Source organism: Sciurus carolinensis, chromosome 6, assembly GCF_902686445.1.
Source record: "Sciurus carolinensis chromosome 6, mSciCar1.2, whole genome shotgun sequence".
NCBI classification, from domain to species: domain Eukaryota; kingdom Metazoa; phylum Chordata; class Mammalia; order Rodentia; family Sciuridae; genus Sciurus; species Sciurus carolinensis.
In genome coordinates this window covers 159,645,728-159,785,636 of record NC_062218.1, presented here as the reverse complement: position 1 = coordinate 159,785,636, position 139,909 = coordinate 159,645,728, and the positions used below count along the sequence as shown (strand labels likewise).

Here is a 139,909-nt window from a genome sequence, read left to right as displayed (position 1 = left end):
TCTTTAAGTTGTAGTTTTCATCTTGTTTTCACAAAGCCCAGGCTTCAGGGTGAGACGTGTGACATGGACGTGGAACACTCCAGAGTCGCAGCGAGCCGCGGGCCCCCAGAAGCCGTGAGTGCTGGTGCAGATTGGTCCTGCGCTGAGCGGCAGTACCTGGGGACCGGCCCCTTCTCACTGTGCCACGTCCTGGGCTCCTGTCACTCAGATCACTGCCGCAGGAGCCTGGGGAGCTGGCTACAGACACCAGTCAGTCCTGCACGAGGGGACTCTTGCCCACCTGCCTACTAACCTCGTCCCAAAAGAGGCGGGAAAACCGGGAGGCAGTGAAGGAGACTGCAGTGGGGATTAGGAAAAGCAAGCCGTTCCTCCTAACAAAGGAAGTGACCACAGGGTCAGGCTCCTGTGAAGGCCATGGGGGTGGCACCAGTGGATGCTCTTCTCTTCTTGGGGAGGACAGGGGAGCGGAACCAGCAGCAGGCAGTGGTGCACAGGGCCACTCTTTCTCCTGCCTCAACCCAGCTGACATCCGGCAGCACCAGTGGCGAGGCCGGGCCCAGGTGAGGGCTAGGTAGTTAGCTACTGTGATTCTTAAGAGGCTCTGAGCTTTCCTGTGGACTGAGGAAAGCCGTAGGCTTGCTCCCCAGACAACACAAATATGCAGCCCTGATGTATTTGGATCTGGAACATCCTCCAAGGGCTGGCGAAGGTTTGGTCCTCGCTGCAGCAAGGTTCAGAGGTGGGGCTTTTGGGAAGTGATGGGGTCATGAGGATTTTGACCTCATCTGTGGACTGATCCATTTAAGTGGACAGAAGCTGGGTACAGTGGCACAAGCCTGTGATCCCAGTCACTCAGGAGGCTGACCTCAGCAATTGAGTTAGACCCTGTCTCAAAACAATAAGAAGGGCTGAGGACGCAGTTCAACGGTAGAGTATCCCTGGGTTCAATACCAGTACCACAGAAACAAAAGCAGTACAAAATGGGGGAGACTTACTCTCTGGTGTTTAGGCATCAGATGCGTGCCCTACCTCTTGTACCTCCACAACTGTGAGCCAAAATGAATGTCTTTTCTTTATAAAGTAGACCACTTCTGGTATGTTGTTGCAGTCATGAAAAATGGACTATTATACCTAGTGAAAGGGCAGTAAAACCTTTGGAATAAGAGGGAAATTGATGTATTGTTGACCCACTTTTCTAACTATAAAAAAGGAGTGTGTCCTACTTACTTCCTAGGAAATGTAAGTAAAGACACTTGGTAAGCGTGAGGTGAGGGTGGTGCCCACAGTCACCCAAGCCATGGTTATTGGGGTGACTGTCTCTCGGGCTCCTCCTCTTCCTGAGTGGGTGCTCCTCAGGTCTCTGGCCGGGCTGGTCCCTCTTCTCTCTCTGCTCCCTCTCTTCCTGGCCCCCTTAGCCACACACAGCTTCAGCTGTGTTGGTGTCCCCCACTCCCCTCTCCAGCCAGGTCCTTCCTAACCTCCAGACCCGCAGAACAGCTGCCCACTGCTGTTCCCCCGTGGGCGCTGTCCACAGCCCAAAACTCCCCCACGTCTACCCTGCAGGGAAACTGGCTGTAATTTTTTTGTTGTGTGAGCTACTAAAGGTGCCCCGGTTCAGGACACAGTCAGGACACTTGCCTCTCCCGGACTCTGCAACTTCCTCCTGGTCTGCCTCCGGCACCTCAGCCACGCCCTCCGCCCAGCTTCCTGGTGCTGCAGGTTTCCTCTTAAAGGCCATCCCTTCAAAGCCGTTCCTCCCAGTGAACTCGGTGCTCCCTCCTAGCAACCTGTATTTAAGATGCAGAGCCCAACGGTGGGGTCCAGTCAGGTCCCTGGAACGCAAATCACTGCTCCCCAAGTCCATCAGAATCTCTGGTATCACACACCCCACCCCTGGCCCCCTGCTGGTCAGCACCAGCCCCACCTCCAGGTGGCCAGTGAGCTGCCCTGTGCCACACCCAGCCCCATAGCAGCCCTTGGTCATTACTGTTTCCTGCTCTGCCTGGTCGGGGCCAAACTCCACTGTTCCCCCTTGTTCAAGCAGGTGACCCACACAAACAGAGGCTGCACCCCCTGCTGAGTGTCGCAGAGGGCCTCGCCACCAGAACTAGCAAGGCTCAGCAGCTTCAGTCCTCAAAGGCCTCCTCCAAGGCAGCCCTGCTTTGAGGATGCCTGCTCTGCACATTGTTTCTGTTTCAGGGTGGCAGCCCACAGGGCAGCACGCCATGCTGGACAGTCCAGACTGCGGACAGCACAAAACCCCAGTGGCGCTCTGGACAGACTCCCTAGGCAGACTCCCGTTGGCCTTACCGGGGGTGTCAGTGCTGAGCTACTGGAAGACTCGGTGCGGGAGGCGCCAGGGGCGGGGTGGGAGCTGGGGCCCGGGGCCACGCCTAACAAGGGCCAGGCTGCAACTGAAGCAGGGACAGGCTGAATGAGGACTTGCTCTGAGCAGCTGGCGGGGGAACAGCGGGGCTTTCTCCAACCCAGGCGGGACCCCAGCTCGCTCAGACCCAGGCCGCCCTCTCCCAGGGCAGCTGGCTCCCATCAGTGGTCCTTTCAGGGCCCCAGGCTGTGGCTGCAGGTCCCACGCAGCGGGCAGCCGCCCTCTCCGCACAGCAGAAGCACCCGCCCGCGCCTCCTGGCCTCCGCAGACGCCACTTTGCGCGGTTCAGCATCGCTCCAGTGTTTAGAAATCCGACTTCGCTCCCTACCCTCAACAACTTGGGTCGGGGACGGCTGTGAATCAGATGTTTGGAGGAGAAACCAACAGCATTCTCCCCGTGGTCCCAAGAACACACATCTTCTCTTCCTATGAAACAAAGTCACACATGCTTTTTGTAGAAAACACAAAACTATTAAAGAAATAATTACATCCAACATCTTAATGTAATACTCGATTATCTTTTGTTATTTTTTTTTTTTTTTTTTTTTGGGTGCTGGGGATTGAACTCAGGGCCTTGTGCTTACAAGGCAAGCACTCTACCAACTGAGCTATCTCCCCAGCCCCAATCTTTTGTTATTAAAGTAACTTTCATTGTTTCTTTTTACTTATTACATTTTCATTGGAGAATATGCTGAAGAGGAAAAGGGAAATCAAGATCATTTATGATTATTGTCCAGAGGCGAGATTTGTTGTCTCTGTCTTTTTGATTTCTTTTCTGGGCAGATACTTCAAAAAATCTTTGAGATTCTTTCATTTGGATGCAGCAACAGGACTGGGAACATCTCATGCTGCCTTGACTACTGTGACAAAGCCTTCACAGTGGCATTTCACCTTGTACTTCCTTTGAAAATTATGAATTTTCTACAACTGCAGCCACTTGACTAGCAAGCTCAGCTAAAGGGACAGGGAGGTGATGGACAGCTTCTGCTTCGGCCCCATCTCCACTTAAACACGTACTCTCCCAGCAGAGGACAGTTTTTGCACTGGGGTGGGATGATGGAACCATTCTAAAATGCCTAGACAGATTTTTAAAATATGATTAAGAGTTCACTAAATAAAGGAGCAGCTGACTGTTCCACTAGGCTGAGCAACAATTTATTTAATGTCTTATTTCTAATCTGCCTTGCAGGCCAAACACCTTCTATTGCTAAGACACGGGGTGGATGCCAGTCTCAGGGGCTCACGTCTGTAGTCCCAGTGACTCGGGAGGCAGAGGCAGGAAGAGTGCATTCACAGCCAGCCTGGACAACTCAGCAAGACCTGGTCTCAAAATAAAATTAAAAAGGACTGTGGTGTAGGGCAGCAGAGTGCCCGCCTACGTGCACAAGGCCCTGGGTTCCACCCCACAACTGCAAACAAGACACTCCAAGAAACCAGTCCCTCTTCAGACCCTGTCTTCCCACACATGCCAGCAGCACCCCGTCCTGGCATCAAGAACTGGTGGTGCCCGGAGGCAGGAGGCAGGAGGCAGGAGGCAGGAAGAGTACGGTCCAGATGCTCGTGCCATCTCCCGCTCAGCCCAGGCCTGGGTCCTGGTACGGTGCCTTTTATTTGTTTCTTCTAACCCTCTAAGGACAAATAGTTAATCAAAGGGAAACCAAATGTAGGAAGAAAAAAATCAGCTGGCTGTCCCTCGGGGTCCGCTTAACAGAAAAGTAGCATCAGGGCACCTGGAGGGTTTGGTCATTTCTTTGGAAAACACCCTTTGAGCATCTTCACCAATACCTCACTTGGTAACTGAAAACACTGAGGGTCAGAGAGTAAACTATTTACCCAAAGTAACATAAATAGCAAGCAATGGCATCAGACTACGAGCCTGGGACTCCTAGCCTTACGACCATCCCGGAGGCCACTCGCGCACACCTAGGTTGTGGAGGAGGGGCATTTTCCGTGTCCTCTCAACAGGCTGGATGAAGCTCCTCCCCAGCTGGGCCCTGGCAAGCATGGCAGAAGCAGATTCACAGTCACCTGACTCAAACCCTGGGCCGGGTCGAGTCCTAACAAGGTAGGTTCATTATTGAATGAGGCAAAAGGGCACAGGCCTGAGTTTACATGTCAACAGCATTTCATCTTAACAGGAATTTCAGGGTTGGGGTGCAGCTCAGTGGTGGAACACATATAAGGCCCTGGGCTCAATACCCTGGATACTGAAAAAAAAATTTCATAAATGAGGAAACTGAGGCTCAAGGGTAAAGCAACTTCCTGGGCCATCATGCCCATCATACCCTCATTTCAACAGCAACCAGGAAGCTGGGTGGGGGTGGTCACAGACCTGGCCTTTAGGAGCATGGACTCATTCTTTCTGAGAGGTCTTTGATCCTGCATGGCTGGGAAATGAACCTCTCTCCTCTTCCCAGGCAGCGGTGGGCTCCTGCCTTCTGCTGTGCCCACTGGGTCTCATCAGGGTCTTTTTCCCTGGAGGGCTCGCTGGGCCCATGTTCTCTGCTGCAGAACCAGCAGAACCTTGCTGACAGACCAGGCCCTCTGTGCTCCTGTCTCCTGTTCCCAGTGTCGATAGAGCAGGCAACTCGCTCATCTTCCTTGAGTTTGCAGGAAGCAAGCCCCACCCAATGGCAAACAGGACCAAGAAAATGAGCAAGCAATGCCATCCAGTTCACTTCCTAGCAGCCAATGAGAGCAAGTGAGGAGAGGGAACAGATGGATAAAGAGTGACAGCAGACAGACTCGGGGACCTGATCAACCAGGGCTGTAAACTGAGCTCTCAGCTGTGCCACTGAACTGGATACGTGCCAACCGTGGTCACCAATGAGAGGAGCCCCAGAGTGGCCCCATCACTGCTGAGGCCTGCTACGGCTCAGCCTCAGGTACTGGGCCTCATAGACTCCGTATCAGGGAGTGCCCCATGCTAAGCGCAAGACAGGCAAATGCCACACTCAAGGGAAGTGCCACTGTACCACAGCCATCATGATGCTCAGCTTAAAAAAAAAACCTGCAAAAACAAAGCCCTGCAGAGCCGACCACAGTGGCACGCGCTGAGGCAGGGGATGGTCTGAGCCCAGCCTGGGCAACACAGCCAGACCCGTCTCTCAAAATGGACACCACTACAATTATAACATGCCAATAAAAAAATAGGAGGGAAAATAAAAACTAATCAGCACAGCCCTTGGGAGGTTCCACACCGACCCCGCCCAGGATGGGCTGCAGTGAACTCAGGGCTGCCACACTCCTCCGATGATCGGACCCTTACGCCCTCCAGCCGGGGATCTGTCTGCACCCATGGCCATGGTCAGAGTGCTTCCTCAGCAAATGCTGCAGGGTCTTGCACGCTGTCCTGATGAGAGACAGATTCTTCCCTCCCACTAGAGACCCAGAGTTGGTCCCTGGTGAATGCAGCTAAAAGGCAGGGTGGCAGGGAAAAGCGCTACAGAGAGAACATCAGAAGCCTGGATTCTGCTCCCCAGGTCGCCTAAACCAGCAGCACTAAACCAGGCAAGTACATCTCCCCACCTGGGCTCAGACTCCTTATCTACAAAACAATCGTGTGCACGTACGTTACCATGGCCCCTGGGCTCCAAGTCCTGTTGCATGCATCCCATGAAGTTAGCTAACGGCTGAAACGCTGAGCGTGAAGCTGCCTGAATTCAAAACACCTTTTACTTTTGAGTGCTGGGGATGGAACCGGGCCGTGCATGGGTCAGCCAGGTGCTCTACCACGGAGCCACATCCCAGCCCAACTCTCAGGAGAACGTCAAGTTCAGAATCAAAGTAAAGGGGCTGGGGAGATAGCTCAGTCGGTAGAGTGCTTGCCTCTCAAGCACAAGGCCCTGAGTTCGATCCCCAGCACCGTTTAAAAAAAAAAAAAAAGAATCAAAGTAAAGGATGAAAAGAAACGAAGCAGGATAGACACTTCAGCCGGAAAACCTTAAGTGAGGTCAGACAGCTTGGGAGGAATAGAAAGTACAAACTGCAAAACAGGAAACCCACCCCTGGCTGGCTGTCAAAAAGCCATGAACTGCTGAAAACTGAAATCTATCTTAACGTGTAGCTTCCTAAAACTTAAAGCTGCTAAATTCATGAACTACTCAACACCTGCTGCTGAACACAAGTTGCTGTCCTCTGACCCAGGGCCGAGCCACCGTTTCCTCGGCCCTGCATCTGAGGCTGTGATGCTACACCTCAGCAGGTCTGCTGCTCTGGCCCTGCAGCTGGTACCTGGCCACAACCTGCTGGCCGTCCAGGCTTTTTTTTTTTTTTTTTTTCAAGGGACCAGGTCTCACTGTGTTGCTCGAATTCATGGGCTCAAGCATCCTCCCACCTCAGCCTCCAGAGTCAGTGGGACTACAGGTATACTACTACCATGCCAGCCGCCATTTTTAAACAATGGTCAAATGTGGCCTGACGTTACAGCGCCCTCTCTCTCCACGGAGCACATTCACATTTGAACTTGCAGGGTCCCCAATTTAAACATCTTCCGTTTCTCCAGTGCCTCACCTATGGTTTGTACCCCAATGGCTACTAAACGATGAAGAAAATGCTTACCAATCTCTTCAGGCATCTCAAACTACGTGGCAGGGATCACACAACCAATCTAAGTTTACACAACAAAATCACTTTTTAAAAAGGCATTTTCTAAAGAGAAGAGCTTAGAAAAATGAGCCTGATAAACACTGAAGCCAGATTCCATAGAAAGCAGAAAAATAATTTATTCCGAGAGATGGCAGAAGTAAGAAATCCCTCCTGAAGGAACAGTGAGGTGTGAAGCTCTGGGACAGGTCTGCTCTCAGCACACTGCTCCTCCCCCGGCTGAGCCGCGATCCTCTGAGCTTTTTGGGCACACGGCTCACGCAGGCAGGGGCGCTCCCCAGCTGCAGACTGCAGGGCGAGGGGAGCCGTCTGGAGAAGAGCACCTGGTCTCGAGAAGAGCGTGGACGCAAGGAGCAGCTGCACAGCTCAGGCTGGGTAGGCACTTCGTTCATCAGAGTAAAAAGGCGAGAAAGTACTGCTGCGCTGCAGGACGGGCTTCCCAGGAGGCCGCGGGTCCGAGAGGCGCCAGGTGGGGCACTCTCCTCATGACCTGCAAAACAGAGTTCCGGTAACTGGGCCCCAGCCCAGGTTCACCCCCAGGAGCCTTCCTCAGGAGAGCAAAGCCATGTCAAGAGTCAGTCAGGAAAATGCTCTACACAGGCAGTGCTCAGAGTCCTTGAGCAGAGCGGCTCCGTGGCCGTGCACGTGTGGGCAGGTTGCGCAGGGCTGGGCAACAGCTCCAGTTTCCAAGGAGACTGCTGGACTGTCGGAGTGCACAGCAAGTCTGAGCACGGGACAGAGAGCAGGAAGCACGTCCAGGGTTTCTCCAGGGAGGCGAGCGCCTGTGTGTGCCCCGCCCCACAGCCCTGCAGCTGTCCTCCAGCGCACCACCCCCAAGAACAGGCTCCGGGTCCTGTCCTCAGGACTCCAGGTGGCCTTCCACCTTCTGGCTACCACAAATAAGCACAGGCGACAAACCACAACTTCTTTTTCTAGTAGGGTGATGCTGCAATACCACCCTTGCAAGGCTGGAGAATACATGAAGCAGTCATCTTCACAGAGTAAACTGCCACAGCGTTGCACCAACCCCTCTGGATCAAGCCTCTGTCGGGCGGGGCTGTGGCTCAGGGATGGAGGGCTTGTCCAGCATCCAGGAGGTGCTAGGTTCACCCCCAGCACAGCAAAGAAAAGTCTGCTGTTATGTCTACATAAATAAAGTCACTTATGACACTTTTGAAATTAAAAAAAGCAATAAAGAAACAAAAATTAAATCATTGCTGCTGCCTTTTTTTCATTTTTTTTTTCCTTTGGTACTGGTGACTGAATCCAGGTAAGCTCTTCCACTGAACCACATTCCCAGCCCTTTTTCTTTATTTTGAGACAGTCTTGCCAAGTCACTGAGGCTAGCCTTGAACTTGTGATCCTCCTGCCTCAGCCTCCCAAGTCACTGGAACTACAGGCATATGCCACATGCTACATGCCTAGCTTAAATAGCTTCTTTCAAAGACAACTTCCACAAAAGAATTTCTTGGCTGGTAAGAAATCAAGCTGGTTATGGCAACCATTGTAGCAGATGCCTGTAATCACAGTGACTTGGAAGCTGAGGCAAGAGGATCACAAGTTTGAGGCCAGCCTGGGCAACTTAGTGAGACCCTGTCTCCCAAAAAAAAAAAAAAAAAAAAAAAAGAGGGGGGAATGGAGAAATGCTCAGTGATAGAGCCCCCACCCCTCCGCCGCCCCAGTGTAACCCCTAATATTGCCAGGGAGAGAAAGAAAACAGAAAGAAACAAACCAGACTGGCATGGCACACAATTAGCCAAGTGTGAAAGCTGTGGGGGCGGAGTGCATGCTGAATTCAGCCAACCAATGGTCGTGGAGAAGGTCTGATGAGGCTGAAGGTCAAGGGTCAAGCAGCAAGATCTGACGGGCTTAGATTTTCCCAATCAGTGACAACACAACCAGAATACAAGCTCCCAGGACTGTGGCGCATGAGCCCGCTGCTGAGCCCTTCTGGAGCAAGCTGGGGTGCCCAGGGCCCTCGGTTGAAAGCACAGACAGCTGGAGCCCCACGCAGGCAGGACACATGGACAAAGCACATTCAACTCAAGGTTAATGGAGAAGCTGGGGCTGGGGTGCAGTGGTGGAGTGAGGGGGGGGAATGTGACCAGAAGACTGTTTTTACAGCCCTAGGAGAGTAACTCCGGGCCAAGAAGCGGCACTGACCAGAGTGACTTGCCTCTCCAAGTCTGCAAGCCTCAGAAAACCTGTTACTCTAGTTGTCGTTTCCTGTTCCCCTCCCTAGGCCAGCAGAGCAGCCCCGTGCCAACCTGGGTAAGCTCCCCTGGGAACACTGGAGGAGCGGCACTTCACTGTGTGCGACTTTCTATGAGGAGCACACTCGCTAGATTTCCTCAGCGCTGAGGTCGTTTGTGACAAAAAACAATCACAAAGGGGAAACAGAGGCCCTCACCTCTGAGAAGCCTCACCCAATGGGATGATTTCCACTCAATCTCACAATACCAGGTTGAAATAAATTCAGTGTTACACTAACTGCCATTGTCTTGTGGCCTGGTCTGGAGTAAGGGAAGGTCGCAGGGACTCATCTCTCCTATGACACAGTTGAGGAGTGTGGCTGGAGAACTCGAAGGGTCCACGTTCCCATCTCCCACATGAGGCCTCTCTAGGTGACCATCAGGTAAAATGGAATGTAGAAATAACATGACTCTATCATGACCAGAACCAAGACACCTGTTCAGGAAAGGCCATGTGAACACACCCCAGCCCTGGCCAGTGATGGAACTGAAGCCAGAGCACTCTACCACTGAGGGACACCGCCAGCCCTTTCACTTTATTTAATTGGTACTGGGGACTGAACCCAGGGGTGGTCCACTACTGAGCTACATCCCAGCCCTTTTTATTTTTTTTGTTTTGAGACAGGGTCTCACTTAATTGTCCAGGCTGACCTTGAACTTGTGATCCTCCTGCCTCAGCCTCCAGAGTTGTTGGGATTATAGGCATGTGCCACCACACTGAGCATGAACGTATTTCGTAAAGCATATATATGTTAGGTTTAATTTCAATTTTAATTCTTGCATGTCAGAATTAAATTAAATTAAATTAAATTGCAAAAGAAGCCCTTGTGTGCGATGGTGGGTGAGGTATGTCTTACAGGTTGGTACAGACCTACCAGTTCAAGGCAACAGGCTCAAACTGGAGAGCCGAATACACTAAGGGATCAAAGCAAGCACTCTGAAACCAGGTGGACACGAAGGGAAGGGAGGACTGGCGAGGAGCACCAGGAAACACCACGAGCCCCGAGCCAGTGAGAGAAGAGCGCGCACAAGATGCCCACAGTGTTTACAGATCTGCTTCTGACATAGGAGCGCGTAGCACCTCCCCAAGGGGCAGGGTAAGGCTAAGTAGAGCTAACCAGGTCAAGGGCATGAAAAGAACAGCGCTGACCCCCCAGGCCGCAGCCGGAAGTAGTGAGAAGAGAGGATGGAAAGGTGGTTTGAGGGCAGACAGGAAGGCCTTGCCAGTCAAGCCAAGCACTGGACGGAACCAGCAGATTAAACGTTCTTATCACTTGTGGCTCAGGGGACCTTTGGTGACCCTGACAAAAGCTGTTTACTGAGATTTTACACTGCATCTCCAGAGACATATGGCCACTAAAATCAGGGACTTCAGGTTAAACAAGCAACAACAACCCCTTGCTGTTCAGGAAGAACCACGGCACGTTTCTGAGGCAAGCCGTGCAGTGTCACAGGACGTGTGCCACCAGCAGGACCAATCAAAGGCTCGGGTCGTTCTAAGACAGGGCAGCAGAAACAGGGAGATCAGGTGGGGCCACTGTTGAAATTCAGAGCTGCACTGACCTGGACCAGGAATCAGGGTGGCTGAGGGAGTGGGAAGCAGACCCGAGGCGCCACAAGAGCAGCAGCACCTGAGCAAGAAAAGAAGGAAGTGACCAACAGGCCCCTCCCCGAGCAACAGGACCAGGACGTCGGACCCCACAGTGGCCAGTGAGGTCAGAGTGCAAGGAGGACTTTAGCCACAAGACACTGAGCACGAGTCAAGTCTCCCAGGTGTGGCCACAGTTCTGCCACCCAACCAGGGCAAACCGTTCAGCGTCCACGGCCTTGCTCAGTACTGCAGACCTCAGGGCCCCACATACTTTTGGAATGCACAGAAGAACAGCTCCCACAGGGTAAGGCCTTGCCACCAATGCCCTCTACTCCTCTCATCCCCGCGGTATGATGCAGTTTCTGCCCTGCAGGATCACGGTCGCCCGGCTAACTCCCAGGCCTGGGTCTGAACCCCAAAGCTGCAGAAGTGCGCAGTGTGAGGCTGCAACTCACAGCAGCCGCAGTCGTGGCCTAGGCTTCCACAACATCTTTACCTGGGATTGAACCCAAGGCTGCTCAGCCACAGAGCCACAGCCCCAGCCCTTTTTTCATATTTTATTTAGAGACTGAGTCTTGCGAAGCTGCTTGGGGTCTCACCAAGGGGTCCAGGAGGAGCAGACAAGGCTGGCGGTGGGTAGAGGTGCAGCGAGCACTGCTCTCCAGAGGCCTGGGCAAGACTTCCAGCCTAGAAACAAAGTGCACGTGCCAGCCTCACCAGTGACCGCGGTCAGCTCTTCACACCAGAAAGGCAACCACGACAAGTGACTGCAGCAGCAAAAATTCAGTCTGGGGCTTAACAGGACACTGCTCAGATCAACTCAGTTTCATCTGCATGGAAGTCTGTGGGCGGGGGTGCAGCTCAGCGACAGGGAGCCACGTCTGGCATGCACAAGGCATTCTAAAGCTTCCATGACGGAGCCTCATTTTTTCTCTGCTGAATACTGTGCCTGGCTCAAACCTACTTTCCAAATCTGGTCCCTCAGAGAAATCACGTACCAAATCAAATCCTTTCTCCTTATTAGGTATCGACACCCCAAATCTATTTTCTGTACTCTACCATCTTACTGTTATGTAAAAGTTCAAAGTTCAAAAGGTACATAGAGGGCAATCTTTTGATTTTTACCACCAACATAAGTGAGGTCCCGTCTCCAGAGCTCTATCTGATTTAATGCTAGGCAAAGATAGAGCTTTTTTCCTGTTTTTATCAGGATGGGGTCTCACCATGTTGTCCAGGCTGGTCTGAAACTTCTGGGCTTAGGGGATCTTCCTGTCTCAGCCTCCTGAGTAGCTGGGATTTAGGCATGTGCCCCCATGAGATTAGACTTTGTGACGTGGTAACGCCAAAGCCCTAGGGCTATGGAACTGTTATAAGAGTCCAGTGCAAGAGAGGCGTGACTACATGCTCCTCGTTGGGGATCTAAGGATGTGCCCTCGTGCTCCCTGGAGTGTGCTCTTAAAGGAATGACCTTCGATACAAGGTGTTGAGCAGCCTACACACATGCTACGGACCAGAATGAGAATGCTGGAGGTGTGCCAGTCCATCAGCCTAGCAGGCACAGGAGACTGAGAAGAACGCACAGATGAAACAGCTTTGAATCCACCACGCAGGCTTATTCGTGTCAATCCAATTCTCTTATTGGACAGGAAGGAAATGATGTCTGCCTTCCCAGCTTTACACTCCAACCGACAACCTTGCCCAACACTTGCTGTAGTTCAAAAGGACAGCTGACCAGGTGCAGTGGTGCATACCTGGAATCCCAGCAACTTGGGCGGTAGATGGCAAGTTCAAGGTCAGCCTTGGCAATTTAGTGAGATACTGTCTCAAAAAAGTGCTGGGGGTGTGGTTCAGTGGCACAGTGTCCATGGGTTCAATCCCCAGTGCTACACACAGACAGACACACACACACACACACACACACACACAGGATGCCATCACAGACAGGTGGACTTAATGAAGAGTGCAGGTAGGAAAACAACACAAACCCAATAAAAACACAGAAAATGACCGAGGATGTAGCACAGTGACAAGAGAGCCCTGCACACAACCCCGAGGACTACAAATAAAGAAAAAGAAATCCAAACTCTTTTGGGGAGAAGCACAACTAAGTGGTGAGAAAAAATTGACGACGTGGCTATCGGTGTGGGAAGCAGGCCCCACCCCAGGCTGGTGGCGGAACCACGCTCTCTGGGCGGGAAGGCAGCAATCTCAGGAAGAGGGTCAATGCCTGAGGCCCAGAGATTCCATTTCCAAGCAATCTCCCTCAAGGCCACTGCAAAACCACAAAACGTCACATGCAAAGGACGGTACTGTGGCTTATCAACAGCACCAAAGGACGGGCATCACTTCTGCTTTCACACACACACATACACACACACTTTCCTCCATAGTTCCTGGTTCACAATCCCTGTCCCCGGGCAGGCTTAGAAGCCAGAATCTCATCTCCAAGGGGTCCCAGGAAGCTGATCGCCCAGTCTGTCTATCTTGGAGTTGTCCATAAAGAGATCCTCTGACTACCCTGTCAGCAGGTCATAGACCCTGCATTCCAGAGACCCTGCCCCTTGCCCAGGAGGGAGGGAGGCTGCAGAGGCTGGGAAGAACACAGGCCTCACAGGCTCTTCCACCAGGTCCGCTAGTGTGAGGCGGGCAAGGAAGTCTCCATGAGCACCCAGAACAAGGTCTGGTGAGAGCACAGACGGGCCACACGTGGAGAAAGCTGGAAGGAAGCGGGCCCTTCACCACATGCTTTGCCCTATGCAAAGGATGCATCTGGATCCTTGATTAAAAAAAAAAAAAAATAGGTATGTTTCCTGGAGTCCCGTGAGTCACCTGAATCCAACCTGAGGGGTTATGGGAATCCCAATTTATGGCCAGTGGGTCAAACACACAGGTGAAACAAACTGGGGTTGGCAACTGGCATGGAGAGCTGGGAGCAGCCTCAGAGATGAAGCCCTCAACCTGTGCTCTGGCACCATCTCCAGGCGGACAGTGTCAGAGCTGAACTGGATTAAAGGACACCCAGCTGGTGTCCACTGCAGAACTGCTTGCTTGCTTGGTGTGTGGGGAACTCCCCATCCCCCACATCAGGGGTCAGAAGTGATCTGTGTTGAGAGTAGAACAGGAGAAACTAAGTCTAAGTCAGAGCTAGTTTCCCCTTTGTATCCTCAGACAACCCAAAGGACATCAATGGCTAGCCATGAGGAAGGTATCTATGTGTCAATAAGCAACAACCTCTTTATATGCTGTTTGGTGAATAAAACAAGGTACAGAATAGAACAATCTGTAACAGGAATGTGTGTGTGTGTGCATGTGAACAATGTATATATTTGTCTAATCTTTGGGAGATGAAACACTGGAAGGACTTTTCTGAATATATCTTGTTCATAATTTTAACTGGAAATGTGTTTTGTTTTGTTTTCAGTTCTGGGAATTCAACCCAGAGGCGTTTTACCACTGAGCTATATCACTAACCTTTTCGGTTTTTTATTTTGACACAGGGTCTCAGTTGCTTAGGGCCTAAGTTGCTGAGACTGGCCTCAAAATTGCAATCTTCCTGAATCGATGGGATCACATGTGTGTCACCATGTCCAGCAATGTCTGAGGGATCTTGATGTTGCCAGAAAGTGTGGGAACAAAAACTGATATCAAAAGGACATCACTGCTGGGCCTGCAATCCCAGCAGCTCAGGAAGATGAGGCAGGAGGCTCGTGAGTTCGAAGCCAGCCTCAGCAACTTAGCAAGGTCCTAAGAAACTCAGTGAGACCCTGTGTGTAAATAAAATACAAAAAAGGGCTGAGGATGTGCCTCAGTGGTTGAGTGTCCCTGAGTTCAAGCCTTGGTTCCAAAAAAAAAAGAGTTGAATTTTTTTTTTTTTTAAAAGGGGCATAGAAGCTAATCTAAATCATCTCCTATAAGTCAAAGAAAAAATAATAGAACATAAAAAATAAATGCAATTAATTAAAATCAGAGGCTGAATGTGGTGGCACAAGTCCTAATTCAAGCTACTTGGGAGGTGCTGCGGTTTAGTGAGGCCTGTCTCAAAAAAGGGCCTGGGGACAGAGCGCAGGGTGGAATACCTGGGTTCCATCTCATACCGCACAAATAAATGAATAAACAAATTAATTAAAATTAGAAAGAAAAGACAGTCTCATTGGATACCCTTAAGTAACATGGACCCCAACATCCTGCTCTGCAAGTCACAGGCACTGAACCTGCACTCTGCTCCTCCTCCGTGATTTGTGTCTCAGCGACTAAGCAGCTCCAGGCGGCGTGGGGAAGTTCATCTCCAACAGAGACATGTCAGCTACTCAGATGTGCAAGTAACAGAGACCAGAAAATCATCCTTTCATGATTTCTACAGAACTGACACAGAGCATGACCATCGGAGGACAGAATCGCTGGTGAAAGGCTGGACAGAGCAGGCGACAGGTGAAGGACCAAGCTGCCACCACCTGAGCCCAGTGACCATCCTGGCACCACCGACCACAGGAGGGCCAGGCGCTGTGTGCCTCCTGGTGTGCGGCAACCACAGCCCAGAGCACACAAAGCAGCACCCTTGCCGACAGCTGGACCTCAAAGGTGTGCACACAGCACTGACTTCTCCTTACCCGAAAAACAGAGACAGAGGACAACTTAAATGCCAAGCTTCCTGACTCAGCCAGTGAAACCCTGCTGCTCTATCACTGCTTACCCTTCTTGGCCTCAGAACCAAATAAGAGCTGCAATTTTAAGATCAACCTTCAGAAGGCACCTGCTTCTTTCCATCCAAAGCACTCAGAAACGTTCACTTTAGACCTTTCAGCCTCTTCGCTTACAGTTATGGAACCTTGCAATGCCAACTCTCAACAAGTCACTCTCCTGACCTGTGTCTGAAAGCTGGCATGCAAGCTTAATTTTGTAAATTAAACAGTATTTCTTTTGAAAGGTAAGATAATGGCAATACTTAAAAGAATTTGATGGCTCAGTCCCTAAGACAGGGGGACTCCTCCGGTGGCCCAAGTTCTAAACGCACTCCTGCTCCTCAGGCACACCTGCTTTCAGCAGCAGCTCCTGCACTGTGTGCAGCCGGCCAAGGGCCTGAGAAGCCACCCCACAGCAACACTCATGCAAAAGGGCCCAGAGCAGTCACCTCCAAGGCTGGGCGCCGCAGAGCCATCTTCCTCCTTAGGGCCAGTGGAACCTCAGATACCAGATGGTTTCATTTTTTAGCTGTGGTCCAAAGAGAGGGTTGAGCTGGGCCAGAATTGCAATCAGCCAACTGAAAAAACAACAGAGAAGAACAACAGAAAGTGAACTCATGTTGGAACAGGACCATTTTCATTTAGGATGTCAGAAGCACGTTAGTAAAACTTAAATCTGTTTTGCTTCGACCAAACCTTCAACACGCACCGCGCTCAGGGGAGCGTGTCTGATAACAAAACATTTCCCAAACAGCCAAGGTTTGATTTCAGCCTGCCGGCTTCCACTAGACCAGAACACACCCCACTTCTCTAACCACACCACCACTGAGATATGTTACACGCCTCGTGGGCGCCAATGGAGCCAGACCAAATGGGTATTTAACTTCCGCTGCTTAGTTCAGAATCTAAATAGCAAAGCAAGTCTCTCTACTCCAAACCAACATGGGTGAAGAACAATGGTTAAGATGAAAAACAGCTGTATTTTAAATGTACTTATACTGTTCAGAAAGTTCTGAATAAATGGTTTTATACCTACTATAGTAATTCATATGCCCAATGACATTTGAATATTACCGAGCTAAGGCCAAAGCAAAGAGCAAAAAGAAAGATAGCGAGTAAATGCCTGCCCATTCAAGTCATTCTATGGTTTACTTCCTAAGCAAACATGTAATAAGCACTTACTAGGTTCTAGGCCGCAGGGGTACAACGGAGAAGACAAAATGTCACTATCTTCACAGAGTGACATAGGGTCAGGTAATAAGTGCCATGAAGAAAATAAAGCAGGGAGAGGTGGAAAGCACCTTTGGGGTGGGGGCGGTCGTTCTTTGACAGGACGGTCAGGAAGGGAAGCAACCAGAAAAAGCAGAACACAGGCTGCCTTTAGCTCCTATTCACAACACAAGCGTGGACCAGAACTTCTCCCATGGTGGATAGGGAGACTGGCAGGTCCAGCCTCCCCTGACTGCTCTGCAGTGACACAGCCATGCTACCCTCTCTGCGTGGGGCCTAGGGAGTGCTTTCAAAGGATAAGGCGAGAGCTATAATGAAGTTCCCCTGGAAAAAGAGAACTAGCCAAACCCAACCAGGCAGCTCTCTGGCTGAGCCTCTCCTCCCGACACTGTCTTCTGGAATTCTTCCAAAGGATCAGAAGGTGGACTTGAGCACCGTGAAGGGAAGGCTGGGCGTCGGCAGCAGAGTACAAGAGAAGTGGTGCCCCAGACCAGGCACCTCCCTCCCCGCCCCAGAAAGGTGCTTCTGAGACAGGAAACTCGACACTTGAGGAAATCAGGCCAAAACAGATACCTGAAGTCAACTCACTTTACTAACAAAAAGTTCCTTCAGATGAGACTGATCTGCCTGTAGAACTAGGGTATTAAACACCAACACAATGGGAGTGGGGTTCACCCTCCACCTGACATCACGCAGAGAGGAGGTGCCACAGTACACACACTGGAGAGCTGGGCCCAGTCACCACCACCCGTGCAGAGCTCAGAGTGATGGAAAGTTCCACTCAAACCCAGGATTTCCCCAAGCCCAGCAGCCGATACAAGCTGCTGCAGAAGCAGCTGACGCGTTTCGTAAGAGGCTGAGATGACGGCCAGCACTTGGAAATACCAAAAAAAAGGATGGCAGAACCCAAACCAGCCTGTCTCCTTTCGCCACCAAGAACACAGAGTATGGAAGAACAGGAGCACCTCCAGCATTCTGGGGAACACTCTGGGAGTGGGGGAGTGGCTCTCAACCTGGCTGTGCAGTGCAGCGCAGCACCCAGGGGCTCCCTGGACCAGGCTCCACCCGTGACCAGGCTCCACCCGTGACCAGGCTCCACCCGTGACCTTCCTCTCATCCTCACACTGTCCAATAACAGAGACTCGGAGAGAAAGGGCAAGTGATCTGCGACAGTCACAATACTAACTAGGTGTAGCAGGTCCAAGACCAGAAACCAGGCGAGCTGGCTGTTATCACTATAACTGACCTTTGAGATACTGAGAGCATCTCAGAAGGCCAGAGCTTAGCTAGATCTACCCTGCTTGGAATTCAGGAAGCGAGAGCCCATCTGCTGGGTGTCGAGTGCACCACTCCCTCTGGCATCTGCGGTAGGAACAGTATGTAGAGGCCAGAAGGAATGTTATTCGCTGCCTCAGGGCAGTATTTAGGGGGACATTTTTTTTTTTTTTTTGGTACTGGGAACTGAACACACGTGCACATTACCACCTGGTCACATCCCTAGCCCTTTTCACTTTTTCAGACAGGTCCCTAAAAGCTGCCCAGCCTGTCCTGGAACTTGCCATCCTCCTGTCTCTCAGCCTCCAGAGTCACTAGGGTCATAGGCGTGTGCCACCATGTTCAGCTAGAAACTTTCTGAATCTGACTTTACGCCTTTTTTTCTTTTTAAGATGGGGTCTCGCTGTGTTGCCCAGGCTGGCCTTGAACTCCTAGACTCAAGTGAACTTTCGGCCCCATATATACTCACTATTCTTAACATTTCGAGTCAAGCAAAAAATGAAGGGAAAAAAAAAAAAAGCGCCCACTTTAAAAGTAACACCAACAAAGCACAGTTCAAGAAAATGCCTTGGGAAGCAGTCCAGGCTGGCTCACTTGACCCTTCACGGAGGACTTTCCCTTGGAGCCAGCTGAGCTCCATGCCCGCCTCCTGACCACCTCCTGACTTGCGGGCCACAGCAGGAAGGGCCCACTGCGAGCTGATGGTGTCCCAGTGGTTCCACCACTGCACGTGCACAAGGAAAGAGACCAGGCGTGCCCTTCCCTTGTGCCCCAGCTGCTCCACGTCCTCATAAGCCGGGGGCCCACCCAAGACACCGGAGACGGCCATGGCACACTACGTATTTCAGAGACCACAGAGCTGCAGGGGTCAGGGGTCAAGTCCACATTCCACATGCTAAAGATGAGGAATCGAAGTCCTAGAGAGCTGAAAACCCCACAGCGACCACTGCGAGAACCCGAAGGGGGAACCCAAGCCCCCGAGTCCACTACACCAGGCTGCTTCCACAAGCCACCCAGAGGAGTCCTGCTTGGCAGCCAAAGTCACCTGACTTCCCAACCACTCACCAGCACCACGTCCCGCACCAGACTTGGTGGACAGGTCAGCCCTGAGGAACCAGGAGCCAGAGTACGAGACAGACGACAGTGGCAGCAGTAGGCGTCTGGGCAGAGATAAATCCTGGCTCTTTCACCCTGCAAACACTGCCTGGCCAGGGCCGAGCCGGACTCAGCTTGTTTATCATGCCCTGGCCCCAGCAGGGCCCTACCCAGCCCTCACCACCCTGCTGTGCTCCTTCATTCCACAGCCAGGTGAGGGACCAGGGAACAAAGGCACAGGTGACTTCCTGGTGATGGTGCCTCAGCTTCTCTGTTGGCATGGGGACATCTGCCTTGCACCACTGTCCCACAGCCAGGGCAGAAGAGGAGTGACCTCTGCCACGGGCTCCTGTGAGACAGCAGAAACACAGGTAAGCGACTTGCCCTGGCCCCGCTAAGGTGACCTCTGCCGAGTTCTCTCATCTGACCTATGACACAGTGCTTTCAAGGGCAGCAAGGCTGGAACTCAGCATTAGGATGCATTTTAATTCTACTTGTGCCCAGTCAGAGAGGCTCCAGGCAAATGGCCTCACAACCCCAGGTCTGGTTCTCTGTAAAATACAGATGAAAATCCTGTTGAGGTCCTAAGAATTGAGAGCCAATGTGAGTGCTCCGTGCAGCGGACAAGCAGACCATCGACGAGCGTGAGTCACTCCCTTCCTCTCTGTGGACGGCTCAAAATGCACTCAAGTCACAGAGGGGACTGCCAGCTCTGAGCACCCCGCAGGAGTTTCCCCTCAGCACTGTGGCACCCACATCCTCTGCAGCCCTCCCCTGCAGCGGTGGCAGGCGGACCCCCTAGGTTCCCACCCCCGCTGTGCACACCCCACATAAACCCCTGGACAGTGACATGACAGCCCCTCCCATGATTAGGACGGGTCATGCACCAGCGGGATTTAAGAAAGGGAGACGACCTTGAGTGGCCCTGACCTGACCAGGGGAAGTCTTCAGGACAGGGCCCTGCCTGCCACATAGGCAGATGGTGTGTCAGGAATCTCCTGCCTCAGCTCCAAGTGCACCTGCCACACCAGCTCCGGCGTCCATCTCTCCTTGAAGCCAGCATGGCGCTCAGCTCAGCATTCTGCAGCAGAGCTGGGGGGACTAGGCAGGAGAAACCACTGGGACCATGGTCGCCTGCCTCCTGTGGTGCTCCAGAGCATGGCCTATGACTTGCTGCCTGTCCAGCAGCTCCACACCAACTCTGGTTCAGCCACACCCACGCACGCCTCTGCCATCTGTGCTGAACCATCCCCTCCCAGGTGTTGCTCCCGGGCAGTCTCCCGCAGCCCACGGCATCATGAATAGCTCCCTTACATCTTGGATTCCTCTTTTACGCAGTAAATGACTCTTTCCATTAAGCCTCCGCTGTTTACCTACTGTGTAGACTCCAGGTCCTCATTGGACCCAGACTGCTACAGGGTGGGAAGGATTTGACAAAAGACATCCTGTTGCTAGCTTTGAAGATGGAGGGCCCCATGGCCAGAAATGTGCTAGCAACAGGATCTGACAGTGTCCCCAACCATCAGCCATCAGGGAAACAGGGACCCCAGACCCACAGCTACTGGAACAGAAATCCAGCAAAGCCACAAGAGTGTGAAAGAAGATGGCAAGCTCCCAAAGGTCAGCAGTGTCCTCCTTACTGTACACAGTACTACCTGGGCCATGGCCCTGTCACTATCAAGAATAGGTCCTGAAAAAAAAAAAAAAAAAAAAAAAAAAAAAAAAAAAAAAAAAAGAATAGGTCCTGTTTTTACCAGTTCTAAACTTGAAATATCCTTCTTTTCTCCCTTCCATAGTACAAGGCTCACTGTCTGTTCCAGACCTTCCCACTCAAAGGGTGTCACAATCCTCTTTTTCTTGAGACAGAGTCTTTCTATGCTGCCCAGGATGGCCTCAAACTCACGGGCTCAAGTGCTCCTCTTGCCTCAGCCTCTCTAGTAGCTGGGACTACAGGGGATGTAACTACAGGTATGTGACACACATACCTATATAGTGGGACCACAGGGGTGGGTACACCACCATATGCAGCCTGTGGCAATCCTCTTGTCTTTCAAATTATTAAGGAAAAGACTATAAAGTCAGATTAAGAATGAACTTTTCCATACACAGGTAATTAGCATGCTGGGCTTAGCATGCTGAGTTCCCTTGTGCTGTAGACAAACAGCCCTAATGTATCCCTGAGAGGGAGGCAATTAAAAGCAATTCTCAGACTGAAAAGCTAAGTGAAGGCAAGCACCCAGAGAGGAAGGTGAGTGGGAGGACAGGTTCTGTCCCCACCTGAGAGCTCATACTAAACAGGTGAGCCCAGGCTGCACATTCAAACGGCAGAAGACAAGATCAACAGCAGAGAAAGCCAAGGCCCACCCACAGCAGTCCAATAAAAGCTCCAAACACAACTCCCCATAAAGCAGGCACCCCAAAGGGTCACACTTTGAATCAAGGATAAATCAAACTGGAGAGAAACGCTAGAAAGATCAACCATCTCAAGTCTAAAGGTCAGGAAGCACGGAGGAGGTGGTGAGAGCTGGCCACCACAGGGTTTGCGACTCCAATGCACACCAGCAGGGTGAGGTTCTGGGGAGTGAACCCAGGGAGCTTGGCCCCTGTGCTACATCCCCAGTCTTTTCATCTTTTGAGTCAAGGACTCACCAAGTTGCTGAGGCTGGCCTTGAACTTGTGCTCCTCCTACCTCAGCCTCCTGAGTCGCTGAGATTACAGGTGTGCACTACCGTATCTGGCAAGAACTGAAATGATCTTGAACTAGTCATGGCTTCACCTGGCAGAAGCAATGTAAATCCTCTGTGCAGGAGGCTGCCTTCACACCAGGCTCCAAGAAGCCATCTGTATAAACCTGCACTAATACGTGACACCCGAGACACCCGAGTTACGAGCTTACCATGACAACTAAGAGCAAATAGACCTGCAACGACTTTAAAGGACAAAATCGTCAGATGTGGACCAGAAGTGAACTACAACTACTATGCTATTAGGGGTTTTCGTTTTTGTTTTTGGTGTGGACACGAAGCAGGGCCTTGCGCATGCTCAGTGTGCACTTTGTCCGAGACCTGCTAGGGTTTGTTTGTTTTTTCTTTTCTTAGTGCTGGTGATAGAACCCATGGCACATTACCACTGAGTTACACCCCAACCCTATTTTTTTTTTCAATTTTTTGAGACAGGGTCTCACCAAGTGGCCAAGGCTGACCTTGAACTTGTAATCTTCTTGCCTCAGCCGGATTACAAGTGTGCACCACTGTGCCTGGCACAGCCCTACTATGTTTTAAGAAATAAGACAAATTTAAAAATATGTAGCAAGCAGGAAGAAAGGGAAGGAAGGAAGCCAAGCAAAACTTTAAAAGCAGCAATAAGAAATTACAAAAAAATGACAAATATCTGAAAATTTAAAGACCAAAGGGGCTGGGTGTGGGGCGCATGCCTATAATCATACTGGGTCAGGCAGCTGAGGCAGGAGGCTCACAGTTCAAGGCCAGCTTTAGCAACTTAGCAAGGCCCTAAGCAACTCAGAGTGACTCAAAATAAAAAATAAAAGGGGCTGGGGAAGGGCTCACTGGTTAAGCAGCCCTGGCTTCAATCCTTGGAACCAAAAAGAAAAAAAAAAAAAAAAAAAAAATCAAAGGTGAAGTCAGGATTCTGGAAACAGCAAGGTAAGCTGTACCTAACTTATGCTGCAAATAAGGGTCACAGACTCCAGACGAAGAATTAAGAGCCACAGTCTGATGGCATCCAGCTGGAGCACGGCTCAGGCAAAGAGCTCGCCTCATGTGCACCAGGCCCTAAGTTGGATCCCAGCACCCAACACACACAAAGGCAGGCCATGGCCCCTGAAAGAAGTTGACCACACTGACCCCTTACAGAGCATTTCCCTGAGGACACTCTGCAGCGGACGTATGGGCAACATAGCCAAATGCAGCAGAGAGCTGCAGTATCATGGGCTCAATGGGTCAAAAGATGAATGAAGTTCAGAGCTGCCAGAACAACTAGAAATTAAAAGGGGAAATTAAAAAAGAAAAAGGAAAAAGAGCACATGCCACAGAGGGGACACTAACATCTGTGTGTAAACGTCCCTTAAACCCCACTGACCCCAGGCCACGCAAAAAACCCCATGGTGGAAAAGATACTGTCCAGCTGGGAAGACAGGAGCTCTCAGGTGCCGCCCACTGCAGGGAGGCCAACAAGGGGCCTGACACGGCAGACCTTCCCCAAGGCCCCAGAAGGGCCAGCCTCAGCTGAGCCCTCACCCTAAACCAAGGGCAAAACTGAACGCACCTGCCCCAGCGAAGTGCAAAAGCATGCTTCCCTGAGCTTCAGGTGACAGCTGCGACCTGACTAGTTTCTGACACAAAATTTAAACCCTTTTCAGAGGAAGAAAAGGGAATCCAGGGTATTTATCTCCTACAATATCTAGAACTCAATGAAAGCACAGACATGCAAAATAAAACAAAAACAAAGAAAAAAAAAAACAAAAACAAACCCAGGAACAAGAAATCTGACCAACAGTCCAAAGGAAAAAAAAAAAGAACCTCAGACACTGATTCCCAAATGTCCCAGATGTTAGACATAAAAGGCCAGGACTTCAAAGCAGCAATCATAAATACATTTTTTAAGACTTAAAAAAATGGTCAAAGGAGGAAGGGATAGGAAGCATCAGAAAGTAAGTTAAACATATAAAAAAGCAAGTGGAAATTCTAAACTAAAATGCATAGACATCTGAGCTGAAAAAACCTCCGACGGGTTTACCAGCAGATTGGCAAGGACAGAAGGCTGGTGAGCCCAAGGACAGATGAACGGAAACCACGCAATGGGAAGCGGGGCTTGGGGCGCAGCTCAGCAGCACAGCGCTAGCCTACCACGTGGCACATGCAATGCCCTGGGTTCCGCCCCCAGCAAGCGAGCACACCTCACACACACACACAAGCAGAAACATAAAAGAACAAGACCAAGAAGTTCAACAAACACATAATTGGAATCTTGGAAGAGAAAATATATACAGAAAAAAGAATAGAAGAAATATAGTAAGAAAATTTCCCAAATTTGGTGGAAAACATTAACACAGATCCAAAATGCTCAGTGAATTCTAATCAGCATAAATCCAAAGAAAAAGTACCATATCTATGCGTAGTATTGTCAAACTACTAAAAACTGAAGATAAAGAGAAAATCTTCGTGTGGTGGTATGTGCCTGTAACCCCCAAGACCCAGGAGGCTGAGGTAGCAGGATTGCAAGTTTGGGGCCAGTCTCTGCAATTTAGCAAGACCCTGACTCAAAACGAAAATAAATAAATAAAGGGTGAAGGACATAACTCAGTGGCAGAGCACCCCGGGTTCAATGCCCAATACGGCATCCAAAACAGAAGCATAACCAATCATTCAAATTACAACTGAGTTTCTAAGAGAAATGATGGAAGCCAAAAGACAATAGAATGGTATCTTTAAAATTTCTCTGAAAGGAACTGGCAGACTGCTTGTCTAGCATGCACAAACCCTGGGTTCAAACCCCAGGACTGGGGAAAAAGAAATCTCCAGCACTACAGAAAATAAGTAAATAAAGCTAAAATCCAAAAAAGCTGCTGGGCACAGTGGCACTGACCTCCTGTAGCCCTAGTTGCCGAGGAAGCTGGGGTAGGATGACAGCTTAAGTCTGGGGTTCAAGGCTAGCCTAGGCAATACAGTAGGATCCTACCTCTAAATGAATGAAAAACCAAAAAAATTTATAAGAAATACATGCTGGGCATGGCAGTACACAACTATAACCCAGGGACTCAGGTGGCTGAGGCAAGAGGATCACAAGTTCAAGCCCAGTCTCAGCAACTTAGTAAGACCCCATCTCAAAAGCAAAAAATAAAGACTAGGGATGTAGTTCAGTGGCAGAATGTCCCTGGGTTCAGTTCCCCATGCTGCAAATTTAAAAAAGGAAAGAAAAGAAAATACGTGCTATACGAAGAGCATCCCACAACCCACCAGCCAAGGCAACATGGTTAGGACCAAAGTGGAGAGTCCTGGACCCTGAGAGGTGATTACATCCTGTGCCCAAACTGGCTCTAGAGCCAGGACCCAAAAAGACCAGCAAGGAGGCTGCGTTCAGCTGCGGTCTGCACATGCCAGACAGGTGAGGTGGGGTCCAGGCTGGGCGGGTCCCTGTGTGCTGGACTACCGGTGGGTAGAAAGGTAAGCAAGGGAAATCTACATTTGTGAGAATAAGTGGGAAGAGGACGAAGGCTGTGAGAAGGGCGGCACTCTGCCTCTGGAGCTCTTTACGGTCAGCTTCTCCTCAAGGAGGGGTGCGGAGGGGTGCACGCCCGCTCGTTCGCTGCCCACACTGCTCGGCACCACTCTGCTGGTAAGATGCACCCAAGGTTCCAGGAAGCACTGCATCTTCATAACGACACCACATTCCTAGGGTCCTCTGAGCGTGATGACTCTGGTAAGCTACAACGTAATTCGGGTGGGGTGTAGCTCAGCCCGAGAGGCCAGCACCAAGAAAAAAGCAGCAGCAGCAGCGGACAACAGTCACCCACTCCAGGAACCAAAGCCAGGACAGCACAGTAACCGATCAGATGTATCGTTAACAGACTAACGTGATTTCAGCTCGAAGAGGGAACTAGAGTTAACATTCAGAATTTTCTCTGAACTATGAACAGGAACTAGGTGATACTGGTAGAGAACCTGACTTATGAAGAGCTCAAACAAGATCCATGCTTTGGAATCAAACCTCAAACTAGAACAAACTGGCAAGGGAAAAAATGCCAAGGACAGAGGCAATTAAAAGTCTAGAGTACATTCCAAAATAAGAGCACGTTCAAGAAAACACACTAGCAGTGCCAAATGGCAAAGTTTTCTTTTGAATTTCAAAGTTATTTATTTTATTATACAATCCCATTCATTTGTGGGACAGGGTATGTAAAATATTTGGGCCTTGCTGGATGCAGGGGCACACGCCTCAAATCCCAGCAGCTCAGGAAGCGTAGGCAGGAGGATCACGAGTTCAAGGCCAGTCTCAACAGCAGCAAGGCACTAAGCAACTCAGTGGAACCCTGTCTCTAAATAAAATACAAAATAAGGGGCTGGGGAGACAGCTCAGTTGGTAGAGTGCTCACCTTGCAAGCACAAGGCCCTGGGTTCAATCCCCAGCACCGCAAAAAAAAAAAAATAAATAAATAAGTAAATGAAAAAATAAAATAAAATACAAAATAAGGCTGCAGACGTGGCAAAAAAAAAACAAAAAAACAAAGGCCTTTTCAGTCCCATGACCCCTCCTGGGCACCCGGGTTCATAAGGAGCTTTCTTGCTTGGGTTTCTACAGGATTCCATAGGACAGGCTGCCAACTTCATCACCCTTACTAACACAGTGCATTTTTTTTGAGGAAGGGTCTTGCTATGTTGGTCTCAAACTCCCGAACTCAAGTGATCCTCCTGCCTCAGTCTACCAAGCACTGGACTAGAGGTGCAAGCCATTGGACCCTCCTCTGACACGAAGAGTTCCTTCCTGCTGGGGCTGAGCGGTAGGCACGTGCTCACCAGAGCACTACACCCCCAGGCCTTCACTAACATTTTCCTTTTTGTTTTGAGACAGGGTCTAAGTAACCAAGGCTGGCCTCAAACTTTGGTGGCTCCAGTCTCAGCTTCCAAGTCGCTGGGTTTACAGACATGCACCACCACACCTGGTAAAATGATCCACTCCTGATGTTGCATGACTGCTCATTCACTCTTCAGAGCTGAACACAGCTAGGTAAGAATTCCTGCCACACTGTCACCTGAGAAAGGCTTTTACCTTTCTAACCAGAAAAAATACACTAGCCAGGCCAGTTTTAGAAAGTCACATCACTAAGTCTGAGTGTAGAAGCCATCAAATGACATTTTCATTGTTCAGCACAACTTTTAAAATGTTCAGGGTCGAATACCTAAGTTACATTTACCAAGTGACTGAATGCCCGGCCAGATGCTCAACATTAATGGCAGTAACTCTAACAGGGACAGATGCTCATCTTTGTTAAAAATGGGAATTTGGCTGGGTTCCACAAACTTCTTTCAAAAACATGAACACAGAAGCCCCAGGATGCCGGACACTCGCAGATTTAGAGCCCAAGGCTCTACAGCCTGCCTTTCACCTCAGATGGGCTGGACTGCTGCTTCCTCTTTTTTTTTTTTTTTTTTTTTTTTGCAGTGCTGGGGATCGAACCCAGGGCCTTATGCTTACAAGGCAAGCACTCTACCAACTGAGCTATATCCCCAGCCCTTGGACTGCTGCTTCCTGTCTCCTGTAGCACTGAACAAGCTATTGCCAACCCCAGCCTTCTCCAAGTCACTGAAGTCTCAGGAAGACACAAAGCTCTCTTTAAGAAAAGTGAGTACTGGGCGCAGTGGCGCACACCTGTAATCCCAGTGGTTCAGGCGGCTGAGGCAGGAGGATCATGAGTTCAAAGCCAGCTTCAGCAATTTAGCGAGCCCTACGCAACTCAGTGAGACCCTGTCTCAAATAAAACATGAAAAAGGGCTGGGGCTGTGGTCCAGAGAGCCCCTGGGTTCAATCCCTGGTACCAGAAAGAAAAAAAGGAAAAGAAAAGAAAAGAAAAAAAAAAAAGAGTGAATCATTAGTTCTAAACTGGAAAAAGAAATTCCTAAAAGGATGGCTTTCATGGTATGTGATCTCTATTTTAATTAAAAGAAGAAATACTATAGCCTTTGAGTCTTTTGAAGCAGTCACTCTCTCCAAGAACTCATTAAATTTAGTTTTTTTTCCTGAGACTTGACTCATTCTACATTCTCAGGGAGGGAGAAAATGTAGACGAGAGTTGAAAACGTCCTTGAAACAGCTCATGCAGTTCTGCCATTTCTAGTCCTCATGAGACTGAAGAGTGGCATTACAAATACAGATGACAAGAAAAGAAATGGCTTTACAAATCCCAAAACGGTTTTCACTCAACAGTTTATATAAATTATATAACCATTCCCATAGATATACAGTTTACAATGAATTTAGAAAATTACCCTTACTCAAGTCTGGCTCAACCTCTGTTCATTAAACAAGTCATAACAAAGAACAGTTTAACAGCCTCACAGTGAGATATGTAAGTGAAATGAGTAGACCTAAACAAATCGCAATACTAAAATGTAAAGTAGTATGACAATTCACAGTTAATTATAAGCTTTATATTGTGCCAGTTACATTAAACTTGTATTCCCAAAAAACAGAGCATCCCACAACTCTTACACAACACAGTGAGCCCTGCAAGGGTGGTATTTTTGAAGTGAGGACACATAAGAGCTAAGCTATAAAACAAATGTGTAAATCACACACATTATAAATGCAAGAATTGCTCATTATTTTAGGGAAAAAAAAAACACTTAAAAGAGACAATATACTTACAAGAGATAGCAGCAAACTGAACAGGTCACCAACATGGTAATGATGACTCTAAAAACAAAAAATAACAAAAGCAAAGGTCATCAGATAACTAGCAATCCATGGACGCTGCAGATGGTGAGTCCCCTTCCCACATGTCAAACTGCCACCAAGTGTGCAAGGGACCTGTAGCTACTCAAATATCCAGTAGACTACAGTGTGCTTGGGATGCCCCTGGTACAAGTTTAAGAATGCAATTAGACATTTGTATCTAAAGGGGTATATATGGATGCAAGGCTTGGATGTCCAATCCAAATCCATCTGAGGGCTGGGGAGATAGCTCAGTTGGTAGAGTGCTTGCCTTGCAAGCACAAGGCCCTGGGTTCGATTCCCAGCACCGCAAAAATAAATAAATAAGCAAATCCATCTGAAATGGAACAAAAAAATCTGTAGTGACAGTTAGTATTGACACCCCAGTAACTACCCAATGTGGTACTATTCTCTGCAATGCATTAATGCAGTACTTTTAAAACCATGCTCTCTAACACTGACTCTTCCCATCTCTACTCATATCTGAAAAGTTAAACTTGGGCTGGGCATAGTGGTGCACACCTACAATCCCAGATTTGGGAGGCTGAGGCAGGAGGAGCACAAGTGAGGCCAGCCTCAGCAAATCAGTGAGGTCCCAAGCATCTTAGGGAGACTCTGTCATAAAATAAAAAATAAAAAGTGCTGGAGATGCGGCTCAGTGGTAAAGCAACCCTGGGTTCAATCCCAGTACAAAAGAAAAGTTAAACTTGGATTCTCAGATCAGTTGAATTTTAACATTTCTAAAACAGAACTCATGATAACCTCTTTTCGTCTCTCTTTTCAAAAGTTCCTCTTATAAATCTCCTACTCCCCTGAGCCAAAGGTGTAGCACAGTGGTAAAGTGTATGCTTAGCATGGGTGAGGCCCTGGGTTCAATCTCCAGCACCATAAAACAAACAAACAAATCACCTCCTACCCCCCCGAAGCAGCTGTGCCATTTCCACCTATCTGATCCACCCTTGGATCCATCATCCTGTGTTCATGCCTACTCTGAACCCTCAGTCGCCCAAAGCTGGGTGACTGGTAACCTTCAGGCATCTCTCCCCTAAACAGGCTGCTTCTTTTCTGGTCCACTGTCAGCAGTTCACCAGGAGGCTTGGAGAGCATATGGCCCAGATAGGAAGCTTTCTTCCATCTGTGGATTTCTAAAAAGAGGTGGATCATGAGGATCAGGAAAGGTCAGGAAAGCTGGTGCAGACTTATTTTATCTCACCTATTCCTCTCAAGAAAGATGGAAAGGGCAAGGGCCTGCTGCAGGCTACCCGCCACAGGAAGAGAGGCCACCCTGCGCCCCTCCCATCCCCTTGCCAGGCCTCCAAACTCCCAACCACCCAATTTTCCACACTGCAGTGCTCAGAGGTCTCTCAGGAAAGAGGATGTAATATCAAAGTCCTTTGTCTTTCTCCTTTCTTACACGGTTCCTTTACTTATTTTCTTAATGAAGAGGATTTTCATCTCCTAAATCAGAAATGCTTTTTCTGTGTTAAAAAAAACTCACCACACCCAGCAACTCAAGAGGCTGAGGCAGGAGGATCTAGAGTTCAAAGCCAGTCTTAGCAAAAGCAAGGTGCTAAGCTTCTCAGTGAGACCCTGTCTCTAAACAAAATACAAAATAGGGCTGGGGTTGTGGCTCAGTGGTTGAGTGCCCCTGAGTTCAATCTCTGGTATCCCCAACAACAACAACAACAACAAAAAAAAAAAAAAAAAAAAAAAACCACCACGGGAACAGTTCAGCTCCTCCATATATTGGGAAAAAAAAATCTGATTTGCCATCTTTTCCAGAGGTAAAGGGGAACTAGTTCTAATTCAGTACTGTTTCCACTGACCAGTGAGGAAATGGGAACATGGAAAAGTTAACTACACAGTCCAAGGGCAGAGATCATGCACCCAGGAGCAGTGTTTCTCAAAGTGTAATCCTGCAACTCCCAGGATACCCTGTCTCAAGACCTGCTCAATCCTAACCAAGAGCAGGAAATACAGAGGCACGAACAGAACCAAATATCATCAACCAGTCAAATACCAGTACTGCCACCCTAGGCTGGAAGCTGAACAGAAACAGGAGGGGTTTCGTAACCTGGCTAGGAATGCTTTTAATTATTGCTTTTCTGACGCTGAAGGCCAGAAAGGCAGAAGAGTAATGAAACAGGATGGTCCACAACTGTAGTCCAGTTACTTAAGAGGCTAAGGCACGAGGACTGCTTGAACTTAGGAGTTCAAGGCCCACCTATGCGACAGAGCAGAGACATCCTTCAAAAAACAAAAAAAAACAAAACAAAAAAACACAAAATCTGTGCCAACCACTCTGCTCTGGAGGTATGACCCTATATAACTGCTGTTAGGTGGGAAGGTGGGCATGATGCTTGCAAATGATGGAAATTCATGTGCCATTTTTCCTTCTTAAAAAAAAAGGGGGGGGGGGTAATATAAGCAACAGGTATAAAAGCAAGTCTATCCCAGACAGCAAAGGAGGTCCAGGTCACAAAATGGAAGTAATAAAGTTCCTTTCCTCGAATCAAGGCAACATAATTACCCACCCCACATTTATTGAGTGCCTAATGTGCACGGAAAAGACTGTAAAACCAGGCCACAAGAAGCCCCTAAGCAGTTTCAAGAACTAAAAAGATAGTGTTTCTGACAAACTGTGACTTTAGTCCAAGTTTCACTCCTGCATGATCTTGAGCTAAGAAAAATGATTTAAAACAGAGAGGAACCAGAGGGTTCCAAAGTGTCTTTGAAGATAAGGTTCTAGATCATACTACACTTAAAAAGTTCACGTCCACAGTGGACGAAGCCCTACTTAACCAACGGGTCTGCAACTTGAAAAAACCACCGCTTCCTAGTCCACCGTTCTAGCACGGCCACGCTCGCGGGCAGGGAGCGCCCGGAGAACCGTGACTGCGAGGTGGTGACGCAGGATACAACACCACCTCGGCGCGGGGTCCACCTCCCCGGCCAGCCGCGGCCCTTCCCGCCCGCCCACAGGTGCGGGGCCCGCCGCGCAGGCCCGCGTGCGGGGACGCGACGCAGGCGGCGGGCGGCCACCTTCTGACCCTTTCCGTGGAAGTTTCGCACGCCAGGCCTCCTGCGGGTGCAGGCGGGCGAGCGTCGGCGGGGAGGACCCGCTGCGCCCGGACGGCGAAGACCGGTTCCCAACCGCCCCTCCGCACCCGGGCCGCGGCGCCCCAGAGGCCCCGACTCCCTTCCGGGTCCCGCCCTCCGCGCCTCGGCGCGGCCCGCACTCACCCGCGGTTGGGGCCCTTGGGGATGAACCAGGGCACCAGGAGGCCCACGAAGCCCCAGAACACGCTCATGACGATCAAAGGCACCGTAAGGCCGTGGTACGCCATGGTGGCCGCGCCGCACGCCCTGCCCGCCCGCCGCGCGCGGCCCACCCGGAAGTGTCAACACCCGGCCGCGTGACCGGCGCGCAAGCTCCGCCCCCCACGTGACCCGCGCCCCGACCCCGCCCCGCGCCCAGAGCCCGGCCCTCACCCGCCTGTCAGCGCTGAGGCGCTTGGAGCCGGTTACGCGGCCGGGGTTGACACTTCCGGGTGGGGCGCGCGCAAGCCCCGCCCGCCCCACGTGACCCGCGCCCCGACCCCGCCCCGCGCCCAGAGTCCCGCCCTCACCTGCCTGTCAGCGCTGAGGAGCTTAGAGCCGGGGAAGCGCCAGCCGCCTGGAGCTCAACAGAGTTCTCTAGTGAAAAACCTGCCTTTTAGAGAGAGTGCCGTTATTTACAACCTTTTCTACTTCTTAAACAGCAGACAGACAGAGAGCCTAGCGACAGTAAACTGCCGTTTAGAATTCCAGTGTCCCGGACTGTGCCATGAACTTTAACTGCATGAATTCTCTTGGAATTCCTCACTACATCTGTTAGTTCTGTTATCCCCACTTTGCAGTAGAAGAAACAGGCCCAGGGAGGCGGTTAAGGGTCTTGCCCAAAACCGATTACTCCGCAATAAGGACCATGAATCCACATCTGATATCTGAATTTCAAGGCCAGGGCTCTTAACTATTGGGCTACTGTAAGTCTTGTTACTGTGCCAGGTTCTGGGGTTACAGAAGTCCATCAGACACCCCTCATGGAGTTCGCATTCGGGGGAGGAGATGGGCCTGCAAACAGGCCACTCAATGTGGTGTGAAATTAGAGTGACTGATGGCGTCTACTCCTGCCGATTTTCAGCTGGGCTTTGAAAGAGGAGTAACCAGAATTACAGACCTAATGATCTCACCTTTCCTTTCCTATACAGTTTAATTGCACCATTGTTTACTGTTATGGTTTGGATCTGGAATGTCCAGCAGTGGATCATATGTTGAAAGCTTTGTCCCCAAGACAGCAATGTTAATTCCTCTCAGGAATTAACCAGAGAGGTAAGGGAAGATAAACATGGACTCTCCAGTGCTTGCCAAGGAAGTCAGCACACATGTTGATTATAGTATGCTACAGCCCTGGCACAGAGAGGAAACCAACTCTTGGAGACGTTGAGCTTGATAAAGCTAAAACACAGAGGCAAGGTGGAAAGCAGATCTGTCCACTAAGCCCAATGTGCTTTACTGTGGGCCATGTTTCCTGCCATACCACGTTTCTCTGCCTCACATTACCATCTGCTGTCCTTCTTCATCAAATAGAATGGGTTCTTGAATTACATGGGAAGTTGGACCAATAATCTGCACCAACTTCTCAAACATGATTTTAAGCTTTAAGTGACCAGAAATGCAGGAAACTAGTTGGTCTCTTTGTGTTCATACAGCTCCCAGAAACACTTAGCTCAGAAGAAATTCTGTTGTCCTTAAGTTCCAGTTCAAGAATCACCTTCTCCAAGACCCATTTCCTCCTGTTAGCACATCTCTTTAGTTCACACATGCATTTTATCCAACCCTCTCCTCCTTGAGAACAGGCACTGTTAAACTGATCTATCTTTATTTCTGGGAGCACACAATACATAGAAGGTGCTCAATAAATGTCTTAGCTTTCTGTAGCTGTGTCAAAGTACCTGAAAAGATCAACTTAAGGGAGGAAAGGTTTATTTTGGCTCATGGTTTCAAAGGTTTCAGTCTATGGTTGGCTGGCTCCATTGTTTGGAGGCCTGTGGTGAGGCAGAACTTCCCGGCAGAAACATGTGGTGGAGCAAAGCTGCCTGCCTCATATTGTAGCAACTGAAGTGCAGAAAGAGACAGAGATGTGCACAATATAGTCCTTACAAGCACACCCCCATAACCCACACCCTTGAATTATGTCCCACCTTCTACAGTTCCCACCGCCTCCCCTTAGTCCATTAAAATTATGAATCTATCAATGAATCGATCCACTGATGAGGTTAGAGTCCTCATGATCTGATCATTTCTTAAAAGCTTATCTCTGAACTTTGCTGTCTTGGGGACAAAGCTTTCAACATGTGAACCTCTGCTGGACAATCCAGATCCAAACCAAAACAATAAGCAATGGTGCAATTAAATTGTATAGGAAAGAAAAGGTGAGATCATTGGGTGTGGTTGCACACACCTGTAATCCCACCTCCTTGGGAGACTCTGGCAGGAGGATCAAAGTTCAAGGCCAGCCTCAGCAATTCAGTAAGGCCCTAAGCAATTTAGCAAGACCTTTGTAAAAGATAAGGCTGGGGTGTAGTTCAGTAGGAGAACACCCCTGGATTCAATTCACAGACTTGCCAAAAAAAAAGGTGACATCAGCAGACCTAACTTAAAGAAATTCACTCTTACCTTCTTTCCTGTTTCTTTCGCTGCAACACCCACCCTCAACCTTGGTTCTGGGGATGGAACCCAGGAGCTCACACATGCCAGGCAAACTTCTTACCACTAAGCTATCGCCCTTTTTTATTTTTTTATTTTGAGACAGGGTCTTGCTAAATCACCCAGACTGACCTTGCATTTGTGATTCTCCTGGGATGACTATTTCTTGTTTACTTAAATTCTGGTAAGATAAACATAATATAAAATTTACCATCTTAATCGTGTTAAGCATATGGGGATTATACTCACATAGTTGTGCAACTGATTTCTGGAACTTTTTCATACCAATTGAACAGTCACCTTCCCTCCCGTCCCTCAGACCCGCAACTGTCACTCTGCTCTCCTTCTCTGTGTTCGGCTACTCTGGGTGCCATCTATAAGTGGACTCAATGGCGTCTGTCCCTTTGCGACTGACTTATTTCACATAGCATGGTATCTTCAGGACTCATCCATGGTGTGCCTAGGTCAGAATGTCCCTTTTTTAAAGCTGAATAATATTCCACTGTATACATAGATTAAATTTTGCTTATACCTTCCTCTCTCAATGGACCTTCGGTTCACTTCTGAGGTGGGCTCTTGGGGAGAAAGAGCCCCTTACTGATGGAGGCCCAGATCTCTGACCATGATCAGTCATGTTCGTCTCTTTAGTTGGATGACCCAAACCTCCAGCGAATGTTTGTACCAGATCTACTAGAACAAAAACACAATTGAAATGTCAGCAGATTCGAAGACCTACAGAACGTGCCCACGACTGATTTACGGCTAGACTGCTTAACTCGGAGAAATATTCTGAACCTCAAGTACCAAATGATTGAAGTGAGGTTTGATTTTCACAAAGACTTGCCTGGGAACCAGCACTTTTCTTTTCGGGAAACTCCTATAAACATTCAAAAAGATGAACCCTAGGTGTGTCCCCATTTTCCCTAAAGGTGGGGAGCATCTGCGCCTAACCTTTGGGTGTGCATGCCTTTGCTTTGCTGTCTGATAAATCTTTGCTTGCTTTCAACATGCCCTGAAATTCTGTTCAGTGTTGGAAGTCAAGAACCCCCACGGGCCACGCTGAGTTTCCACGGCCCCCTCGCCCTGGGGGTCTGAGGACCCTTCCACTTTCTGGATATTGTGAATTCTTTCCCACTTCTTAAACAAATGCAAACTCTTTTTCATGACTCGCTCTCTTAAAGAAGAATGTCTGACCTGAGCCTTGCTTTCTAGGCAGTCCTGTTTAAGAAGCAGACGCTAGCTGGGTGCAGCAACGCAGGCCCATGATCCCAGCAAGTGAGGAGGCTGAGGCAGAAGGATCACAAGTTCAAGGTCAGCCCCAGCAATTTCATGAAATCCTCAGTGATTTAGTGAGACTCTGTCTCAAAAAAAAAAAAAAAGGCAGTGGGGGGACCAGGGGGGTTGGGTTAGGGATGTGTCTCGGTGGTAGAGCATCCCTGGGTTCAATCCTCAGTACTGCAAGAAACAGGGAGATGTTAGCGAGTGCAGGGACACGTCCCTGCAGACACGGTTTTGCCTACATCTATTCCTTTCGTCCTCTGAAATGAGAAGTCCTTCATCTCAGCATTATATTTGTAGGCTAGCATTGGCCAATAGCTCCCTCTATCAGTCAATCTACCAAAAATATTTGATCACATTCCCCAGATGAAAATTGGGTAACGGCAGGAACTACAATTTAGCGACCTACAGAGTGGACCAATATGCTCTGCCTGCCCTCCATGTGCATACGGTCTCGAGGAAACAAGTCCGGCTCGGGGCAGCGTGACCCCAGGACCCTGGGATCAAGCACCTCTCCTTATCCACAGTGAATCTGTGTGATACCTCATCCAGAACAGGATTTTGCCACACACTGCTTGTAGAAGCTTTGTGAGACTAGAGCTAGACCCCCAAGCCTGATGTTGTTATTACTATTTTAATTTACTTATTTGTCTTGTTTTTGTGCTCAGGAATAGAGCCTAGTGTCTTGCACATCCTCAATACATGCTCTACCACTGAGCTACGCCCCCAGCTCTAATGCTATTTGTGTGTGCATGCGCATCTATGCCAGGGATTGAACCCAGCAGTGCTTAACCACTGAGCCACATACCCAGCCCTTTTTATTTATTTATTTATTTTTGAGACAAGGTCTTGCTAGGCTGCTTAGGGCCTCATTAACTTGCTGAGGTTAGCCTTGAACTTATGATCCTCCTTCCTCAGCCTTCCAAGCTGTTTGGAATTATAGGTGTGTGCCACCACGCTGGCCATAGTGCTATTTTTAGATGAATTTAAAGTCAGGCATGGTAGCACTCATGTGTAATCTCAGTGACTAGGGAGCTGAGGCAGGAGGATCACAAATTCAGATCCCACTTTGGCAACTTGGTGAGATCCTGTCTCCAAATAAAAAATAAAAAGGGCTGGAAGAGATGTAGCTCAGTGGTAAAACGCCTCTGGGTTCAATCCCCAGTACCAGAAAAAAATTTTTTTAAATAAATATTTCAAAAATTAAATTCCTGACAAAGTAAATATTGATACATTTAACCCACATAAATGTAAGCTCCTTGGGTTCTCAGTAATTTTAAGATGTGCAAACAGGTTTGGAACCAAAAAGTTTGAGAAGTACTACAAGGGAAAAGCCTCAGAAGCAATCCCAGCAGTTGGGAGCGGGAGAGCTGACCACTCCCTGGGGACTGCTGAGGAGCCCCCCTGTCCTAAGTAAGTAAAAGCAGGCATGCATCAATCAATCAATAGTCAAACAAACCCAGGCAGGCAGGCAGTCACCAAGTGATGGAGTCGCGAAGCTCCTTTCCAAGCCCCTCTGATATCTGGCCGATTCTAGAGGAGCTGAAAGCTGGAGAATAACTCAGTAGACATTGTCCCCTCCCTACGCAGGACACGCCCTGCGGACAGTGCCTCAGATTGGGCAGTTACCCTGCCTTGAGTGACTGCCAGACATCGTGCCGCCAGAGGGCACGGGTACCCCCGCTGACCCGCCCCCGGGAAAAAGAGGCTAGGCTGGAATGTTCGCTGCTCCTGACATACTCAGTCAATTTAGTAGAAATTGGCTTTTATCCCAAGCCAGCTTTGCAGAGCGACAGAAGAAACTTGTTAAAGCGGGAGGGAAAAACCAAACTGAAATCTACGTCCAGGCAGGTGGGAGGTGGGGGTTTGCCTGGAGGAACCGGCTCCTGTGTAGCACCTTGAAGCCCTAAGACAACACATAAAACAAAATGCACAAATGAGTGTGGCCGCTTTCCAATAAAACTGTGTTTATGGACACCTTGAAAAAATGTCTTGTCACCCTTGAGACTGAGCACGTAGCTCAGCAGTAGAGTGCTCGCCTAGGACACCTAGTCCTGGTTCAATCCCCAGGATTGAAATAAAAAAATAAAAAAAGAGAGAGAACGAGCTACTCCTGTTACCAGAATCACAGCTTTTACTTCTTAGGCTGAACTACAAAACTCCGGAGACAGAGGTCGGTGCAAGAAAATAGGTTTATGCATAGCCAGCCCTGGCCAGACCCAGCAGCGCATGTCTGTAACCGCAGCCTCTCCAGAGGCTGAGGCAGGAGGATCTCAAGTTCAAGGTCAGACACAGTAAATTAGGGAGAACCTGTCTGTAAATAAAACATTTTTAAAAAGGGCCGGAGATGTGGCTAAGCGCCCCTAGGTTCAATTCCAGGTACCCTCCCCAAATAAGCAGTTCTGAGGAAGGTAGAGGGGACCTTTCCTGCCTCAAATCTCCATCCCACAGTAGCTCAGCGGCACAAACCGCTTTTATAAGAAGAAAGGAGGGTCCTGTGGGACCAAAGGCAGGAAACACAACTCGTAGACGTGGGGAGGTAGGGCCAGACTGGAACACGTGACACTACAGCTCTTCCACCTTGGCAGGCACCCGCCCAGGCTTTGGAGCCAGTGCCTCATTTCCCATTCTCAGCAAGAGGAAGCTCAGTTGCAGAAAAACTTTATCAGGACATTGGGTAGACTGGGGCTTTTAATTTTTTTTTTTTTTTTTTTTTTTTTTTTTTTTTTTGTAGCAGGCATTCAACCCAGGGGGACTTAATCACTGAACAAGGTCCCCAGCCCTTTTTATATTTTATTTTGAGACAGGACCGTAATATGTTGCTGAGGCTGTCCTTGAACTTGTGATCTGCCTGCCTGAGTCTCCTGAGTCCCTGGGATTACAGACAGGCACCACGGCTCCCAGCTGGGGCTTTTAACTTTACAGGTGCTCTGTTGCACCTCTGCTGGGAATAAGCTGGGATGTGGCTCATTTAGTTGTTTCTGATGGGCAAGAATATTTCATTTCTGGTTTGCACAGGTTTATACTGTAATTATGGTGTTCAGACAATAGATCAGCCTTACAGAGCTGTTTAATTAGGCTGGATAACCTGATTTTCTCATGGAGATTTCTTGGATAGACTTTCAATAAACCTTCAATTGTATATGCTTTGAACATTTCTGAAAGGGTACAAAAGAAATGGGCTAGTGATTCCAGCTGAAGGAAACACAGTGACTGAGGGACCCTTATTATTTTAGGACAGCAAGTTTGTACAGCCGGCAGAAGCAGAGGGTGGGCTACCCTTGCCTCTCAGAATACAAGCCATGGGCCCAAGGCTGAGCCCCTGGGCTGAATATTTCTGATCACATAAGTGATTTTCTTGGAAAGAAATGTGCAAGTTCTCAGGTAAGCGCTTTAAAAGTCAAGACAATGTGATATTTGGGGTTCAGAATGTCTTTCTTTGGTTAAGCCATCTAACCCTAAATCTTTTGTGGGCACATCATTTAAGTCTTTGGAGATGTTTAAATTAATTTAAATCAATTATGTTTCAGTACTGGCATGTGATCTCAGTGACCTGGGAGGCTGAGGCAAGACCCTGGCTCGAGATAGAAGGGGCTGGGGACGTAGTTCAGTGTCCCTGGGTTCAATCCCCAGGACCACTTAATTAGCGAGTGGTGGGTTTTGTTCTAGGGGATCTGTGGAAGCTATGGTGGAGGTTTTGTTGATCTCACTACAGGGACAGCCTGGCTGGTTAGGCTTGCAGATCTGGGTCTCCATCCTCTGCGCCTCTTTTCTCTCCCCTGGAGAGTCCAACTATCACACTGCCACTGAGCTGCACTCCTAGTCCTTTATTATTTTTAAAACTCTTATAAATACTTACAAGGAGCAAGCCGGGTGCAGTGACCCCCTTCCAGGTGTGCTGCCGAGCGGGCTGTGCCCTGCTGCGTTACTCCGCGGGCCCGCGTGCAGAGCAGGCTGCTGAGTTACTCCCCTGGGTAAAGCAGTGGTCTGCCACCCTGCAGCGTTGCAGGTACAGGCACCAAGGTAGAATCGTGAGACACAGCTCCCCTGTCCCAAGCTGAAGAATGGGCTGAGCGACCGCAGGTGCAGAGAAGCGTGGCTCCTGCCTCTGGTCTTGCAGGATCTGGCGTCTGGGCCAGCAGGCCCACCAGAGCCCCTGCCCGGTTGCTCGTTGGCTGAGTCCTCAGGGTGCACAGTCTTCCAGAATGGCACCTAGGCCTGACTGTCTCCTAGGGGCTGTTGAGAGACCTGGACCTTTGGCGGTCCCACCTCCGTGTTCTCTGGTGGCAGGAAGGCCCCTCGGGACTGAGTGCGTGTTGGCAGCAGGTAGTGCCTCTCTGCTGCTGGGGGGGGGGGGGGCTGGCCCCTCCCCCTCGCCTCCTGTTGGTCAAGGTGTGACCTGTCACTCAGGCCCTAACTGCTGGTGACTTCCCATTCTCTCTCCCTCCTGCTGCTTTTCTCACATCCCAGTTTTACAACTCAATACTGTATCCTGTGCTTCTCACAGAATGACTCCAGGCACGTTGGTACCAGTGGACAGTCACCCTCCGCCCAGCACGACCAGAAGGCATGAATTGATAAAAACCTGTGTCAACTTGTCAAACTAAGTCTAGGAGTACACGGACATCCCAAATCATACCGGAGCACCAGGCATGGGAGACATCAGCTGCACCAGATGCAGTCCCTTGCCTAAGACCATGACAGGAGAGCCCCCAGAGTCCCCTGTGTCAGTAGGAGTTCAGGGACACCACGATGGCCCGCACAGGGTGTTAGAAAGAAGCCGCTGGAGGACAAGACAAGGAGACTAATCCTGTCCCTGTTTACAGTGTCTTATGTCACCATGACTGCTTTACATCACCATGACAACTCCCGCCCCTGAGGACTTACCACCATGACAACCCTTGCCACAGGGTAAAATTTTAAAATGACCAATGGGGGTGAAGTGGGCAGTATGCTAATTAGCTGTTCTAAAGTTAACAGTGGGGGTGTGGATTGGAAACTATTCTATCAGGTATCATAAAGTAACCAGTGGGAGAAAATGGGTACGGTCTTCAAACAGGTCCGTATCAGGAAGAGACCTCCCCACAGTTTAGGATATGAGACCCTAATTTCGGGGTCTTGGGGCCCTTAGCCTCTCACACACTCTGCCAACTGGGTTCTGCCAACAGGGTGCTGTCTTCGCCTTCGATAAGCCTGTACTCTCAGTTACTTCTGTGTGTCTCGCTCATTTCTTTGTTGGGGATGCCAAGTACCTAGACTTCAACTGGACTTCCCAACGGTAACAACTGGACATGGCAACTGACCCTGTCACCTAGTCACTCATCATGAGCCTTGCCCAGGAGAATCACCACAGCAACAAGCTGGTGATCTCCTGTCCCACGGAGCATCAGCACAGCGTGGTTATTCCCTGCCCGTGGTGGCCACTCATGACCCACTCCAAGCTGACCCTGAAGAAACCGAAGCTGCTGCGAGCTGTCTGCCCCTCTGCTTTGCTAGAACCGGTTCACCGAAACCCTTGTCTGACCCCGGTGGTGACTGACCGCATTCACCTTTCTGCCTGTGCTCTTGGCTCAGCCTGTCACCCTGCGGCTGTCTTACATTTGTGTAAAGCACAGTATGTGATCTGGGTGTTGCGTGTGGTGGGACTTGGGTAACGGCTAGTGCCTGGGCAGAGAGAGGAACTCACCAAGACAAAGAAGTAGTTCAGAGACGTTAGTGGAGGACGATGCGCTGGGCGGGGACGGAGGGGACATGACAAAGATACCTGTCCAAGAACTCAGAGCGGGTCTTGTGTGTTTCTGAGTTCTTTGTTCGCCTTTGGCAGGAGTTTTGCTAGAGTGGCTTATGCGAAACGGGGGTGATGGACAGAATCGGTGCCTTGCCCACAATGCCTATCGTGCATGCCACAGTGTTGGTTCCCAGGTTTTGTAGCAATGTCCACTTTGTGCTTTGACTATAACCCTTGCTGCTCTGCTACTGCAACTGATTTTTGAAATGGACATGTTTCGGGGCTGGGGTTATGACTCAGTGGTGGAGCACTAGGCATTGCCTAGCACGCGCGAGGCCCTGGGTTCAATGCTCAGCACTACCTTAAAAAATAAATAGATAAATAAAATAAAGGTTAAACTCTTTTAAAAAAATGGACATGTATCTTTCTCTTCCTCTCTTCTTTGGGGATGGCATCAGAAGATCTCAGAAATGACTATCTCCCAAATTAACAAGAGAATTGCAACTTCAGCAGAGAACACATGGAATATAGCCTTTGAGTCACCTCTTTAAAAGCCCCCTGTTCCTGCTGATGGGCAGAATCAGAGCCGTTGGGACAGGAGTTCCTGTGTCTCCTCCCTGAGATGGCTCACATTCTCCTTTGAATGTATATGAGTTTTCCTAAATTAATCTGTGTCTCTAACTGGTGAGTGCTGACTGTGTGCCAGGGACCCCGTCTGTCCTGAGTTGGGGTCCCTCTCTTTGGGAACTTCTCAGACCTGGGGTGACACTCTTACCAGAAACACTGAAGTGAGCTGAAACCTACGTGCTGGACCAGACCCTGTAAGGGGGAAATAAGATCTTGCTGGACAGTTCCCAGTCCCTGGGAGTCCAGCCCCTTTGGGTCATACACATTCTACCTAATTATGTACCCTAATAAAAACCTGACCCTAAGCCCTGCCCACACCAGGCTGGATAGCCTCACTGCCTGAGTGCATAGCCTCGCCTTTCCATTTCTGATTAAACTTATCCTTTCTGTGCTAGAACGTGACACATCCTTGTTATTTCCTGTAATGTGTTCAAGAGCCTGGAAAATCCCACTAGAGGTCTCTTCTGCTTCTAAGATCTCCTTGGATCCCCTTACCATGACAAGGTGACAGTCACAGTTACTCAGGAGACTGAGGTAGGAGGATTATAAAGTCGTAAGTTCTTTTCTTTTAATAAGTTCAAGGTCAGCCTGGGCAACTTAGGGAGACTTTATTACACACACACACACACACACACATGCTGGGGATGTAGCTCAATGGTACAGCATTTCTGGGTTCAATCCCCAGTAATTAATTTACTAATTAGATAAATAAAATAAAATAATAATGGATAAAGATCCAAGTCTACCCCAGATGGGAATCTGCTCAGTCGCAGGGTCGGCTGGGGGTGGTGGAGCCTGGTTAGTGTTCAGTCTGGTTCCTGGAAGATTCAGTTACTTGCTGACCCAACTCACAGCAGAAGCTCTGTGGCTGAGCATCTTGGGCCTGAGTGGGATGTGAAAGCAACATTCAGAGGCAGTTGTCTGCAGCTTAAGTCTGGAGGCTTCCCAAGGAAGCACAGAGGACTCACTCGCTCAAGGGAATGGACATCTGCAGAACTGAGGGAAAGGCCAGTAGGGAGCGCTTGCTTCAGTCACCCCAGCTAACAAGCAGGCACCCCGGGGCAGCAACTCCGTAGGCAGGCCCCCCACGGGGCATTCTCCAGTTCTTTCCTGAGCCTCTACCTCGTGCTGCCCTCAGATCCTCCTCTTCTTTCTGGAACCAGCATTTGTCTGAAGGCCCTTGAGAAACCTCTCCTGTGTTCCTGTGAGCAAACCCACCACCCACCTCCCAAACTCCATTCTGTCTCCATACACCTGGCAACACCATGCAGTAGGTACCAGGTTTATATCCAATTTGCAAGCGACAAAACTGAGGCCAAGAGAGGTCAAGCAATTTGCTCAAGGTCATATACCTAGGCACTGGCAGAATAAGGATTAGGAGTGGTTGAGGTTTTTGGTAGTACAGGGATCAAGCCCCTGTGCTTATGATTGCCAGGCAGGCACTCCACAGGGCTACCAGCCTGAGCCCCTGCTCTCATGGATCGTGTTCTGCTGGGCTCTTGGCTCTGCTTTCGCAGTCTGGTGTGATCTGGATGCCTCGGGGGGGGGGGGGGGGGGTCAGAGCCCCAAACCTGATAAATGTTTATATCATTTGTATTGGAATAAGTTGCTGAAAACAAGCTGGATCTGAATCCTAGATGTCATAATTTAAACTTCTGTAATAAATTTCTGTAATGGCTGGAGCCTAGGGCTTGGATCAGGTGTTAGAGTATACAGTGAAGATCTGTTGAGTTTGATCTAGTATGAAATCTGACTTTCATGCAACTTTTCTTTTGGCAGCGCTGGGGATTGAACTCAAAGCCTCATGTATGCTAGACAGGCACAAAACTGCTGAGGTGTATTTCCAGCTGTTTTATGCAACTCTTGGAGTCGTAAAACATGTGGACTGAGAATAAAGACAAAACTCAAAACCTCAGAATTTATTGATTGACCTATTCCTTAGACCCCTTGATGCAGAGTTCCGCATGCAGATGACCACACAGCTATGGCGTAACCATCAGTACTACTGAGTGTGGTGGGCAGTCACTGTTTTATGAGCTGTGTATGATTTCCATGCATCCCAATCTTGTTTTGCAAATGTACACGGCTGTAAGAATCACAAAGTCATAGGAGGCACGCGTGCACCAGTGGGGTAAGACCCACAGCAGTGTGGAATCTCTGGGCAAGAGGTTGGACAAATGTCAGCAAGCACTCATGTGACTCAACATCAGGCCAATCTGTGGGCTCCTGCTTCCAGTTCCACGGCCTTAAGGAAAAGCATGTTTAACTTCTCATATAAACAGGGGTCAGAGGATGGTGAAAATGGCTAACGGTGGAGCTCAGCAGTAGTGCTTGCCGCACAGGGACGAGGCCTGGGTTTATCTACACACGCACACTGTTTGATGCACTTGAAACAACACTTATTCTTCACTGGCATAGGCGAGAATTTTAGATGGATCTTAGGGCCAATCTCAGATGCCACAGGGGTCAAGCGAGTTAAGACCACAACTAAGGGAGGGGTCAGCCCCTCAGCTCCACTGTCTCAAGCAAGGCAGGAACAAGGCCCTGTGCAGCCAGGTTAGTCAGGTGGTTCTGTGGTCTCTTGCATCCTACAAGTTGGAAAAATGCAAAAACTATAAAAATATAAGGAAAAATGAAATGAGTCAAGTCTTGCCCACAGGTTGCTAGATTTCTGAATGGAGAGGCCTTTCAGCTACATGGAAAAGGTACTTGGGAAAGAGTCTGGTTTGGCTGGTTGTGATGGAAAGAGCCAGGAAACACAAGTCAGTAGGCCAGAGCCATCTGTCAGGCCTCAAACCCTGCCCCCGGGACCAGGGCCCTATCCTGCCCTGCGCACTCCACAGCATGAGCAACCAGGCAGAGGCCGGCTGTCCTGACCCACCACTGCAGATTAAACACAGGAAAGACTGGCAAAGGGGAACTGGAAAGACGGATCTACCTTGTCACATGATGCAAATATCCCTGAGGTAGGAAACAGTTCCAATTTTTATTCAAAAAATTATTAATCAAAATTACAAAAGCAGATTTACAGAGCCACAGATGGATAACAAAACCGGAGGGCAATGGAACATTCCAGAGACCTTGAGAAGTCCCAGAGAAGCACACACCAGACATTTCCAGTTGAACCGTGGTTGCACGAGGGCTGCCCTCACTCCTGCCTCTTCTCAATGAGCTCTTCCTTGTATTTGCCTTTCTCTTTTCCAACTTGCCGAGACTTGGCTTTGCGTTCAAGAATTTTTTTCCTATCTTTATCCAATTTTAGCCTGGTGATAACTACCTGTTAGGAATGAGAAAACCGACATCTTTATTTTAGTTTTATTTACTTTGTAGTACTGGGGCTGACCCCAGCACACTGCACAAGGCGGCTCTGTGGCCTACTGCTGAGCTACACACCCGACCCTTTTAACATACGATTTGGAGACAGAGTCTCGCTAAATTGTGATCCTCTTGCCTCAGCCTCCTGAGTGGCTAGGATTACAGGAATGCGCCACCTCTAACCAACATCGATCTGAACAGCAGGGGTTCCCTTGACAATAAACAGCAGCAGGTTCCTTCTGCTCATCAGTCTCCTACCCCCTAATTCCCGAGGACCTCAGGAGGCCACTTACATAGTTGAGTGACATGTCATTTGGTTGGGAAAATTTGTTCATTATCCATTAGCTGGCAAGATGCATTGCTTAAAAAAAATCTGTATCCCCCCCAGCTACTGGGCAATACAGAAGTCATAAGGATAAGCAGGACCCTAACCATCCTGCCCTCAAGGACCTGAAACACAACAGGACAAGAGTGCAAAGGCAGAACACGTCCTGCTGAGCAGGCACAAAGGCCAGGGAGAGACGTTCCACTCCGAGCACTGCTGCCATTGTGGCCCCAGCTTGAAGGAGGAGTCATCACCACGGACAGCATGACAGACAGGAAGAACGTCTGGACTCTTTGGGGGTTACTAAGGACTGAACCCAGGGACGCTCTACCACTGAGCTAGTCCCCAGACTTACCCACCTTATTTTATTCTGAGACAGGGTCTCAGTAAGTTGCCCAGGCTGACCTCCAACCCTGGATCCTCCTGCCTCAGTCTCCCCAATCACTGGGACCTGGCGTGTGCCACCGTGCCTGGCTAGCTGGCTTCTGACAGCATTAAGCCTCTGAACTGGTGGAGCTGCCCAGCAGCCTGCCTCTCAGTCCTCACCCACCCACTGTGCAGACAGCACCAACATGACAGTAACCAAAGGCAACTCTGCACTAAGGGGCTCCCACCCCACAGGCAGGGACACACCTTGCTTGGGTGGATGCCCACGTGGACGGTTGTGCCATTAGCCTTCTCACGCTGCACCCGCTCAATGTAGATGACGTATTTCTTTCTGTACACCTGGACTACCTTGCCAATTTGCTGACCTTTGTAATGTCCTCGAACCACCTAAGAGAAAGCATAAAAGAGCACCCCACTGTAATGCATGACATCACAAAGGAGAAAGGTGATTTCCAGGAGCCTGCAGGTCAGATGCATGACCTTTTATGAAAAACAGTCCTGGCAGTGAAACGCCAGCTACGTCACGGCATAAATCTGCTTGTGTCACGCTAGCTTGGCTGGGAATTCTTCATTTCATTTCTTTTCTTCACTTATCTGACTTGTTGGACTACAATAGTCTTGGTACTCCTAAATTGTCCACCTAGACAGTCCAGCTTACATTCCAGGGTGACTTTCAGGTTGGAAAGAGGACAGCCGTGCCTCCCTGAAAAATCTTCCTGAGTCTATGTGATCAGAGGCTGAGTCTATGTGATCACAGGTTCTTGGGACACACTTGGAGGCTCTGCCTTTCTCAGAGGCAAGGAGCACAGATGCAGAAACAGATTTTAGGAAAAACTGCTCAGTTTGGAACATGCTGAATTTGAAGCATCTGGGGATATTCTAGTGATGAATTTGATACATGCTGAAGGTCACATGAGCCAGCAATAGGGACATGGGAGTCATCCACAGAGATGCAATTTTAAGTGCATTTTTATAAAGGAAAAGTAAAGGAAGCAATGATTCAAGGATCTGGGAAGGCTCCTCTGAGGAACTAACATTTTAAAAAAAATGTTTTCCTTTTTAGTTACACATGACAGTAGAATGTATTTTGACATATCATACATATATGGCGCATAACTTCCCATTTTTGTGGTTGTACATGATGTGGAGTTTCAAGGGCCATGTATTCGTATGCGAACGTATAAAAGTTATGTCTGATTCATTCTACTGTCTTTCCCATTCCCATCCTCCCTCCCTTCCCCGCCACGAACCCCCATCCGATAAGGCGAAACAACCCTCCTCAGTCTATTATAAGTGGGCATCTGCATATCAGAGAACATTGGTTTATTTCACTTAGCATGGTAGTCTCGAGTTCCATCTATTTATGGGCAAATGCTATGATTTCACTCTTCTTTATGGCTGAGTAATATTCCATTGTGTATATGTATCACAGAACGAACATTTAAGAAGGGAAATGAGAGTTAGCCAGGCAAAGGGGAAAAAAATAATCAAGGGGTATTTAAGGATCTGAAAAGGCCATCATGGTTGAAGTGCAGGACATGGTGGGGTTAGATGAACTGCAGAGAACAGCCATGGAATACACAGGGCCTTGCAGTCAACAACTTCAGATTTTTTAAGGGACTAGGGTACTGGGGATTGAATTCAGGAGCATCCTCAGCCCTTTTTTACAGTAAACTGGAAATAGATTCCAGAGGTATTTTGTAGGTAGAATCAACAGGATTTGGTGGTACCATAAAACACCAGGGTTAAATACAGTTGCTAAGGATAACGTAAAGGTTTATGGCAGCTGGGTATGGTGGCCATGCCTATGACCTCAGTGACTCAGGAGGCTGGTAGGAGAATTCCAAGTTCCAGGCCAGCCTGGGCAACTGAGTGAGACGCTATCTCAAAATAAATAACATAAATAAATAAGAAAGAAAGAAAAAAGAAAGGGTGGATGCTGAGAATGTAGCTCAGTGTAGAGCAGCCCTGGGTTCAATCCCAGTACCACCTTAAGAAAAGGTGTGTTTGGCTAAAAATGTGAGATGTCTATAAGATATCTAGAGGTACTTGGCAATTAGATATATAGTGATTCAGGCTGGTCTGTAAAAGAGGGAGTTGTTATAGAACAGACATTGATAATTCTGAGAACAGAATATTACCTGTTACTGTACACACTTAGGCAGAGAATACAGAGCTGGAAGAGACAGACCAGACATGGCCCTAATGACCTCAAGAATCAGGTATACCACCAGAGGAGTCTGAGAGGAAACCCGAAGCAAACCTTGAGCTGAAGTGCCAAAGAAACCAGAGACTTCAGCTAAGGTGGCACACCTCCACCAAGTGTCGCTGGAGAAGTCAAGTGTGATGGGAGCAAGATGTGTCCACTGGATTTAGTCACAAAGAGGTGACTGCAGTCAAAAGCAGTTTTTAGAAGGTAGCAGGGACAGGAAAGAGACTGGAGAGTATCCAAGAGTGAATGTGAGATGAAATATAGTTATTTTGAGGAGCTTATTTATGAAATGGGCAACAGACAGTAGAAGCTGGAAGGAAATGGGCTGGCAAAGAAAATCCAAATTTCCAGTTCTCTTGTAAAACCAGAGACTCTGACAACACCGAGGCTGCGCTTCCTCAAGGTTGCAGTGGGATGAAGACACCACCACCTCTTTCAAGCGAGGCATCGGTGTTTCACTGACACGTCCTGATCATCCACTTTTCTTTCTTAATTTGCCAACCAGGCCCCTGCAGGCATTTGCAGTTCCCTGTTCTAGAACATGACTGATGGGAGGGATCCAGGAGAGGAGAGGTTAAAACTACTGATTTGCCTCCAAGTTCTGCTCTGTTTTGCAGCACTGGGGGTCGAACTCAGGGCCTCACACGTGCTAAGCAAGTGCACCACCAATGAGCCACATCCCAGCCCAAGATTCTCCCTCTGAACTCCTCGTTCCATTTCAGCCCTGCCACACACTCAGCCTCAGCACAGCCCTCAACCTTCAGAGTCCCAATATCTCAGACAATACATCAAACCCCTTCACTTCATCCCATTTCATTTCTAAACAATGGTTCTCAGCTGGGGGAGACAACTGGGGTCTGCCAGGAGATAACCGGCAATATCCGAACTATTTCTGCTGTCACGGTGACAAAGACAGGGAATGCTGCTAGCATCTAGTGGGAAGGCAGCGATGCTGCTAGGCATTCTAAATCCCCAGGGCAGTTTCCCCACAATTACTGGGTCCCAGATGACCACATACTGAGACTGAGAAGCCCTGCTCTAAAACGTGAGCTCCGTGAGAACATAGGCGTCATCAGTCTTGCTCACTACCAGTGTCTGCAACAGTACCTGGGAAGTGCTCAATAACTAGTCCTTCCAGGGCTGAATCCAGTCCAACTTATTTCATTCGCCCTCACACACTGAGCTCCATTCAGAGACCAGCGGGTTTACACTTTCAACATGGACTACAGTCGTTCATAATTTTTCATCTCTGATTCGCTGTGGCTTCTCCATTTTCCCTGCCAAGTCTAGTACATTACATGCCTGGCTCCCATAAATCCCTGTCTATCAGTTCCACTAAACTCAAAGGCATGAAAACATCACTTTTACAGGAGCACTTTCCCCTTCAAAGGCTCGCTCAAAGAACCACCCTGAACAATGACTCATTAACTAAAAGCCACTGGGCTACCAGAAAAGCGGACTTTTCCTCGGTGGAATATCTTAAGCAGGGCAGGCACCATAGCTGCAGCGCACCCCCTCTCTGGTCTGCGCATCTGCTGACACACTACTTACTTCTTGAGGGCATGAGAACCTGCCGCTCCTCCAGGACCAAACACAGACGATGTCCTCGGGCAAAGGCGGTGGCCCAGCGCCCTGCACTTGGTCACGACCCCGAGGGGGACGAGCACGTACCTGGACCTCGTCGTCCTTGCGGATGGGCATGGAGCGGACATTGTACTTCTGCCGCAGCTCCTTGGAAAGCGGGGAAGACATGATCTTCCTGCGAACGTGCGAGGGGGCATTGAAGTGGCGTTTGCGGTTTTTGCTTCGGTCCGAGGTCACGAAGGGGTTGAACTTCATGGTGGCCGTCTGCAAAGAGCGGGAGGGCTCAGTGCGGTGGAGGGGCCCCTTCCCAGGCTAGGCACGCCTCCCCTCCCCCCAGGGCTCTGCGGGGACGGTGACCAGGGAGCAGAGGGGACGCCAGCGGTCCGGGTGTCACTCGGTACCCAGGCGCCGCAGGCCTCAGCGCAGCGGTCGGGAGCGGGGAGCCGCGCTGGCTTGGAGCCGCCCAGGGAGGGAGGCTTGGCCCGGGGAGCGCGGGGTGGAGGGCCGCGCAGAGCCCTCGCACAGCCCCACGACGCTGGGCGGCAGGTCGAACTGGGAGGTGAGCTCCAGCACCTGCAAAACACCAGCCCCTACTCACCTAGCGGCACGGCGAGCCCGGGTGTGAGTGCGCAGAGCCGGAAGTGAGGTTTCTTCGCGGCGCAGGCGCAGAAAGATTCCGATGTGCCATTCCGCCGGAGAGGAGCAGAACGGCGCCCCCTGCGGCCTGGGGTGGGATCGCACCGCCTCGTTCCACCCACCTGGGGAGCCCCCAAGAATTTGGATTTCTGGACAGAAAGACCTGCTTTTGTAGAGTCGGCAATAGGGGCTTATTGACACTTTTTTGGGGGTACTGGGGATTGAACCCAAGGCCTCGTGCATGTTAAAGACCTACTCTACCACCGAGCTACATCCCAGCCTTTTATTGATTCTCTTCTAGCGGGCACTTTGTCAGTAATCTCTCACCCATCCCAAACTCTTTACCCCTGTTGCCCGTCTCCGAGGAGATCGCCTGGGTTTATATAGCACAGCTGTCCTCGGTGTCCTGGGGGATTGGTTCCAGACCTCCCCCCCCAACCAAAAGCCATGGACGTTCAAGTCCCTTATTTAAAAAATGTTCTGATAGTTGCCAGGTGCAGCACTGCACACTTGTAATCCAGCTATTCTGGAAGCTGAGGCAGGAGGATGGCTAGGTTGGAGGCTAGTCTGGGCAATTTAGCAAGACCCTGTCTCAGAATAAGAAGGGCTGAGGATGTAGCTCAATGGTGAAGGGACCCTGGGTTCAATCCCCAGTACCACACACAAACACACACGCACACGCACACAAAGTATATTACCTACATGCATCCTGCCATATACTTAAAATCATCTCTAGATGTCTTATAACACTTGATACAATGTTAATTCATGTAAATACTTGTTATGCTGAATCATTTAGGGAATAATGACAATAAAAGTAAATTCACACATGTTCAGTACAGATACAATTTTTTTCTAAATATTTTCTATCTGTGGTTATTTGGGTCAGAGGATGTGGAAACTTCCTGTACAGAGGACTGACTATATATTATTCAGGTGCTTTAAACATCATGATGCTCCCTCCAAATGTCATCTGCAGACAAGCTTCTTCAAAATCCCCAAGAAGCCTCTTCAAAATACAAAATTTCATGCCTTACCACAATCCTAAAAAACTACAGTATTAAGTTGGGGTCAAATCTGAATTTATTTATTGGTGCTGGGAATTGAACTCAGGGTGTCACACATATTAAGCATGCGTGCACTCTACTCAGCCCCTGAAATATGAGTTTAAAGCAAGCACTCTCTCCCCTCCCCAAAGATCTTTTTTGTTTTTGTACCAGGGATTGAACCCAGGGATATTTAACCACTGAGCCACATTCTCAGCCCTTGTTATTTTTTGTTTTGAGACCTAAGTTGCTTAGGGCCTCGCTAAATTGCTGAGGTTGGCTTTGAAGTTGCCATCTTCTTGCTTCAGCCTCCTGAGCTGCTGGGATTACAGGCGTGCGCAGCTGCGGCACCCGGCACTCCTTCCCAAAGACTGTCAAGGCGCACCAATGTTTGAGGATCACTGTGAACCAAGCCCCTGGCTTTGCAAAACTTATCCCATTGTCTATCCCTGTTCAGAAGAGTTGGGGTTATAGAACCAGACATGGATCCAAGTGCCTCTTCCTCTTGCTGGACCTTCGGAGACTGCCTCTGCACATTCCAGAATTTCAGTTTTCTCATCTGTAGTGAGGACGATCTTGGTAGGCACCTCATAGGGTTGTTATGAGGTTTAAACGAGTTAACCCATTTACAGTGTGTAGAACGGTGCCTGGTACAGAGCACTCCACTACAATCAGACGTGATTCCCAACAAAAGCAGAGGCCTGTGTGTGGGCCTCACACTTGGAGAGTTCTCACACTCAGACTTCCATCATTCATCCGGATGACGCCAACTGTTAGCTTTCTGTATTTGTTGTAAACCCGTGCAACGTGCCTCGCAAGCTGGAACGTGAGGAGCGCGACTTACATCTTTCTTTACGGTGAGAGCCTCGGAAAGGACCGGCTTCAGCTGGTGGGACTCCGCGGCCTTTGCCCCGCCCCCTCCTGGCTCCTCCCTCCACCTCTGTGCTCGACTCCGCCTGGCCCCGCCCCTCTCCCTGGCTCCTCCCTCCATCTCCGTGCTCGGCCCCGCCTGGCCCCGCCCCTCTCCCTGATCCCTCCCTCCGCCTCGACTCTCGGCCCCGCCTGGCCCTGCCCCTTCCTGGCCCCGCCCCGCCCACCTCCGTCCTCGGCCCCGCCCCGTCCCGCCCCGTCCTTCCTGGGCTCTGCACCTCTTGGCCTGCTGGCGGAGGGCTCTTCAGACTGTGCAGGAGACACCCACCCTGTGGGAGGCCTTCTCCCTGGGCTCGGCCTTAGCGGGAAGGCAGGAGAGGGGTTAGAGCTTCTGGCTTCCAAGCTAGGGGCCAAGGGGCTCTCTGTGCAAGGTGTTCGCCCCTTACTGATAGCCTTCCCTCGTATCCATTCGCTCGATAACCACTGAACTCCTTTACCACAGGCCCGATATGAGTTTGTAGTGCTCAGTTGACAGATGGGGATCCTAAAATTCACAACGGAAGAAATCTTGCCCAGAGTTGAATAGCCACGCTGAGGCTGGTCCTGGGCACGTTTCCAGTTTGCCAGTGTTCCTAAGCCATGGTAATGTAATTGTTAGACACCAGTATGTACCAGTACTCGGTCGACTAGGGCATCTGGGGTGGTCCTTGGACTTTCTGGGTCCTATTTGGGTTTGACCTCAGACCCTTGCAGTCAGTGTTGGAGATCTTTGGAGGAAGACCACACCTGAGTGTCTTCAGAAGCGGGGGGCAGCAGAATAAGCAGTGTTAAAATTGTTGAGACAATAGTTAACTGAAATGCCATTGGTTATGTGACCAGGTTGCAAGGATTAGGAGGTTGGGGCCAGGCAGTCCGAAGAGAGGGAGACTCTGCATAGGCAACACTGCAGCAGGGGCTGGGTCTCTTCTCAGAACAGCCCTTAGGACCCCCAGTCCCCACCAGTCCAGGCAATCACTCCCTGACTCCAAAAGGCCCATTCATGTATTGTCATTCACCTACTCATTTGCTCACATGTTCCTTCATTTGTTTATTTGTTTATTTGATTCCTACATGGAGCCAAGTATACAGCTTGATCCAAGAGATCCGGGGAGGACTGAGATCTGATTCCTGCTTCCAAGAAGCACAGAGACTCACTGAAGAAGGGAGACATGCGAGGACAGATCCCGACAACCTGAGATAGTCAGGGAGGATCCATGATCAACCAGGGCAGGAGAGGCATTTCTGTAGCAGCTGTGTAGCTCAGTAAAATTAAAACAGGTGCAATGACATCACTCGATGATAAGAGCCTAAGGCTGGGCCAGTAATGGTATAGTGGGACCAGCTACTGCCTCACTTCCCACCCACTGTGCAAACATGCAGAGGGCTTGGTATAGAGAAGCCCCAGCACCAACACGGAGGAAATGCCCAGTGAAGAGTTTCATCTCTCAGGGGCACAGGTGGGGAGAACATGAGCCTTGGCATCTGAATTTCTGCTTGCTGACTCTGTGGCTTTAGATGAGATATCGGCCTCTTGGTCTCTCACTTGCCTGGTATGAAAAATAGGAATAACAATACTACTTATCTCATTGGTTTGGGGTCAGGATTAAATGACAGTTAGCATAATCCCTTGGCATACAGAATGTAACAAATGGTGGAAAATATTTGTTGAATGGATGCATGGAGATGGCTGACCTTAGGAGGCTGCAGATTCACTGTAAGGCATAGTGCCAACAGGGTTACAAATACGACCTTATTTCATCTGTTAAAAAGTCCTCTGAATTATCCCTCTACAGGTGAGAAAACTGAGGCTCTGAGTGAGATGGAAGCAAAGAATAAACATGATCTGCCATTAGATGCTCGTCATGGTTATTGATAACTTTTCATTATACAGTTATTGATTATTGATACTTTGCGTTTTTTTGTACCGGGGATTGAACCCAGGGGTGCTTATTCACTGAGCCATATCCCCAACCCTTCTTATTTTTCATTTTGAGAGAAATTTTCACTAAATTGCCTAGGGCCTTGCTAAGTTGCTGAAACTGACATTGAACTTGCAATTCTCCTGCCTCAGGCTGCAGACATGTGCCACTGCACCTGGCTGGTTACTGATAGCTTTTAGACAATAAAGAAAATAATAAGATATAAGGTTGGGGTAGAGCAGTTGCCTAGCATGTACTAGGCCCTGCGTTCAATCCCCATCACCACAGACACATAAAAGGAGAGAGAGGGAGAGAGAGAGAGAGAGAGAGAGAGAGAGAGAGAGAGACAGACAGAGAGAGAGAGAACCTATTGACCTGGGTAGATGGCTATTTTGGCAGATTATACATACATAAAGTATAACTTACTCTATTTAGGATCCCACTCTTGTGGTTGTATATGATATGGAGTCACCCTGGTTGTGTATACAAATACAAGGCTAGAAAAGTTATGATCGATTCATTTTACTGTCTTTCCTATTCTCCCCCTTCCCTTTGTCTAATCCAATGAATTTCTATTATTCCCCTCCCAACCTCCCTTTTTTGGGTTAGCATTCACAAATCAAAGAGAACATTTGGCCTTTAGTTTTTGGGATTGGCTGACTTCACTTAGCATGATAGTCTCCAATTCCATTCATTTACCGGCAAATGCCATAATTTCATTCTTCTTTATGGCTAATATTCCATTGTGTATATGTAGCACATTTTCTTTATCGATGCATCTGTTGAAGGGCACTTAAGCCCTTGTTTCCATACCTTGGCCTTTGTGAGTTGAGTTACTGTAGACATGGATGTGGCTGTCACTGTAGTATGCTGTTTTTAAGTCCTTTGGGTATATTGGATGTCTATTAAACGAAAACCAAAGGAAACTACAAAATGATATGAACAGGATGACCCCACTCTGTTTACAGAAAGGCATCTCTAAAATGATCACCTTTCCTTAGTGGGATTATGGATGATTTTAATTTCTCCTTTTTAAATTTCATACTATTTTCTCTCTTTCCTAGAGGGGGCTTAAGAACATGTGTTATTTGTATAATTTTCATCACATTTTAAGGGCTGGGAAACGTGGCTCAGAGACAGAGCACTTGCCTAGCGTGCATGAGGTACTGGGTGCCATCCCCAGAATACACACACACAAAATCCCAATTTAAGGGTTTCAAAATTTTTAGAAGGCCCGCCTGCCCATGCAGTTTAGATTTTCTTCACAGGTTGTTTTCAAGGAAGAAACAGAAGCTCCTCCTGCTCTGAGCCCCCTCCCCATTCCAGTTCTCCTTTTTGACAGAAGTCAGATCTTGCGTCTGAGGCAGGACCACACAATCCTTCATCACCCTGGAGTCAGGCAGACCTGGGCTGGGATTCCATCTTTACCACCTGCTGGCTGTGTGACCAGGGCAAGCTGGTAAGCCTCTCTGTTTCTTCCTTCCTAAAAAGGCAGTAACTCCCATCTGTAAGACAGCAGGCCCAAGGAGTCACTGGGTACAGAGATCTGCAGCACACCAGGCCTGAGGGAGGGAGAAACAGCACCTGGCCACCTCAGAGCTGGCAGGAGGCAGCTGCTGGGGCGGGAGAGTGGCGTCCTCGAATGCTCTCTTACCTGCTTGTCCCCTTTCCTGTTCTTGAACTGCTGTGTCCATCTGCTGTGGCAGCAAAGGAACCTTCTAGAATTAGGAAGCAGTTCCTTTTGTTTTATTTTTGGAGCTGGGGTTGGAACCCAGCATGAAGCACATGATGTACCACTGAACTACGCTCCAGCCCTAAAACCAGTTTCTTAAGAAGGGATCGGGACCCCCAAGGGCTGTCACATTGTTGCAGGCAGGAAAAAAAAATTACACGCAACATGTAGGAATAAAAACCAAGTGCAGTTCCCACTTAAGAGCCCCATTGCTGCACCTACGGCTTCCCAGGCGCCCCCTGTCTGAGACCCCAGCCAGGCTGCGGGGCTTTCTTCCTGGAACACCCCTCTCCACTGACATCTCCCAGAAGCCTTTCCTGCTCAGACTCCCAGCTCCCGCCCTGACCCACCCTTCTATGGGTTTGCTCGGTAATCCGCACTCAGAATCCTACACGGGCCACTGTGATCCACATGTGGTTAGATAATTGGAAAAGTTTATTGAAAGGAGAAATCCTAAAAATGACATCGACCCCTTCAGTGCTGGCTGTTGACTTAAAACACGTTCACCGATCTTTCCACTCTTCGAGAAATCCCGATAGCTCTTCATTTTCCCAGGAGAAACCGGGTCTCATCATAAGCCAGAATTCCAGGGTTTGGTTTCTCTAAGGTGGAGTGAGACCTTGGGCACTTAGCAGATCTCACGCTGGGTCTTTTACCACAGTCCTGTTTGCATGTAGCTTGGGGGCGTTTGGACCAGAGGTGACAAACACACCTTCACCAAAGTCTTTGCAGAGCACTCAGCTCGGTTTCATGAGGTCCCTTTTCAATTGCATTTCATTGACTTAACTGAGATTTCACGAATCACATCGTGACAGGTGGGGGTCTGGGAACACACAGCTGACGGCTGGGTGGGTGCGCTAGCCTGCCAGCTTTGGGTGTCCCAATAACTCAAGTATCAGAAGGGCTAGAAGAGCAAGCAAGGGAGGGTTTGTAAGGCAGTTCCTGCAGACCGACTGTCTCCTGGTGCGTTTCTTGAAGCCCGAGTTGTCCCTACAGTGTTTCTGCAGGTCAGTGCTGTTCCTATGAGGCTTCGGAGGCCTGGAAGCAGGACCTGCTAGTACAAAGCAGCAGACCCAGGAGCATTCTGCAGGAATACAGGAGTGGCTTGCTCCAGGGATCTTCACCTTACAGATCTTTTCCCCCTCTGTCCTGTTATAGCATCTTTTTCTTTGGCACCAGGGATTGACCCCAGGGGTGCTGACTCACATCCCCAGCACTTTTTTATATTTTATCTAGAGACGGGGTCTCCATGAGTTGCTTAGGGCCTTGCTAAGTTGCTGAGGTTGGCTTTGAACTCCCGATCCTCCTGCCTCAGCCTCCTGAGCCGCGGGGATTTCAGGCGTGCACCATCGCACGCAGCTTGTTTTATTGTCTTGCTGCAGAATGCCCAACAGGAATGTAACTGCAATGTTTAGCTGGGCCTAAGAGGAGCTGGGGGCCGCGGCACCTCGGGGTAGAGCACTTGCCTGCATGCCGGAAGCCCAAGGCCAACCCCAGCACTGCAAAGAAAAGAAAGAGGACCTAGTGCTTACGTGCTCGTGGGGGACATGAATTTTTTCTTTTGGATAAATACACATAACCTGGGTCCTACAAGTGTGCAAGTGTCAGGTCTGTAGGCGCTGACACAACAGCTGCCTGGCCTGCGGACCCCCAACATCACGGTCTCTTCAATAGTCAATAAACAGAACCGGGGCGCCAGTGGTCACATGGTCACATGAGCCCTTTCCTAGGGCTCTTCAAGCCCCCTCTACAGGCATGATAAGGCCAGGGCAGAGGTGACAGGAAGTGCTCCAAGGCAAGTGGTCCCTGTCTTCTACACGACTCTCTTGCTTCCCGGAAAGATCTTCTTTTTAGTCCTTCGGGCTCTGCCCTCCAGGATGGAATTCGCTTCTGACTGCTTCCAGCCAGGACCAAGGCAGCACGCCTCCCACCGCAGGGCTGGGCGGGGCTCAGCGTGGTTCCAGCCCGGCACCACAGGAAAGTAAGCAAAGAACAAAGGTATTGTGTCCACCTACAACTAAAAGTATGTTTTTTCTTTTTTTTTAAAAGAATCCCACAGCAGTACTTCCGAAAATCAGCCTTTTAATAATCTATTTGAACCCTATGAATGGGGAAAGAAAACATTTTTTTTTCCCTTGAGATTTTTGTTTATAAGAATAAAAGGTCAGAGGACACTGACCTTCCATAGGAACTGACATCCCCTGGGTCCTCAGCGTTTTTTTAAAAAATGCATAAAAGTGGGATTTCAACTCAGGAGCATGCCCCGCCTCTCCCACCCGCCGCCCTAGTCCTCTGTGGGGCACACGGATTCACACACCAAAGGGATTCCTTTCCTTTCCGTAACTGGGAATGGAATGTTAAAAAAAAAAAATCCACCCAAGTGGCCGCGGACAACAGAAATAACCAAGAGCAGCTTTGCACGCACATCAGTCAACTCATATGCAAAAGGGGAAACTTTGCTCATTGGAATTTGGAGCCAAAAATTACAAATGGCAGAGACTTGAGCTATCCATATAGATAATTTTAAAAATCCTTCTACTGGAAACTCCCCCTTCATTACAAAAGTATGCGAACAATCTCCATACACACGGAAAACAGGCAGGGCTCTCCACACGAGGGCAGAGCTGGAATTCCCTGGGTGGAACTCATGTCTGGACCACTGACCTTCCCTTTCAGGACCCAAAGGGAAGGATGGGGGAGCACAGGGTAGGAATCACCCCAGGAGCAAGTGAGGGAACTGGGCAACCCCAGGGCTAGGAACATGGTGGGATGTGGGCAGCCGATGGTCAGCAGGCCAGGACTGGGCCGAAGAGGTCCAAGTACTCGAACTCTGGGGAGCCCCAGAAGTGGAGGCCTAAAGGGCAGAGAAGGGCTGCTTTGCTCTGCTCCCCCCAGCTAAGGCCTCTGGACCAGAGGCGGCTGTCTGGCAGAGGCCAAGGTGTCCTCGTTTGAGGGTGACAGGGAGGGATGCTTCCATCTGGACGTAAGTGCACGAACCATGTTATCAGCTCTCCAAGGGCAACTTCCAGTCACAAGACCCCCCACTACTGAGCCGTGGGGACGCCTGGCAGGGGGAACCAGCCCCTCCACCAACAAATGCCCTTGCCACACAGCACAGAGGCCGAGGCACAGCGGTGGGAGGTTCAGAGGGACTAAGACAGAGGGGAAGGGAGTCTGCAACCTGCCTGGTGACCAGTGGGCAGAGCTGAGACCTACCACTGCTTCTTGGAAGAACAGGACGGGTGGGGTGAGGACCCGAGGCCTGGGCTGGGGGCAGGGAGGGAGGGCAGGAGTGGGAGCCTCGGCTACAGCGCCATCTCAGCGGCTTGCCTGGGAAGGGTCATTCCGGGTTGACGGTGCAGCGGGAGGACTTCTGGGCAGGCTGGTCCCAAAGCTGAGAGCCCAGGATGGCGGGGGCTGCGGGATTGTCAAAGCCTGGATGGCACTGGCCAGCGGGGATGCTGGACTGTTCCCTAAGAGGCAAGGGACCGCAGCCCTCCCAGGAGGGGATCCCAGCATCTTGGGAGCGCCCCCCTTGCCTGACTCTGGTCTTGGGGCTCCCCGGGAAGGAACGCCACAACGGTAGGCAGTGTGATTTATCTGAAGTTAGACACGGGGAAGAGAGGTAGCTGCGGGACCCGAGCCTCGCCCGCCTCCCCCCAGACCCCGCACGCGCATGCACCCTGGGGTGCAGCCAGACCCGGGGTGGGGAGAGCCGCAGGAGCCAGGGCGACGGAGGCAGGGCTGGCAGCCCCGGGCTCCCCGGCTGTCGGCTGGTGGTGTCAATGCATCTTGCCCAGCTGGATCTTCTTCCAGGCCTCCGAGGCCGTGAAGATGCAGGAGTCCAGAATGCCGGCCACAGTGAAGGTCCCGCCGATGATGGCACAGATCTGAAAGAGGGGTTGTGCGTCAGAGGGCAGCGCTGCAGGCAGCGCCTGGCCAGGCCCCTCCCGCGTCCCGAGCTCTGCAAGGTGTGGCCCGGGACACTCCCCGAGGGGTCCAGACCGAGCACCCTGGGCTCCCAGAGAACCACTTGTCAGAAGGCGAATTTAATGCTAATCACGAAAGCACTGAGCGCCACATCCGCTCCCATGATTCCCACAGGCCCCCTCCTGAGGAATCATTAGGCCATTCCACAGGTGAGGAAGCCACGGATCAGCCAGGTCACTTCCAAGATCACTAAGTAGCAGAGCGGTGACCTGAGCACAGGCACGTCTGCGCCGGGAGCCCGAGCGCCTCACGGCCACTCAGTGTTGACTGGCTATTCATGACCTCAGTTTCAGATGAAGGGCCACAGCCAGGAAGTGGCAATCCTGCGACCAAGCCTGGGTCTGCCACAGGGCTGGGTGGCAGCGAGGCCTGGGAACAAACCTCACACTCGTGGAAGCCTGTGCCGTCTCAGTGGGGGCAGCAAGTCGGCCCCAGGCAGGCCCTGCAGGGGAGACAGCCTCTGAGGGCCTCCGAGTGCTGACCCAGGACACGTTGCTCCCGCCCCCTGCCTTTCCCACGGGCAGCACCCCTGCCGCTATGCTCCTCCTTGTCGTGACAAGCAGTGTCTCCAAATATTGCCGAATGTCCCCTGGAGGTCAAATGTCCCCGGATAGAGAGCAGAGGTAGAAGGGGCAGATGAGAAGGCAGCCCGCAGTCTGTACTTCCTAACCTGCCGGCGCATCGTGAGCCCACAGCAGAGCAGGCGGTGCTGACGGCGCCTTCCCTGTGCCAGGCAGGCCCACGACCTCAGTGAACCCAGGTCACCCTGGGGAGCTGGTGCTGTCCTCACACCTACTGCACAGCCAGGGAACGGGCAGCGACCCTGGTGCACCAGTGCAATGCCACTCCCAGGGCCTGGCCCCGCTCCTGGCGTGACACCCTCTTGCGTCTCAGACACGAAATGCCCCACCTGGCTAAAATACAACACTGTCCCCAGCGAGGGTTCAACTTGGGGTGGTTGGACCTCGTCACGGTGGGAAAGCGTGTCCACGCAAACGGCTTTGGCGATTCCACAAGACAGTCCAGGGCTTCAGCAGAAAATGGCCTGAGATGCGGCTTCCTGCGCAGGCTACCGGAGGCGTTGGGGCACGGCTGAGGTGGCCGGGCTGTTCCAGGGTGGGGCGGGTCATGGGTATGAATGTGACTTTTTCTTTTGGGCACTGTGGATTGAACCCAGACGCTCTCTACCGCTGAGCTACATCCCCAGCCCTTTCTATTTTTGTATTTTGAGACAGGGTCTTGCTAAGTTGCCCAGGCTGACCTTGAACTTGCAATCCTCCTGACTCAGCCTCCCAAGTCACTAGGATTACAGGGGTGCACCACCACGCCTGATTATTAAATGCAGCGGGATTATTGGGACATGGCCCCGTCATGAACTGAGGGCCATCTGCACATGCTGAACACACGTTCCACCATCTACAGCCCAGCTGAAAATTTCATGGTCTAAAAATTGCTTTCTCATGACATGGAACTGAGACACAGGGGACAGAAGGTGGAAGGAGGTCACAGAAGGTCTGCAGGCAGGCTGCAGGGTTGGACCAGGGCTCACCACCACTGAGCCACACCCCAGTCCTTTCTACTTCAAGACACTGTCTCCCCAACATCCTCAGACTAGCCTGGAACTTGAGATCCTCCTGCCTCAGCCTCCCCAGTAGCTGGGATTACAGCTGTGCACCACATCTGGCCTGCAAAAAAAATTTAAATGTCTCTTCAGCACCTACTTCATGCCACTCAGAAGGACCAGTGCCACCCATCCACCTGGAGGTCAGCAGGGACACTATAGCCCCCCTCCCTCGGGGCTCTGTACTGCTTACTCCTGGGGCTCAGGGAGGGAAACAGCTTGTTCAAGGTCACACTGCATGTCTGCCTGCCTCCCAAGTCCCACCTGTTTCCCCATGTCACATGTAAGGACATTCAAATGACCATAGGTCTCTGAAGAAGGCAAGCTTTGAGTCTCTCTGGGGGCACTGAGGGTGGACAGCCAGTGACTGACGTGCAACCCCGCGGGGCTCCGAGGGGCGGCAGCACCTAACAGATCCACCATGCCACGTGGTGGAGGCCGAGCCGGCAGGCAGAGGGAAGGGCGGATGGAGCCGTTTGTTTTTAAGTGCTATTTCCGTGAGATGAGCTCAGTAGAGGCTCACAAGGCCCAAGACAGACAGGAGGTCTGTGTGGATGGCTGGTAGGTGGGGCAGCTGACATTCCAGGAATAACAGCCCAGGAACTGGAGCAGCCCCCCAGGGAGTGAAGAGGCCGCGGGGATTGTGCTGAAGTGTCCCTGAGTGGGCCAGCCGCTCAACAGCCTGCGAGCATGACGCAGGAGCTCTCTTAAGGGAAAGTGACGGCAGGGAGCTGGTTTTATTTCGGTGGAGTGGATCAGATGATGGGAGATTTTATACCACAAAATGCTTTTAGAGCTTGGATCAGAGGATAGGAAAATGTGACTTAAGTGCAAAGAGAAAAAAGCAAAAAATAACCGCACGCCCCCCCATCTGCATTCATCGCCACAGTTTGAGCCCAAGTGCCCATGACTCACACACACCTGGCACCGGCTCGGACGCCTTCTTCACGGGGCCGGCTGAGCGGAGGGCCGCAGCGCACGCGCTGGAACCCAGCTTGCGGAAACTGAGGCCCTGGGGCCACGGTGGCTGCTGAGCACCTGGCCCCGCCAGTCTCAAGGCTAAGGGGGACCCTGCAGTGTGCTCCCTGTGTAGCCACTGATGTCACAACTGAGCAATGTCCCTGGCACCCTGCTTCTGTGGCAGGGCTGGTCCCTGGGCAGCCAAGGGGGGCGGGGGATCCTGGCACATCCTAGGGGCTTCCTCACAGCTGAGGTTGCAGGCCTGCCCCAGGCTGCCACGGCCCCGCTGCCAGGACCACATCTTCCCTCCTCCTTGCGGACACGGGCCAAGACCCTGGGGGTGTCTGAAGCCAGACGGTCCTGAACCCTAAACATACTGTTTTTTTCCCTATACATTCATATCTATGAGTTGGATTTATAAACTAGGCACGGCAAGAGATTAACAATAAATGATAACAGAACAAGGCTAACGATATACTGTGACAAGTCATTTAACGACTCGTGAACTTGTTTATGTCTGAATGTTCCTTTTAGTGTTTTTGGACTGTGGCTGTCGGGGGCTGACACCGTTGCAAAGGAAGCCGTGGGCAAGGGGCCAATGCAGCCTGTGCCTCGCTGCCCGGCCACGCTCACTCCGTAGGTGAAGCAGGGTCACGGGAGAGGCCTCCGGGAGCCTCCTGGGCCCTGCAGCTCCCCGATCCTGACACATGGGAGGACCCAGAAGCCCCGGCACCAGGTGTAAGCGCACCTGGTCATCGTGGCCACCGCTCTTCCCGCGGGGCAGTGCCTGCCACAGGCGGGAGTACCAGGCCGGGCGGCCAGGCAGTAGGCCCCGTGCGTGCTGCCTCAGCTGGTGTGGGAGGAAACGAAGCCCCAGGCCTGATGCTAGACTTGAGGGGCCGTGGCAGAGGAGGTGGCGACTTGGCATCTCCCTGGCCTGAGAGGGGGCGGGACCCCCATGAGCAGAAACACGGATGGCGCAGATCACCCCCACGACCCTCAGCTCCCAGTCCACTGCCTTCTGCACACAGAAGAGCCAGGGAACGGGCCTTGCTGAGGGTGCAGAGGGTGGGGAGAGGCAAGGACTGGGGAGCCCACTGGGGGCCTCCTTGCTGTGCAGCAGAGAGGACCCAGCCTCTGGGGGCTGAGTCATGGATGCCACTTGCTAACTCTGGGCCTGAGTTAAAGTTTAAATTTTGGTACCGGGGATTGAACCCAGGGCTATTTAACCAGGCAGCCACGTCCCCAGTCCTTTTTATTTTTTTGTTTTGAGACAGGTCTCATGAAGTTGCTTAGGGCCTCATGAAGTTGCTGATACTGGCCTCAAACTTGCGATCCTCCTGCCTCAGCCTCCAGAACCGCTGGGCTCACAGGCGTGTGCCACCACACCCAGCTAGCATTGCCATCCTTAAGGCTAGAAAGCCACGCCTGCCTTGACAGCTGTCACTCTGCAGAAAACACCTTGGCAGTTGAAGAGAGGGAGCGAATGAAGGGACGGCGGCTCTGGAGGACAGGGCGGGACAGCAGTGACCCTCTCTCCGGCTGAGGTGCCGGCTGGAGCTGGGGGGCTGTGCTGAGGCCAAGGCAGGTAATGGGGACTCAGGACCGGCAGGCAGGAGGCCCCTCTGCCCACCTATCTGGGTGCTGCCAGACCCTGAGCCCAGGAAGGCCAGCCGGGCCCTGCCGTCATGGAAACGGCCGGGCTTGGACCCTCTCACCCGGAGTCTGTGTGCCCCCATGGCTCCCAGCACCTCTCAGGGCGGTGGGGCTGGGGTGACCCGTTCTCTCAGCCCCTCACGTGGGGGCTAGCGGGCTGGGGACTCCTGTGAGGGATGAGGGGTTGTTGAGCCACCTCTGCCAGTTGGACGTCCAGGCCCTGTGAACGTGGAGGCGCCACGTGCGGCCACCCATCGGAGGTCATCCACGGTGCACCCTGGACCTCCCCTGGGGCTTCCCTCGGCCTTGCAAGGTGGCGAGGAGGAGGTGGGCTCAGCAACTCGGGTGTGACTTTGGCGAGGGCGGGGGTGCAGGCGCCCCAGCTGGGAGCTGCGCTGGCCTCGCTTGGAAGGCGGAGCGTTGGTCGGCTCCTTGCCCACGGAGGGCGTGTCAACCGCGGCCGGGCGCTGCCACACTGCAGACCTGCCCAGTTGCCCCCCCTCGTGCCCTGTTCCTTGCCAGCCCTGGAGGAGCAGCGCGGGCCTACCCTTCCTGTAGCCTGCTGTGACCCCGCTGGAGGGCCAGGCTGGTGCCCCTGAGCCTCAGTTTCCCCCATCAGCACCGAGGGGTCCGCCTCCAGTCGGGGTGTGACGTAAGTGCCAGGAACTGCTCATCCCAGGTCCCACCAGCCAGCGTGGCTTTCAAAGCCTGGGGCAGAGGCAGCGTCTGAGGAGATAAATAACGAACCCTCGTCCCCTTGGATGCTGCCGGCGGCAGACTGGCTGGAGCCTCGGATGAGAACACCCGGTCTTGGGCAGCAGGGGACCGTCAAGGAAGGAGGCTGATGATGGGCTGGTGGGGGGACTCTGCCCACTCACTCACCCTGCCAGACCCCTTGCCTTCAGCCCTTGCCCAGTGGGGCAGTGGGGTCCCCTCTCTGCCACTTTTATAATGTCTTCAGCTGCAAAATACCCACCCCTCCTCCAAACTCCTTGGTTGAGCACCACTGTGTGCAGGACCGCAGTGGCCCTGCCTCCTGGCCTCCTTACTCAGTCCTTGCAACTGCTAGGTGCCTCCATCTCCCAGATGAGGCCGGAGGCCAGGGAGGACCAGCTGGCCCAAGGTCATACAACTACCAAAGCAGACCAGGTCATCAGAGGTGCCAGGGGTGCTGCTGTCCCTGTTCCACTCCCCGGACTCACTCCCACGCAGACCCCTCAGTCCTCTCCCCACGTGAAGGGCTTCTACACGAGGCTCACTTTCTGTAAGAAAGAGGGTTGCATATCGAATACCCTGAAATAAGGGACCCCACCTGCAGCTTATGAAATAAGAAGCTGCATGAATTTAAAAACAAGCCGTTTGTAAGGCAGAGCCCACTCTCGTACGTTCCCCTTACACCTCAGAACCCAGCCTAGAAAAGCCACACCAGGGGCTCCGACTCTGTCCAGGCCCAGTTGGATCAGCCTGTCCCCAATTCACACCTGCGGCGAGATCTGGCTTAGCTCAGATGCCCCAGCAGGATCCAAACCAAAGACCGTGCACAGCTGCAGGGGCGAATCCATGAGCTCTGACTCGGGTTTCGTTCTATTCCTCAGACGACAGTGACCACCTTGGAGAGGAAGAGCCAGCACATCCTCCATCTGGCGGATCTTTCTATAACCTGTGTCTGATCTGCCTGCACCGAGCCAGGTCTGGAGAGTCGAGGGTTGAGACCAGCTTCCTGGCGCTCAAGGTCCCGGGAGAGCGACGGGCAGAGGACAGAATGGAGGCTGTGCCCGTTTCAGGGTCACTGCCGTCTCCTCTCGACTCGCACGCCGCGGTGGCTGACAGCTCGTTTGTCCCGTGCGCGCTCGGAATGGAATCAGGGCCTGGCGTGGCCAGGGCACTGCTCTACCACTAGCTGCTCCCCAGCCTCCTCCTTGGCTCTGAGTCAGTCTGCTCAGTTCTCAGGCCACTGCTCCTGCTGGCTCCCTCCCCTGCTACCATTTGTTTCCGGCAAATGCACGTAGAAACCCAAAGAGAAGCAGCAAAGAGAACCAGTGGGGAAGGAGAACTAGCAGGCGGAAGCCAGTCAGCCTCCAAGGACAGCAGCTTCTTCACGGTGGCCCTGGATGCACCTCGGCAGCCTCCGAGCTTCAGCTGAAATCACGTGAAAGGCGGACAGAGCCATCTTCCTGGAGGGTGACTGGGAGCTAAAGGGGATCTTGTAAAACCACCTGCATATAGTAGGTGTCTAATAAGAGCACTCCATAGCTACTTCTTTAAGCAGCTGTCTCTTGTATATTTGTAGGCACCCGTGTCCAGGCCAACCCAATGCTGGATGCGGGGGACACAGAAAATCAGGCCTGAGGCCATGGTGGGACCTGGCCACCACCGAGTGCCATCTAAAGCCTGGTGGGGCTCTCTGCCCACTGGGGCTGAGTCGGGAGCCCACGGGGGGTGGGGCTTACTCCAGCAGAGCCTGCGGACCCGGGCCCTGTGCGCGCGGCTCTGCAGGAACGCCAGGTGCCGAGTGCCGTTCAAGGAGCATGTGAGTGGCATCTGGTACTTTTCAGTGGGCCACAACTGTCAGCCACACCAGTCCCATATGGTACTTTTTGACTTCTGGGTGTTCCCCCAAAATAAAACAAACCACGCGAGCCAAGGGATCTGACCCCTCCAGAGCCCTCCGATCTGTCAGCATAGCCCACTTGTAGCCATCTCGAGAAGGGGCCACAGCAGGTGGCAGGGGACAAGTGTGTGTGTGGGAGGGAGATACTTGTGTGTCGTCAAATATCTCTTTCTTCCTTTGGTGGCGGAATTTTCTGGTAGGACATGGAGTGAAGGTGCGCGCAGTGCCCAGGGGGTGCAGAGAGAGCAGCCGTGGAGGAAGGGCCCCGCGGGACCAGCAAGGCCTCTGCGGGCAGCCCGGGGACCACCCAGACCAGCCAGGCACTCAGTACCAGGGAGCTCGTGTCCCAGGGCCCTGCCCCTCTTCCAGCGCCCACAGCTGCTCCTGCCCCCGCAGCCGCCACAGGAGGACACCCTGGCCTAAGCCCTCTCCATCAGCAGCCCCTCCAGGGGGCTATTTGCAGAGGCCCCACTTGGACCCGGTGGCTCCACATGCAAGTGTTTGCTTTGAACAGGGAGGAAGGGGGGAAAGCAGGTGTCTCCTCCCTCCCTGCCCCACCCGCCCCAGGGCTCCTGGGAGCAGCGTGCACACGTTCCCAGCATCTGCTGCCCGGGACAGGGGCCTCTGACACTCCACAATGACGCCATCTGCCAGGACACTGGCTGGCTCATCAGGCTGACCCCATGGTTGCTCTGGCAACCAAGATGACAGCCGGGGCCTCCCGAAACCACTAGGCCAACGAGCACTGTCAGGAGGTTCCCCGGGGCAGCATGGCCCCAGGCCATGTCCATAGTCCAGTGGAGGTGGAGGGTGCAGGAGTGGGGGACAGGCTGGTGGCCGGGCAAGGAGGGGGGACAAGGAGTCAAGGAGAGGTCTGTCTCTGGATGAGGGAGGAGCACCTTCCCAGGTGGCTATGGGGAAAGACCAGCTCTTGGAAGGTCAGTGGCTCACCTTGACCCTGTGGGGAGTCTCAACGTGAGAGACGGAAAGGTCTCCTAAGATGTGGGGCCGGGCGCCTCCGCGCACACTCCCCTTCCCCGGGCCCCCTCTCCTGCCGGTGAGGCCCGTGCTGGGGTTTCCAGCGGGATGGGTGCCGCCCCTCGTCACTGTAGGGAACCGCGACCCTGGGCTCAGCCACCTGCTCCTGGGGCTCGGGGCAGGGGTGATGACCATTCAGCTGTCCCTGCCCAGCACGGGCCCAGGTGGCAAAGTCCAGTCGCACAGAAGGTATAACTGAAGTGGCTTCACTCTTCAGCCATTTACTGAGTGACCTGCAGGCCCAGAGTCTCAGCTGCTCCGCGGGGGACGTGGCGGAGCCTTAGACCTACGCAGAGCGGCGGGCAGGGGAGACTTCTCTGCCACCATCAGTGCTGCAGGCCCAGGGTCCCTGAGCAGCAGGCCACACCTGCATGGAGGCACCGGGACACCCACGTGTACCTGGCACCTGGCCTAATCTGGGTATTAGGAGTTGGAGCAGAACAGGAGCACCTATCAGCACCCAGACCGCTGGGGGTATGCTAGCCTGCGGGACCTTAGTGAAATCATTCGCCCTCAAGTCCCCTAATGGGGGTCAAAGGGCTTGTGCACGTCCCTCCAGGGTGGCTGTGACAATTCACCCGGGCGGTGCTGGCATACAGGGCCCCTGTTTCACGCTCCCATCTCTAGTGAGAGGCAGGTTTCTCATGTCACCTGTGTGCAGGGGTCAGCCTGGGTCTCAGGGGTTGGAATCTCGTTTCTCCAACTTCTAGAGAACGCCACATCCTGGTTCCTCGCCATGCTTCTCTCTGGTGGTGTGACTTTTTCTACTAATTCATAGTTCTCCGTATACAGATCCTAAAGTGGATTCCTTCCGGGCACGTGGCAAGGATCTGCCCCGCTCACTTTACGACGGGTACCCTTTGTTGAACGAAGTCTGTCATTGTTATATAGTCAAAGAAGGGCAGAGAGTCGTTCTGAAGTTTATGTAAGCCAGACTCAGGGCACCTGGTGTCTACCGGCTTCCTACATCTGCACAGAGCTTCGCCTCCAGGGTCTCCTGGGAAGCAGCAAGAGCAAGGATGGATTCCATTCACGGGTTAGAAGCCGACACCTTGTCACAGACCTCTGACCACGTTGCCTCCCAGTACTGATCTGCACTTCCTGAGGAGCCCCATCCGTCACCATATTTGTCTTTGTGGTCTGAATGGCGCTGCCTCGAGGGTGGGACAAGAACTCTGGTTGGCCAAGCAGAGGACTATTTTCCAAGCTCCAAGGACATCGGGGTCTGAGCTGAGCCAATGAAAGCTCTATCCTTCTGAGATGTGGGTGGAATTACTGAGGAAGCATTTTTTTTTTTTCTTTTTTGGTTAGCAAATTCTATTTGAGAATGAAACCAGTACAGAGGAAAGCAGATCACAAGATAGAGAGAAATCTCTTCCTGACAATGTTTGTACCTGGATCCAGCCATGCCTGAAGCCTAGTACCCCTCAAGCTAGCTCCATAGTTTCTGTCAGAGTTCTGACTAATACAGACCCAGTCACAGGAGAAAACCAAAGCACAAGGATTAGACTCTGACCTTGAACCATTATTAAAAGTATGAAGCCAGGCGTATATAGTTCTATAGTCCTAGCTACTCAGGAGGCTGAGATAAGAGGGTCACTTGAGCCTAGAGTTTAGGATCAGCCTAGGGAACACAGTGAGATGCTGTCTCTTAAAAAAAAATAAAAATACATATTTCCTATGTATATCTGAAGAGGTACAGGATAGGGCCTTCCAATGATGTGCTTACCTTTAGGCCTCAGTTTCCAAATCTGTGAGGCAGGAATAACCAACCCATCTCTTCCTCCTCATCTTACTCTAGCTTCCCCAAAACCTGAGCCTCGTCTGAAGCAGGTCACTGTGACCTCATGTTCTGTCCGCAAGGACCTTTTGGATGGGAGGCCAGAAACTGTACACTTACTAGAAATAATCAGCACATAAGAAAACCGACAAGAGCTTGGAGCTGTCCCAGCGGGGACTGGACAGGGCAGAGACAATGGCAGGGAAACGAGGGAGGGAGGGAGAGGAGGGAGACCTGACCCACGAGCAGTTATGATTGGAAATATGACATGAAAGAATGAGTGTGAGTTTTCACTGAGAATTCTGCACAGAACTCAGGTGCGGTGGTGCAGCTCAGGAGGCTGAGGCAGGAGGCTAAGCAACTCCGTGAGAACCTGTCTCTAGATAAAATACAAAAAGGGCTGCAGATGTGGCTCAGAGGTTAAGCGCCCCTGGGTTCAATCCCCAGAAAAAGAAAAGAAAAAAGAAAAGAAAATTACACAGGAAAGGATTAAACTCTGCTAAGAATTATTTCCACAAAAATAAATATAGAAATAAAAAAATAAACAAACAAAACCCCTGGAGAGCCAGCAGCCCTGGGAGCTGGACGGAGATCTGCCAGGGCCACGCTTCCTGGAGCCTGTGTGGCCCCGGGCCATCCCCCACGTCCTGGGGTGCAGGAGCAGGTGCGGCTGCCCAGGAAGGCGCCCGGGCAGGGCGGGCACTCACCGTGGTGATGAACCTGTACAGCGGCTGCCGTCTCTCCGTGTACTTGACTGTGATGGGGCTGAGGTCATAGCGGAACCAGATGGCGGGGATGATGCGGCCCGTGTGGCTGTAGGCGACGTACTCCTGCAGGGGACGTGGGGGAGGCGAGGATCAGCCGCGGGAACCTGCCTGAGCCCTGGGGAGCGCACTCTCCATCCCCGGGGAGCAGACTCCAGGCCTCCTCTCTAGACCCCAGGCTCAGCACATCCAGGTGGGCTGTGCCCCAAGGGCATTTCTGACCCTCAAGCTGTGGGAAACGACCCTGTGACCTGGAAGCAGCACTGGAATTGAAATATGAATTTGAAAGCAGAGACCTAAAAGGAAAAGTGATTTCGGGGGCTTAGCTGGAGCAAGGAGCGTCACCATGACTAGCAGATACACCAGGCCTGGCTGAGCCAGCGGACCCGGAAACCTGGCTCCGGGAACCGAGGGCCATGAGATGGCTCAGGTGGTCTGGGTACGTGGCTTTTGCGCAGTGGCCCACCCAGGAACCTGCACATCCCAGATGTGCCGTGCGACCCAAGGCGCAAAAGGGCATCCTTAACTCTGCCCCATCCCGTTTCTCAAGGGAGAAGCGCCTCCTGGTCCCCCTTTCACCTGTGTGGCTATAAGTAAAGGAAAGGTGGGCTCCTCCGTCTTTGCTAGAGCCAGATCCTTCCCATGGCTCAGTCCACCACACCCCGATTCAAAACATAATTGTCTCCTGTGGCATTTTTTTCCTATTAAATAGATTTCTTGTGATTAATTTACACCTGGCTCATCCCTCTGACGGAAACCCTTCCCCTTGCCCACGCAGGACGTGTGGCGAGAAGGGCCTATTTCCTCCTTGAACTTTTTTTTTCGTATTGGGGACTGAACCCGGGGGCACTCCACCCCTGGGCCACACCCCCAGCTCTTTTTATATTTTGTTTAGAGACAGGGTCCTGCTGAGTTGCTTAGAGCCTCGCTAAAGTGCTCAGGTTGGCTTTGAACTTGATCCTCCTGCCTCAGCTCCCCGAGCCGCTGGGACTGCAGGTGTGTGCCGCCAGCCTAGCCTCCTTGAACTTCTGAGCCATGTAAAGGCCATTCGCTAATTCAGCAATGGTGGGCCCAGCGCCTCAGCTGTGTAGGCTGCTGGGCCCCTGGCGGGAGGCAGCCCCTTTCCCAGAGTGGGTCTCAGTCTGCAGCCTGGGGAGAAGGCAGACCCTGGGTGTCCCGGACACTGCAGACCTGGAGAGCCAGATACCTGCCCTGACACAGGTCTCCTGAGATGTGCACAGCCAGGACCAGAGGGGTGCTAAGGGGCGGAACCTCGTGAGGCTTTGGGCCAGTCCTTTGGGACCTTGGTTTCCCCATCTCACCTCTCAGGGACCTGGGATGACAACCCACAGATTCTCTCCAGTTTGGGCACTTGGGGTGCTGAGCATCTCTGGGTGATTCCCACTGTCTACAGCAAATGGAGAGTGACGCTGGGGTACCCCCAGCCCCCGATACGGGGCTGTGCATCTCACACTGCTCAAAGGGAGAGAGACCCGGACTCCCTGCCAAGGGCGGGCCGGGACCAAAGGCTGAGCAAGCTGTTCTGGCCCTGGGCACTTGCCAGAGCCTTCAGGGAAGGAGCCTGGAGCGAGGAAAAGCAGCTTTCTCTGGGGAGCGCTGATGGGGTCGTGTGTCTGTCTGGGTCACAGCCAGAGCTGAGGGACAGAGAAAAGGAGCAAAATATAGCCACGGTAGGTGTCACTGACCCAGAGCCTTCCCTGTGACTCAGCACTTCTGCACACTGCCTCGCTGGACGGCAGTCCTGTGCAGCTGCCATCTTACAAACTGGTAAACCGAGGCACAGAGCTCACATGGCAGGTCCCCGGCCACACAGCTGGCGGTGAGTGGGCGGGGACCAGCGCCCACGCTCTTCCTTCTCAGACCACTACCATGTTCTCCGTCGGTGAGCTGCTGTCAGAACTTGAGGGTTACGAGGAGAGGAGATGCTGCTACTGAACGTGTCCCTCAGATCACTGGGACCATTGGGAGGTAAACTGGTTAGATGAGGTCAGGAGGGTGGGGCCCCAAATGCCACCAGTGGCTTTATAAGAAGAGAAACCCCAGCGAGCTTGCTTGCCGTCTCGCCACGTGATGCCCTCCGCCACGTTTTGATGCAGAAAGAAGATTCTCACTAAATGCCGAGCAATGGCAGCACCATGCTCCTGAACCTCCCAGCCTGCAACTGGGAGCCAAATCAACTTCTACTCTTCCTCAGTCCAGCCTCAGGTATTTTGTTATAGCAATAGAAACGAGGCTAAGATAGACGCTGCCATGAAACCGTGAATAAAAGCAGGCCTCTCCTTGCATCAGAATGTCCATCTCCAGTGGGTCAGAGCAGAGGGACCCTCAACAAACAGCAGCTCTCAGGTGGACAGATCCCAGCCCTTTTCAGACCAGGTGGGTGATGGAATCAAGAGGCCAGGCTCTGGGGCCCAAGGAGAACCAGGTTCTAGTCCCTCCTTGGCCACTCCAGAGCTCTCTGACCACCTCTTGGTGCCTTGGGGGGCAGGTATGTAAAATGGGGGGTGTTCACAGTCCCAGTATCAGAGCTGCCGTGATGCTTGAGAAAGATGGGGGAGACAGAGCTTCGCATGGTGAGCAACCAGGGCACGCAGGGCACGCAGGGCACACAGCGCCCCTGCGCTCACTGTTACTGGCTGAGCTAAACCATGCGTGGCCCATGAAGGGCTTGGCAGTCCTGGATCAGAAGGAAAAGGCGAGTCCTGGTGGTAATGGGGAAGCCCCATCCACCCGGCTGCCATTTCAACCAACAGGCTTCGGGCATGTGTATCCATTGGCAGGTCATTTCTGGGGGCCCCAAGGTGTCTGGGACCGAAGCCACCCGCTGTCAGGTCAGCCTGTCCCGCTCCCGCTCACCATGCTCTGCTTCCTGCCAGGATCTGCCACCTCTCCAGGACTGGGAGCTCTGGGGTCCTGGGCCATCCCCAGTATCCCACAGTCAATCAATCGACAGCCACTCAGCGTGATTTACCAGCCTCGAAGGTTTGGATAAAGTGCTTATGTGTCAGGTACTGGGCCTGCAGGAGCAGGCGTAGAGGTAGGACCCCGGAGGCAGCTGCAATCCTGGGACCTCAGACAGTCACACCCTCTCTCCTGGTTAGATTTTCTCCTGGGCTCAGACCGACCCAATGGCAAGAACTGGGTCTTTCATCTTTACCAGGAGTCCCCTAGCGCCAGAAGACTGAAAGGAATCAGCAGAGATTGCAGGGCCGCAGCCACCTGCCACCTCCGCCCTCCGCCGGCAGAGGGCGCACTCGACCGCGGCCGGCCGCCGCCGCCGCCCACGCACCTTGTTGGCCACCGTGTACTGGTAGGAGTAGCGCTGCTTGCCGCTCTTGTCCTCGTAAACCGTGGGCACGATCTTCAGGATGTAGTCGTGGGAGGCCAGGGCTGCGGGAAGCACAGGCCAGATGAAGCAGGCACGGGCACTGCAGGGGGCTCTCTCCCCAGTGTCACCACCAAGGACCCCTGTCCATCTCCCCCTGGATACCGGGGACCGGAGACTCCACCCTTCAGAATCTGTATTCCTGAGTTGTACATGATATTAAAATTCTGGAAACAGCCCAATGTCTGTCAGTAGGGCAGCCCCTGGGGTGGGTGCTGGGAGGGTAGCCTCTCCAAGAGGTGTGATGAAGTAAGAAGAACCGAAGGGCAGAACAGGGCGTGCAGCATGTTCTGGAACTGGGGGCAGGAGGAGAGATTCTCTCTAACGTGTGTGGGCACATGTAAGAATCATCTAGAAAACCCCAGGAAACGCTGAGCAGCCTGGTTCTAGGGAGGAAGGCAGGTTTGAGAAAGACCACATTTCATTCTGGGCATGGCTTAAACAGTTCTACTCTGAAAACAAACCGAGTTTCAGTGTTTTTTAAAAAGCTTGCCAATCAGAAACCACGGCAATCAGACCTGCTGATTGCTTTCCCCTTTGTCAGTGACTGGCTGTGGATCCTGCCACCTCAGCCCTGCGATGCTCTGACACAACCCGGGCCCCTCCCCCACCAGGCTGGGAGGGGGAGGTCACAGACCTGGACCTTGCGCGCTCCTGCCGGTCCCCAGAGCCCTGTGCAGGCCTGGTGCGGCTGGATGGCGGCAGATGCTTACCGCATGAATGAAGAGCACGGAAGCCTGCCTGGCCCAGCGTGAATGGAGAGCAGATGAATCAGCTACTGAGAAGCGTGAGGTAACCAGACCCAGCACCCGGCCGCAGACGGCAGCCCTGAGCTGCACATCTCACCGGGGAGAGAGAAGAGTCCTCCCGGGCTTTCTGGGATGCTGGGAGAGGCTACTGCTGGCTTCGAGCACCCCAGGTCTGAACCACAGAGCTAGGACAACACGGAAGTCCAGGCCTGGGTTCCAGCCTGGCCATCAGCACGGCACAGTCCTGCTCCTGGACTCATGGGGAGGGGTGGGGAGGCAGCCTGGCCTGACACACTTCCTCCCAGCCTCCAACGAGTCTCCGGAAGGAACGGAATCCGGCTCATCCCACAGAAACCTGGCGAACGCCCTGCGGCCTCGGAGCCGGGTCCAGGGAGCACAGCCTGGTTCCACCTGGGTTCCACCTGGGTTCCACCTGGGTTCCACGGCTCTCAGCCCAGCGCACCAGGACGCCCTGGGATTGAAAGGCAAACCCTGGACCTCACCCCCGAAGAGCCCAGTCAGTGGATCAAGGGTGGGTTTCAGCCTCTGCATTTAAACCAGGGGCCCGAGACCACCTTGGACATATGGCGTCCCAAATGCTCACAGCATCAAAATCTGAAGGAGCAGACGCCTTACCCAAAGCAGACCTGTGATGCTTTTGCTAGAGTTTGTAGGGAACATGCATCACAGGGAGACACCACAGTCGCCCCACGTCCCCCTGCCAGGAGACTGGCGTGCTCTCGGGGATCGCTGCAGCCTGGGTCTGCATGGTACGCCTGTGTCCCCCAACAGGAACATCCGCAGCCTGTCCAGGAGCGAGCATCAGGGCCGTCTTCCGAGGCCAAGGCGCCGAACCCAAGTCCACGGCGTCTGTCACCCACCCCGTGGCCCTAGCTCCCCTCCCGGGGCCTGGCACACAGTGGGTGCTCAGCGTGCTTCACTGCCCAGGTGCTGACGGGGCCTCCCAGGACGTGAGCCTGCAGACGTCCTCTCCCCCTCTAGGAACAGTGACCCAGCAGCCTGCTTCCCGGGAGCTCCAGCCGCTGTCCTGGCTACTTCCTTGGCTGGCTCTCTGAGCAGAACTCAAGGCAGGGGCCATGTTCAAGGCTTGGCTACAGCTTTCCAGAGCCCACTGGAGGCAGGTGCGGGGTGGTCCCAGGCACCTGGCTGAGCAGCCCTTCTCGGAGCCCGCAGGCTCCTCTTCCGCCCGCGCCCTCCTCCCGACCGCCGTTTCCTCTGCAGCTCACCAGCGGCACGGGCTCGAAGCCGCGCTTTCTTTCGCTGGGGTGGAGCCCAGGCCTGGCAGAGAGGCGGGCGGCCCGCCTTGCACTGCACCTCCAGCCCCGTGCTTAGGCCAGCCGCGTGCGTGTGGGGATCGCCATACAGGACGCGGTTCTGCCTAAGAACAGCTTGGGAGTGGCCCTAGGGAACTGTTCCCAGGGTGGGTCACTGACCACCTTGGGGGGGAAGAGCAGGGCCGGCAGCTGGGCGCCCCCGGTGGTTCACGCACTACGCCCTCCACACGCCCTCCGGATCCTCAGGGCAAGGCCCTGGGTGAGGTGGAGGGGACTCTCCCGGCTCACAGACAAAGCAACCGAGGCCACGTTCCCAGTGCCGGGAGGCGGTGGAGCGGGACCTGGGTTTAAGGTCCCCATCACACCACACTCCTTAGCACGGCTCACGCACCTGGTGGTCGTGGGCACAGGCTACGTGCTGGGGACAGGGCCATGGGCAGGGCAGAGTCCCCGGGTCCACGCAGCTATGTTCTTGCTGGAGGCACAGCCAAGAACAGATGACGGAAGGAACGAGACCACTTCCCAGGTGGCACATGCTAGGGGGCAAGTGGGCTTGTTCCCACGGGTGGGGGCTGCTGGCCAGAGGGCCTCTCGGAACTGGGAGCATCTGCGCTGAGGCCTGAGTGACCAGCAGGGCCCAGTCCACTCTGGCTCCACACTGCCTGAGAAGAGCTGTGCAGAGACCTGGGCGCCGGGGGGCCCGGCAGGTGGACTGACCTGCGGTGCAGGGGAGCGACAGGCAGCCCTCCGCCCAGCCGGCTGAGCCTGAGACGACCGGTCAGCAGCCCAGAGCAGGGAGCCCTCCGGCCACAGCTCTAGCTGCCCTGGTGCTCTGGGCCCTCCCAGCGTCAGGCAGCCAGGGGTATCCTCACTGCCGTGTCCTTGTGCAGGACGACAGTGGCCCCTCACACAGGCTGGGCCTCTACATAACCAGACCGTGCACTCCCCTGAGGAGGCTGCATCCACCAGCGAGGGAGTGCACGCGGCAGGAACGGTCACCCCAGATGGACAGCACCTGTGTGCTCCCCAGGGGACGCGAGACCATCAGCGGCAGAACTGCTGTGGTCAGGGACCAGACAGCTGGCACGCTGATGGGCCAGGCATGCTGGACGAAGCCCAGCAGAGCGGCCAGCGGCCCGCGCCTCCCTCCGTGATAACTGCTGCCGACGCACCCCAAACTACACACGACTTCTGCTCACAGAGGGGACACCCCAGAGACCCGGGGGGCGAGGCTGACTTAGAGATGGGCCGATCGTGCGGGGATGTCTCCTTTGCTTGGGTCCCTGGCTGTGGGAGGAAGGAAAGCCACATGGGCAGAATCGGCAAGCTCAGGGGAGGGGACGAGGTAGGTGACCTGTCCAGCAGGTGGCTCTGCTCGAGCAGGCAGCTGCCAGGCCGTGTGCACACCGAGATCCCTGCGTGTGCGGGAGCGTGTGCGTGAGGTGTGCAGCTGGGGCGGGCCCTCCCCAGGGAGAGGACGGGAGGAGCCACTGGGGCGGGGCCGCAGTCAGGGTGGCCCCCTGGAGGCAGGCTCTCAGGCCACGGTCTCCACCAGAGCAGTGCGGTGCGGTGACCATGGCGTCCCCGAGCTCACATGCACACCTGGGGCTGCTGCCTCCCCCCCACAGGCTGATGAGAGGCAGGTAATTCCACCTTCCTCACAGGCTGGCTGTGGGGACGGAGTGGGGACAGCGTCCCTGGCTCATCCCCAGCAATGGGTGGGCCTTCCCCTGTCTCCCCATCTCCTCTGCCTTCTGTCCCCCTGCCCTCCCCGTCCCCCTGCCCTCCTTGTCCCCCTGCCCTCCCCCGTCCCCTTGCCCTCCCTGTCCCCCTGCCCTCCCCGTCCCCTTCCACCTCTCCCGGGGGCAGAGGGCTGTGGGACACTCACGGTTGGAGCTGAGTCTGTCCGCTCCCCCGAGGGCATTGAAAGCTCCGTGGACATTCTGCACCTGTGGAGAAGCCCGGTGAGCGACGGGGCCTGGCCTCAGGGTGCTGGCCAGGTGCACCTGGCCTGGGAGCTCACTCGCGCGTGGGGGTCCGGCAGGGTCGTGGGCAGCACAGACAGCGTGGGCGGGTGCTGGCGGCACAGCCTCTCCTGGGGCACGAGGCGGGGCGCTGTGCTGGCCGCTCTGTGCCGCCTCCTTCCACGCCCCGCAGGGCAGCAGCGGCCATTTTACCAGAGAACACGTCCGGGCCGGGTGGACTCTGGCCCCGCACCCCTCCCGAGGCCCCTGTGGCCCTCTGGAAGGCCCAAGAGGAGCCCAGGTGAGGCCCAGGGCTGGGGCTTCCCACTGTGGGGAGATGCCCTGGGCACCTGGCCAGGCTGCCACCAGGCAGGCGCGGCCGCAGAGCGGCCTACGGCCACCTCCCACCTCTCGCTCGGGCTGCATGGCCAACAGCTGAGCCCCGAGGCCCGGGCACCCGGCTCTGGGGGTGCCCCAGGGGCCCCGCTGACCTGGGGAGCTGGAGCTGGTGGGCCAGTGGCCTGAGCAGAGCCTGAGGAGCAGAGCGCGGCAGCCCCGGGGGGAGGAGGGCGGCGGATCTGGGAGCTGGGCCCCTGCAGCGCCCCCAGCAGCAGCGGGCGCCGGGCCGAGCCTCCCGGGGAGCAGAAAGGGGCGTCCGTCCGTTCACAGGGGCTCATGGACGTGTCTTGCCCTCGCCCTGGAGGCTCCGCACAGGCAGGGACCATGCTGGCCTCCAGGGTGAGGGACACTAGCACCGAGTAGGCGCTCAGGAAGTAGCCTTGACTAGACAGGTGGACAGCTGATGGGTGGGCGGCCCTACGCTAGTGTGCACACAAAGCCGAGCGGCCTCCAGTGCCGGCACCTGCTCACACGCGGCAGGCACGCCGGGGAAGCCGGGCCAGCCGCTAGGCGGGGGCGGCCTCAGATGGGTGCCCCCGGAAGGCATCTGTCCATGCCCAGAGGACAGAGGGGGCCAGGGGACACAGCTCCTGTACCCTCATCCTGCCACGCCACCCTGAGTGTCCCCTGCTCACCTGTAGTGTGTCCCCAAAGGAGAGCTTGTGGATGATGTGCGTCATGTCGGGGTTCTGTGGCTGGGCTGTGGCACTGTGTGTGGACACATGGAAGTTGCCAGGTACCTGAGGGAGAAATGCAAGTTTCAGGAGTGGGACTGCTCAGGGGTGGGATTCAGGGGCTGTGTGATCCAGGTGCAGGTGGGCACTGGAGTCAGACAGAACTAGGTTTGGATCCTGGCTTCTGTCATTTCCAACTGTGTGACTTTGAAGGAGCCACTTCATGTCTCTGAGCCTCAGATTCCTCTCTTGTAGAATTGGGGCACTCACACCACCTACCTGAGGAGGGTGCTGGGGTACCCGGGTGAGGACGTGTGAAGTGCCCACCTGGGCACTGGCCCAAAGCAGGCCTCCAGATGGCAGCTGCTCCCAGCACCTCCAGGAACTCCAGGCTGCAGCCCAGGGGCTTCCTCCAACTCCAACCAAGATCTTCCCTACCCAAGGGTGCCCTGGTCCCTGGATGGGACCCCCGAAGACAGACTGGTAGCCTTGATTCCCGGGGTCTTGAGGCCTGGCAGAGCCCAGACACTGGACGAGGACCCGTGGGCCCACGATCTGAGGGCAACCGTCAGGCTCAAGGCGACGCTCCCGGCCTCCCTGCCCCTGCGCCACGCTCTCCTTCCCCTCCGCTGCTCAGCGAGGTCCCGGTCAGCCTGGCTCACACCCAGCATGCCGCCCACCAGGAACCCGCTGCCAGCTTCCCGTCACACCAGCACCTGCCCTCCTCCAGCCACCACTGAGGCCTGGGCAAGACCGGGACGGACAGCAAGGGCAGCCGCGGCCCTGGGCAGCTGGCGCCTGCCCTTGCCCCGCCAGTCTAGGCCCTTCACCGACTTTGAATCCTGACTTGATTTGTCACGCTCCTCCCGAGCCCTCCATGACGTCTGCTCTCCGCCTCTGTGGTCTACCTCCCAGGGTGCATGTTGGAGGCTTAGTCCTCACTAGATGTGGGAAGTGGGGGGACCTTTAAGAGGAGGGGCTGAGTGGAGGTCCGCAGGTCAGAGGGGGACACTACCCTCCAAAGGGATGAGTTAGTTCTCCTGGGACCCTGGTCAGTTCCTGGAAAAGGGCTACTAAAAGAGCAAGGCCAGCCCCTCCCCTCACTCAGGCTTCCTGTCTTGCCACATGGTCCCTCTTGCACGCCACTGTGATGCCACTGGCCATGAAGTTCTCATCAGAGGCCAAATGGATGGGGCTACCCAATCCTGGGCTTTCAGCTTCCAGAACTGAGCTAAATAAACCTCTTTTCTTTGTATTCATCCTAGCCTCAGGTGTTTCATCATAGCAATGGAAAAACTAATAAAGTCCGCCTCCTCATGTGTTGGGCTATGGCCACTGGAAAGCACCCTGCCTTGTCTTCTCTGCTCTGTCCCCTACCACTGTCACCTCTGCTCGAACCTGTCTGCCACACTGCCCCCCTGCTGTGCCTGGGGCATTGCCCAGCATGGCCCACATCAGGCCTCTGTGCCTGCCATTCTTCCCAGAATCCTCTCCCACACGGCTGTCCCACCTCCCTCGGGTCTATGCTCAGGTGTCACCTCTTAGGCCTTCCCTGTCCACCTGTCCGCAGGAGCACCACAACCCTTACCTGCTGGAGCTGGTCTCGTATCTTATCTTGTCCCCCCCCGCTGGACCATAAGTCCATGCTGGCAGGGACCTGTGTCTGCTTCGTTCCCTGCTGTTCTCTCGGACCTGACCGGGAGCTGATGCTTCCCATTTACTGAGTGAGTGAATGACCTCTAATCCTGTGACCCTGCCGCCTGGTCACGCTCACCACACAGCAAAGGAAACTGAGGCTCAGGGCAGGGAAGATACCCGCTACGTCCGCGTGGCGAGGCCGCGGTCTGAACTCGTGTCCCTGGACACACCCCTTCCTCCTGCTCATGCCGGCAATGCCAAGCCTCTCGGTGGCCCTCGGCTGAGGGCACAGGGAGCCCGTACTCAGGAGGAGCCCGCCTGGGGACCCAGACGTGCCCCTGGCCTGGATGAGCCCTTGGCCTGCTGTGACCCAGACTCAGAGCAGCCAAGAGACCCCACAGGACCCAGAATGGCTGCGGGGGGTGCGGTGCACAGAACGCGGGGGTCGGGGGAAGGCCCAGCTGCAGCGGCTGCGCGGGTGTCCAGGGAGGGCATCCCTGGGGAAAGGACGCCCTTGTGCAAGCCCTGAAGATGTGCCGTGCTTCTCAGGAAGAGGGAAGCCCCGGGCAGAGGGAGGAGCGGGAGAAGCCTGGGGGACCCAGGGCAGTTGGCATAGCTGAGCCCCAACGCGGGGTCTGTGGGGCGGCAGGAGACCCCGGGCACGATCGGAGTCAGTCACTTCTCCAGGAGTGGAGTGCCATCCGCGGAGGCCGGGTCGTCTCAGGCCTGACCCGAGAGCCCGGCGGCTCCAGCACAGCGGTGGTCTCCAGCGGCCCCGCAGCACCCGGCCGGCCTCCGCGAGCTCAAGGCCACAGGGCTGCGGACTGCACTGGGGAGGGCCGTACCCTGGGGCTGGCCTGGGGCAGGAGGGACAGCGTGACCACAGAGAGCAGAGGCTGAACTCCGCAGCTGGGTGTGAAACCAGCCCCGCTGCCCGGGGGGCCCTGGGCAAGGGTGGGAGCCCCGTGTCGCAGCATCCCCACCAGAAAGCAGGGCGCAAGGGAGGTGGCAGTGACCGACTCGGGTTCAGGATGAACACACCTGTCACGGGAGCCAGTGGAGAGGGCCCTTCTGGAAGGGGGCACGTGAAGGGGCCAGGCCTGAGAAAGGGCCCAGCGTACCCAGAAAGTCCCGCTGGAGCTCGTCTTCACTGACACAATCGACTCCCGCACAACCCGCGGGCGGAGCCGACCGGGCGGGGTGCAGCCCAGTGGTGCAGCGCGGCCAGCGAGCATCGAGGGCTGGGCTCCCCAGGCACCCCAAGACCCCAAGCAGCCAGGACACCTCCGCACCAGACCAGAGCCACAGCCCGTGTGGCCGGCCACTCCCGGGGCAGCAAAGCCCTCCAGGTCCACCTCTGGAGTTCATCCAGCAGGGGCTCGGGGTCTCCCGGGGACGGGGCCACAGGCAGTCCTGACCGACAGGGGCCTGGCTCGCCCCGGGGGTTACGTGGGTGGAAGACTGGCTGCTGGCACCTGCCGCCCGCTGCCACCCTCCGAGGTGGTGACTCAGTGACCTGCTCCGGCTGCACACATCCAGCACAGGTGGCTGACTCATGCTGGCGCCCGCTGGGCTGCGGAGCCAGCCACGCGCTCAGAGCCTGTGACTTAGGCTCCTGCGTCAGCATCTCTGAAGGATTCTGAAAGTGCACAGCGCGAGCCAGCGCCCCTCCTGCCCGCCTCCTCCCGGGGCTGGTGATGAAGAGCGGCCACCTGCGTCACTGGGCCAGGCAGCCAGGAGTGTGGACTCCCCCACAAGGCTGCGGGTCTCCACGCTCTCCAAGGGTCTGGGCAGAGGGCGGCCTGGGGCACACGGACGCACAGAGCACTCCAGAGACACGGAAAGCTGCCCTGGTGTCAGGCTGCCTGCGTCCAGGTCCTGGCCACCTGTCCTGGAGCCGGCTACCAAACCTCCCTGGCGCGCCGTCTCTGGACTTTCGTGAAAGGGCCCGTAAGAGCCCAGCAAGGACGGCCGTAACGTGAGGGCTGGAGGGCCTCCAGAGCCAGCCTCCTGGGCGCCCGTGTTCACCTGCACTCACAGCAATGTCCTTGTGCCAGGGTGGTGACCACAGGCTGACCAGTCCTGGAAGCCCACGAGCGTGGAGGTGGCTCACCGTCCAGCCCTGGGGGCCAGGGCTTTACGTACCTTGGTCTGGTTCTTTCTCATGCCTGTGACGTGGGTGTTAACTCCCCATCTTACAGTTGAGGAGGCAGAGGCTCAGAGAACCCGAGATGCCCGAGTCCTTAACCAGCGGGCACCACAGCCAGGATTTTTGAACATGGGTCTATCTGACCCCAAAAGGGCAAGTTCTGGTTCACCCAGAGCAGCTGGGGCCCCGGGTGAGCCTGTCCAAGGGAGCAGACGGCAGCCGGCCCCGCTGCAGGAGATGGAAGGGTGGGTGGCCTGATGGTCCCTGGGCGCTGGGCGTGTAGGCCTGAATCCAGGGGGCCTTTCCCGGGCCTGTCCAGGGCGTGCGTAGGTTCTGGCCTGGGGGTCACGGCTCCCCAGGGCACAGGGGCTGTGAGCATCTCAACCTCCAGGACGGGCACCGCCCTGGCAGCCCCTCGGGCCCCACTCAGTATCCCCCTCATGTCTTCACGGCGGCGCAGAGTCTGCCTCTGCTCCCCGGAGGCTCCCGCCCAGCGCCCAGCGCCCAGCAGAGGGCTCAGCAGCCCGGGTGCGGTCAGAGCTAGTCCCCAGGGTGGCCAGGAGAGCACGCTGGACGGGCAGGGAAGGGGCTCCACGGCTCCTCCAGGACCCTCCGCGCCAGGACGGGCCTGCAGCAGATCCCAGCAGGCGGCGGCGGAGCAGAAGCCTGGGCCCACTGCAGCCCGGCAGCCTGCCTGGCCGCCCCAGCCACCCCTCCAAGGCCAACCCGGCTGGATCCCACCTCCCCCGCCTGCCAAGGAGGAGGCTGGCGCAGTGGCCGTTCTCTGCCCTCCCGGGGCATCTGCAGCGCAGGCGAGTGGCCCGTTGGTCCTCCTGTGCCCTGCGGCACCCTCCTCCCTGAAACGTGTGGCCATGGTCTGCTGAGTGCGTCCGGGAGGCGCACAGTAGCCCTGGGAGGGGACCAGGTGCTTCCACCCCGCGATGTGCCCTCCCCTCACTCCCCCTGGTGACCCGGTCCCCCAGGCCGTCCCGGGGCAGAGCCGGTGCCAGCCCCCCGTCCAGAGCTGAGAACTGCAGCAGCCTCTTCTCTTCTGTGCTGCCCACGCTGGCCTTGAACTCCTGGGCTCCAGCAAGGCCCCTGCCTCAGCCCCAGAGTGGCGGAGACCGTGGGGCACGCAGTCTCGCCTCACCGTCTCTTTCTTTTCTTTTTTGGGAAGTTTTCCTTTCACTGGTGCATGTTAATCACACACGGCAGGGGTTCCTCCGGCCTGCTCACAAGTGCACGAGCATCTTTGGGTCAGCTTCCCTCCCCGGTATCTCTCCTTTCCCTCTCCCCTCCCCCTCCTTTACCCTCGTGGCCCCCCTTGGACTTTACTGATGTCCCTTTTTTGTCCCCTCTAGATTCCACATGAGAGAAAACACAAACCACTGAGTAAGTCTGGCTTATTTTGCTTAACTTGATGTTCTCCACTTCCATTTATTTTCCTGCAGATGACATAATTTCATTCTTCTTTATGGCTGCATAAAACTCCATTGTGCATACGTGCCACATTAAAGAGTTTGTTCACCCCTTGGTGGCCTCTTATCTTTTTAAAGTACCCAGCCTCAGCTATTTCATTATAGTAAAACCGATCACCCAATGTGTTTTCTAGATTCCAGCAACTGCCCAGGCCTGGCTGCCTCCTGTCTGACCGCTCGCTCGGATCCTGTGTTACGCCGCCAGACCCCGACTTCTCAGCGATGGAGTACAGCAGAAATCCGGCCTTCATGCTCTCCACGGTTTGGGTGGACCCTTTGCTAGTATGACTACCCTTTTGTTTTTAGAAGTTAAAATGTTTTTAATGCACAAAATGCCAGGATTACAAAGGAAAAACAATATATTCAGACAATAATTAAAATATTAAAAAACACTGGAACATGCTTCTTTTGTAACGAATGCATCAAATAACCAGACCTGGGGTGGGTCACGTGACAGCTGTCATTTCAAAGCAGAGATGGCTGTGACGTGGCTGTCACCTTACATCAGGGACCACCGCGGCCTGCTGACGGCTGCGGTGTGCTGCCGGCGTCTCTGCCGTGGGAGGCTGAAGCTGTCCGAGCTGGGCAAAGGTAACCGCGGACTCTATCCCCGCCCCAGATCCCGGCCCCGGAATCCGCCCTGCTGTCCTCGGAGCCTGCAGGTGAGCCCGCCCTCCTCAGGGGTCCGTGGACCCGGGTGGGGAGGAGGGCCCATGTCGCCCCAGGTAAGCTTGCTTGGTCTAGTGGCAGAGCGACCTCTGGGAGCCTCCCACGTCCAGCTGTTCCAGGTGAGCCTGAGGCTGCCCCCTAACCAGCCGGGTAGACGCACCGACCAGCACCGTCTCCCCACCGATGGCCGCACACTGACGCCAGCACCAAGAACTTCCTCCAACTCCAACCTCAACACGGAATGGTAACCCCAGGGGACACCAGGACTGGACCGCAGACCCCATGCCGACGGCTTCCACAGGCCCAGCTTCCACACCAGGGAGATGGAACCGCCCGGCTGTCAAGGGGACAGGCAAGCGGCTTTCCGTGTCACCCCCACCTGAGGGCCGATTCATGAGCACCTCTCGCTCCCGCCACACCCCTAACCGGGCCCCTCGCCCAGTTCCACTGCCACAGCACCGTCCCTGAGCTCTGCTCCAGGCCCCTCCGTCAGCCCCCACACCACCACCAGGCCCATCTTCCTCCGCTGGGCCACCGAGCAGAATGCCCGGCAGTGGTGGCAATGTCCTGTACCTGTGCTGACGCGGTGGCCACCAGCCCCCTGTGCCTGGCGAGACCGAGAGACTGAATTTTATTTACTTTTAGCTAATTAACGTTCCAGTGGCTTCGGGGCGACCCGTTGGGTGGTGCCATTGTGATGCACTCCTCTGATTACTTGGCTTCTCTGCCTAAAACCCATGGCGACCACCCTACAGTTCAGATCACGGCACCGTGGGGACCCGTGTGGCAGCCGATCTGCCCAGCAGCCCGTGACCAGGCCTCCCAGGGGCTCGCCCTGGGTCGACCTCTCCCCCTGCTCCCGGGCTGCAGCACGGTTCACTTTAATCTGTAAAATGCATCAGAAGTGGCAATGTCCCCAACCCCAGCTTCAAGAAGCCCTGCAGAAGGCAGAAGGCAGAAGGGGGCTCGACCACCGAGCTACGCCCCAGGCCTTCTGTTTCTTATTTTGAGATAGGATCTTATCAGTTGCCTGGGCTGGCCTCCAACGGTGATCCTCCTGCCTCAGCCTCCTGAGTTGCTGGGATTATAGGTGGGGCTGCAGCGCTGGCAAGTGTCTAACCTTTAAGTCAGAAATGTGGACACTTCAGATCTTTTAGGATCAACTCTGATGTGTGTAAATGCCGACCAGGAAACACACAGCCTGTCTCTGTGCTAGATGTGGCCAGGGAGTCAGCAACCTCCGGCTCGGGGGTCAGAGGTCACAGGAAGGGCATTCTAAGCAGAGGCTGCCAGAGGCCAGCAGAAGCCAGGAACCGCCAGAGGCTGCCTGGGTGGCACCAGGAAGGCAGCTGTGGGACAGAGGCGTGCCGTGTGACTGGGTCTGGGCACCCTGTAAACGCAAGGCTCACAGCGACAATACTGAGCTAAGTCCGGGCCTGTGTCTACTGCCCCCTGCTGGCTCCTCACCCTCCTAGGTGCACCCGACTTGGGATGGGGTCCCTGACTCTAGGGACAAGACAACAGGGACTTTCAAACTCACCCCACACACCCGTTGCTGGGCCTCGGTCCTCAGCACAGCGCTCGGCACCAGCTGACCCACTCCCTCCCCTGGGCCAGGTGCCCCCCCGGCCCAGCCCAGGGTCACGGCAGCTATTCACTGCCTGGCCCATGACCAACCCAAACACAGAAGGTGCCGGACACACGTCTGTGATGAGGGAACGAGTGCAGCACTGGGTCTCCTTACCCTGCGTCCTCGGCCTGAAGGGACGGGGCCAGAGGCCTGTGGGCATGGTGGGTCAGGAGGAGCCGGACGGGAGCGCTCTGGTCTCCTCGCCGCCCTCGTCCCCCACTGGGGAAGAGCAGCCCTCCTGACCCGGCCAGCGGAGCTTGGACCCGCTGGCAGCCTGGGCTGCAGCCAGATTCTCAGCAGGCACCGTCAGGTGCTGCCCAGCCCGGCCGCCAGGGGCCCCGCGGGTGGGCTTAGCAGCACGCAGCTCCCGTGGTTGCCAGGAGGGCCGGGGGGCAGGGAGCAGCGGGGCCGCGTCTCCTACCTTGTTGATGCTGAACTGCCCCTCGAAGCGGCAGCCGGCCCCGTTGCTGAGCGGGATCTTCATGGAGTTGTCGATGTGGCCCACCTCGTGCCTGCCCATCTCGTCCTGGATGTCCAGCCCGACCACTGTGGGGCCGAGGAGAGCAGAGTCACCCACCACAGGCGGCAGGTGGGCAGCGGCCCCTCACAGGAGCCTCCATTCCTCGCACAGGCCGCTGCCTCCGGGAGCGGGGCCGCAGAGCCGGCAGCAAGGACGCCTGCACCTTCCCAGGGCCTGGAACCCTCGAGGCCCTGCCACCTCCCGCAGGGGAGGAGCCGGGAAGCAGGGGCCGGCGGGCGGCCAGTCCAGGCCCACAGCGGGCAGTGGTGGTGGGCATGCAGGGACCCGGGGCTGCCGCTCCGGGCCTGAATCCACCCGGCTGGGTGGCCTTGGTCAGGCACTCACGAACCTCTAGATGCCTCTTCACCGCCCTGGAAAACGGGGTGATGAGGATGAACATTCCCTGAGATCAGGAGGATCGAGGGTGCTTAGAGCTGGGCTGCGGGCGTCAGCAGGGAGCCGGCCTCACAGGAGCTCCGACTCGGGGCTCACTGTGAAAGGGCCGTCCCTCTGGCCCCTCAGTCGCACCGTCCTTCCCCAAGGCCTGTCCTCCTGGCCTGTGCACCTGCCTCCGCACCAGGGCTGCACAAAAGGAAAAGAGGGGCGGCCTCCCGGGCGTGGCTGCTTCTCCCGGGCTCCTCAGAGCGCCCAGGACACCTGTGGCTGGGAGTCCTGGTCCTGGCTCCAATTGGGCTCTGTCACCTCATTGTGACTTGGCTTCCCCCTCTGTGCAAGGGACAGGCCAGTGCCCCCTGCATTTCCTGAGATGGTCCAAGGGGCAGGCAGGGAGAGGATGGCCAGAAACCATGGCAACATGGAAATCCCCCTGGCAGGAGGCTGAAAGCAACGCAAAACAGAGGCCGCTCAGCAGGAAGCGATTTTAAAGAGACAACCATGGAAGAGAAGAGCAGGCCAGCCCTGGTCCCCAGTGGGCGTGGGAAGGGTGCCCAGTGACCTGCCCATCAAGGACGACACTCAGGTCTGCAGAACGCGGGGGATGCGATGCCGTAACCGTGAGGGCGACAGCAGCCCAAGCAGGACCATCCCCTGGCCGGCCCGCGGGCACTCACGGCCATACCTGGGTGCGAGGCCTCCCAGGAGCCGTATTCCAAATCCTGAAACCGGAAGCAGCCCGATGGCTGGCCCAACGGGCAGTGGCCCACATGCCAGCTCCCTCAGCACTCCGAGGGGGCGGTGGTCAGCCCTGGGACCTCAAGAAAGTTCCCTAGTGCCTGCCTGTTTCTTCCTCGATCAGAAGCTGGTTGTGAGGATAAAGAAACTTGAAAGAGCACCTACTATGTGCTGGACGCTCTCCTTGGTGCTGTTACATAAGAACACGCCACAGGAATGGCCTGTGGGGATCTGCTGCCCACCCTGGGGAAACTGAGGAACGGGAATCTCCCGCTGAGAAACAGCCAAGCTTGGACTGGAGTCAGGAAGTCCTGCTCCAGATCCAACCTTCAGCTGCCCTGCGGGGACAATTCCATCCGAATGTGTTAACACAGCCATGGATTCAGGCTGGGCCTGGTCCAGAGGAAGGGCTGAATGGCAGCCGTTATTATTTTTACTAGTATCCTGAGTAATGTGAGAGCAGCTCCAAGATGCTAGCTGAGAAAAAAAAGCCTCCAGAAAAGTCCCATACTGTCATAGTGTAGGGTCCCAATTAGGTAAAAAGAAAAAAAATCCTGACGCAGTTGTCCTAGGTATTCATGGGGGTCTGGTTCCAAGACCCCTGTGGATACTAAATGTGAGGCTGCTCAAGTCCCATCTATTAAAGGGCCGCATCTACATACAATCTGCCATCTCCTCGTCTGTTTAGATCACCTCAGGATGACTTCCACGCTCTGTGAACAGCAGCTGCGGCTTGGATTCAGTGTCCCTAAGGTCCATGCAAGAGAGGCTGGGTCCCTGGCTTGGCACGGTTGGGAGGTGGTGGAGCCCTTAAGGGGTGGGGCCTAGTGGGAGGTCACTGTCCCCAGGGCGTGTCCTTGAAGGGGAAGGGCGGGTGGGGAAGGGACTCCAGCTCCTTCCTCTTTTTCTCTTTCACTTCCTGCCATGAGATGAGCGGGGGACCAGGGCTGGCCTGCTCTTCTCTTCCATGGTTGTCTCTTTAAAATTGCTTCCTGCTGAGCACAGCCCACCAGGCTGTGCCGCCACAGGCCCCAAAACAACAGGCCAACCAGTGAAGGACTGAGCCTCCCACACCCACCCAAATAAACCTTTCCTCTTTGTAAGTGGATTATCTCAGGGGATCTGTCACAGTAACAGTCACCTGACAGATACAGTTTTTGTGCTGCGTTGTTTAGGGAATGATGACAAGGGAGAAGTCTGTCCATGTCCAGGACAGGTGCATCCTTTCTTCCAAGTGTTTTCGATCTGTAGTTGGTCAAATCCCTGAACGTGGACCCGCAGATGCGGAGGGCTGACTGTGTTTCCACACGCACACACTGAGTGGTGGAGGGAAGGGGCCCCACAGCCAGCAGGTTACCTTAGGGGACGATGGCACAATGGGGAATAATGAAGGGGTAGGGAAGAGGGGCATCTGGACATTTCCACTTTTTTCTTTATATATCTTTGTATTTTGAATGTGTGTCTTTAAAAAAAATCCTGAATCAACTGCAATAAAGAATATTATTTTTAGAAGCAGGGTATGAGGTCATACATGCAGCATGATCTCAGCAGTATTTAGAAAGGCACAGGAGGGACGGCCAAGTGGGCAGAATGATGTCAACCTGTCAACAGACACCGTCGTCTGCAGGAGTGACAGCCGATTTATCATCTCTGCTCCTCTGGTTTTTCCAACGTACAGTGATGAGTAGGCTTTTTTGTCTATGATAAAAATGTGAAGTCCGTCCATCCTCCCTTCCTCCTTCCTCCCTTCCTCCCACTCTCCCTCCCCACCCCTCCCTCTTTATTCTGCAGTCCTGAGGTGCTTCTAACAGGCGGCCTTGGTGCTGGGCTCCAGGGCTTGCAGCTCCCGTTCAGGAGCGAGGGGCCAACACAGCAGCAGCCCAAAGGTCTGTCCTAGGCCACTGCTTGAAGCTGGGACAGAGCCTGGAACCATGTCCCTTCCCTTCTCCACTGGCCCCTGGCCCCTGGCCTGACTAAGAATTTCCTTCATGATCAGCTCCTGAAGGAGAAGCCGCCAAATGAATTATTTTTCTAAGAGGAAGAAAAAAAACTTTTAATGAAAATAAATAAAACTGACCTATTTCAGTAAGTTCTCTGGCTGGGGGCCCGCTGTGGATTCAGGTGTGACGTCAGTCTCACCAAAAGCAGGAACAGGGCTGAACGTCTCCCTGCTGCTGGCGGGAGGCCCCCCAGGTGCTCTGCCTCAGCTGTGCCCTTCGGCAGGGAGCGGGGTGGGGAAGAGGAGGGGAAGGCGCCCGGGTGACAGGCCAGCGGCTGAGGAAACTGAGACCATTTTAACTATAGTCACGGTTTTTGTGATGAAGAGCCAGGATCTGACTCTCAATGACCTTGACTGAGTTTTGTTTTATAGGCATGATTTATCGTCTTGGTTAAAATACCCTAACGAAGTAGGTTTGAAGTAAAAAGGCAGGTTCCTGACCTTTCCCAATAAGGGACATCTCTGGAGACCTTTTGCTGATGGTGCGCACCCTCCTCTGCAGGGGTCGGCTGCTCTGGGCCACCTGGAAGTCTCTGGGCCCTCGGGCTCCGCCCACACCACCCTGCGGCCACCCGTCAGAGAGACAGGTAACAGCCTGGTCCCGTGGCGACCGTGGCACAAACTCTACAGTGTCATCCACTGCACAGCTGCTGTGAGGCCAGGCTAAGGCTCACGTCTCACTCGCCTCCGTCCTGCCCCACCCCGCACCCTCCGTCCTCCTCTCAATAAACCACGGGCATAAAAATCTCAGGCCCTGCTTCTAAAGACCGCGACCCAGCGACCCCAGACTCCGCCCGCCCAGCCCCCCGCGAGGAGGGCCTCCAAGGCACGTTCTCCTAAAACAGAGAGGGGCCTCAGCGGCTGCAGGGCACTGCAGCTGGTCCTGTCCACGTGGCTCTCCCGGACACCTCGCCACAGGGCACACACGACCTGCCCGCGGTACTCACGCTCGCAGTGCAGATTGGGCAAGCTGATGTTCAGACTGACGTCGATCTTGCCCCCGCTGTCCTTGTCCGGGTCATCGACGTACAGCTCGTTCACACTGAGGGAGAGACAAGTACAGAAGCCTTAACAGAGAGAGGCACCGATCCTGGCCACAGAGGACGGCCAGTGCCTCAACAGTGCCCAGTGTGCAGATGACCCCCACCCCGCTTGGGTAAAGCCTGTGCGTGCTGAGGCCCGGGCAGCAGGGCTCTGGCCTCCAGGACCCTCTCCCAGTGCTGCCCTACCACGTGGAGGGAGGGCCGGGGGTGCAGGCAGGCAAGAGCACACCTCTTGGATCAGAAGGATTCAAGTTCGAATCCTGGTGCTGGCACTTCCCACGTGCACCTCCGTGAACTCATCTGTCAAGGGCAGACGACGCTGCTTGTTTCTACTGGGGTGCTCTGTACCCTGGGGTTCAGGGCAGGCGTCAGCCAGCACCCCGTAGCATCTGCCTCCTCTCTTGGGACCCCTTTCCACCCCACTGGGAAGTCAGGAATCCCAGAGAGCAGGTGCCTACCAAGCCCTGGGGTGGACCCCAGCTTGTGGACACAAGAGATGTGGCTGCTGGAACCAGCTAGCAGAGAACGGCTTCCGACCCACAAACACATCACCCGGCACCTGCAGGGCTTGCTCCTTGGCTCCGACTCCGCTCCCCTCAGGACTCCCGTGACCTCACGGGTCTAGCGGGACAGCAATGGCATCTGTAAAACTCCTTGTGCCCCTTAAGGTGCAGGGACAAGGATGCAGACACCACTGGGGGCAGGGGATCGTTATTCGGCTGCTTTTATTTTATTTTATTGCTTGGTACTGGGGTTGAACCCAGGGGCACTTAACCACGGAGCCACATCCCCAGCCCTTTTTGTATTTTATTTTGAGACAGGGTCTTGCCACATTTCTCAGGACCTCATCAGTTGCTGAGGCTGGCTTTGAACTAGCGATCCTCCTGCCTCAACCTCCAGAGCCGCAGGGATTACAGGCGTGCGCCACTGCACCCGGCTGCTCTGCTGCTTTTAATGGCCAGGGTTAGGGGACATGTGGCTCCAGACAGCCATGTCACCTTGTTGACAGGGACTGTGGCACCAGGTCGGGATCCAGTAGTAACACATTTATCACGAACATTTTTGGGCTGCTGCCACCTGTCAGGCACCGACACAGACCAAGCCCACGGACGTGGACTCTGCTGTCAAAGAGTTTACGGATGCGAGAAGCAGGCCTCGCGCCTCCTAGACAAACACGCTGCCACCAGCTAAGATCAGTGCTGTGGCGGGGCTGGGGAGCCCCAGAGGGACGCAGGGCGACAGGCCTCCAGGCAGGGTGGAGGCAGGGGTCAAGGTCGGCAGGAGACTAGGCACAGCCCTGGCAGGGAGGGGAGGACACAGCTTGTGTGGGACCTGGACGGAGGTCACCGAGGCTGCAGGGAGGAGCACAGGGAAGTGTCGCGTGTGACGTGGTTGGAGGGTGGCGAGGCCGGCTGGAGGCCGCGGTCTGAAGGCCTGGTGCAGAGCACAGCCACGTGGTCAGGCCTGCGCTCCAGTGGGTTCCCTCGGGAGGGACCCTCCTGGGACAGGGCACAGGCGGGAGGCAGCCAGGACAGGTGGGATGGGATGGACAGCGGGCAGGACACAGTGTGGAGCAGGCAGGACTGGCAGAGGGGTGGCGGTGGGGAGGGCTGAGGCAGGCACGCGGGCCGAGGCCACGTTTCTTCCTGAACCCACGCTCTGGGCCGCAGCCTCTGGGGCACTGCTGGAGAGGGACAGGCACCGAGCTTCGAGGTCGTTCTGAGTTAGAGAAGTCTGAGGAGCTGCGAAGAGGAGTCAGAGGGCCCCTGTGAACCCAGACAACCCCCCACAGGGAGAGGGAACCACACTCATGGGTCTGCCCAGCGCTGGACGTGGCTGGGCTGCAGCATTCAAATGTCAGCAGACGGGATGCGGGAGCTGCTCAGTGGACACAGATGGAGTTCCCAGGGCTGTATCGCACAGCGCCCAAAGAAACGACAACACTTGAGGTGAAGGTACTCATTAGACCGACCATTCTGGCCTATCAGATATGTCAAAACTACCTTGAGCTGGGCGCTGTGGGGCACGCCTGTAATCCCAGTGGCTCAGGAGGCTGAGACAGGAGGATCGAGAGTTCAAAGTTAGCCTCAGCAACTTACAAGGCGCTAAGCAACTCAGCGAGACCCTGTCTCTAAATAAAATATAATATAGGTCTGGGGATGTGGCTCACAGGTTGCACGCTCCTGAGTTCAATCCCTGTGCCCCCCCCCAAAAAAAAGAAACAAAAACACCACTACCTTGTATCCCATAAATACATATAGTTATTATTTGTCAACTAAAAATAAAGAAAAAAATTTCCCCACACTCCTGTGAGGTCTCTTGGGTCCTGTTCACAGGCTGTAAAACCCAGGATTCCCGGGCTCAACCCTCAGACCCCAGAGCCTGCAGACATCCTGTCTGGGAGGGACGCATCGGGCAGAGGTGAGGGATCTCCTTTCTACCAAAACTCCGTCCGTGTGCCTTCTACCTGGTGGGCACAGCTGGTGCTCAATTAACACAGAACTGTGGGCACAGAGAGGTAAGCAGTCTGCTTCTTTGTGGGGGCCACAGCGATATTCCTGGGGACATGCCAGCCACAGAGGCAGCTCAGACCTCAGTCTACTGGATCCCCCAATTCATGGGCTAAAGGGAGGGTGGGAGACCTACTATGTGCACTCACATGATCCTACCTACTCCTGTGAAAGGTCCTGATCCCCACTTCAACACCCGGAAACCAAGGTTCAGACGGGGCATGTCCTATCCCCTGTGTCACATGCTGGGAAATGGCCCGGCTAGACTTGTTTCTTGGTGCTGGGTTGGTGCTGGGGATTGGACATGGGACTCAGGGACTCTCAACCACTGAGCCACATCCCCAGCCCTTTTAAAATATTTAGAGACAGGGTCTCGCTGAGTTGCTTAGAGCCTTGGTAAGTTGCTGAGGCTGGCTTTGAACTCTCGATCCTCCTGCCTCAGACTCCTGGGTCGCTGTTGGCTACAGGTGTGCCACCGCACCCGGTCCCGCTAGACTCTTCAAGCTCGGCCCTCCACCCGAGCTCACACTGCCTCCCTTCCCACTCCTCAGTATCCAGGGTCAAGGGCAAGAATGAGGGAGGCCTCGGCCGCTGAAGGCCCAGGGAGGCAGGGTTGTGGGCTGGGCTGTGGTGGCAGTGTGGGGCCATGTCACATGAGCAGGAGGAACACAGGTGCACAGGGTGGCAGGTCAACCAGAGGAGGACAGAGCTCCCCAGCCGACAGACTCCCCTCCTTCGCCCTGGGCCCCACTTTCTGCTGCCTGATTCACGCCCCCAGGACTGCTGAGTCACAGGCTCGCCCGCCAGGGAAGCACAGAGGCAGGGCCTCGGCCTCCCTCCCTGCCTGGCCTGAGACTTTTCCTTGAAGCTTCTCACCTTTCCCACCTGGTGAGGCTGGTCCTGACTCTGCTGAGGGATTATGGGATGATGTCATCCCTGGCAATCCTGGGGAGGTGACCTCAGCCAAGAGCAGGGCGCATCCCGGGTGTGGCCCAGGTGAGTTCATCTGCCAGGCTCCAGGGGGCCTCTCCCAGGCACGGCCTCCCGCCTCCTAGCCAGGACAACCAGAGCGGCCAGCTGCCCAGGGCTGAAGGGCCACCCAGAAGAAAGGGGCCGCTGTGCTGGGCAGGGACAGCACTCGGCCAGTTTGGTTACCGCAGGCCAGACCTGGCTGCTCTGGGGCTCCTTCCTGGAGGGCCGGAGGGCCCTGGGCTGCGGGACGGCTGCCGTCCAGTCACCTCGCCACCAGTGAGCTCAGCTCAGCCGCCTTCTGCATCTAAGCTGCTGGCTTCCTGCCACCCCTAGGCCACAGGCCCACCCACGCCACCCCCTGGCAGGGCCGCAAGGCAAACTGGCTTGGTGGGTTGGTGCTGAACTGATTCTAAAAGGCCCACAGGCTGCCAGAAACCAGCCCACCTGGAAGAAAAACAAAGGCTCTCTGGAGTCAGGGCAGGCAGGGCTCCTGCCCGTGTTTCAGCAGCGGCAAGGAGAAGGCCGTGGGCGGGTGAGGGCGGCTCATCTCTGGCTGCGCCACTCGGCAGCGGGGCACAGCGGCCTGCTGCTCGCCTCTCGAGCCTCGGTTTCCTCACCCCAACAACTGGGGAGGCGTCCGAGGAAGTGGGAAAACAGGCACAATGAAGCTACGGCCGTGGGGTCAGAGCAGCCGTGTTAGGGGACACTGTCGGGGTGTGAGGGAAGCTTCTAGATGGTGGCCCGTGGTGCACCCGTAGGTGAGAGTCCCTTCTCGGGACTCTGCCCACTTCACTGCACACAAGTTCCACAGACCTCGGTGACAAAGAAGGAAAGAAAATCAGGAGGGAAGGGAGGCGGGAGAGGAGGGGGGAAGGAAGACGGAGGGAAAGGGGGACGAGAACCCCGGCACTGAGCCCGAGGCCGCCCCCCGCGAGCATCTGTGTCCGTCTGTCTGTCCAGCACAGCTCTCTTGGTAAAGAGAGGGATCCAGAGTCAGGGATCCACCCTGGCTGCACCCCTCCTGGTTGACCTTGGACAAGGGGCTTTGCCTCCAGGGGCCCCAGTTTCTCCAGATATAAAATGGGACAAACTTGGGCTCGACCAACAAACACTCAGAAAGAAAAGCCGCAGTACTCGTCAGACACACGAACTTTTTCTAGCCGCTGCTCCTGACAACAGACACCTGGATGGCGCACGCTGCAGGAGGGTGACGCTATGTATGCGAGACACCTAGAGATGGCGGAGGTCTGGAGGAGCTCGGGGCAGGTCCCTGCAGATACTCTGCCACTCCACACCAGGGATGACAGCGTCCCCAGGGCTGGGGTCACAGTCTCGACCCCTCGAGGACACCAAAGACACCACAGTATCTACAACAGAGCAGCATGGAGGGTTAAAGGAGAATGAGAGAACTTTAAACATGGCCTTAATAAACAGTAGGTGCTCAATCTGGATCCACTATTTTCTCATCATTGATATCAGTGTTTGATGAGTGGTGAATGATGGGGATACCCCAGGACCCCGCACCGCACCGTGAGGCTCCAGTGTGTGGATGCAGGTGGGGGCGGGATCCGCAAGTCCCTCTGGAGCTGGGGGTCGCCACGGTCCCGAGGCCCCTCCTCCGGCCAGGACGACACCAGGGCCTTCCTGTGGGGCAGCTCCTTTCCTGCTCACGGCCAGCCGTGTGGGTGGAGGCCCTGGAGCCTCAGCACGGCGGGCTCACAGACTTCTGGGCAGTGACCGAGAAGCAGGAGGGAGGCCTTGGCCCAGGAAGCTCTGGTGGGTGGGAGCACATTCCAGGTGGGGCGCGCCAGACGCACCAGCGCCAGCGGCCGAGTGCGCGAGTGCGCGGGAGGAGGCCGAGGAGCTGACCTTGTAGGGAGAGAGGAAGAAGGGGCCGGGAGGTGCGGGCGGGGGACGCAGGCGGAATGTAGCTCAGGGCCTTGAAATTCTAGGCTTAGGCGTGAGCCCAGTGACATCTATGGAAAACAATTTTATTTGCTTTTAGAAGAGCACTTGAATAGTTCGAATTCCTGCCCAAAGTCGCTGACCTCCGTAACAGTGTGATAGGACGGAAACTTCTGGGGCAGCAGCGAGGCTGGGGGCGGGGGCGGGTTATGTCGGCAGGCGCTCCAGACCTTGACTTTTACGTCCTGACTCTTCCAGCGAGCGAGACATCTCCCACCGACTAGACGGACGTCCAAGCAATGTCCCTGTGTCAAGTCAGCCTCCAGGTCCTGCCCCAGCCCTGCTCCAGAGCCAGGGAGCCTGGGTCGCCACCCGGCTCCTCACCGGGCGGGGGCTCCTGGGTCACACGGACCCAGACCACCCTCACAAGACGTGACCTTCCCCACACAGTCCGGTCACCCGGCCCTCAGAGGCCTCGGGTCTCCCACTGCTAAGAGCAGGGTTCCAGCGCTCCTGACTGTGACCGCCTGGCTGGCTGCCCAGCCCTGACCCCACTCCAGACTCGGAGGGACTTCTTGCCCCTCCTGTGGCCAGCGACTGTCCCCCCCAGCCTGACCCTAGCTTGGGAGGGTGTAGGGATGTGACTGAAGGTGGCCTCCAAGCTCCTGCTCCCTGGGGCTCCATCCGCCTGTGCGGCCCACCTCACCCCAGCACCTGAGTCCTCCAGTCAATCATTCTGCTGAAAAGCAGCAGCTCCTCTGTGCCTGGGCCATTGTGCTCTGGGCAGGGCAGGGAGCATGGCAGTGGTGCCCGGTGGGGCCTCGCTGTCCCACAGACTTGGGCTAGACTCTGGCTCTGCCACTCGCCAGCCTTGTGGGGTCTCAGCATCCTGGTGCCTCAGTTTCCCCAGCTTTAAAGAGGAGCTGAAGACGTCCAGCTGCAGGGTCTTGTGACAGTTAGATGAGATGGTTGCCACAGGATGCTGGCTCGTATTTCCTGGGCGTTAGGCATGTCCTCCACCCAGCCTAAGCTGGGCATGTTAACCAGATGGACCAGCACTTAGGAAAAATCAGAATTGGAACGCACCGAAGGTCTCTGGTGCTCTAAGCTATTGGCGGAGAGTTCCAGTTGCTGCATTTTAACATCATGAATCCTCAATGGGTCGATGGTCATTCAGGTTGGTAGAGCCAGGTCAGTCAAAGCCTGGAACAGTCCCAGCCGCCTTCTCCAGGGAGGGCACTGCCTCCTGGAAACAGAATCCCAGGACATCCTGTGGGGCCACTTTCCCAAGGATAATCACTGGCCTGTCCAAAGCCCAGGTTGGAACCCAACCACCCAAACAAACATGCCTCCTCCCCACAGGGCTGGGCCAGAATAAGCGCCTTATGTCACCGACAGCCACAGGCCAGGTCTGGCGCTGCGCTGATCTGACCAGTGGTGACCTCATTTCCTTGAGCTACGGTCTCACAGTGAGAGCGGGGTGCTGACCGGTTGTGGCCGTCAAAACTCCAGAGAGGGCCAGCCACCCAGAAAAGGGGGAAAGCGGTCACCCTCAGCTCTTCCCAAACCTGCAGGCCTCCCTGGGGCTTAGAGAAGCCTCCATAAACCTAAGACCCCAAAGGGCTGGTCCTTAACCCCCTGACTATTCCCCAAGTCCTCAGTCAACCAAGGCAAGTCCTGCCACGTGGCAGAGGCAGCAGGAAGGCAAGGGCAGCTTCACGGTGGCACCTCAACAGAGCCCGTCCCCTCACCCAGCTGCGACCCCAAGACGGATGCGTCTAGCCCAGGGTGGGACGCGAGGCACTCCATGTTCTGATGCCTGCCCTTGCCCCCTCCTCCTCTCCAGGACGTGGCGGGACCAGAGCGTGCAGAAGGCTCCAGGCGCCCCACGGAGGAGTCCTGGAGCAGCAGGAGAGGCGGCGTGCACACTGCACTCTGCAGGAGCAGCCGCCCTGCCCGGGTGAGCAGCAACAGCTGTCTGGGCTCGCTGGCAGGCCTGACCCGGGCAGCGGGCGGCGCGGGCAGGCACGCACAGGTGGGCCCTGCCCGCTCCAGCTCAGCCTCTGACGTCCTGCTGCTGGGCCTCCCCACAGCTGGGCTGACTAATGCCGCCATCGAGCTGACCGTCAGGGGCCAGGGAGGGGAAGAGGGGCGGGGAAACTACCCGCTTGCGGGCACACACCACGTGCAGGTGCACAGCAGCCCTGACGCCCGCCGTGCGCTAGACAGGTGTGCGCAGGCATTGAGTACCCGCCGACCTGACGTGGGCTGGCCAGCTGCCAGGCACTAGGCTGCGCCCGGGCTAACTCTCATGGCGCGTCCCCTCCTGCAGCCCCTCATTCTCTACCACAGACCCTGCCCCGTGCGCCTCTTCCGCTCATTTATCGCTGACACACAGCCGACCCTCCAAGTGCGACTTCCACGACCACAGATTCCACCGGCCCTGGACTGGTAACGTACAGGAGGCTGGGGTGAGGCTGGGGTAGGACACCTGCCGAGCCAAGAGGCCCCGGCTGTCACTCCAGCTCCAGGAAAACCACGAGGAAAAGCTACATTTGTGCAAAGGTGCACCTGGTTCCGGGTCCCCTACCCGATACAGGGTACCAGCCACTCCCGGCTGACATCCCATCAGCAACCTAGAGCGCCTTCACCTAGACAGGAGGACACAGGTGACGCCACGCCATGGGAGGCACGCCAGCATCTGAGATGCTGTAACGGCGGCGGTCAACCCAGGAACACCGGGCGACGGCTGCAGCCCCATGTGGTCTGTCTGCTGACCACCTGTGTCCAAGGCCAGCACTTACAGCTCCTCTGAGAATGGACGCACAGGCAAGAGGCTGGCCCAGCGTGGCAGGGGCTCATGGTCCAGCAGTGAGCCCGGAACACCCGGCAGGGGCAGGGCCTGTCTCGCCTAGTCCACCTCCTGCCCCTGCCTCGAGCCACCTGCTCCTGCTCTTCGCAGAACCAGGGGTTCCTGCCTCAGGACCTCTGCACTTGCCGACACTCTGCCCCCAGCACGGGAAGCCGCCTGGCTGAGGGCCTGGGCCGTGTCCTGCGTTACTGCTCTTGCCTCCTCGGATCACTGCAGGTCTGCAGAGAAGCCCCGATCCAGGGAGCAGCGCGAGCCCGGGGCTGGTATACAGTAGGGACTTCACAATGCAGCCGGCCGCCACCTCCGATTCATGATGGGGCAGCCCCCGAGACGCCCAGCGGCCACGTGTGCAAGAGGGGAGACGCTAGCCTTGGACGAGGTCCATGCCCGGGAGGACAGGCAGCGGTGGGGCAAGTCCTCCCCTGGCCCCACACTTCCTGGAGGGTCGTGTCTTAGGGAGCGACGTCTCTCCCAGAACCAGGGGAGCTTTTCACTCTGGTCTCCTTTCCCTCATTCAGTCAGTGGTACTGAGATTCAGAGAGGGTCAGCAGCTGGCTCAGGGTCCCTCAGCAAGGGCGCGACTCCAGACTCTCAGGCCTGGGTCTCCCCACCTGGCTGTGAGGCCCCGGGTTTTGGTGCCTTCACGCTGAAGAACAGAGTCAGAGTGATGGGGAGGCAACCTCTCCCACCCCAGGGGCAGGTGGGACGCTCCACCTGGAACGACGCCAGGGAAGGCCACGGGGCCCCTGTGGGCCTGGGCGACACCTTCTGACCGCGTGGCTGTGGCAGGTCCCTCCAGCTCTCTGAACCCAGTTTCCTCGGTAAGGAGAGCAAGCGCCTCCGGGGTTGAGGGTCCCAGAAGTAACGCTGTCTGCCATCAAGGGCCCCCTAGGGCTGGGCAGCTGTGTTCCTAGCTTCCATTGTTCTGGAGCGGAAGGCCAGGAAGGCCGAGGAAACAAGAAATTCCAGGAGTGAACAAGCAGATCCCAGCACTGACCGCTGACCGGAGAGGAGAGGGGGTCAGCGGCCCAGCTCCATGGCTTTCTGGGTTGTAAACACGGGAGCGAACAGCTTTGAAGTCTGAAGGCAGAGCCAGAGGCAGGACGCTGCGGGCGCGGTGGAGGGGCTGACCAACTCCAGCGGTATCCACGTCCCACCCACCCCGCAGCCCGAGCGAGGCGACGATGGCAGATGATTCTAGGAATCGGGCCGGCCGGCCGCTGCGTCACCGTCACCGGCTGCCAGGAAGCCCCGGCGACCCCGCCCTTTGTGGGCCTGGGAAGCCAGGAGGGGTGGGGGCCTGATGTCAGCAAGCTGCCCCCCACCAGGAAGCTGCCCCATCCGAACCTCTAAACAAGTCCAGCTACAGCACCAAATGACCCTGAGCTGATTCAGAGGGACGGAGGCCACAGCCAAACAAAGGGCTGCGGAGATGAGCGAGCAGCCTCTGTTCACCGGCGGACCCAGGAGGCCCCCGGGGGATGGATGGAAAGCGTTCCCTTCCTCTTGGACAAAGCCATCTGCTCTAAGTTCAAAGGCACTTTCATGAAACACCTTTATGAAATGCGCGACGGTGGGGAGGTTTCTGTCCTTGTTAGCAGCCCCTCCTCCTCTTGTCGGGGCCCCAGAAGCTCAGAACATCTGCCCCCCATCTGGGAAGAATGACTTACATCTCTGTCGTGATGAAGCCGGTGAGTTCCGAGAGGAAGAGGAAGAGGATGAAGAGGCAGCAGCAGATGGAGACTGCAAGGAACAGCCAAACGGTTAGGGTGGAGGCCCTGCAGGGGAGGCCAGCCCTCTCAGCCAATGGCCACCTTGGGAAAAGCTGCTTGGAGGCCCCAGGACATGGTGGGGAGGTCCCGCCGCATCCCTCCAAGAGCCCTTCTGCCTCTTGGCCTCCATGTGAAGCAGCCCCACCCCCAAGAAAGGCAGTCTGTGATCAGAACTGACCTGACCCTGGTCAGGGTGGCCCTCCCCGCCCTCCACCCCCAGGGGTCTCTAACGTCAAGGTCAGCTTCAAGTACAGGTGCCCCCTACTGGCACACCAGGGTTCTGTGGGCTGGAGGGACACACATCAGAAAACCTGGCGTCCACATCGGGACGATGTCACGTTGAAATAGAAACTTCTGGCTTCTGCAGTGCACCCACCCTGTTCCCACACGGGGTCTGAGAGGAGTTTGCTCTAGACCCCCACATTCCCTCCTGCCTCCCCAGTTCTAAGGCTGAGGCACAGTGTCTGCTGCCGTGGTCTCACTACGGACGGTCCCCAACTTGCAAGGACTGGACATGGGACTTTTCAGCTTTATGACGGGACAAGTGCGGAACCACACGCTGCGGCGGGGCCGCAGGTCTCCGCCAGCCCAGTCCCCAGGGGTTCGACGTCCTCGGAAGCTGTGCTGACAGTCCACCGGGCTGGGTGGGCCCGACGCCTCCTTCACTGAAGACGCTTTCCACTGACGAGGGTTCACAGGGACTTGAGCTGGGGAACACCTCCATCTTATCTGCCCTTCTCCCCCGATTCTGGTCCCCAGGGCCGTCCTCCTGACCGAGGCTGGGCTGAGCTGGGAGGCAGTGGGGCCCAGGCTGACTGCCTCGGTGGCCAACCTCCAAGAGGCCAGAGTCCTCGACCCGACCCTGCCTCCCGTGAGCTGACTTCCGAGGGGTCACTTGGCCTCAGAGCGCCTTTCCCCAAGTAAAAACGAAGCGGAAGCCACCCGGCCCGCTCCAGGGCGGCTTTCCAGGATCACGTTAAGCAGTTTCCCTGTGGGATCCCGACAGCCCCGTCCTGCTGGCTGCAGGGACAGCTCGTACAGCCAGTGTGACCCGTCTGAGCGAGAAGCTTGACGGGGTGTGTCGCGAAGCTGGCCACGCGGGCGCTCAGATTCCTTCGTCCCACACGCGCTCTGCTTCCGTTCCAGGAACTGATCCAGGACCCCACTTCACATGTGCTCATCCCGCTCCTCCTGCTGTACCGGGTGGCAGGTCCTAGTCTCTCCTCCGTTTTCCAAGGCCTGGTCCTATGGAAGAGCCCAGAAGGCCCGCCTGGGATCTGATGTTCCTCACGATCGGCCTGGCTGCAGTCCTCAGAGGAGGATCCCATGGAGATGAGGTGCTTCCGCACGGCACGTGATATCCCGTGACTCGTCGCTGGCGACGCCAACCCTCCTGGCGGGGCTGAGGTGGGGGCTCCGGGTTCCCTGCAGTGAGGCTACTGCTCTGAGTCTGCGCTCTGCCGGAGGACGAGGTCTGCCTGCCGCGGGGAGCGGCCTGGTAGGAGAGGCCTGTCTCCTCCACCTACTGTCATCAGTGTGGACTGGAAGCGGCTCTCTAGGTTCTCGGGTCCTAACCCGACCGTGTGGTTTGCTCTCCTCTCCCAGCTTGGTCCCGGTGGTCCTGGTCCTGGTCCTCCAGGCACCCGCGCTGTGGCCACTGTGTACCTGCCCGCCTCTCCCTGGAATGGCGGTTTCTCTAAGGAGTCCTGGGTCCTTTTACTGAAGAGTGGCCTTAGACACCAACATCCAGATGAGTTTGAGGCTTTCATTACTCGGCTAAAAGCGCGTGTGAAGCGGGACCTGTTTGGAGCTCTGGAGACGAACCTCCCTCCCGCCGCACCAGCGTCCTCTCCCAGGCAGCGCCTGCAGGGGGCGCCCTCATCTGGCCCACTCTCAGGTCTCCGGAAGACCTGCCTGCATGGGACGGGACCCAGACTGAACAGGGAATCCACCTGGGTGTCACGGGCGCTGCCCACGCGGAGCCGAGGGTGACTGAGCACAAGACCTTTTCCAGGCTGTTGGGCTGCCCCCTCCCAGGGGCGCCAGGGCGATGCTCTGAAGGGTCTAGAGGGTGAGGCGGGGTGCAGCTCGGCGAGGCTGGGGTGCAGCCGGTGAGGCTGGTGCAGCCGGTGAGGCTGGGGTGCAGCTAAGTGAGGCCAGTGTAGCCGGTGAGGCTGGGGTGCCGCTCGGTGAGGCTGGGGTGCAGCTCAGTGAGGCCAGTGTAGCCGGTGAGGCTGGGGTGCCGCTCGGTAAGGCTGGGGTGCAGTTCGGTGAGGCTGGGGTGCAGCCGGTGAGGCTGGGGTGCAGCTCTGTGAGGCTGGGGTGCAGCCTGATGAGGCTGGGGTGCAGCTCAGTGAGGCCGGGTTCAGTTCAGCAATTCCATCCCCAGCACCACAGAAAACATCCCGGAGCATTTCGGATTTCAGATGGAGGCTCCTGAAGGGTCGAAGGGTTCTGTGCGCACCCCTCGCAGACTGGTGCATACCCACGGGGCCCAGGGCAGGGGCACCTCCCCACGCTCCTTTCCTCCCTGATCCAGAAGTCCTGCACCGGGGGCGTGTGCAGGGGGGAGGGGCAGGGGCCCAGGGTGGCTACTCACTGATGGCCCCGGTGTAGGTGGGCTGCGTAAGGTCCTTGGGCACCTTCCTGTAGATGTCAAACCTGTGGGAGGAGAGAGAGCGGGACTGAGGCCATGGCCCGGGTGCGGCGGGTCAGCCAGCCGCGGCCTCCCACACCCAGGCCCCTCCGCCGAGTGGCCTTGTCCCTGCAGCCTTCCAGGTGCCCCTGGGGCACCCCCTTCACGACACCTGGTACCAGGGTCACTCGCTGTTCCCTGCGGGCTCACTGGGTTTGTGTGCTCTGCCCCTGGGTCTCCCCGGCCACGTCCCCCCGCCCTGCACAGGCCTGGCACAGAGCAGGCCCTGCATGAGTAACTGCGGAGCCACGTGGGTGACTCGGGAAACGGGGGTGGGCTCTGGTCACCTCTCTGCCCCCTCCTCCCGTCTCCACTCTCCCCTGCAGCCCCTGCTCCCAGGTTACTGTAAAATCCACCTGCAGCCCACGGCTTCCTCTCCCAAAGCACTGCTGTCCTTCCAAGCTGCGATCCCAACAGAGCACAGGGAAGTCACAGGGATGGCAGAAAAACCCAGGGCTTGGAACAGATGACGTGGATTTAGCACTGGCTGTTTTACCCCCAGGCCTGGTAATCAGATGGTTCCAATCTTGGCTGATGCTCTTCCTGCTGTGTGACTGCAGGTAAAACACTTTCCCTCTCTGACCTCGGCTTTCCTCCTCTTTTGAGATGGGTCTCCTCCTACTAGACTTGAAAGCAGGGGAGGCTCCCAGCCTCCTTCCCTTCCCTGAAGGTGCACGGCAGGCAGTCTCCCCAGCACAGGTAATGTCCTAAGCCCACAGGCACCAGGCTCTCTCCGGGCCTGAGTGGGCGGAGGCTGGTGACTAGTGGGCGGGTGGCTCCTCTCTGGTGACTGGGAAAACACATCCTGCTAAACCCAACAAGGACAGGACATCTTGCCTGAGGGCTGACATTCGACTCTGTGCCAAATACAGGTGAAGTGCACTCTGCTCCTTTGCTCCGACCAAGGGGAGAATGCCTGTGGGCCCAGGTTCAAAGGGCACAGCTTTCTCTGCTGCCTGCTGTGCAACAGAAAGGAGGCTGAGGAGGGGGCAGTCCACGTGACCCACTGTCACCCTTCTTTCTGAAAAGGCAGGAGGCACATTAGAGGTCGGAGCCGACCGTGGAGTCAGACTGCCTGGACTCACTGTAACTGCAATCCTGTGTGACCTTGGGCACACCGCTTAACCTCTCGGTGCCTTGGTTACTTCGTGAAGTGGGACAACAGCACCTACACCACAGTGCAGCAGTGAGGGTCAAATGACAGTGCATAAGTAGCACCTGGACTGTGCGTGACACCCAGGAAGTGCTGCGTGAGAATCTGCTGGTGGTATCGGACACCCCGACTTTGCACCGATCCCTCTCCGGGCATTAGGGGCATGGAGACAAGACTCAGCCCTCGGCTCGTGAACCTGAAGCTCAGCGGAGACAAGGCGAGGGAGGGGAGTGGGGCGGCTCCCTCGTGAGGCTGTCTGCAGGGCAGGAGGAGTGCAGGGAACGGTGGCCCAGCAGGGAGGGCAGAGGTCAAGGCCGAGGGCGGACAGACCCTGGGCGGGGCTGGGATGTAGGGCCAGCTAGCTGGTGCCCCTGCCCTGGGGCCATCAGAGGCTGACCCACCCTGGGGGAGGCACCGTGGTTTGTCCCCACCCAGGATGCCACGAGATGTTCCCCAGGAGGCGGGAAAGGGACGCTTCGCTAGAACTGCTGCCCTTGAACTGACCTTCCCCTGGGCTGGCCGTGCACCCTGCCCGCCCACTCAGCCACCCATCTCCAGAGGAACCCACAGCGGCGACCGCGGGGCACCGAACACTAAACTCCATGAGACCCTCAACGTGTGTCACAGCGGGCTCAGTGAGGGTGACCCGCTCACTGTGGGTGGCACCGTGCCGCAGCAGGTCTGCCCCGATCTCCCCCACTGAGGACGGGTTTTGCGAGACGAAGCACCCAGTGGGGCAGCACCTGGGGAGTCGGACGGTGGCCCAGCAGGGGAGCCCACATTCTCAAGCTGCATGGAGTTCCCGATTCTCGTGGGGCCGTCGAGAATGGTCTGTGGTCAGAGGAGGCCGGGCCCTCGGAGCTGCAGATTGGGAGGACACAGCCAGCGCGGAACTGGGAAGTCCACCGGGGCCAGGGCAGGGCACCTGCAGCCTCCGCAGGAGCCTAGTAAGCCCGCAGCCCGGGGCCGTGCGCGCTCGGCGTGGATCTGACGGGAGGCAGAGAGCAGGTAGGAGTCCACTGGCCCCAGGGAGCCTGCCCACGCCCGCAGTCCAGCTCTGCGCCCGCCACCCTCCTGGCTTGGACGCGGGGCCATCGTGCAGAGGGAGCTGGGGAAGCCTGCTGGAGCCTCGTCATGTGTGGGCGAGTCCGAGATCATCTCAAAACGAAAAGCTGGGCAGTTTTCATGACCTAGCGGACATTCTTCTAAAGTGAAAGGGAACGACGCCCGTGAAGCCCCGCTCAGCCTTCCAGCCTGGCCCCTGGTCCCCCCCCAGGGCTGACAGGCTGGCACGGGGGCGGCGAGCCAGGCACAAGGGCGCAGGTGACCCGCGGTGGGAGTGCCGCAGGGAGTGAACGGCGCTGGCGGAGGTCCTTCTGGCCCCAGCACCTGGACAGACACCTTTGCATCTAATTCCCCCCATGACCTGCCAGGCCCTGGCACCCCATCTCTCCAAAGGGAAAACCGAGGCTCAAGAGGAAGCTGATCCAGGGAAGAGCGGAGTTGGGATCCACACCCAACCCGAGGTCCCGGGCCGGGTCCCTCCACGGCTCCACGCCTGCGGGAACCAGTCCAGAGCTCGCCGTCTCAAGGTTGCAGAGTTTGCTCTTCCGGGCAGCTGCCCCGCCGCCCCTCCAGAGAACGGACGTTTCTTCATTCATTGACAGATGTTCGCTGAGCCGCCTCTATCAGGCCCTGCTGCAGCTGGCAGGGACATGGCATCGAGGCCGGCGACACGGCCCTGCCCTCCAAAGCTCTCGGGAAGGACCACCTGAACACAAGGTACGTGAACAAGACTCCGTTCCCACACCAGACCCCAGCTGGAGGCTGGTGGGGAGGAGAAGGAAGAGCTAAAAAGGACCCTGATTTCAGAGCTGACCACAAGCCAAGTGAGTCAGCGGTGAATGTCACTGAAATTGGGCCACCAGGAGGCTGGTAAGAACCTAGGCATGTGACAGATCAGGAAGTGAGCCGTCCATCCTTCTGGCTCACAGTAGTCAGCCCCTTGCTGTGGTAATGCGATCACCTGTGGCCACCCCACTGTCAAGAGAAGGGGGAAGGGAAGAGGGACACTTGGTGTGGACCTACTGTGTGCTAGCGTTGTGCTAGGAGCTTGAGTGGCATGTTCTCATACAGTGCTCTGGAGTTAGAGACCGTTCTCCCATTTACAGATGAGGCTGAGAGGCCCCCTGGTCTTGGCGCTCTCTGCCATCAGCTCCAGAAGGTTCCCTGTGACCTGGTCCCACTCATTCACTTTACAGGACCAACAGAAGCCTCAGGAAGAGCGACTTGACCATTCGAGGTGTAATGAAACCGCAGGATCTGACAGCCGGGCAAGGGGCCCCGTCCAGCTCCTCGGGAGGTGGGAGTTAGGCAGCCTGGGCAACGCAGCGAGACCCACCTCATTTTTTTTTTTTAAAGTATCTTAAACAAAAACAAGTCAATAAAAAGCTTAGAAACCCTTGGCGTCTCCCATGTCCTTGAAAAGTTGTATGCTGGAGTCTCGATCGGGAGCCCCTATGCCTCTCGGGGCGAGGCGATGTCTAGAGACGCGGCCATCGAGCCGGGGCTGGGGGGCCATCGGCACCAGAGGGTGGGGGCCATGCCCCCGGTGCACTGGACACCACAGGACCACCAGCCCGTGTCCACGTGCTGGAGCTGAGGCAGCCGAGACGCCAGCAGGGAGCGCGTCCCATCCCCAGCTCTCCCCAGAGGCCCGCAGCTCTGCTCCTGCAGGAGTCAAGGCTGCAGCCTGCCTGGCCCCCAGACAGGAAGGTGGGGCCAGGCACCGCCCTGTCCCTTCTGCTCTGTGTCCCAGAGAGAAAGCTGGGCCCGGGAGCACACGGAGAGTGACAACGTGCGCCCGGGTGTGCTCCGTGCCTCACTGTGACCTCACTGTCATGCCGGGGGCGGGGCCACACCCTGGCTCCGCACCTCGGCGTAACACAGGCCGTGGTGCACACGGCAGAGAGGACAGGCTCACTGAGCGCGTCAGCAGCCACCTGGGGCCATCGGGGTGAGGACAGCGCCCAGCGGCCCGAAGCAAACACGGGTCTCCCCAGCGAGAGGCCGAGCTGGGTGCGCCGAGGACGCCTCACTGGACCCCTCTCTGAGCGCCAGCTCCTGGGCTCTGCTGCTTCCCCGAGGACGAGGACGCGGGGACGGCTCTCCCGCTCCTGCAGGGAGTCCGGGCTCGCTCTGCGGCCCCGTGTGGGTGGCTGCGGGCAGGAGGCTGTGACGTCACTGTTTCCAAGGCTTCATGGAATCGGATGCCACTTGGCAGCAAGCATTGGACGTGGGGGGTCACTCATCCTAAAATAGCCATTGAGGCTCTGGGCAGTGCTGGGCCTGGTCAGCCCTGCCCACCAGCCCTGCGCAGCCTGTGCCCAGCCCAGGGTGCTGGTGAACGGCTTGCATGTCCTGCCTCCTCCCCTCAGCCTTGCTGACCCCCACAGGGGACGGTGCCAACGTGTGTGTGCCCACACCTGTGTGTCCAGGGGGCGGGGCAAGGGCAAGCCCTGGGATCGTTCCCTCGCAGGCTCTCGACCCTGACCCTCGAGCTGCTAGCCATGTGCTCGTGCCACTCTGCACTGGTCAGCTGGAACTGCCTGTCTGTCCTGCCAAGTGCAGGAGCTTTCAGAGAGGCGGGAGGACGGATGCCGAGAGCCCAGCCAGGACGGCTGACCCCACGGGGAGGGCTCCCCGGGCACCTGGCCTTGAACTCGGCCTTCACGTCCTTCATCCCACAGCCTGCAGAACCCCGCCCCGCGGGCAGTGACGCCTTCCTTGACTGGTGCAGGGCCAGGCTTGACCTGGTGAAGCTGGTCGCGGGTCACCTGCTTCTGGGGGGGCCTCGCGCCTCCGCCAGGGGCAGGGGCTGGGGGTGGAGGAGCCTGGGCCTGGGCTTGCGGGAGGTCTGGGGACGCCTCGGCGCACAGCCGACGTGGCCAGTGCACACACAGCGCTCCCCCAGCCCCACGCCCATGCGGGGGTCTCCAGCTTCACCTGCCCCCCAGCCCGGCAGCCTGTGCTTCTGCCACATCACCCCACATGCGACCTCAGACCGCAGGGTCCTGGCCACAATAAAGAGGCTCTGGCCAAAGAGCTAGAGGGCAGAGCGCCTGCTGCCCTTCCCGAAGCCCCGAGAGCCTCCCTGGGCAGCCTCCCTGGCTGGTTCCGTGCACAGGTGCCTGGCCAAGCCCGGGCGGGCGACGGGGTCTTCCGCACTGGGCAGGGCCCGGCCGCGGTAGATTTGTCCCTGCGTCTCCTGTGGGTTGTGCGGGGCTGGCCCATCCACGACACCCAGGAAGTGCCAGGTGAAAATACAAAGTGATGGCCACACAAGGCTGTGCCCACGGCACCGGCTGTAAGGGCACAGGCTGGAGAGTGGCCCACGGCGCAGGCGCAGTACAGGTGCAGGCACCGCCGCTGGACACAGGCCATAGTGGAGGGACCGCCTGCGGCCAGGAGGGCACCACCCGACCGGGACCCTCCAGGGACAGCACCAGGGAGGAGGCGGAGGGCGACCCAAACCGTTGACCTTAATGGGCACTTGTGGGGGGAGGGGCGGTCATAAAAGTGAATTCATGCCTTATTTAAATCTTCAGGAAAAAAATATAGAAGGTGAAACCCGAAGTCTATATGAAAGGTCCCACTCTGATTCCTAGGAGACGCACAAACATGAGCTCTTCAGGGGCGAGTGCCACACAAGGGGGAGACCCGGGCACTGAGAGCCAGAAAACGCAGCCAGGGAGGCTGAAGACACTAATAATGGAGAGCGAGACCCCGCTCCTGGTCAGACGGCCCCAGTGGGGAGGGAGACCCCGCTCCTGGTCAGACGGCCCCAGCGGGGAGGGAGACCCCGCTCCTGGTCAGACGGCCCCAGTGGGGAGGGAGACCCCGCTCCTGGTCAGACGGCCCCAGCGGGGAGGGAGACCCCGCTCCTGGTCAGACGGCCCCAGTGGACAGGGAGACCCCGCTCCTGGTCAGACGGCCCCAGTGGACAGGGAGACCCCGCTCCTGGTCAGACGGCCCCAGTGAGGAGGGAGACCCCGCTCCTGGTCAGACGGCCCCAGCGGGGAGGGAGACCCCGCTCCTGGTCAGACGGCCCCAGTGGGGAGGGAGACCCCGCTCCTGGTCCGACGGCTCCGCTGGCAAGATGGCATCTCCCCGACAGATCTACACGCTGAACTCAATTCCAACCCCAAGTGCACTTCCTCACTTTCAGCCTGTGTCCACCTGAGTCAACACAGTCAACAGAGGGACGAGGAAAGGCACCAGCGTCCCCCAGGCTCCTGCCGCACAGGCCAAGCCCCACTGAGCGCCCGTCCATCCCACTGAATCCCTCCACTCTGCACCAGCGACTGCGGAAATGGAGGCTCAGAGAAGGAAAGCAAGGTGGCCAGGTGCACCCAGCAGCAGGAGGCCGTCGGGGTTGGAGCCCTGGTCACAGGTGCACCCAGCAGCAGGAGGCCGTTGGGGTTGGACCCCTGGTCGCAGGTGCACCCAGCAGCAGGAGGCCGTCGGGGTTGGATCCCTGGTCGCAGGGCACCCAGCAGCAGGAGGCCGTCGGGGTTGGATCCCTGGTCGCAGGGCACCCAGCAGCAGGAGGCCGTCGGGGTTGGATCCCTGGTCGCAGGTGCACCCAGCAGCAGGAGGCCGTCGGGGTTGGATCCCTGGTCGGGGACAAGGGAGTGACACCGTGATCCTCCCTGGCCTCCTGAAGACTCCGCGTGGCCCCAGAGGCCTAGCTGTCCAGGCTCGGAGCTGCCTCCTGGTGCCAACAGCCGGCACGGGCCCTTGCTGAGGGAGCAGAACTGGAAGATGTGCCTCGGGTCCCGCAAGCACCGCTGGAGAGGCCCCGGCCGCCCCACCCTGCACGGCCGGATGCGCTCTGCACAGGAGGAAGAGAGGCGGCCGGGCCTGGCCGAGTCAGCCTTCCCGTGTGAACTCATGGAAACTGGACGTGGCCGCGGGAACACCCCCCGGGCCATGACAGCATCCCAAGCGCAGACGCTATAAACGGCAACGCATTCTCAGAGGGCAGTGCGCAGTGGGTTTGTCAAAGTGACCCATCATCCGGCAAAAACACAGCCAGCCTCCAAATGCCCCGCAGCGGGAGCTATTCCAGGGCCTGGGCTCTCAGGCCGGTGGCTCCTGGCCAGGCCGGCCCTGCACACAGGCTTAAAGAGGATGGACTGGTGGCGTCAGTGTTTTTAAGTTTAGGAGCAAATCAGGGAGAAACAGGCCAGGTCCTGGCAGGAGGTGCCCCCTTGGGGAGCCCCGCTTCCCTGACCTTCGCTCCCCCTGCCCTTTGGATCCCGTCTGTCCCAGCTCTGAGGGCACCTTCAACAACGATCCGAGTGACCTCGGGAGGCAGTGACAGCCTACATCTGGGGAAAAGCGGAGGGCGGGAGAAGGTCGCTGCCTCCGTCTCAGAAGGGCGGCGCCATTCAGAGGCAAAACTAGTCCACCCCCACCTTCGGAGAAAAGAAAACAGGTTCAGGAAGACGCGTGACCGTGCCTCAGACATCCTGACCCGCAAAGGCAAGCAGCACAGGTGGAGGAAGGGCAGAGGGGCCCCAGAGCCGGCTCCCAGCTTGGGAGCCCAGGGCACTGGACCGCTCGGAGCCAGGCTCGGGGCAGCGGGTGGGAAGGGCTGCGTGCACCAGGCACAGACTAAGGGTGAGGCTCTTCTCACAACCCCCTGCAGAGGGCAGGAGGACGGGGCAAGTCCTCTGGCTGGCATGGCGAGGGGACTGGGTGGTCACTGTCCTGTGGACACATCTCAGTGCTGTCAGTTTCAGGGGGGCTGTTTGAGGTGAGCTGTGTGGGTGTTAGAGGAGTCTAATCTGGCAGGGAGACAAGTAAATGAAGATCTGAAACAAGGGAGCTAGCATCCATTGAGGCCCGAGGCAGGAAGCACAGGTAGGAGGGACAGCAGGTGCAGAGGCCTGGGGCAGGGAGCACAGGTAGGAGGGACAGCAGGTGCAGAGGCCTGGGGCAAGGAACACAGGCAGGAGGGACAGCAGGTGCAGAGGCCTGGGGCAGGGAGCACAGGTAGGAGGGACAATGGGTTCAGAGGCCCCAGGGCGGGAAGCAGAGCCAAAAGGGAAAGTAGGTGCAGAGGCCCTGGGGCAGACAGCAGAGGCAGGAGGGACAGCAGGTGCAGAGGCCCTGGGGCAGACAGCAGAGGCAGGAGGGACAGCGAGTGCAGAGGCCCTGGGGCAGACAGCAGAGGCAGGAGGGACAGCGAGTGCAGAGGCCGAGGTCTTATGTGAAACCACCCATTAAAAATAGTACTGACTACCTAAAAAAATAAAATGATATGCAAAGCAAACATTCGGGGGGTCAGATTTGGCCTAGAGACAATCAGATTGTGCACTTGGCCTTAAATCTTGAACATGTAGAATTTGTATCAGAACAGAGTCAAATTGAAAAGTACGAAAGGGCAAAGACAGCTGCGGAGCGGGGTGCTGGGACCAGCCCCGCGGCCAAGCAGGTCCATCCCAGGGACCCGTGGGGGGCACCTGCTGCTGCGCTGAGACCGGACTCTGCGTGCGAGGCCAGATGGGCGAGCGACGTCTGCGAGGCCACGGGCGTGGGGACGTGAGACGCACCCTCTGGTGCCCGAGGGGCTGTTCAGCCCAGACCCGTGGCAAGACGGGACCCTGATGCCGGCACGCTGCACTAACTACCCATGTCACAGGAAGGACCAGAGTCGCTTCTGGGGTCCTTCCCAGGACGTCCAGATGCCCCCAGGTCTGGGGCTTTGGAGCCACAGTCTCCAGGGACTCGTCCTGGGCAGACACCACCTCCAAACCACTCACGCAAGTCAGTAAGAAAACCTGATTTTACAGTGATTCACCTCGCCGGTGACTGAGAGGTGACGTCTCTTTTGAATGGTGCGGGCACTTGGCCCTGACCAAGCCTTCTGACGACGCAGCCCATGGCACATGCTGTTCAGCGAGGGCCCTGCGTCGGCCGAGGGGCCTGGCACAGGGGGTGCCCGGGCCCTGGCGCCAGCTGAGTGGAGCGCCTGCCTCCCGGCCACCCCACCCTCCCCTGGGTGAGTCATGCCTGGTGACTTCGGCGTGCTGGCTGCAGAGCCTCCAGCTTTACTTGGCTCCTGAGCAGAATGTACTTTTCCGAAGGACACTGATTCAGCTGAGCCTGAATTTTGCAACACCAAGGCAGTGGTGAGGCCAGCCTCCCCTGAGCAGGCGCTGTCCTGGGGAGAGGGGACCGAGAAGGCAGCTAGCCTCCCTCGCCTCCCTCCTCCTGCCCAAATGGCAGGAGCAGCCTCCGTCCCGGGGACCCACACACACCAGCCAGACCAACAGAGGCCTCCCTGGAGCCCCTGCGGCCAGTGCAGGCAGAAATGGAGAGGAGGCCCCCAGCCAGCCTCCCATCCATCTGGGGTCCTGGTGGCCGGGCACCCAGCGCCCTGTGGACCGCACTCCTATTTCTAAACAGCACTGATCTTCAGGAGGACTGACTGGCAGCGGAGTCCATGCCCCCGTGCCACGCATGTCCCACTGCCCACATCAGCCAGCAGCATCCACACCGTCCATCACTCCAAGGTCATGGTGGCCACAGGGCAGACTTGGGTGCCGTGGGTCCCGTGGCCTTGGATGAACGTGCAATGGCATCTGTCCACCATGACAGGGCCCCACAGAGTGGCCTCCCCTAAAACCCTACCCCTGAAGTCCGGCCCTGGGACGGCTGATCTCTCCCTGTCCCCAGGCGGCCTTTTCTGCTGTCCACAGTGGGAACACAGCTCTGCCGCTGCAGCGGGGTCTTGGTCAGCCGTGTGTGCGTCGGGCGCCCCTCACTCAGGGCTTGGGAGCGCCTCTGTCCAGCACCTGCCAACACGCCACGTCTGCAGGTGGCTGCGCGCCTGGCCTTGGGCCCTGGGGGCCGTCGCTCCTGGAGTGCAGTGGCTGTGGCTGCCCGACACTCACGTGCTTCTCCGAAGGGTGCTGGACATCTGAGAGGGGGTGAAGGTCCTGCCCACCGTGGGGGTGTGGAGACAGCTGCAGACTCGCCCATGAGGACGGTCACCCAGCTAGGCAAGCAGCGGCCAGTGGTGACTGTGCACCACGCTGGCTGCGGCCGTCGCCAGCACTGGTGGGTTGCCATGCCAGCTCTCCGCCACAGGGCAGCACGCGGGGGGCGGGGGGAGGAGACACAGCTGACTCCGCGGAGCCTCTGGGGCCTCAGTCTGGTCACGTTGATGGGGGCTGCATCTTTCTCTGGGGCCGCTGAGGCAGGTGGGATGACCGGCTGGCATGCAGGAGCCTCTGGCACAAGGTCCTGGCCACAAGGTCCAGAGGGCAGTCCTGGGCCTCTCCTGGGAGCAGGCAGTCTTTGAGTGACAGCCACAGCGTGGTATGAAAGGAAGTCCCACGCGCAGGCCATCGTGGGCGAGAAGGACACGCAGAACCAACCCCCGCAGGAGCCAGGAGCCTGCTGGCCTCGGGCCTCCAGTGTGCGGAACAGGCTGCACCCCATCCACGCGTGGCCACGGAGCTGCGCCTTTCAGGAGCACTTTGTGGTGAGCTGCACCTCAATTTAAAAATCACTTTAAAATTTAAAAACTCAAGAAAATCAAATCACCAGCGGGGTTTGGGGCTCCTCTGCACCTCCTCAGGTCACAGGGCAGACGATTCAGGATATCTTCCCACTCCAGCCTGCTGCTGGATTCCTGACGCCCACCTCCGCTGGGAGCGACCCCGAGCAAGGCACTGTGGCAGGCACCAGGCACGAGGAATCCTGCAATCTGCCCTCCCCTGCTGTGTGAGCTGTGCTAAGTGACATCCCTCTCTGAGCCTAGTGGCCTGATCCACAAAGTGTGCTCAGGATCAAATGGGAGAGTGTTCAGCCCTGGGCTGAGCAGACAGCAGGTGCTGAACAAGTGCCACCTGTTCGTGGGACTCCCACTACAACCCTCCAGAACGTTAGCCAATAGCAGGTCATGGTCACTGGTGTGTCGCGAGATCTGTTTTGGTGGCCGCAACCAGCATTAAAAATTTACAAGGACGAGAGCAGAATAGAATTCTGGGAGGCGCTGCCACGCGGGAAGCCCCATGGTGCCCAGTCTACACCCTGACCCCGGCCACCAAGCAAAAGGTTGGTCTAGGGCAGAACAGGCATCCGTCAAAAGCAAGGCACAGCCTTGTTCAGGGCCGTGTGCGCCAAGGCCCGGGAGCACCTAGGAAGAGTCACACGCCACCAGAAGAGCCCCAAGGTCATGTGCTTCACTTCCGTAAGGACGGAAATGCTGCGGAGTTTCGGGGAGGACAGAGGCTTCAGCAGGGCTTCAGACCTGGTCCTGCGGGAACGGCCACACCTGCTCCTGGAGGAAGTGGCCGGCCAGGTGCGGAGCAGGCATGGCCCCAGCCTGATGGTGACCCTGCGCTTCCTGACCCTCAGGGAGAAGCAGGGGCCACTTTCCCGCTCTCCTCTCCTGATCAAGTCCAGACGAGACTCTCATTCGGGGACAGCAGCCTTTCTGCACCTACCCGGTCGCTGTTTTCTGTGCTGGGATCAGTCCGCCCCAGGGCCTAGCGTGCGGTAAGCGCTCCACCGCCAGCCACCCCTGGTCCCAGGGATCCAGAGCAGGCTGCAGGCGCAGAGCCTCCAGCAGCAGCAGAACTCGCTACAGACGTCTCACCACGCCAAGTTTCGTGGGACCTGTGCACTCAGGGTGGGTGAGGCTGGCTTTCCACTTCCAAGGACGATGATGGCGTTCGCCTTTTAAAACACGTCCATCAGAGTTTTTAAAAGTGGAACCATTTACTTGGATCTGGTGTGCATGGCAGGTGGGTAGATGTAGATAAGGCCATGACGGTGGTGGCCGGGAGTGGCTGCCATTTGGGTAGCACTGGCTAAGGCTTCCCAGATCTGAGGCCCGGGAAGGTTTCCATAGCCTGCTGGGGAGATAACTGCCGAAATGGGATTTTATGGTTGAAAGGCGTCCCTGGGTCACTGCTGCCCCCCGCCCTGCCCTTTCTGTAAACACGCACAGTCCCTACGCTTACTGTTTAGCAGATAAAGCCAAGAAACAAAGGCTGTAGCTTCCAGTGCAGACGCGCTTCTTCCCTGAATTCCAATCTACACTGGCCGAGGGTGCGGGTGTGGCCCAGGCGCAGGGCTGACGGCACTGGTCTGGCGGTCCTGATCCGATGGGGAGGCTCCGCTACGGGTTTCTGTCGTACTCTTTCTTGTTGGCCTGGGCCTCTCTGTAAAGCTGGTCTCACCAGAGTTTGCACCAATAGCACAGAAGGCTCCCCGCGCCCTTCACCCAGCTTCCCGTCCTGTTAACATGACCACAGAAACATCCTGGGGACTCAGAACTGCACCTGGGCACGATCCTATCAGCTAAGGTGCATGCTTGCGTAGGATTTCACATTTCCCCCTCATGCCATTTGTCAGGTCTGGGACCCCAGACTGCATTTAGTTGTGTCTGCTCCATCCACGACGGTCCCTAGATCGTTCCTTGTCTTTCAAGATGGTGACACTTCCAAAGAACACTTGCCCATCATTTTCTAGTATGTCCCTGACAAGGGTTTGTCAGATGTTCACCAGGTGTTTGTCCTGGCCTGTTTTCTGTGGTCCTAACAGATTACCCGAGTCTGGGTAACTTAGGAAGAAAAGAGGTTTATTTGGTGCAAGACTCTGGGGGCTGGAGGTCGCAGGTGCCAGACCTGCTCAGCTTCTGGCCAAGGCTGAGTGCTGCCCCTTCAACTTGTGGCAGGAAGCAGGGGGGTGAGTGGGGATGGTGGAAGGGACAAAGGACATGTCCAGTCCTGGGAGAGCAAGAACTGCCCGAGGTGGGCATGAGTCCCCCGACCCGAGGTCATTTGGAAGTCCCACTGTGGATCTCTGGCCCTGGAGAGGTCAGTTCTCCTGACCACAGGACCCTTGCTTGGCACCACTCCAAAGACAGCTTCTTCTCTGGCGCCCACTGGCCTGGACTCTGAGCCGCGAGCCTCGGAGCAGTCTGTTTCTTTCACGGTTCTGAGATCTGCAAACGCGGCTCCCAGTCCTCTCTCCAGCGCCCTTACACTTGTGCAGTGCGGTGCAGCAGGCAGAGCGCTGGGTTCAAATCTCAGCTCTGCTGCGGCTCAGGTTCAGCCTGGAACATGCAGGCAGACTGAGGACCATCCCACCGTGGGGTTTTGCCTCTGGTTTTTTTGTTTTCTGTGCTGGGGCCAGAAGCCAGGGCCTCACGCGTGCTAAGCTTGTGCTGTACCACTGAGCCACCCTGGCCCCACTGCTGGCTACCACCACCATCACCATCATCACCATCATCACCACCACCATCACCATCATCACCATCATCACCATCATCATCACCACCACCATCATCATCACCACCACCACCATCATCACCACCACCACCACCACCACCATCACCATCATCACCATCATGACCACCACCACCACCACCATCACCATCATCACCATCACCACCATCACCGTCATGACCACCACCATCACCACCACCACCACCACCACCATCACCACCACCACCACCACCATCACCATCATCACCATCATCACCATCACCATCACCATCACCATCACCACCACCATCACCACCACTACCATCACCATATCACCATCATCATCACCATCATCACCACCACCACCACCATCACCACCATGATCATCACCATCACCACCATGATCATCACCATCAACATCACCACCACCACCATCACCACTACCATCAACATGACCGTCATCATCATCACTACCATCAACATGACCATCAACATGACCATCAACATGACCATGACCATGACCATCAGTCCTTCAAGGGTTGCCAGGCCTCTCCCACCCGCCACTGCACCCCAGAAGGGTCCTGAGCCCACTGCCTCATATGCCTGAGCTGCCTGAGGACGGGGACCCATCCTGATCACCTGTCCCTGGCCCAGCCCTGGCACGGAACCGATGCTATTTGTTGCAAGAAGGAATAAGTAACGACCAACACGTAGGCGCAGGGGATAAATGTGCATCGAAGGTGAGGTCGAAGGCTCGTAACGACTCGGGACAAATGCTCTCAGACGGCGCCTCCAGCTGAGCTGAGGCGTTGAGGAACGGCCCGCAGCCCGACTGGACACTGCAAAGACGGCAGCAGGGGACAGCAGCAGCCCCCACTGCCTGCAGCCCCAGGCCCCAGAGCTGACCTCGGTGCTGGAGTTAGAGAAACCTGGCTTCCAGTCCTGAAGCCACCACCTCTTGACCTTTCTTGGCTGTCGGCTTGGCCAGGCCACTGTGCACAGCAGGCAGGCTCTGTCCTGCCCATGGGCACCTGACCAAGGCCCGGAGCAAGACTGAAGGCTCATTCCAGGAGGCATGAGGCTGCAGGGGCCTCAGGAGCCCAGAGAAGGCAGGCTTTTACAGCGATGCCTCAGGTGGCCGGGCGGCCTGCACCCAGCCTCTGAACTTGAGCTTTAACCTGCACGTGGAGCCGGTGAGAGAGGCCACGCCCCGGTGCAGTGGGCGGCACTGCTACCTCCAAGAGGGTTTTCTGTGGTGCTGGGCATGGAACCCAGGGCCTTGTGCATGCTGGGCAAGCACTCGCCCACTGAGCCAGACCCCCAGAACTTGGCAAGATTGTGAGAAAGGGTCTTCCTAAATTGCACAGGCTGGTCTTGAACTTGGGATCCTCCTGCCTCAGCCTCCCCAGTTGCCGGGGTTGCAGGCGCGTACCTCTGTGGCTTCTCTCCACCCACTCTGTGCGCCCAGTGCCTAGAACCACACGGGGCACATAGTAGGCCCTCAGGGCATTTGTCCAACAAACCAATGTACCAACGTGCTGACCAGGCATCACCCCGTCCGCCTTCCCTGCAGGCAGCCCGTGGAGTCCCGCCCTGGGACGCAGGCGGACAGGGAACCCTGGTAAGCCTCACATGCTTGGTCTGGAAGAAAACAGAAAGGAGGACAAGCCCGTTCCAGACTGGAACGCGGCCTTTCCAGACAGCTGGGATGGGACAGGAGACGGGAGGCGCGGTGACCGGTGGGGGGTGCTAGCTTCATGGACTGTGGCCGGCCTGGAGCGGAGCTCCTGAGTGACCAACGGGCTGCAAACAGGCCTTGGTCCCCTCCTGGGGACCTGCGCAGCCCAGAGCAGTGTGTCATCTGGACGGGAGTCAAGGAGGAAGAACGCACACGTCAGTGGACGGGTATTTACAGGGAACGGCCCTGCCACAGCCCGGGACCGGGGGTGCACAGGGCACGGGAGCCCTCCCCACTAAGGCCACCCCCGCCCACCCAGACAGGGCACCCCAGGACGCCAGGAAGGGAGTCTGGACGGTGGCCTCGAGGACGCTAACAGGAGCCTCCCAAATCGCACTCGGGGGCTGCCTGGTGCCAGCCTGTGGCTGCACGAGCCCGCGGCCCTGGCACCCAGCGGCCCCGTTCCCCATGTTCCCACGCCTCCCGTTCAGGGAGCCAGGCCTTGGCCGGGAACCTGGCACACGCACAGGCGCTCGGGGCCTGGGGCAAGACCCTCCGCCTGCTTCTCCTCCAGACAGCAGGGGCCTGCTGCCCGCGTCACAGGGGCCGGGAGGTTAGCCGGGGTGATGGACCTGGGTGGCGGCCGGCGGGGCCCAGTGCAGACTTCACCTGCGTCCTCAGAAGCAGGCTGGGTTGGAATTGTCACGGGCGTGTGACGGCGGGCACTCGGCAAAGGAGACCGGCACCCAGCACCTGGGACACGCAGTCCCTGCGCCTGGCTACCTTCTGCACCATCACCAGGATTCCGGTCGGCCTCCGTGCCGCGGCTCCAGGCCTGGTCCAGGGACCTGCAGGGGAGGTGCGGACTACCCTGCCTCACCCCAGGGCCGCGGAGGCCTCAGTCCACTCCTCTCCTGTCCAGGGTGAGCTTCCCACGAGGGTCCCTGAGAAGGCTTCAGGGCCCGAGGCTGCTCGGGATAAAGGGTGAACTCCTCAAAGGTCCTGGCGGCCGAAAAGACCTCCTGCCGGCACACCCTCGCTGTCCCTGTCACTGCCACCCCGACCAGCTCCACCTGGGGACCTGCGCCCGTCCCTGCCCCTGGGCCTCCCTCCCGCACCTCTCAGCGAACCCTGCCTGTTTCTCAGGTGTCAAGGCGTTGGTCCCTGGAGGCCCTGCAGACGCAGGCTCGGTCCTGGGGACTCCCCGAGAGCCCCTCCACACTCAGGGTGGGAAGTGTAACTGAGTGCCAATTTCGTGGCTGAAACTGAAGACCCCTGGTGCTGGGGCTGTGTGTCAGCTTCACCACTGGACAGTGCCCAGTGCAGTGGCCAGCAGGAGCATTCGTAAGTGCCTGAGTGAGCAATCACACAGCCCGGGGGCCAAAAGCGAAAGGGGTGCAAAGCAGAAGCCTGGAGACCCGATTTTACCATCCCCACTCTGGAAGCTACGTGGGAGGCCGGAAGACAACACAGGGAGGGGACAGTCATGCGTCCCAGGTCCCGGGAGGTGTGGGACCCTGGAGGATGGGTACGTGGTCGGCAGTGTGGCGGACCCTTACTGGCTATCCAGGCACAGGATCTTGTGGCTCCCGGATGATGCTGGGGACCGAGGGCACCATCAGCATGACCCTCCACATCCGTCAACACGTTCCCAAGGTCGGAGAGGCCCTGGGGCTCCCACACCACTTTCCCACACAGCTTTTAAATGTCCCAGCTGCGACTTTCCTGTCGTGGGGTCTTCAGGGTCCCCAGCCCCTGGCTACCCGCACCCAGGGCTGTCTGCGCCTGGAACGTGCTGCAGGCACCTCGCGTGCGTGAGTTAACTTGCTCCACGCGGCCCTGAGGGAGTCACCCTCCCGTGTGTAAGGGGGACACGGAGGCAGGGGACACGGAGGCGAGCTACAAGCCCCTCGGACACGGGTCTGCGGTCCCAACTCCGCTCCGCGAGGGCCAGCATGAGGAAGTCATCCCGAGGGAGAGGGTGTCCCCCGCCACATCTGAGGCCCAACTGACCCCTCCATGACGCCCCGGGGAGCCTTCGCTCGACCTCTTCTGAAGCACATCTGCTCAGGAACCTGCTGCGACTCCCCACTGCCCGTGCAGGACACGGCCGGCCACCTCACCCGCCCGCTGCGGCCGCGCTCTTCTACCTCCGGGCCTCCCCCGGGCAGAGCCCGCTCCAGGAGGGACCCTTCCCCTGCGCCCGGCCCACCACCCCTCTCCGAGGGTCCTCCTCCAGGAAGCCTGCTGCCTGGCCCCGCCTGAGCACCCGCCCGACCCTCCTCCACCTGGTCAGCAAGCCCCCTCCCACGGGGCTCAGGTCCAGCTCCCGCCCAGCCCCTCCCGGGAATGGCCCACTGCCCACCCCAGGGCACCTGTCTCCTCTGGCCTCAAGGGGCTCAGGCCAAGAGGCCCCGACGGATTCACTGCCACTGTCTGTTTTAATGGATGGGACATGACTCAAGCCTGTAAGGACACTTCACGCATCCCAGGTCAGCGTTTTCAAAACGTCACTTGATGTGGAAAATGTGAATCAAAGAGACGCGCTGGCAAAGACTGGCCGCGGGAGCTGGGAGCTGGGAGCTGGCAGCCACAGCCGCCCCACAGGGAGGCTGCTGGCCCCCCTCACACGCCGAGGCGTCCTGTCCTCCCTGGGTTCACCCAGGCCGGTTCATTCCTGCTTTGGCTCTGGACCTGCCAGCCGACTCCTCGCCTGGCTCAGAACCAGCTGCTCAGGACGAAGGCTGGCGACGGGTGGTGGGGACCCTCTCCAACCCTGCACAGCCTCGCTGAGCGGCCTCAGAGCCTATGGCATTTTTGCTCAGAAACCTCTCAGTCAGTGCCTGTCCTCATTCCCCATTGGTGTGTGGGCCCCACAGAGTGGCCTCCATGTCCGTGGTGGTCACTCCGGCCCCTGCACAGGGCCCAGCAGGTAACGGTTACGTGTCTGAGTGAGCAGATGCGCCCACAGTGCCCGCCAGGAGGGAGACACCCCAGCAGCAGTGCTGGGCATGGGATCGGTGGCCCAGCCGAGCTGCCACCAAGGTACAAAGGGCAGAGTTCTCTGCATGCAGACCAGGTATGGAGGGGGGGGCATGGCCCCCACTGCCCTCCTGGAAACTGGTGTCACCATGCCCACCCAGTGGTGGGTCCTAGAGTTCTGGGAAATGCCACGTGGGCAGTGGTCAATGACCCATGGCATGCCAACCCACACCTGCCCCACTAAGTGCCCACTACCCTGCCCCGCCCCTGCAGGACAGCCCAGGCAGCTCACTGAAGGGCCCCTGTGGGGGCCAGAGCCCTGGTGGCCGAGTGCCACCAGGGTTTGGTATTTCCATCTCTAAAATGGGGGCAGGGTGACTCCCCACAGCGGCCAAGGCCCCGCCTCACAGGGGAGAAGACACGTGGATCACGTTTGTTCCTTAAATTGCCTTTACAGCAAACCCCGGTGGACCCCAGCAACGTGTCAGCATCCACCAAATGCTGCCAACAGCAGGCGCCATGTGCTACGCAGGTGACCTTTCCAGCTGCCCCAGAGAGGGCCACCGTTCCTCTCTCGTCTCCAGTGGACAGAGCGAAGGAGGCTGGAGGTGGTGGCCGCGCCTGACCAAGCAGCCAGGAAGCTGCGCAAGCCCGTGCCTGCGAGGCCCAGGGCTCCGCCCCGAGTCTTGCTATCCAGGGTGCCTGACTCCCCGGAGGCAGCTGGAAACAGGCCGGGCCCTGGATCTCGGCATCGCAACCCCCAGGCGGACCCGCGAGCCTGCTGCCCAGCAACCTGCCCGGGGCCGCTGGCTCCCTGCAGACCTCCAGGTTCCATCTGTGAACCTCCAGGTTCCTCGCCCACCGGGCTGCAGACGGGGTCAGCGGGGGGCGGGGTCTGGAACAGGTACAGAGGCACCTGCCCTGCAGGAGGTACGAGCGACGTCTGAGAGCCAGCTCGCTCCGCGGCCCAGCCGCTTCTACCCCAGGCAGGAGGGGACCCTGGAGGCTCCCAGGCTGCTGGGAAGCAGGGCCAGGGCGCGGACACACCTAGGCACCCTGACCGGAGGGCAGACACGAAGCCCACGCCACATCCCGGGCTGGAGAGCCTCAGGGTAGCGGCTGGGGCGCTGACGGCCACCTCGTGACCTGCCGCAGAGACACTGCAGGCACACACTGGCTCACACGCACGCTGCGCACACAGACGCCTCTGTGACCAGAGTGTGGCCCTCTCCAGAGGACCAAGACCACACGCCCTGCTCCTCTGGGCTCAGGCGCCCAGGTGGGGGTGAAGGTCCTGAAGTACAGATGGGACCCGACCCCCCAGGGTAGAGCCCCAGGGCCGAGGGTGCCAAGGCCTGAACACAGAGCACCTGGGCAAACCCACCAGCAACCCCAGCCCCGTGCTGAGAACTGGCCAGGGCTGGGTACCTGTGTCACCTCAGTGACCTCTACTGTCCCCGTTACTGTTAAGGTGTCACCACATCTAGAAGCCCGCAGGAACAGAGCTCAGATCCTAACCAGGAGGGGGCTCTGGTCACTCACTGTGTGGTACCCCTAAAGAGCCTTCTCTGTGCCCAGCACTGTCCTGGCCCTGGGGACCCGTGGTGAACACAGCAGAGCCAGCCTCTGCTCTGGTGGGCCGCTGGAGACCCAGCTCTTGATGGCTGGTCCCTACTATTCCCAAAGGCCACCAACTCCTTTCAAAGGGAGATGTCCTTGCCCAGGTCCCCAAGTCCACTGCCAGCAGGAAGCCCAGCAGAAGACTGTTGAGGAGCTGGCCTGGGACAGAGGCCAAGAGGCCTCCTTGACAGGCCAGCAACACCGAGTCCTGTGCGCTAGTCAGTGGCCAAAGGCGCCTGGGCAGACCGCGCGCTCTGGGAGGTTAGAGGCACCGCTGGGCCCTTCTCCTTGGTGCGTCCCTCCCCGTGGGTGGTGGCCTCCATGGGGCTTTCATCATTTGGCTCAAAGTGGAGGCACACAAACCTGACCCTTCCCTCCCGTCAAGAGGTGGCCACATGCCAGTGCTCCGGAGGAGTCCTGCTGGCGGCTCCCGGCCCAGGGGACACAGACCTAGCCCACCAGTCTCCACGTGGGGTCTGCAGACACAGGTTCCCTCCAGGAACTCACGGACCAGCTCGTCCAAAAGATCCCGGCTGGGATGTGGCCTGACCCGCACAAGGTCCCGGGCCCCACCTCCAGCACTGAGACCTGCTCGGGATCCATCAGACACGTGCGGCTCACTCCCTCCCTCAGGGACACGCACCAATGACCTGAGTTTCATTTTGCAAATGAGGAAAACGAGGCACAGAGAAGTTTAGTCACTTGCCTAAGGTCGCAGAGCAGGAGAGCGGAACACTTTCAGGCAGGGAGTCTGTCTCGGGACTCGGCTTTACCCACCACCTCAGTCAGGTCCAACCCATCCAGTTTCACTGCCAGATCATCTTCACACTCCAGAGAGAGCCTGGAGGCAACGGAGGCCTGCGGGGACCACAGCCCTCACGTGCAGGCAGCTTCGGGTCCCAGGCTGTGTCCAACTCAGCCTCTGCCTGCGGCCTGTTTTCTCTGGAGATGCCCTCGCCTCACAAACAGGCCACTAGGAAGCAGGGTGCAGGTCTCACAAATGACAGGGGCAGGTGGGTGTGAGGCAGCAAGCAGCGGGGGACCTGGGGGGCACACGGCCTGTCTCCAGAGGGGGCCTCTCCTCGGCCTCAGCATGGGAGGCCCCATTCCCCAGAAGCACTGGAAATCCAAGTCATGTGAAATATGGGCACTGAATTCAGCGTCCTTTACTCACAGGAGAGCCCACACAACAGTCTGTGTGCAGATTCAACGCCAGCACCCCAGTTCACAAGCTCTGCTCGCAAAGAGCAAGGCCGTGAGAAGTTTCTTAAGGGGGTGGGGGGAGAACGGCAGGGGCCTGACACTGAACTAGGACCAACTGTGCACCAGGGGCCAGATGGGTCTCTCTGCTGATCGCTGTGAAGTAACCTGTTTGCAGAACTGAAAACAGGCTCAGAGAGGTGAAGCGAGCAACCCAAGGACGCACAGGGAGTGGGTGGGAGGAGCACGGTGGGGATGCAGGTCCAGGCCCTGGAAGCCCAGGCTCTCTCAGTGTTCCTCTGTGCCCTCCTCCCTCCTCCCCGAGCTTCCTGCCGGCTGCCCCAGCACAGAGCAGCAGCCACCGAATGAGGCGCGTCCCAGGTGGCTGACTGGATGGGCTCCGGTGGGTGAGGCCAGCCGAGGGCCAAGGCGGGGGATAGGCCTGCATGGCCCCAGGGCCAGGGGCCCGGCGGGGCAGGCAGGGAGAAGGTGGGCAGGGGAACTCACTAAGTCAGCTTGACACACCACCCGCCCCGCAGCAGATCCACCTGACTCGCTGGGCAGCCATGGCAGCCCGGGGCAGGGCGCTCCGGCCTTCAGTCGGCTTCCCCGAGCCCACCGCGGGCTGGCCTCGCCCGTGCCCTCTGCTTCCACAGGTATTGATGCTGACCCGCCACGGCGAGGACAGCCCTCCACCTGGGCGTGCCCACTGCGGAGAGGGCGGGAGCCCCACGGGGCCCACCCGGGGTGAGAACCGAGGCCCTGACGAGGCGACGGCAGCTAGCGCTCCTCCCAGACCCCGAGATGAGCAGCGCTGCCACCTCCAGCGTCCCTGCTCGCCCGTCTCCCCACCCACCTTCCAGAAGCAGGAGCGCAGACGGAGACTGGTCAGGTCCTGGGTCACACCGGGCACAGGAGGAAGGACCCAGGCGAGTGCGGCCGGGGAGCCAGCGGCTCCTCTGCCAGGATCTGGTGGAAGACCAGGGCGCTCGCTCGGGCTCCGACCACCTCCACCCACGGAGCACTGGAGACGCTGGCAAGCGCAATCGGACAAGAAAAGGACAGGAGGGAAGATGCGAACCGTTCGCAGACGACCCGGTTCAGAAGGGGGCGCCCCAGACGCTCAACACGCCCCAGAGCTACTGAATGACTTCCTAAAGCTGCAGGGTCTACGAGCAACTCGCCTGTGCACGCAGACCGTGCCTCCCACACCAGGAAACAACCCACGTGAGTTCAACGGAGCAGCTCAGGAACAGAAACCAGCGCATCCAAGGAGGTGAACGACCCGCGGCCGGCAGCTACGAAGCGTACATGAACGCAACTAAGAGAACACAGAGTCCGCGCCCACCAGGCGGCAGCACGGACGCTGCTAAGACGCGCAGGAGGACAGCAATCGCAGGCCCACCGCAACCCCTACCCAAGTCCAACGCCATCCTTCACAGAAATTAAAGACCAAAATCCTAAAACCTGCACGGGACATGGGACCACAAATACCCCAGATAGCCAGGGCAATTTGGAAAAAAGGAAAGTCGAAGACACAAGCTTTCTGATTTAAGATTATGTTACAAAACTACAGTTAACAGAAGAAAACAGACTGTGGAGCAGAGCAGAGCCCAGGAACATCCACACACACGGCCAACTAGCCCACGACCAGCCGCCAGGAGGACACAAGGGCAGCACAGGCTGGAGCCGGGCGTGGTGGCGCACACCTGTAACCCAGCAGCTGGGGAGGCTGAGGCAGGAGGACAGAGCTCAAAGCCAGCCTCAGCAACAGCGAGGTGCTAAGCGACTCAGTGAGACCCTGTCTCTAAATAAAATACAAATAGGGTTGGGGATGTGGCTCCATGTCGATGCCCCTGAGTTCAATGCCCAATACAAAATAAAAAAAAATCAAATATATAGGGAATAAAAATGGTTACCAGGACCAGGTGCAGGAGGAAACAGGAAACAGGCAGACGCAGGTCAAAGCCTGAAGGGTATCCAACTGGACCAACGTGTTTGACCACATGTGACACAGGCGCACGGCGTTCGGGCTTATGCCGAGGGACTCCACCACCGCTGCTCCCGCCACGCAGAGCACGGGTCGCTCCTCACTGGGATGTGCGCATGAAGCGCCAGAGCCTTTAGCAGGTGTGGCCAGGAAGGAGGCAGCACTGGTACTGCCCCTGGGAGAGGGCGAGGCAGCCCCTGGGTCTCTTAGTTCCCGTGGGAGGGCTGGTATGAGAGCCCCTCCCACCTACTGATTTCTGTCGTTTCCCCGTTTTGATCTCTGCCTCCTGCACGTGGCGCCCTCAGCCATGAAGCCAGGCAGCCAGCAGCTTCTGCAGAGCCAGCGCAAGGCTGTCTGCACTCTCAGCCTCCAAAACTGGGAGCTAAGTAAACCTTTTCTATTCATAAAAGTTACCCAGTCTCAGACGCTTTGTTATAGCCCTGGAAAATAGACTAATCCAGTAACTGTGAGAGGACGGATATGTTGACCGGTTCACTGTAATGACCATTTTCCTGTGTGTGTGTCTTCAAACATCACGCTGTACATCTTAAATACACGTAATACAACTTTTTTTTTTTTTTTTCTTTTAAAGACCAAGACTCTAGAGCTCACACCCCTTCCAACACTCCCAGTGCTGGGTGAATCTTCCTTCCAGGTTCGTCTTGTGATGTGGGCCCCAGGGCCCTTGCACTGGCTCTTCCTACGGAAGGTACAGGGTAGGATAGAACGGCAGGTTTGCGGCAGCCTGGTGGATCCCAGCTCTGCCGCCACGCCACCTCCTACCCGGCAGGTCTGTAATGCCGGTGAGACGCGTCAGCGCCCACAAACTGCCCGAGGCCTCGCGAGCCCGCTGCCCACAGGCCATAAGCTGTGAGGCCTGGCTGCAGCGGGGGTGCCCTGGCCCCGGTCCCGCGCAGAGCACTGCTGAGCCATGGACGCCACCTGGGGACCGTCCTGGCCTACTTCCTCCAGGAGGGTCGGTGTACAGGGAGAGCAGGGAGCAGGAGGAGCCACGGGCAGCCTCTCGGGGTGAAGGCCGCGTCCCGGGCAGGTCACCGGGGACCCTCAGGTCCACCTCCTGCTGGGATGTGCTGTGGAGGGCACTGCCCTGGGGTGCTGCTCCCAACCATGACCAGTCTGCTCGCCAGAAAAGAGCAGGCAGAGGGTGGGAGACGGTCCACAGGACGCCTGGACAGTCGCCTGGACAGTCCTCGGGACTCCGGGTTGAGACGAAGCTCGAGGACTGACCCACCAGAGCAGGCCGGGAGGCAGGGACACCGAAGGCAGGGGGGCCCTCGGATCCCAAGCACTGCAGGACATCAGCGGAAAATGGGCAAGACGCAAAGAAACCCTGTGTCCAGTTAATGACCACGCAGGGAGGTCAGCTCCTTACGCTCCTCACGCGAGGCCTGACCTGGGGACGCGGGGCGGGCACATGGCGACCCTGCACTCTCTGCACGACTTTTCATACACTTGGAACACTTCCCAATCAAAAGTCGCCTTCGTTTTGAAAACTGAGACGCAAAAGTTGGCAGGGCGGGGCAGCACCGTCTGCCCGGCTCCGTGTGGACCCCGCGTCCAGCACAGGGCCCCGCGTCCAGCACAGGGCCCCGCGTCCAGCACAGGGTCCCACGTCCAGAACAGGGCCCCACGTCCAGCACAGGGCCCCGCGTCCAGCACAGGGCCCCGCGTCCAGCACAGGGTCCCACGTCCAGCACAGGGTCCCACGTCCAGAACAGGGCCCCGTGTCCAGCACAGGGCCCCGCGTCCAGAACAGGGCCCCGCGTCCAGCACAGGGTCCCACGTCCAGCACAGGGTCCCACGTCCAGCACAGGGTCCCACGTCCAGAACAGGGCCCCGTGTCCAGCACAGGGCCCCGCGTCCAGAACAGGGCCCCGCGTCCAGCACAGGGCCCCGCGTCCAGCACAGGGTCCCACGTCCAGCACAGGGTCCCACGTCCAGAACAGGGCCCCGTGTCCAGCACAGGGCCCCGCGTCCAGAACAGGGCCCCGCGTCCAGCACAGGGTCCCACGTCCAGAACAGGGCCCCACGTCCAGCACAGGGCCCCGCGTCCAGCACAGGGCCCCACGTCCAGAACAGGGCCCCGCGTCCAGAACAGGGCCCCGCGTCCAGAACAGGGCCCCACGTCCAGCACAGGGCCCCACGTCCAGAACAGGGCCCCACGTCCAGCACAGGGCCCCGCGTCCAGAACAGGGCCCCGCGTCCAGCACAGGGCCCCGCGTCCAGCACAGGGCCCGGCCGCGGTCTTCAGGAAGTACGACGGGGCAGACGGCCCTCCCCAGCCGCTCCTGGCCTGCAGACGCGGCTCTGGGGACGGCCAGGCTCCCTGGGCCAGGAGGCAGCCTCGCTCCCCGCAGGCGCTGCCACCGGCTCCGTGGTGACTTCCTGCCCGCAGCTACGCAGGGTAACAGGAAATGGCCACCGAGGCCCAGCCTCCGCTCGTCACCCAGAGGCCCTGAAGGCTTCCATGGCAACGAACTAACACAACCAAGTGGACGGCAGATGACGTCGGGTGTCCACGGGGCTCCCCCAGAAAAGGCAGGTCTTAACGCTCCCCCAGGGGCTGACGCTGTGGTCAGGAAAGTCAGCTCTGACGTCACAGCACACAAGTCAAAGCTGCGTCACCTGCCGTTCGTGTGACCTCGGCCGAGTCCTGTCCCCTCTGTGGCCCAGCATCCTGCCTCTAGGGTGCGCCGAGGGAGTCCAAGCCGGGCCCCTAACAGCTGATCACCGTGGGCCTCCCTGGGAGGTTCCGGAAGGGGACAGCGGGCAGGAGGTGTGAAAGGCTCTAGAGAGGGGGTGTGGCGGGCTGGCCAGAAACGCACAAAGGACAGGGACAGACGATCCTGCAGGGAAGGCCAGGGGCACCAAAGGGAAACAAATGCCCGTCCAAACCACCCTGAGACGTGACCTCACACCGGCTAGGCCAGCTGGTACCCAGAGACAAGACCCGTGCTGGTGAAGACGTGGAGGAAGGGCTCCCTTACACACGGCTGGTGGGACAGAAAACACGGCAGCCTCTGCAGGACAGGAGGGGGCTGCTGGAAAACCCCAGCGGACCACGCGGGATTCCGTAAGCCCACTGCTGGGTTATCCAAAGGACTGACATCAGGAGCTCAGAGACATCGCGCCCCATCTCCCCGCGGCACCAACCACAGAACGAGATGAGGAATCAACCTACACGGCCCCCAGCAGGCACACACACACCGGAGTACTACTCAGCCTGAAAAAAGGAAGACAGCCCTGTCTTTTGCAATAAGATAGATGAACCTGGAGGACGACATGCTCAGTGAAATAAGTCAGGCACAGAAGGCCAAATACTGTTAGATTCTGCTGACACGGGTTTTCCAAAACAGGCAGACTCGTGGAACGGCGGTTCCCAGGAACGGGGGAGAGGGACATGGGGAGGTGACCGTGGGACACGAGGTTTCAGTCCCGTAAGATGAGCATGTTCTAGAGACCTGCGGGAGCACTGCCCGAGGTGGATCACGCTGCATGGTGACTTGAGTCTGTTAAGCCGGTCGACCTCAAGTGCTCTGATTGCACTTTTAAAAACTGAATCGATACGGTGTGACTAGCGAGCTCGGGACCTAGGGCTGGTTTGTGTCTGGCTGCTGGTGGTGACTGTGCGACAGACGTCTGACTGCGTGACAGACGTCTTCAATGTCACAGTATACTCCGAAAAGAGTCAAGCCTACCATATGCTGATTAAAACATAAATTAAGTCCCCACAGGGCCAGCGTGATGGTCAGTCCAGCGAGGTGCCCACATGGCACCCCACACGGGGCACGTGAGCTCAAGAACCACAGGCAGGACCACCAAGGTCAGCGCTACCCCCAGGACACCCGCCACCCAGACCAGAGCGCAAGGCAGGTCAGCTGGGTGGCAGGGGCCGCAGGGGCCACGGGAGCCAGCACCACGCGCACGTGCATGAGCTGTGACTGACTGCAGCAGGCCCTGGTCCAGGAGGGCCCCGCCGCGGGGACAAACAGTTCAGTCCAAACGCCTCTCGCTTCCTGAACAGCTGTGCTGCAGGGCAGGTTCCGGGAGGGAGGCTGGGGACAAGGAGACGGCCTGCCAGCTGGGCCGCTCCCTGGGGGCTCCGGGCCGCATAGCGGTGAGACGCAACACTTCTTCCTTTTCTTGCCTTCTCTGCAGCCCAGGCAGGTCTCGAACTCCGGGGCTCCGGCCATCCTCCTACCTCAGTCTCCCGAGTGTGGGGTCAGCGTGAGCCTCCACACCCAGGTGAGACCCAGAGTCTCTGAGGGTCGGCGTCCCTGGACGGGAACGGGACTAACCGCCTGCTCAGAGGGTCAGAGGCCTTTGTGGGGCCTTCCACTGAGCCCGTGCCTGGCAGTGCCAGGGACCCACCCTCTTGCTTCTCCTTCGGGCCAAGACTTTAAAACACGGATGTGGAGCTTGGAGGTTTCTTCCCCCTCCTGCCCTCGGCAGCCAAGGTAATTAGGTTAATAGGCCTAAATGTTAAAGCTGACGACAGACAATTAGGCTAATTACAGCTCCTTAAAGGACAATTAGGGCTGTGTTTCCCCAACCGTGTTCTCCCTCCAGAAAAGCAGGGCGCCTCCGGCTACCATCGGCAGAACCGGGCTGAACCAAGAGACTCTGGGTCCTGGAGCAGGACGCCTGGGGCCCTGGGCCAGCAGCCCGGCCGAGAGGACAGGGGCAGAGGGGGCGCAGGCAGGACGCCCAGGGAGCATGGAAACGTGGTAACGGGGCGCTGAGGGTCTGCCTGCTGGAGCTCCGGCTGGGGCTGAAGCTGTAGGCACCTCTGGAGATGGAGGACGTCAACAGAAGAGACCCGGGACCCCCAGGACTGGTGGGAAACGGACTTGCTGAAGGTCCTGCAGGAGCCGCAGGTGGGCCAGCCCCGCACCCGCCAGCCGGCTGGCCGTCCGTTCTCCCAACAGAGCAGCAGAATCACAGGACGGGTCTTAAAAAGGACCTGTGACCACTGGGCCTGGGGTACAGCTCGAGTTTGGGGATTTTTAAATCTTCCCAGCTGCTCCCCATGGCAGTTGGGGTTCAAGCTCAGCCTCACCCCGGTGCCCGCCTTTCGCCCTGGCTGGCTCTCCTGGGTCTGTGGAAGCTGCCTGCCCACAACTTCAGGGGTTAAAAAACCAGGACGGCTCCGCGTGGGACACCAGGCCTCTGCTGGCTAAGCTGTCACAGCCCCCAGGAGAGCAGAGCCAGGGACCCAGAGGCCTGGGGGAGTGGCCCCTGCCGCCCAGTCCAGATGGGCAGGTGAACAGGGCCCCGCGGGGCAGGCGCGTGGACAGCTGCAGAACCGGCCTTTCCGAGGGAGATGTCGTCGGCTGGTGCGGGGGACTTTAGAAAACGCTGATTCCAGAACCAGGGCTCAGTCCGCATGAGACTCGTTTTTAAAATAGAAAGAAAAGAAAGAAAAAAAGGCTGAAGGCCTTAAGCTTTGTGATGAGCCCAACTGGGTAGGGTCAGCGCAGAGGGAGCAAGGAAGCCAACTGGAAGGGGCTTCGGTCTCTGAATCAGTGAATGGAAAGGAAGCCTTGAGCCGGGACTGGACGCGGTGCAGCTCGGGGCCACTCCTGACTGACCCCCCGCTCCCTCACCGTCCCCTCAGCAGGCCCATCTGTGTCCAGGGACAGTGCGGTGCTGCCTTGCAGGCTGCCGGGGTCAAGTGAGCAGACCCCTGCAGCTTCTTCCTGCAGCGCCCCTGCCGGGAGCCGGGCTTCCATGTGCCCGCTGGTCTGATCTGCTTTTTAGCAGGCGATGGACGTTTATTTTTATTTATTTATATGCGGTGCTGAGACTCGACCGCAGGGCCTCACACGCTGGCCGGTGCTCTGCCACTGAGCCCTGGCCAGGCCTGGTCTACTTGGAAGGGCGCTGACGGTGCTACACACGGGCTGCACGGGGTCCGCTGTAGCTCTGGGAGCGCCTCCGGAGGCGGGCGGGGAACCCAGGCCTTCACGCTGGCTGCTCTGCTGAGCCTGAACGGTGCTCAGAGTCCCCAACAAGGCTGGGCTTAGCCAGCGCAGGGCCCATCACCAGGCTGTGCGGCACACCAGGTCCAGACCGGTCTCACAGCGTGAGCCACGAAGGCCCACACTGGCTGGCAAAGTACCGCTCACACCGGTGTCCTGACGAGGCCGGGGTCTCCTGGAGGGGCAGAGACCACGTGAGGGCCAGAGTGAGGCAAGGCCCACCCAAGGCATGGCACAGGGCCAGCATCCAGGCCACGACCTCTGCTCGCTCAGGGTCTGACGCTCGCTCTGCTCTTGGCTTAATGCTCCGCTGTCGCCAGCTCGGAATTCCTAATACTCTTCCGGTAGGGGCTGCACAGGTCACGTAGCTACCCCACAGCGCAGGGGTATCTCTACAACTACCCCTCTCCTCCTGGAAGGGGACAAAGGCGGCTCCAAGCTAGGCCCAGTCTTTCAGGGCAGGGCACAGGTCTGTGTGGGGCAGAGCGTCCCCAGGCCTGGGGGTCTGGACTGGGCGCTGCCGCTGTGGGGGAGTCCGCCGCCCGTGCATCCTTCCTGAAAGAAGGGCTCGGGTCCCCCGCTTGGGCCACAGGGACGCCACAGGCTGTTCTCTCTCCCCTCAGCTCCGGGGCTCAGCAGCGGGAACTGGCAGGTGCTACTGGCCCTGGGCCAGCTGGAACTACGGACAACACCCACGGATCTAGGTCACAAGGCCAGTTCCACAAGTACAGTGCCCAGCTATCAGTGGGCACTTGAGCAGAGGCACAGCCAACACAAGAAACAGCCTCAGGCCCAGGATCCCTCCTCTGGGCCCACCTCCCCCCTCACCCCAAAAACAATTAGAGAGGACGGAGCCAGGGATGGCGGGGGAGGGGCAGGGTAGCTCGGGGCTGTGCGCGCTCCGAATGTACCAGGCCCTGGAAGGGCAAGGAAGGAAGCGGGGAGAAAGATGGATGCAGACCTGTCTGTGGCCGGCTGCGAATCTGCCCAGGGCCCAGCAGGAAGCACACAGCAGTCCCAGCACACCTTCCCCCAGCGTCCTTGACAGGCATGGAGGGCACTTCCAACGGCAAGTCTGGCCCCCGCACAAGACGAGGTGCTGCACATACAGCCTTGAATAAGACAGGTACAAATCCCTGCCCTCAGGTGCCCAGGGAGTAGCAGCAGGGGAAAGAATCAGCCCCTAATTAAGTAAATGAGGTGCTGGGCGAGCACATTCAAATGAAAGGGCACAAGGACAACTCCTGCGGGCACCCTGATACCCTGCCTCTGAAGCTTTGCACACGGCCCCAGCTCAACATTCCCACTACACAGGCGGGAAAACATCCTGAGGCCACGAAAGTTGCAGGAGGTCTGAGGGCAGGAGGGACAAGGAGCCCAAGACCAAAGTTGAGATGTCTTCCTCCTCCTGTTACAGGAAGAGCAGCAGGAAGCCCGTTGACCCCTGGCCTTGACCTGGGCAGGGCTGGGGAGTCCGAACAGGCTCCTCCGATCTTGAGCCATCCCGCAGGGCAGTGGGACCCTCGGGCGGTGGGACCCTCGGGTTCTCCTTTTCTCCCAAAGCCAAGACTCTGAAGCTAACTGCCGTATATCACATCCCAGCGTCACCAACCCTGTCACTGTACAGCCCAGGGCAAAGACCTCCCACCCGAGAGTCTCCCTCTCCTTTGATTTAAAGTAAAGAGGAAGCCTTCTCACAGGTGACGCGGGATGGATGTCAAGTCCGATGCCGGTGCCGGCTGCTCCTTACGCTGGCTAGCACTCCAGTCCTGGGGCCCCATCAGGCCCTCATCCTTCTCCCCTGGGCTGTTGAGGAGGCTGGGCCACCTGCCACCCGCTTCCCCATGGTGGGGCATGCAGCAGAGGCTGGGCATGGTGTGGGCACTCAGGAAACACCTGATGAGCAAACACCGAATAGGAGGAAGGCGCATGGGGACAGGGGACCTTCCTTAGCACCTGGGTCCTGGAATCGTTGGTTAAGAGCTCTTAAACAGTGTGCAGGGTGCACAGGGTGCGCAGGATGCACGCCTGTAATCCCAGCAGGCTGCAAGTTCAAAGCCAGCCTCGGCAATAGCTGAGGAACTTCGGACAACACCCACGGATCTAGATCCTGAGCAACTCGGTGAGACTCTGCCTCTAAATAAAATTCAAAACAGGGCTGAGGATGCCGCTCAGTGGTCGAGTGACCCTGAGTTCAATCCTGGGTTACCCCCCTCCAAAAAAAGAGTGCAGGTCTGCTGGGTGCACAGGGCCCACCCTCCAACGTGCAGCCACTGAGGGCCGAATCCACTCTCAACCAGGCTGCGGTGGGCCCCAAGGCACGCAGGCCAGAGGTATGCCCATGAAGCCAGGGGCAGTGGCCTCTCAGCGCTGGCACAGCTGGTTTTCTGTACTTCACCCTTTCTGCTCCCCAAACTTCCAACCAGGATGCAGGCGGCCCTCCCTGCAGCACCCAGGAAGTCTAGGGTAAGACCCTGAGCCCTGGGGCCTCCACTTCCTTCTCTGCACCGTGGGGGAGCGGGGTGCAGAGTGAAGGGATGAATGGCCAGGAGTGCTTCCTCCAACAAGCCCAAAACCACTTGACAGTGAGGGGCCGGAGTCTCGTCCGTCCAGGTGAGGGAGGCGTTCTGGAACTGGGAGTCACCATGCAAAGTCTCTAGTGGCCCGGACGTCAACTGCCAGTATTAGGACTGCCCCTGACTCCCACCAGTGGGGCTTTCTTTGTTCAAAACTGCCCGGAGTCTGCATGCACTTGCGTCAGGGACCTGGGTGCCAGTCTCAGGGCTGCCTGGAAAGAGCAGGAAGCTGGCAGATGTTTGCCAGGTGGACTCGGTGCCCAGGTCGGGCAGGAAAACCACGTCAGCCAATCAAGAGGTTCAAGGCTGATGTCCTCTCTAAACCTACACCCCCGCATGCCCCCATGCTGTGGCTCAGAGTAGGCTAGGACCTTCCCTTCTGGTGGACGGTCACTTCACTACCTCACCTGTGGAAGCCCCTCCCGTAAAAATGCTCTCCTTTGAAGCTGTGACCCATGTACAGTTTCGCCTGTCTCCTGAACTTGGGCCTCACAGGTGGGGACCTTATTTTTAGCCCCAATTTGCAAGTGGTGAAACTGAGAGGCCGAGAGGGTTCAGATGCTTGCTAGGGTCAGCTGGCTGTGCAGGGAGGGGAGGTCGCTGCCCAGAGCCTTTGCCCTCATGTCTGGAATACACCAAGTTGCCCAGCGTGGGCAGCCGGCCAGGATTCTAATCAGTCCCTCCTAATCCCTGCTACTTTCCCAGCCCTGGCCAAGGGCATCCCCTGGAGCTCCACACGCACCTCGAGGGAACATGTAGTGGAGACCCCCTTCCCAGGCAGGCTTCCAGAATGCCTGGTCCAGCACAACGGGCCAGTGAGGCAGCTGGACCCCACAAAGGACCCATTGTGGTGACTGCAGAAAGCCAAGGCCAGACCCCGCTGGCCCCTCTGCAGAGCCCTTTACAAGGCTGCCCAGCCTCCTTCCTTCCCTAGTGCCCCCAGCCCCAGAGCACAGGGCCAGGGCTGGAGGCAGGGTGGGGGTGGGGCCAGGCCTTCATCCGGACAGGCCTCTAGACCTACCCTGTCTGGGGGGTGCCTCGGGCTATGGAAATCTAAACCTCTCCCGCTGCTGCCAGGCTGGCTAAGACTGCAAGAGGCTGCGGATCCAGGGGGCTCCAGCGAGGTGCCCTGGCCCCACCTGTCACCCAGGGTGGGGTCCACTAAGGGAGGCCGGGCAGGGGGAGGAGGGGATGCTCGCCGGCTGCCATCTGGGGCTGGGGGAGGGCATGCACGGTGTGCGGGCGGCCGGGCCGGCTCGCTGCCAGGCGGGGGTCCCGAAGGCCGGCCGAGGCGTGCACCGGGCGGGGACCGCCTGAGCGCGCAGGGCGGGAGGGTGCGCGGCCGCCGAGCGCCGCGGAGGGGCCCCGGGCGGCCGGTTGGCCACACTCACCTCCTGAAGTCAAAGGGCATCGTGCCGCCGCCGCCGGGGTGGGAGCGCTGCAGGCCGGGCGGGCCGCGCGCCGCGTGGGTCCAGCCCGTGCCGCCGCCTCCTCGGCCGCCCCGCCCCCGCCGGCGCCCCGCCCCCGCCGCCGCCGCCGCCGCCGCCGCGGGAAGTGACGCTCCGCGCAGCCCATTGGGCGCCGCCGCCGCCGCCGCCCCTTCCGCCCTCTGAGAGCGGCCGGCGGCGGCGGGAGGGCGGGCCCTGGGCGCGGGCGGGGTCCAGGCCCGCAGCGGAGGCCAGCTCCGAAGGCTCGGCGCCCTGCCGGTGGGCCTCCGCTCGGTCCTCTCGTTCCTCTGCGGGCCGGGGGCAAATGGCTCTGCCCGCAGAATCCCCGATCTTTGCGTTTGTAGAACAGTTTCTTTGCGCTGTGAAGATGCAAGGAGAAGGCCGGTTTGGCCCGTGCGCCGTGCCTAGCTCCAAGTAAAGGCCAAGACCAGGTGGAGGCTGGAGGTCCGAGGCTGGAGGGACAAAGTGGACCCGCTACCTGCCCTGCTGTCCCTCTCTGGGAAAATCACTGGGTATCCCTGATCTCCCCTTCCACATCTGCACAAAGCAGATGATGACACCTGCTCTCTGGGTGGCGGGGTTTCTTGGGAATCAAGGAAGGGCATTCGGGAGACTGGCTTAGCAGGGTGCCTGCACCTGGTGAGGCCTCCTCTACTGCAGGCCGTGGCGGTTGGCAGGCCTTTCTCCACCTCTCACCGGGGTTTGCAGAGGGCCGGGCCCACGCAGGACTTGCAGGGTTGCCAGAGATGGACAGTCTGTCTGTGGCTTGGCCCAAGGTGGCAAAGCCCATTGTCCCCCTCTTTGTTTCTGCTGCAGAGCAGCTTGCTGGGTGATTGCTGGGCTGGGGCCAGGGCTGTGGGACAGACACAGGCCCCTGCAGGGGAACCTCATTCTGACCTCCAACCTTTCCAGGGCCTGTCGCTGCCCCTTCTTCAGGTGGTGGTGGTGGTACCAGAGAAAACAATCCAGGAGGAAAGTGGGGGCTGGTGCCCCAAAGCAGGACTGCTGGGTAGGAGTCAGGGACACCAAGACGGTGAAGGCAGGGCATGAGAAAAACGCTGCTGGAGGACAAGACCCGTAGTGTATCACCGCGTCTCTGTTTGCAATAAGCTCCAGCCACTGAGGACTTGCCGCCCGTGGTTCCTCCCACCAACGGTTAGGTATTCCAGAATAAGCAAGGGGCTGAAGGGGCAGTACTCGGCTCAGGTTCTCTAAAGTAACCATGGGGAAATTGGACCCCAATCAGGTGCCTAAGGCAACTGGAGGGAGCCAATGGGTCACTATCCTCGCAGGGAAGAAAAGGCCTTCACTGTTCAGCATGCAGGACCCATGCCTGAGTAGTCCCTGGGTACAGGTGACTGCTGACCCTGGCGGGGGGACGTCCTGTGGTGACATTTGACCGTGTGTCCTCCCTTTTCCAGATGTGGTCCACAGACCAGTCACTTGGGCATCACAGGGCACAGGTGCCTGGGTCCCCATCCCTGAGTAGTGCCACCCTGTCCTCAGATACCTACCCAGGCTTTTGCACGGAGAGACAAGACTGTCTTGTCAAAGCCACTGTAGCTTTGGGGTTTTGGATGCTCGCACCTGAACCTGATGCCTACCTGCCCATCCAGCCCAGTTAATTACTTGACGGCTCAAATACTGCGCGTGAAACAGGCCAGTCCCCTATCACACGATGCCGTGCTGTGCTGTTGGTTTCCTTGGGGAAACTTGGCACACCTTGCAATTAGATTGTTACTAACTGGCTAGTACCTTCTTCCCCACCTTGACTGGAAGCTTCCAGAAAGAAGTGGGGTCTGTGTGCTGACCATCCTATCCAGGCATCCAACCAGAGCCTGCGAGTGCAGGGACACAGTAATGCACGTTGAAGGGGGTAGGCCTTCCCCAGAACGGGGACACACCTATGAGGCTCTCTACAGGAGACGTTGAGGCCTAGGAACACTCACCTTCCATCCCAGAAGGTCCATTCTCCCAGGAGACGGCTGGAGGTGGAGCCAGGAGATCAGATGGTGCCATCCAGGGGGGTCACCTGGATCTCTCTGAGAGGGGAGTGACTTAATAAGAGCTGAGCCTCAGGGTTATCGATCCTGTGGGGCCCGGTGGTGGCCAGAGGTCCTCGGGGCTCCAGTGTCCTCACCTCCCATCATTCCCGTGCCCTTGAGTAACCGCTTCCCACAGTGAAGAGGGCTGGCTATGTGACCCACCATCAGGATGCTGCAGAAGTGACGGGTCTGCCTCCCAGTCACAGAAGACACTCAGCCTTGGGGGGGGGGGGGGGGCTCTTGCTTCTTTGTTTTGGGGCTGCCCTGCCGCCAAGTCCTGAGCATGCTGGCGCATGGCTCTTGCGGGGTCCACGTGGTGAGGTTGCCAGGCCCCTGCCAGCGGCCCTCAGCTCAGCTCTGCCACAGCTTCATGAGAGACCTGAGTCGGAACCACCCAGCTCGCTGCTCCTGAGTTCCAGACCCGTGGAAATGATAAGCGACATGTTTATTTTAAGCCACTAAATCATAGGCAATGTATTACATTTCTTTCCATCAACATTTTCTCCCTGCCTCCCTTTATCTTGCCCTCAGCTGGCCTGGGGATTAGAAAGCCACTTTTAGAGTTAGAAAACTGGAGCTGGTGAGCCAAACGGGTTGCTTGACAGCTGGTGTCTGGGTGTGAAATGAAGGGTAATAGTGCTCCTGCAGCAGGTGACCTCTGAGGTGGCCCCAGTGACTGCACCTCCTGGTATTCGTACCCTGGCACCACCCAGCCCCTTGGAGTGGAGGCTGGACTTACTGACTTGCTTCTCAGGAACAGAATATGGCAGGAGCAACCGGCATTCTGCCTCTGGGAGGAGGCTGTAAGACCAGTTCTGTCCCAACTGCCCCTCGCTGTCTCTGGGATCAGTGACCCAGGAGCAGACAGCTGCTGCGTGGAGGTGCTGCCCTGGAGAAGTCACCTGAGTGAGCTGACAGGAGATCTTTCGAGGCCCGAGGCTGCCTCACCAATGAGCCCGGAGACAATCCTTGAGCTCCAGGGAGGCTTGGGACGGCCGGCAGCCAGCATGTCCGACTGTGGCCTCTTGA

The 139,909-nt window shown here is 56.5% G+C and overlaps 3 protein-coding genes and 1 long non-coding RNA gene across 6 annotated transcripts; 1 reads left to right on the top strand and 3 right to left on the bottom strand.

Moving 5' to 3' along the window:
* Positions 1-7,085: 7,085 nt before the first annotated feature.
* Atp6v0e1 (ATPase H+ transporting V0 subunit e1) lies at positions 7,086-31,984 on the bottom strand. The gene is made up of 4 exons (XM_047556802.1): positions 31,804-31,984; positions 28,495-28,542; positions 15,963-16,091; positions 7,086-7,481 (listed from the first exon to the last, which is right to left on the bottom strand). Exons 1-3 carry the CDS (start codon positions 31,905-31,907, stop codon positions 15,998-16,000), a joined length of 246 nt encoding a protein of 81 aa, XP_047412758.1. The 5' UTR covers positions 31,908-31,984; the 3' UTR covers positions 7,086-7,481; positions 15,963-15,997.
* Positions 31,985-44,908: 12,924 nt separating this feature from the next.
* Rpl26l1 (ribosomal protein L26 like 1) lies at positions 44,909-50,492 on the bottom strand. Of its 2 annotated transcripts, none has more exons than XM_047556015.1 (4): positions 50,363-50,492; positions 49,852-50,028; positions 46,215-46,355; positions 44,909-45,218 (listed from the first exon to the last, which is right to left on the bottom strand). In XM_047556015.1, exons 2-4 carry the CDS (start codon positions 50,017-50,019, stop codon positions 45,090-45,092), a joined length of 438 nt encoding a protein of 145 aa, XP_047411971.1. In that variant the 5' UTR covers positions 50,020-50,028; positions 50,363-50,492; the 3' UTR covers positions 44,909-45,089. The 2 variants fall into 2 exon arrangements, with proteins under 2 accessions (XP_047411971.1, XP_047411972.1); XM_047556016.1 differs by lacking the exon at positions 50,363-50,492 and adding an exon at positions 50,166-50,337.
* A 7,576-nt stretch (positions 50,493-58,068) lies between these two features.
* Positions 58,069-136,893, bottom strand: Ergic1 (endoplasmic reticulum-golgi intermediate compartment 1). Of its 2 annotated transcripts, none has more exons than XM_047554952.1 (10): positions 136,779-136,893; positions 103,801-103,862; positions 101,100-101,172; positions 91,075-91,169; positions 86,899-87,023; positions 78,875-78,979; positions 77,765-77,825; positions 73,737-73,837; positions 70,370-70,492; positions 58,069-59,896 (listed from the first exon to the last, which is right to left on the bottom strand). In XM_047554952.1, exons 1-10 carry the CDS (start codon positions 136,796-136,798, stop codon positions 59,789-59,791), a joined length of 873 nt encoding a protein of 290 aa, XP_047410908.1. In that variant the 5' UTR covers positions 136,799-136,893; the 3' UTR covers positions 58,069-59,788. The 2 variants fall into 2 exon arrangements, with proteins under 2 accessions (XP_047410908.1, XP_047410909.1); XM_047554953.1 differs by lacking the exon at positions 136,779-136,893 and adding an exon at positions 104,734-104,802.
* On the top strand, positions 77,354-84,563 carry LOC124986553 (uncharacterized). Its single transcript, XR_007109037.1, has 3 exons — positions 77,354-77,519; positions 84,062-84,092; positions 84,313-84,563. It is a non-coding gene; the product is annotated as an uncharacterized LOC124986553 (long non-coding RNA).
* Positions 136,894-139,909: the final 3,016 nt, after the last annotated feature.

Excerpts from the sequence above, each read along its gene's own strand:
- Atp6v0e1 (XM_047556802.1), bottom strand. The coding sequence starts at position 31,907 with ATGGCGTACCACGGCCTTACGGTGCCTTTGATCGTCATGAGCGTGTTC. Across the intron at positions 28,543-31,803 it reads CCCAAGGGCCCCAACCGCGG|AGTCATCATTACCATGTTGG; the intron begins GTGAGTGCGGGC and ends TTTTGTTTTTAG. Across the intron at positions 16,092-28,494 it reads TCAGTTTGCTGCTATCTCTT|TTGGCTGATTGCAATTCTGG; the intron begins GTAAGTATATTG and ends TTGTTTTTTCAG.
- Ergic1 (XM_047554952.1), bottom strand. The coding sequence starts at position 136,798 with ATGCCCTTTGACTTCAGGAG. Across the intron at positions 77,826-78,874 it reads CCTTTGGGGACACACTACAG|GTGCAGAATGTCCACGGAGC; the intron begins GTGAGCAGGGGA and ends GCTTCTCCACAG. Across the intron at positions 59,897-70,369 it reads TGTACAGGTTCATCACCACG|ATCTGTGCCATCATCGGCGG; the intron begins GTGAGTGCCCGC and ends CCCCTCTTTCAG.
- Rpl26l1 (XM_047556015.1), bottom strand. The coding sequence starts at position 50,019 with ATGAAGTTCAACCCCTTCGTGACCTCGGACCGAAGCAAAAACCGCAAA. Across the intron at positions 46,356-49,851 it reads GCAAGGACGACGAGGTCCAG|GTGGTTCGAGGACATTACAA; the intron begins GTACGTGCTCGT and ends GCTTTCTCTTAG. Across the intron at positions 45,219-46,214 it reads TGGGCATCCACCCAAGCAAG|GTAGTTATCACCAGGCTAAA; the intron begins GTGTGTCCCTGC and ends CATTCCTAACAG.